Source organism: Camelus ferus, chromosome 2 (assembly GCF_009834535.1).
Source record: "Camelus ferus isolate YT-003-E chromosome 2, BCGSAC_Cfer_1.0, whole genome shotgun sequence".
Taxonomy (NCBI): domain Eukaryota; kingdom Metazoa; phylum Chordata; class Mammalia; order Artiodactyla; family Camelidae; genus Camelus; species Camelus ferus.
In genome coordinates, this window is record NC_045697.1 from 80,926,370 (window position 1) to 81,070,548 (window position 144,179).

The 144,179-nt window shown below is 38.3% G+C and overlaps 2 protein-coding genes across 5 annotated transcripts; one reads left to right on the forward strand and one right to left on the reverse strand.

The window, feature by feature from the left end:
- The first annotated feature begins 20,250 nt into the window (after positions 1-20,250).
- Positions 20,251-93,445, forward strand: UGT8 (UDP glycosyltransferase 8). 4 transcript variants are annotated; one of them, XM_032462350.1, is made up of 7 exons: positions 20,253-20,808; positions 43,551-43,579; positions 44,913-45,736; positions 81,621-81,763; positions 83,240-83,316; positions 85,846-86,065; positions 90,787-93,094. In XM_032462350.1, the coding sequence occupies exons 3-7, from the start codon at positions 44,915-44,917 to the stop codon at positions 91,148-91,150; spliced, it is 1,626 nt and encodes a 541-aa protein (XP_032318241.1). In that variant the 5' UTR covers positions 20,253-20,808; positions 43,551-43,579; positions 44,913-44,914; the 3' UTR covers positions 91,151-93,094. The 4 variants fall into 4 exon arrangements, with proteins under 4 accessions (XP_032318245.1, XP_032318241.1, XP_032318242.1 ...); XM_032462351.1 differs by lacking the exon at positions 20,253-20,808 and adding an exon at positions 20,868-20,887; XM_032462352.1 differs by lacking the exon at positions 20,253-20,808 and adding an exon at positions 25,558-25,684.
- Positions 93,446-95,162: 1,717 nt separating this feature from the next.
- Positions 95,163-137,857, reverse strand: LOC116658124. Its single transcript, XM_032462358.1, has 5 exons — positions 137,758-137,857; positions 115,835-115,934; positions 110,679-110,874; positions 105,946-106,047; positions 95,163-99,663 (listed from the first exon to the last, which is right to left on the reverse strand). Exons 1-5 carry the CDS (start codon positions 137,787-137,789, stop codon positions 99,455-99,457), a joined length of 639 nt encoding a protein of 212 aa, XP_032318249.1. The 5' UTR covers positions 137,790-137,857; the 3' UTR covers positions 95,163-99,454.
- Positions 137,858-144,179: the final 6,322 nt, after the last annotated feature.

A 144,179-nucleotide genomic window follows, 5' to 3' on the forward strand; every position in this document is an offset into this window, starting at 1 on the left:
TTTGCCTAAATTTAACACCAAAAGAATGAAGCAACTTCATTATTTTTTATTTTCTTGCAATAATCCTCTATCCATTTTCCCCTTCCTGACCCTCTTTTTTCCCAAAGCCTAATCTATCTGTTATAGACTGAATGTTTATGTACCCACTCCCCTAGCTCCATGCATATGTTGAAGCCCTAACCACCAATGTGATTGTATTTGGAGATAGAACCTTTATGGAAGTAATAAAGGTTAAATGAGATCATAAGGCTGAGGCCCTGATCTGATAAAATTAATGTTTTCATAAGAAGAGACAATAGAGAGGGACCTCTGAGAAAGCCCTCTTCCCCTCCGACCCCCCTATCTCTCTGCCTCTGTCTCTTTCCAAGGAAAGGCCATGTGAGACCATACCCAGATGGTGGCTGCCTGCAAGCCAGGAGGAGAGCCCTCACCAGAAACCAACCATGCTGACACCCTTATCTCAGACGTAGTCTTCAGAACTGTGATTAAGTGAATTTCTGTTGTTTAAGTTCCCCAGCCTGTGGTACCTTCTTATGGCAACCTGAGCAGACTACTAGACCATCCTTTTCTTATTCTTGACTCAGCCCCCTCTTTTCTCCTCTGAGATAAGCATATATTGTATTCCTACTAAGTGCACAATGAGATAAATGGGGCTCCTGCTCTCATGAAGCTGAGCCTGTGTGGAGAGGATCAAATGTTAGATAATTTACTCTTTCTTTTACGTCTCTTTTTCTCTTTCCTTCCTGTGGTTAATCACTCTCCCTCCATCTCTGTCTCCCTTCACCTCTCTCTCTTTCATACATACCTCCCCTTTTTGGTAGCACTTCCTTCTCCTTGAGCCCTGGGCCATCTCTATCCCTTTGAACTCATTCTCAAGAAAGAAATCTCTCTTTTTAACCTTTCAAGTTACTTGCCAATCCCTTCTCCCTGTGACATCCAAGACACTCAAAAGAATAGTCTTCAAAATGCATTCACCTTCCTCACTGATTTTGTCTTAAAGAAAGATCTTATAATCTGTTGTTTTTGTTTTGTTTTATAACCTATTGAAATGTTGATCTCTCTCTTTGGTTCATTTTCCTCTGTTCTGATCACTACTTCCCATTCCCTATGAGGTAAAGTCTAAAGTCAGGCTCCAGTTGGCACCTTTCACCATCTCTATCTCAAACCAAGGAATTCAGTGTCATCTTTCTCATACACCTGACTCACTTTTTCCACCTCTGTTTCCACATGAAAAAGAATTTCTTTCTAACCTACAGGACTAAGCTAACAAATCACCCTTTTTGAGGAGCCTTACTTGGCATTCCTCTGGCTTGGGTTCCCAAAACACTGGGAATACTTGTAATGATATGTTTATAGGTTTAGTAGACAGGCAGTACCCCTGTTTTTTATATTTGTAATTCCAGGAACTTACTGAATATTCACTAAATATCTGATGAATGGATAAATGAAAACAAGCTACCTTTTCAATTCTATCTTGTACCGTGTAATCCAGTTTCTCATTTAAATATAACTAACATTAACTTTTGTGTTTTTTAATACTTTTCCTAACGCTCCTTACTCAACCAGGAACATCCTGACCAGACTGCCCTGCCCAAAACTGACTTGCTTGCCTAACTCCAAAGGCAGCACCATCTTTACCCATTAAATGGAATTTATTTATTTATTTTAAATTAATTTATTATTGTTATTTATTTATTTTTTATTGCAGCTGGGAGGTAACTAGATTTTATTGTCTAGTTTTAGAGGAACTCCTGGGGATTGAACCCAGGACCTCATGCATTATGCTAAGCATGCGCTCTACCACTTGAGCTATACCCTACCCGCTAAATGGAATTTAAAATGAATATTTTTGCTGTAGCAGATAATTCTGTTTTACCGAACCTAAATCACCAGTGCTGGATTTAAAGGCAGAAATGGGAGAAAGATGTAAAATTAGAATTAAAATGTTTCTACATTTCAACTTCAATACTACTATTACTACTACCACTTTTTCTGAGCAATTAGTGTAACACTAAAACACTATTATAACTATCTTTCATGTGTCATTAATTTAATCTTCACAAAAACCCTATGAAGTACAAACTGTCATCATTTTAGAGATCAGGAAATTAAGAGACTGATGGTCAGTAACTTGTCTAGTAAAATGATCTAGACTCTAGAAAACTAAGATTTGGATCCAGGCATCCTAATTCTAGAACCTGAGCTTTTTGATCAGGAAGCTTTATTTCATCACCATTTTCTAAGCCTGTTTAATCAAATTGCATATGTAATCAAACTGCCCTCAAGCAGTATAAAATGTTAATTTAATGAGAGGTAATTTGAGAATAGCCCAGGACTGTCTTACTTACTTAGAGATAAGTATTATGGCAAATATGAAATCCACTGGAATACAATATGTTATCCAACCCAATGATTGCTGTTATAGAGAACATAAAAATTATTTTTTGGCATATTTATTACTTCACTTACAGGTGAAGTAATTCTGCAAGATGTTTACAGAGCATTGTGGAGGATTATTACAGGTAAGTTTTCCTGTAATGAGCCATGATGCTACCATTTATACTACTTTAAGTTGCTTTGCACAGAAAAGGATCCAAATCAACAAATTATCAAATTATAATAAAAACGGAGTCTTACTACCATGGAGTCTATCCTACCGTGTGTTCTGTAATGACTCAATTATCCTCACATTTTTCTTTACTTGAACTACTGCAAAACTTTCCTTCTACATCGTCCTATGCTATTATTTGACCTTCATTTGATAAGAACACACCTATGAACACAAATGCAAATGTGGGTCCTAGGATAAAAGACTGCCTTCCAAAAGCTACAGAATGCACACAAATTAACTTAGTTTCTTGTAGAGAATTCTAGGATGCCAAAGAATACATACCGGGTGGAGAAATTCTGGCCTAGATGAAAAACAGGCCATTCCCATGAACACACACACTGTTCATGATGTCTTAATGTTAGGGCAGGCAGATAGCTAGATATAAGCAGAGAAACGGGGACATGGGCCAAATGGCAGGAATCATACATTTTGTGAACTAGGGTCCTTGAGCAGACAAAGGAAAAGCAGGAACCTCTGAACTGATAAGAAATCACACATTTTGGGGTAAGTATCCTGGAGGCAGACAAAGAAAGATGAGAGAAGGCAAGAATCTCTGGTGTCCAAATGTAACCTTTTGCTCATTGTGCCCTCATTTCAATAAAATTAGCCTTGCAGAGTAGAAGTACCCATCGTGCACTGACACCATGGCACTTTCGATCCAGACTAAATAAGGACAAAATCCCTCCTCCCCTCAGGAAGGTGGAGCTGGGATGGAAATCAGGGAATTGTCTGTCTAATTTTTTTTAACCCCTCAGAGGTGAATGAGGAGGAGTGTTAGATCTTCCTACATAACTGGAGTTTAGAGTGTTTAATAACAGCTAACCTAAAGGTGAGTAGGTTAGAAGAGAAGAAAAACAGTATGTGTGGGGATGGTGGGGGGTGTTTAAAAGTCCTGCACTGCGAGTCAGGAGGCATGGAAACCAGGCACTAACTCATTGTGTTGAGTTGAAGCAAATCAGTTCATTGCTTTGTTCATCATTTTCCTTTTTTTCAAACATGGTGGTTGGACTAGACCAGAGGTCTCTGTTGTCCAGTTCAGATTTAGGGTCTTAGGATTCTGTGAGACGACTGCTACCCTGGTGTCCACGCTGTGGGGTCTCACTGAGGTATTTTAATAAGTAACTGTCTGCCCTCTTGGGTACAGTTTAAGACATAACTTTTTTTCTGCTGTACTAAGTGGCACATACATTGTGTTTCAGTTTCTGTTTTTGGAAGGTGGGGTGGAATCTTTTCTTCTTGGGAACAACTTGTTTCACTTTGTCTTTTAAAGGGCTTGATGGAGATGAATGCTAAGTTTAAACCAGGAAAAGCAATTTTAACCCCACACCCTAAAAATCACCTTTCAGGGAAATAATATTTCACATTAGTCAAGAAGCAGTAAATCTTAAGATAATAACTTGTCATCTGTGTGTGTCTAGTCCTTATTTCACAATATAGGGTAAAATGCTACAGTGTGTGTATTTAATGCAATTGTCAGTGACAACTAAAAGTAGGCAGTTTGAACTAAGAAATGTCAGAATCATCGATCCTAAATAAGAGAAACCTTGTGTATATTATGAACTGTATATTATGATGTTAGTCAAATGTGGATGGTTATTTCTTATAAATAACTTGAAACATATCCTTGTATATCAGATTTAATAACTTCCAAACTTTGTATTCATAAGAATCATCTGTAGCTTGTGCTAAAACTACTGATTCCTGATCACCACCCCTCACTTCGGGCGTCATTTTCTAGTCACTCACACCTTGGTTGCACATTGAAATCACTAAGAAGCTTTAAAAAATACTCATGCCCGTGAAATAAGTCACAGAGAGAAAGGCAAATGCCATATGACCTCATTTATATGTGGAATCCAAGAAACAAACAAACAAACAAGAACTCATAAAGAACAGATTGGTGGTTCCCCAAGGGGTGGGTGGGGCAAAATGAGTGAAACAGGTCAGAAGGTACAAACTTCCAGTTATATAATAAATAAGTCATGGGGATGTAATGCACAGCATGGTGATGATAGCTAATAGTACCATGTTGATATTTAAAAGTTGCTGAGAGAATAATTCTTAAAAGTTCTCCTCACAAGATAAACATCGTTTGTTGACTATGTGTGGTGCTAGCAGTTAACAGGGCTTATTGTGGTGATCATTTCATAGTATATACAAATACCAAATCATTATGTTGTATACCTGAAACTCATATAATGTTATATGTCAATTGTATTTCACAAATAAATATAAAAAAATACTTATGCCTGGGCTGAGCCTTGGAGATTTTGTGGTGTGGCCTGGATATTTGGGTTTTTAAATGTGCCCCCGGGTGATTCTATGGGGCAGGAGAAGTTGGAAATCACTGCCCTAGGGGACAAAGCAAGGGATGATCTGCTTCAAATTTACCCAAAGTTCCCTAATCATCAGGCAAGTTTGTAGAACTTCAGATGATCTTCAGATGGTCATCTTCAGTGACAGTGATCATCTTCCCAAGATGTCTTCAGAACGCTTGTGGGGTTAATTTACATAATGTTCAGGATCCTGGCCCCATATCACACCTGTCTTCTGGTTCACTGTCACTCCGGTGCACCTGGCTGACCTTCAACACAATGATTTTGTTGCATTAGGCTTCCTAACCAGTAGATGCTCTTGAAAGTGCAGTGAGCCCCACCCCAGACCTAAGGAATGGGAATCTCTGAAGGTGAAGTGCAGACATTTGCATTTCTGACAATCTTCCTGGGTGATACCTGGGTACAGTGTAACTACAGCATTAAAACTAGCCTGGCATGGAGAGCAGAGACAATGAATGGTGGGAGCCCAAGGGGCAGATGTTAATATCCTTCTCTCCTTTCGTCCAGTCACAGCACCTTTTCATAGAGCGAAATGAAGCCACTCTGCAGTAATACCAAAGATAGCCTTTGAAAGTCTTCAGTGTGTGGGTTGTGAGAACTGTACCTATGAAAGGTAAATAGGACTCACGAGTCAATGAAATTGTACCCACCCACTCCACAAATATACTTGATTGTGTATAGACATTTAAATTTGGGGACGTGGCCTAAAATTAGGGAAAGCAGGGTTATCAAGACATAGTCACTTTGTAGCTCCTTGATCTTGCTGAGGTTTCTGTGGAACTTGAACTTGATGGAGATAATGAATTCATTTTCTAGAAAAAAACACTTAAAATATTCACCATTATCATCCAGTTGTACCTTGAGGTATTTTCTTATTTTTACCAAAGAGCCACTGGGAAAAAAACGCAGAAATTAGTGACTTAAAGTTAAATACTTTTTATAAAATATTCACTTGTTTAACTCCCATCTCCCCTGTGGGACAATACAGGAACTGCATATTCTGTCTTGTCGTTGTGTAACTAGCGCTTGGCCCTGCACCCAACATATAAGTGATTAAAATGTTTGCTTATTTGCAATCAAATAAAGGCCATGTATATCACTTGCTAAAAATTCTCCAAATACGAAAACTTTTTAAAAATTTTACTTATAACTGGAATGGTGTGGAAAACTGCAGCAGCAGCAGCAGTGACAATCCAGTGACGTTACACATGGAAATAGAAACTCAGAGATTCCCTTACGGCATTTATTCTGGATAATTGGTACAGACGTTCTAATTAACTATTTTAGATGTGAGAAGTGATGATTCTTAACTCCCTCATCAAACATCTCAAAGCCCACATTAAGAGCCGGACGAGTTGGTATTCCCTCGCTTTATATTAGCTTTGTAATTAATACTAGCTATATAATATAGCTTTCTATCTACATGCATATCTATGTTTATATATCTACAGATACAGATGGTTATCAGGCTAGTGAAATATATATCTCTATATGGCCTATATGAGAAGTGTAAAGATTATCTAAAGAAGTCTTTGTGATTGCATGACCAACAGCAGATTTAAATTTGACAATTTCTAAGTTTTACACTTAATCCGTTTTTAAATTTCTTTACTGGTATTTTATGATTATTTAGAAAATAAGGACAAGTTAATGCAATTTCATACTGGTTAGCGTCGTGTTAATAGTATTTCACATCAGATAAGAGCAGTGACTGGCCCAACTCTAGTTCCTGACTAACACTTAATAGCTGTACATATGACCTTTTATGGGTCAAGGTCCTGTCAGGACAGAGAGCACCAGTAGCCTGAATGTTACCTTAGTATAAAGTTGTTATTTAGGTTAAATGAAGTCGAATTCTAGATTTCTCAGAGGTTGCAAGTGCTGGAAGCGGCCCTCATCTCTGATACTAGGGGAACAAAGAGATGGAGTTACTGAAATTTAGAACCTTAGGGAAAGGGCCCCAAGGTCAAGGGACCTGGACCTCTGAGGAGAGGGGCTTAATGACGCTGGTTCTACAAGCATCAGTTGCAGAGTGGATTCTCATGCAGCTGGAGACAGGAATTCTGCTGTGGGAGTGAGAAACCTGCGTCCATAGCACGCAGAAGCAGACAAGAAGCCTACAGGAATCCCCCAGGAAACAGTCAGGAAAGAGTGTGCCCCTTCCTCCTCCTTCTCCAGCCTCACACCCCCTCACATGCCCACTCTTGGCAGAAACTAACACAGACCCAGCTGCAGAAACAAAAACCTGGCTTCTCAGCCTGAGAATCACAAAGCACAGGGGAGAAAGGCCGAGAGATAAGATAAAAACTGGTGCAGGGAGCATAGTGGTGAGCATTGCGTGGTAGATAAGAGGATTAGGCCTGGTAGGCTGCCCAAATTTGGTTCCTGACCCCATCACTTAATAGCTATATGATCTTTGGTTACTTAGGCTTGATAACGTTAATTTGCCCTGGGTATAAAATAGGAACCATGTTAACATCTTAGAGTTGTGAGGAGTAAATTCAATAACGAGGTAAACTGCTTATCATCCAGGCAGAGTGTGTGACAAACGTTAGCTATTATAAATTTTATTTGCATTATTTAGTAAGATAGTACCTTGGTATTTTTTAACTAAAAACTTCAGACTTACGTTACAGATTAGTAGTTTTCAACTTACGAGTCTCCAATACCTGGGAAGTCTTGGATTTGCGGGGTAACATACCTGGAAATTAATATGCATATTTCAAGCAATAAGATTCTGATAAAGTGTATCTACTGTCACTCATTAATTCATAATTTCCCCATTATGTGCAGTGTCCCTGTCACTGTAGATCTCAGAGTTCACCAGGAGAGAGAGACAACTAAACAATTACAGTAAAGTAGTATAAAGGTCACGGTAGTGAAAGAACAGAGTTGGGTAACCAACCTCAACAAGGGCTCAGAGGATATTTTCCAAGGAAGAGAAGCTTGAGACCTGAGCAGACTAGCCAGGCAAAGTTTGCAGGAACAGAGGCACTCCACATACTTTATAAAATTAAAAATAAAGAATTTAAAAGCAAAAGGTTTCACACCACTAGCAACAACAGAAAAGTGTTCAAGGAACATATTAAGAAGATCTTCAGATGGCACAGTGAGAATGTTTAGTCCTGTTTCTTGAAAGGTTTAGGACAACATCATATTTTTTTTCCCATCCTTCTAGAGAATTCAGTGGAATACTGAGTAGATAAAGCTCTCTATATATTTGTTGGGAAGTACAGTTCTATAGTTTTGTACTGTTATGGCTCAGGGTCTGTCTGGTGAGATCAGTATCCATCATCCATTGAAGCCTTGGATTATCAGCTGAGCACCTTGACATTTTGGAACAGATTATAAAGTGGGGAAGGAAGTGAACTGTGTTCTAGTAATCCAGAGTATATATCTCTATTATATATATGTTTTCACATTCTGTAATAGACATATGAATAGCTATGTACTCCTACATACAGTAGTAATGGAGCAATGCTTCCAAGGCTGTTGCATCATATTTTTTTTCCTTCTTGGTCCCTGGTTTTGATTGCACATCCATCGTGTTACAGAAATCAGAGAACTATTGCCATGACCATCGACATGTGAACTTGATTATAAAAGATAAATTTTGTATCTAGTTTTCATATATTTGTTGTATAGTTATCATTGCCAGAAAAACCTCAGTCTCTTAGTTCAGTTGCAGACCTGCCTTTAATGATATTCTCTGAGCTAATAAATCATACCTTGTGCTAGACTATTATTTCTTTATAAAATACATGTGATATTTATTATCAGGCTCCAAGGATTCTACAAATGATTAGTGAGACAATGATTTCAAAGCTGTCTGGTGTTCCCTGGGAGAAGAGTACATTGCACAAGATGGGCATTAAATAGAAGACTGCATCCATATACAGATGAGAAACAATGACAATAACCCTTTACACTTGGTGCACTCTTAAACTGTACTAAAAAGGCAAGAGTATTTTTATAATATTCTCTATAATGAGGGAAAGGAGGATAAAACATAAATGTGTCTGTGTGTGTGTGTGTGTGTGTTTCCAGCAGAAACTAGCTTGAAGGGGAATAATTGGAAAACACAGAGATTCCTGACACCTTAATTCCAGTAGAGATGGCATTCCTACGCAGAATGAGATTAATTTTAGGATATATGGAATAACCATAAATTGTTCAGTAATCAAATAAGGAAAAAGGCTCAGAAAATTTATTTTTCCAAAGTCACACAAATAGAGAGATGGCCAAGAGAGGACACGTATCTCCCCTTCCAGAGTAAATCAACAGATAATAAGCATGTGCCAAGCATCCTTTCTGGGAAATGTCGGAGTAAGGCATGATTCCTCAGGAATATACAATCTAGTATGGTTTCCAGCTCTTCATACATTTGTATTGTATCAAGGGCAGCAATTTGAAGGAAGTCATGAATTGAAGGTGATAAAAAAATACACATCCAGAGTGATGTGACATACATATATTTAATATGTATTATGTACACACTATATTTCTATATAAATTGGAAAGTTAAAAAAATTTTGGGGGGAAAACAAAGAGAAATGCAACAAGTCAAAGGCAAACAAAATCTATGATGAAGAATTTTTGCACTAAGATAGAATAAATAGTCATTGAATTAATATAAGTATTGTACACTAAGATACTATGTCAGTTACACTTTCAAAACACCTGACCATCTTTCACTATTCTGTATTTGTCTGTTCTTGTCGTGTGCTCAGCTAAAGATAGGAGTAGCTCCACAGCTAGAAGGCACACTCACATGTACTAAAAGTCCTTCTCTTTGTGGACTAATTTCCCTTCTTACAGGTGTAGTTAAAATTAAACCCAACCATTTTGTTAGGTAAACTAGTTACTGCTACTTCAGGGTAATTTCCATAAAGTACTAGTAAGACTAATAATTAGATACCTAAATTTCTAAATGACTTTATTGATTTTCTAATTGCTTAATTCAGTAATTAAGACATCTACAGGGGAAATGAAAGCACTTAAATCGTTAGAGCTGTGCCAACTACTTTGATTACTTATTTTGTAATGTTTCAGTAGTTGCAACCTCTGTTGCAGGCCAATCCGTGGTCAGGTTTGCAATCCAGGATCTATGTCATCTGTATTGCTGCTAAAAGCTTAGGCAGTTATTCCATATTATGAGGCTTCTTCCACCGGAATGTATCTTTGAATACAACAGTAATAGGTTCTATTACAGCACACTTAAGTGGGCTGCTTCTCTATGAGCTCAGTTTCCAGATACTCTTTGTCCATAGTAAGACTGCATTTACTACCAGAAAATACTCATAAAATCGAAATATAAAAAATTACCATTTCCAAGCAGGTGTTTTTCAACCTATTATTTGAAATTGACTGAATCACTCCAGTATCCAGTAGTATTTATCAACTGCCTATTATGTCCTAAGTTTAAGCTTTTTGGGTTTTTTTGTTTGTTTGTTTGTTTGTTTTTAGGTGGAGGTACTGAGGATTGAACCCAGGACCTCATGTATGCTAAGCGTGGACTCTATCACTGAGCTATACCCCGCCCCCTTAGCTATACCTCCACCCCTTTATGTCCTAAGCACTCAGGGTAAATGTCTTTAAAAATTGAGAATCTCACTTCAAAGACATATTTTCAAAAAAAATTATATTGAAGCATATATTTGAGGCTAATATTATTAAAAATTTATTTGATTTGAAGGTGAACATACATGTACAAATTAATTTTAAAAATACTTTCAAATGTAACTGCCTAAAGATCGTCCTTCAACTATGTTTTGGGATGCCCTTCAATTATGTTTCCATTTCTCAAACTAGGTTTGGAATTTCCCACTTGGAATTGTTTCTAGAGCAGGTTGACAAGCCACATTAAACATATGTCTCAAACAATAATCAGTATCAAGGCTACAAAGAACAAAAGAGCTTTATTTGGTGTCTTAAGAATCATAATTCAAGAGACATGGATTTAGGAAAAATCTGAATGAGTGTTCCAGAGAAGAGAAAGAGTTAGGGTCTTATAAAGACAAAAGCCACAAAGTTGTTAAATTTGTCTGGCAAGAACTGTGATTGACTTTGACATAAGTCAGGAAATATTGGCCCTTAAGGAATCAGGAGTAATTTTAGGGTCTAATAAGTGTCTTGAGCTTCTGGCAGATGTTCTGGATGCCTTCGTTAGGAAAATAAGTGGTCTAAAAGTCAGATTCTGAGATGTGCATAAGTCATACTTCCTCAGTGGCCTCCCAGCTCCATTTTAACAGAGCTCTCTCACCAATACCAACTTCATTTTGATTTTCCTTTTGCATAAGATGTTTCTTCATCGTGTTATTTCTTGACCAAAATAGGACCTTACCATCTTGACTCGATCCAGTTCACCAGGCTTGGCTCAGAATGGCATTTATTTCCAAAAGCAAATTCATTCACAAAAGACAAAGATTTCTTATTATTGAAAATTCTCCTAAGAGTTGTACCACAGGCCTTGATGGCAACCCTTTAAGATTAGTTCTAGCTTTCTTTACCCGTGGCTACCGTAGACAAGTACAGTTTCCCAAGGTAAGTACTTTGTAGGAAATGATTCATTTGGATGTCTTAAGTTCCGGTATTTTTGTTAAAACAATCTGTTCCATTAACTTACGATACTTCATTAGGCCCTGTGAGTTAAAACGTTAAAATTCTCTCTGCTATTTACAGTGATTTACAGATCCTATAAATTAACACAGATCTTACTGCCACTTCATCCAAGCTTTGAAAACATTGTTTCAACTCAATAATAAAATGATAAAGGATTTTCAGATATTTGTATTAATTAATGAAAAGCAAGGCTAACAGAAGTCTACTGTCTCTGTCATAATGATTATGGAGACTGTTTCATGTTATGTTACAGATACTAGTGATCTCCTTTGCAAGAGTTAATATTTTGTTAACAGAATCCCAGTTTTTTTTTAAGACAGTGATGTGCCAGCTCTACTGGGTGAATTTTAACTGGTCTAAACACATCATAGTAATACCTTTTCTCTTTGTCAGTGATTGGTCTCGTAACTCAGCTTGGCCAATGAGAAGTAAGAATAAATACGCTGAGAAATGTCTTCCAAGAAACATATTCCTCATAAATAAGGTACTCAAGGAGAAAGCCTTAGTGTCTGTCTACTCCTTGCCTTCTTACTTGGGATACTGGATGTGCAGCCCTGTCATCCGTGCTGCAACCATGAAAGCAGAAAGGTTGAAAAAGCCCAAATCCTGATGGCACCATTGAATCACTGCACCAAACCTGGTACCACCAACCTCTAGTCTACTTATTATATGAGATAAAGACCTTAGTGATTAGGCCACTATAGGTGGGGGGTGCAATATTTCTAGATAAAGTCCTAACTGATTTAAGGAATGAGCAGTAGCCCTTGGGTGATCATTAAAAAGGCATTTTGCTGATGTGTAAGTGCTATTGATTCTAGAGCTATCAGAAATGGAGCTATAGTCTTCCCTAAGAAAATATCTAGCATACATCCCCCGATTTTGATAAAATATATGTCTACCAATGTCAGTGAGTATTCTTAACATTATATCATGCTTTTTATATCACCTTTTATTTTTCATAGTTAATTTTTATTTCTTACATTGTCATGCATAAATGCTGTATCAGTATTGCTTTATGAATTCCTCTTTACTTTTATTTTTTTAAACATTTTTTATTGATTTATAATCACTTTACGATGTTGTGTCAAATTCCAGTGTAGAGCACAATTTTTCAATTATACATGAACATATATATATATATATATATATATATATATATAGTCACATTTTTTTCTCTGTGAGCTACCATAAGATCTTGTATATATTTCCCTGTGCTGTACAGTATAATCTTGTTTATCTATTCTACATTTTGAAATCCTAGTCTATCCCTTCCCACCCCCCACCTCCTTGGCAACCACATGTTTGTATTCTATGTCTATGAGTCTGTTTCTGTTTTGTATTTATGTTTTGTTGTGTTTTAGATTCCACATATGAGCGGTCTCATATGGTATTTTTCTTTCTCTTTCTGGCTTACTTCACTTAGAATGACATTCTCCAGGAGTATCCATGTTGCTGCAAATGGCGTTATGTTGTCAGTTTTTATGGCTGAATAGTATTCTATTGTATAATATACCACTTCTTCTTTATCCAGTCATGTGTTGATGGACATTTAGGCTGTTTCCATGTCTTGGCTATTGTAAACAGTGCTGCTATGAACATTGGGGTGCACATGTCATTCTGAAGTAGGGTTCCTTCTGGATATATGCCCAGGAGCAGGATTCCTGGGTCATATGGTAAGTCTATTGCTAGTCTTTTGAGGAATCTCCATACTGTTTTCCACAGTGGCTGCACCAAACTGCATTCCCACCAGCAGTGAAAGAGGGTTCCCTTTTCTCCACAGCCTCTCCAGCATTTGTCATTTGTGGATTTTTGAATGATGGCCATTCTGACTGGTGTGAGGTGATACCTCATTGTAGTTTTGATTTGCATTTCTCTGATAATTAGTGATATTGAGCATTTTTTCATGTGCCTATTGATCATTTGTATTTCTTCCTTGGAGAATTGCTTGTTTAGATCTTTTGCCCATTTTTGGATTGGGTTGTTTGTTTTTTCTTATTAAGTCATATGAGCTGCTTATATATTCTGGAGATCAGGATTCCTCTTTAGAAAATTTCAAGTATGTGTTTTCTCTAAGTATGTTAGGTTACAGTTTTCTTTCTGAATTCACTCAACAAATGTGTATAAATATATATGTTTCATTGTCTACCCTATCCTATCTGTGTGTAAGAGGAAGTTAGAAGATATGAGGTCAGATATAAGAATGAAAAGATATAGTTAATATGCACAAGGCACTCACATTCTAATAGGAATTTGAGATGTACATAAATAAGTACAGACCCTGTCAAGTGAAAACCCTGTCCAAAGAACCACGGGTGCAGGAGGGAAGGAGAGATATTTTTCAGGGATGCTTCACAATGGACTAAACATTTCAGTGATGGCTAGGATTTTTTAAAAAATGAAAACTGAGAAGAGTATATTCTATAACTCTCTGTATTTATAATGTAATATCTCCCACATAGCACACATCCATATCTTGAAGTCTAAAGACTGTTTGGTTTTGCCTGGAGTGAAGATTTTACACTGGGATACAGTCAGTTTGGACTGTATTGCAAAAAGCATGCTGAACTTCTGCAATCTGTTTTCATTTGTTCTTCATTCTATTTCTGTTCAGTTGATCCAAGAAGGTGTTCTGTGAGGTTTTATCATATAGATTTGTTGAATTTTGGTCCAGCCCAGCAGGCCATGTAAATCTGTGTGTTTGGAGGAGTGGGGATTTTAGTGGTCTGCTTTCCTCTTTCTCAACTTCAGACTATTTTTTGAAAGTTATTTGTTCTTATTATCAGATCCTTCCTGTTTCCCAGAATTCTTCAGTGCCCCCGAGGAAATTGGATATATCTAAGACCGGAGTCACCTATTTAATCAGATTGAACCTAGCTCTATGTGAAATTATGTGAGAAGCAGTGGTGTCAGGAACTGTCACCTGTATTTAGATATGATTCAGCTCTCTGGAGAGAAAATATTTTCATTCTGGTGCTAAGCAGCCACTCATTTATTAAATCCATTTAACACCATGATTTTTAGCATACCCTGAACCAGGTAGTGTTCTGGGTGCTGAAGACATAATGAATATAAAAATCAAAATCCCTTTTCTCAGGGAGATCAAATTGTAATGGTAGCTTTGGTTAGCTTGCAAATAAATTAGTTATCACATTCTGCTCAAATGTCATTTTCTCAAGAAAGCCTTCTCAGCTATTTCTCAGGCTCTAGTCCTATATTACCTGCTGGTAAGCTCTGCTGGCTTTTTTTCCCTGCATAACAATAATTTGCTCTTCCCTCTATTTCTCTCTCTCTCTCTCTTCTCCCCATCCCTCTTCCTGCCCCCCCATCCCCTCAATAAACTGTGAGCTGTTTGAGGGCAAAGACCAGTATCAACATCTTTGAATTAAAAGAGAATATTGTCAATAGATGTTTATAAGTGAATTTAGTAGATATTTGGTATCCACTATGTGAAAACTTTAAGGCCTCCTCACCAAGGTCTTTCTCTCTCAGTGTGTCATGAAAATCCAGTGTGTATGGATTTCCAAGAATATGAACCAAACTTAAGATTCCATAAGTTGACAGTAGATATTTAATTAGCAATTAGCAGTGAAAAAAAATTAGCTTGAACTTCTGGGTTATAAAACACACAACTTTGGAAAAAGCATTAGAGGGAAATGTAGGGAATGGCTCCAAATTTTTCAGAAGGCCAACTCACTTAGCTGGAAATTTCCAAAACTTCATGTTAGCACAGTTGAGTGATGATGCTATGTATTGGCTAGTTGTGGTCATGCAGCATCATACTTTTTAATTCTACTTCGGCATCAGAGCCTGTGGGAAGTACATACAGGGAAGTTGCTTCCTAAGATTTTTAATTAGATGCTATTTCTTTATTAAGTATATTTTAAAGCCTTCATCAAGTGATTCCATAAAATTAATATTTACAAAGAATTCATGCCTGCAGCACTGTGGTTTTTGTTTGTTTGCCTGTTTTAACATTAGAGTTCTTCATGTGTCTCTGGATCTTAGTACATATTTTATCTTGACTGAAGAGGGATAACTTTTTCTCTTGGTCTTGCCTTTCTTGTCTAACAGTTCTCTGGTGTCCCTGGTTGCCTTCACCTGGCACTCCTGAACCACCAATCTAGGACCAAGATTTATAACAGCATTTTAAGTCTTGCGCTCTGGGGAGATATTGAGGCTACCAAAGGTCCATTTTTTAGCTATTTTTTTCTTACTTCTTTTGATAGTCCCTCAAATAGAGTCAACTAGCAACTCAATCTGAGTCCTAGTTTTGGGTCCTCACACCCCCATAGCCACTGTTTTCTGTGGAGCCAGGTCTCCCACCTTTTTATTCAGACCCATTCACATCTGTGGGAGTCCTGCTCTCCCCCCACCCCCTTTATTACAAGCAGTGACTCTGGCCTCATCTTCTTCCTGTGGGCATACTGAGTTAGTGATCTATTGCCCTATAATATAACACATTACCACAGCTCAGCAGATTAAACCACACACAATTATTATCTCACAGCTATGGGTCAGGAATGTGAGCATGGGTTACCTGAGACAGGGGTTTCTCTAGGCTACAAGCCAGATGTTGGCCAGGCTGCTGCCTTTTGTCTGGGGAAGAATCTTCTTTAAAGTTCATTCGGTTGTTTGCAGAATTCATGTCCCTGCAGCTGTCTGACTGAACACCCCAACTGCTTGCTGGCTGTTGGTCGGAAGCTACTCTTAGGTTCTAGAATCTGCCCATAGTTCTTTGCCACGAGGACTCCCCAACATGGCAGATTCTTTCATCAAGCCTGCAAGGAGAGTCTCTCTTCTCAGGAAGAGCCCGGCACCTCTTCTTACCTGATACACTTAAAGTCATATCCACAAAGAATACTCTCCCTTCGGATTAATTCAACATCACCAGATTTGGAGCCTTAACTGTGTATGAAAAATCCAGATTTGGAGCCTTAACTGTGTATGAAAAATCCCTTTCCCTTTGCCATGTTCTCGTGGCCAGAAGCAAGTCAAGGTCCCAGCCACACACAAAGGGAGGGAATTAGAGAGATCATGATGTCAGGAGGTGAGAATCATGGGGTTACCCTGGGGTCTGTCTGTTACAGGCACCTTTAGTCCCAAGACCACCACTGCTGTCCAGTCCCAGACACTGGCTCTTGGCCTCAGCTTGGCTCCCTGCTTTGCATTTCAGTTCTATTTCTAGTCCAGAATGATGTTTACCTTGTCTTACTTCCTCTATGTCTAATCGGTGTGTTTTTTCCTTTTATATTTAAGAGGCACACATTTTTGTTTGAAACAAGAGGTTCTGCAAAAGCATCAACTTATGAAGTCATCTTACTCTATCAAAAATTTCTATCTGATCAGGGTTAGGGCAGGTTTCTGAAACCCTAGGTATGTTTTAATGGTTTAACCAAATGGTTTGAGGAAGATGGTCTGTCTGGTAGAGAGGATTATTTTTGGCTATGAAAGGATAGGAAATCGTTTAATATAATTGGGGGCATTTTAAAATTAGCCATCACATTTTAAAAACAATTTTAAAAGTAGTCTGTATCTGCTTTACAGTAAGAACCTCAACTTCTAATTACACTCTGAAAGGAACCACACAATCCTGATATCCTCACATTATAAAATAATGCTGTCACTGACTAGGTTTTTTTTTTTTTTTCTCTACCTGGATTGCCCTGTTTATGAGATACCCCTTCAGATAGTTTATTCATTACCCCATAGTTCTTTATTACACAAAAGTAAGGGGGACAATGAATGAACAAGGCAAGAAAATAGATACTCAAAACGGGACTCCAACCATAAAATAAAATACACATAGGTGACATAATAATAGGTCTGAACACCAGGGGCAAAGTCCTCAGTGTTTATTGTTTTTCATTGATACAGAAACATACTTTCTTTGCAGACCTTGGGAGGGTCAGGCTTAGGGCTGACACTTACGAACAAAACTATACTTAATAGTTTCATTTGGAAGTTAAAGACTGAGAAAGTGACTATTTAAGCATCATGATTTTAAGGTAACTGTATGAAATAAGAGTCACAAAATATTGCTTATACCAATCTGCCAGTGCAAGTCACGTACATCTTTTCTGAAAATAATACAATTAGTTCTTTCTGTAAAAAGGTGGAGGATATAATCCAAAAAAAAAAAAAAAAAAAAAGAACTGTGCATTCTGGGGTTCTTTTTTAATTTTCCCAATACATGCAAGTTGACTAGGCAGATAAATTAATATTTGCTTTGGGAAGCACCCAGACCATGGTACCAGGGGGATGTAATATAGGTCAAAGTTTTGACATTTTAGAATTTTGTTCAGTGAATCTGAGAACTATTGTACAAGGGTGATTAATAAAAAGATATAGATGAAGATTGGTATGTATAAAGGTATAAAGTAGATATGGTGAACATGACCTAATTCACTTAGCGCTGGAATATTAGAACTAGCTGGTATTGCCTGGAGCTTGCAGGGTATTTAGGTCAAATAAATTATGGTGCTATAACTGTAATATAAAGCTCTTTATTCCCAAGAGGCATTACAGGCTGAACATAGAAAGGCTGTGATAAGTCAAACCTGCAAAATTGGTGGGAAAGGAAGCTACAGTGAACACAGCCTTAGCTTTGATGTCAGGTAGTACCACCTTACTTTCTTTCAAAGTCTTGGGTGGTATCACTGACAGAGACTCAATATAGGGCTATAAAAGAATCCAGTAGAGCAAACTTTCCAGATCTGAAAGGATTTGCTATCTCTACAAGTTTTCAACAACTAAGTCTGAACAGGGTTCATCATGAAGTTTTGGAAATTATTTTAAAAGATTTAACTTATTGGCTACTAGATTAGAGAGCAAAGCTTTATTAATGATCTTTTCTAATCATGTAAAGAAATACTGCTTTAGAAGGACATATAAGCTCATTAGTTTATACCACTCATTATGTCTACTATCATGTAACCAAAATTAAAAATACAAGCTTTTGGGGGGGGGCTCTTTATATCAGATATTCCTTTAGACAGTTTTTAAAAAAATATATCTTTGATGAGAATCTAGAAGTTCTGCATCACTTCCACAGCTCTAGAAACTCCAAAAATGCAATTCAACTATTTACACAATGATTGACTTAACTTGCTTTAAGTTATGGAATGTCCTTTGTGTGCAGAGCTGTGGGAAATTCAATAATCATTACATAAAGACTGTGGGAGGCAACAGAGAAACCAAAGAAACAATAAACATGGACATATCCACACATAATAGAGCAATGCATTTTCTTTCCAAAAGTCTGACAAAAATTTTATATGATGGTCAATTTGCACGACTTGATTAAGCGTGACACCAATTTTAAAAAGATGTTCATAAAAGTTAGAGTTTTGCTTAGTTTCTAATAATCTTTTTTTAATCAAGAATTTATAAGTGCATTATCCAAAAAAATAGCTTGCAATTGCTTGAAACTTGACCCTTGAGAGAACAGAGCTTTTAAAGTGAATGCTTACATTCATTTATGTCGGATTGCTATCTGTGTTTATGTTTTAGGTTTTTCTAATGAAATTAAATTTTAAAATATAGAAGATAGAAATCTCCTTAGGTCAGGTACAAAGGCTGAAAAAATAACTCCCTGTGTTTTTCACAATATTTCAGATTTCTAATTTGCAAAGAAGGTAATCACAAAATTTTTTGAAATCCACGTTTGGAAGTCTATCCGTTATCATTCTTTATGGACTGTGGACCTTTCACTTATTAAACACAGAAACATAAATAAAATGTGGATAACAGTGTATGTTAGTTTTTCCTCCATTTATCATTAAGTAATTCTATATACATAAAACATGATTTCCGTTTTCTTTTCTAAGGTCATAATTCTGAAATTCGGTTTCGAGAAAGGAAAGAATGGTCTGACTTGGCATTTTTTATTTTCCAGTGTTTAAAAGTATAACGTTGACATGCAGTGGCTGCTTCTTAGCTTCTGGAGCTTAACACCCAACATGACATGATTTTTGCTTTTCTAAAAGTTGGAACATAATTCCGCTGATGTCGTATACATATTTATCGAACATATTGCCAATTATACTCAAACCGAAAGCGAACAACACTGTTAGATTTTCCTAGTTTCCAGGCAGCTCACTCTCTATGGTCAGACTTTTAAAGGCGCTTGGCCTCTCGGGTCAGAGCCACCACAGCAAGGCTGCTCCAGCAGGCCTGGGTACGCAAAGTTGCTTCCTGCCGGGGACGCCAATTTGGCAAGGATCCGCTGCTGGCAACACAGATTAGTCAGGATAAAGTCGCCACAGACTCAAACAAGCAAAGCATAAATGGCCCTTTCAGCAAGAGCCTGCGAGAAGGGATGTTACTGAGCCCAGCCACCCAATTTCCTTCTTCAGGGATCCCCAAACTCGCGTTTTCTAACGCTTTCCGATCCACGAGGCAGGTGGCTGGCTGATCACCTAAGCGCCCCCTACACTCCTTTCCTTCGCGTATTTCCTCCACCTAGCCCAAGTTCAACTTTTTAATGGGTTTGGGAGAAGTGAGGCAAACTAAGAGCCTGCGAAGGTAGAGAGGGCGTGCCACAACCACACCACGCAAATTCGCGCGGCACTGGTGGGATGAAAAAGGCGGGCACGGGGACCAGACAGGAGGTGGCAGAGAGGGCACAGCGCAAGCCTAACAGGGGGCGGGGCCACGTGCCAGTCCCAGGGTTCCCAGCTCTGGCGCGACCGGAGGCTCGCGAGCGTCCCAGTCTGCCCGCCGACCGCCAATCCGCCTTCAAGCATCCCCGTCCCAGGACACTGCTCCTCGGTCAGCCCTCGAGCTCGTGGCACGAAGGCGCGTCCGCATCCATGCCCCAGCCGAGGGAGCAAGAGACGCTCGGAGCTCCAGGCGTGTGATGCGAGGCTGAGCGCGTGGCGGCCCGCGTCGTGCCCCGCTGAGCCAGACGCGGGAGGAGAGCGGCGCGCTCCTGCTCAGCAAGCCGCGCACGGGGCGGGGCGCGGCTGGGGAGCAGGGGGGGCCGGGCCGCCAGCGGGGAGCGGCGGAGGAGCAGGCGCGCTGCGGACCCGAGGGAGGGCACGGTTAAAGCTTTGCCATTAATTGTGAGCCCAGAGAGTCTGTCCTAAGCTAACACACTAACTCTGCATCCTCCCTCACGCCCCCAAACCACCGGAGGCGGCGACACCTGATCCAGCGCACGAACACGGGTCCCTTCTGTCCCCGGATACAATTACGCGGCGGAGACACACTCAAACTCACGCGCAGCAGCCAAGAGCCGAGGTAAGCGGAGGGACCACGCCGTTCCACCGCACGGTAGGGAGGCGGGCTGACAGGAGAGGGGCGTTGTTTGCTCCTGGAGGTGAGTGCTTGGCGAATGGCCGCGAGCCAGGGGTTGGGGGTAGGGATCAGAAAGTGCAGATGGGGTTGGGCTGAGGGAGTTAGGGAATGGGGTGGGGGGGAGAGTAGGGAGAAAGACTGGGGGGTGGGGCGGGGTGTAAAGGAGGTATTTCCAGGCTGCTTCGATCGCTCTCGCGCTCCTTTGCGTCCCGTATGGCACCCGTTTGAGGTTCCTTTCGCGTTCGTGCGTGCAGGTGGAGAGAGGGGATAACCTGGCGCGGATGTGGCCGAGGACTTTGCACTTGACCCTGGAGGGATGGGCACCGCGGAGCCCCAAGGCCAGAGCCTGCTGCGGGCCAGGGATGAGGGACCGGGAGGTGCGTCGGGAACTCTCCAACTCTCCTCTCTTCGTTCTCTCTCAGAGGGGGAGCTAGACCTGGGTGCGTTGTGGGTGGGGAGTGTCTTGGGGCTGCACGCACACGGACACAAGGACCATTCCGTGCCCCATGCCCGTGGGACCGCCAGGAATGGACAGTGGTGGCAGGGTCGTGGGCGTGGATGTGGGAACCATATGGCTTGCCCTTGCTTTAGAGGAGCGTGTGCGGGACGCGAGGGTTAGAGAGGAGGTGAGAGAAGGACGCGCTGCAGGAAGTCGGGCGCCTTCCTCGGGCTGGAGGAGCGGCGAGGGGGCCTGGGATGCGTAGTTTGGGGTTGTGCCAGGAAAACCGTATCGGAGGGCGCAAATATATGCAGTGCGACCGGGCAAAAGAACAGTCAGGGGTGGCAAGGGGAGTACCCAGTCTGCATAGGTAAATTCACCGGTTTAATTGAGGGTTTATGAAGTTGAGTGCGGGGAATGTGCCACGCTGCAGCACTTATTTAGGGAAAGGAGACCTCTGTACCTGTACCGCTGATTCTCATCACCTTAAAGCAAGGGGCGGGGAGAAAGTGGGAGAACTTCTAAGACTTCGGCAACTAACTAGTTCAAACTAACTGGAAGGCTAGATTGTGTTAATTAGTCGTTCTCTAGAGGGAGAGGGCGTATCACAAGGAGGAGTGGGTGGCATTCTCAACTAGACATGACCCCAAGAGTCACCTCCACAAAGAACCAGTATTAAAATAGAGAAAGGCTTGTGTTTCAGGTGGTTCCACTCAGAAACGGTTGGAAAACCACTACTCTAAAATCCTTCACTTCCCTCAGGCTGTCACCTTGTATAATAAGTTTTTCAAGATTAATGCCATGAAGGTGTGGCAGTTTGGCTAGATGCCAAGTGTGCTGTTGTTTCTGTTTCTGATAATTTTATGTTAAAAAAAAATCTCCCCTCAGAATTGATGTAATTGGTGTGCTTTATTTCCACTCATCCCCAGGAAAAAAAAGCCACTTAAAGGAAGGATAGAAAGTGCCTTTTAATTGGTATTTTAATAGTATTAGGAGTAATCACACTTTATTCCCTGGAGATTTTTAAATGAAGAGTCATGCACATCAGTATTATATAGTAGGGAGTCCAGAACGTTGTGTTAATTGAATTAAATCATAAATCAGCCTGTGTTTTTTCTGTCTCAGAGAGGAATGGCAAACAGTTTTCTCCAATAGAAACCATCTCCTGGCAGTTTGAGGTTTTGCTTTTGGAATGTCTCTGTTCAGCAACCATTCTAGGTAATTCCAGAGGGAACACTCAAGTTATTATTTAGTTCGCCTGCCACCCACAAGGTAAAGTTGTCATCTTGTGTTGTGTGATCTACAGCTATAGGAGTGTTTAAAAACTACAGTGAAGCATAGTGCCCTGATATTTGTAATAGCTTGATAGTGTATTAGTAGCTTGGGCATAATTGAGTAAAAACTGTACTTGTGACTTTCTCTCAATAGTACTGCTGTAGAGATTAGATTTAAAAAATCTAAAATTTCTGGAGCTGTATACTTGTATTAATGCCTTTGCACATATTAGAATAAGTAAACCAATGGAATAAATAAAAATATGTATAACAAAATTTAATTTTTGTAAAATCTTTTTTGTGTGTAGAGTTTGACAATTAACATTTAATTTACCTAAAATATTTCTTGATACCTTATGATTAACCATCAGCTTAATTATATGTAAATACTGATGGTAAAGGAAGAAATTAAATATGCTCTCGATTCTCAGACAACTTTTCAAAGTAATTTATGTGCTTACTTATCAAATAATATTGGGCTGATGCTGTTTAATTCACATTAGACTTCCAAAGTACAACGCGAGAATAAGAACTTTTGTTTTGCAATATTTAATAATATTTATTTTGCCATCTGTCTATTTAAATGTTTAAAGCATAAACCCTGAACCAGTAGTTCCTAACCCAGGTTCAAACCCAGAATCTCCTAGGCTAAAAGAACAGAGGGTATTCCCCAGGCTATGTTTCATATTTCAAAAGGTGACTTAGAAATGTACATCTGTCCAAATAGGAAAAAAAATAATAATAATGTTTATTTGACACCATCAGGGTTGTTGCTTATTTACATAAGCACATTTTCTAAATAGCTGACCCCTCACACCATTAATTACTGAAACTTTAAAAATTTAACTAGTAAAACAAATAAGCAATTTCTAAATTTTATACACTTACTCCCCAGGATGTAAGTTAATTTTTTTGTTGGGTTATCGTTGTGAACATGAATTCATAAAGAATTGAATAGTGCTATTCCTTGAGGTGTATAGAGCTGTTTTTGTTTATAGTAAATGGTCTCAGCCTGCCCAGTTGAAATACTAGTATGGAAACAGAAGTACTATTCTTCTTTTTATGGTTTTTCTGGGTCCTCTTTCTGTTATCAGCTATCGCTTTCTGCTGCTGTCAGGCTGTGAGCGGGCCCTGCTGCTGTATTATCTGTTGTCTTTTTTTCCCCTGAAATGATGTGGGCTATTGCTCAAGTATAAAGCCTATGTACTTTGTGACAGATACTTGCTGTTCTCATCCTTTGTTTCTGGGCTGGATAGTGGGCCGAATGGCTGAGGTTCTTAGAAGGGTGGCCTGTATATGAATGGTTTCAATGTGTTTGTTTTTTTTTTTTTTAATAGAAATTTCATATACGAGATCTTCAGAAGAGTATCTTAATTTCAGACATTTAGTCTTCTGGAAAGTCCTTGCTTTTCCGAAAAATTGAAGAAGCCCTTAAAAAAATTTACTTTTCTTGTGGTAGCCCCAGAATGTCTTTGTTTAGAAATATGTATACAATAATACTTTACATCCTACTTTCTGCCATTGAAATTGACTAGCTATATGAAATTTTGGCATTATTTCCCTACTCTGGAAGCCAGGAATAAGAAGTGTGATTTGATCGTGCTGATTCTCAAACTTGAAGCTACGTGAATCATTTCAATATTATTTTGCGTATGTGTGTATGCAGGAGCTACATAATCAAATTAGCATGAATAAGGTTGTTTAATTTAGTCTTGAAAACAGTGGTAATCGTATCTTCCTAATCTAAAGCATTTCATAAACATTCATTCTTTTATTCAACAGATTTTTTTATTGAAAACATACTATGCATCGGGCACTATGCTCTTGTACCCTGGGGATATGCAGATACAGAAAACCATGGGAGGACTCTGGGTTTAAGAGGATTAGACTGATAGAAAACAAATTAGTTTCAGTAAGTACAATATAGTGCTGTTAATTCTGTGAGTGCTGTGACAGAGATATGCAGAGTGCCCTGAACAGGCATTTGGAAGTGGCCATTTCTACGTGGGGACAGACTACTAGAGAGGCTTCATAGAGAAGGTAACATCAGAGGAGTCAGTGTAGACAGGGGCCAGACCACGGAGGGCTGTTTGCCATCCTAAGGAGTATGAACCATTTTCTCTTCAAGGTTGTTTTAAACAAAAGAGTGATGTGATGAGGAGAAAGCTCTCATAGTCTAGAAGGATGGATCTGAGGTGTGAGACAGGCATAACAGATTAGAAAATATTGGGTGATCTTTTTTAGGAGAAGTTGAGGACTTTACACCAAAGTGGTGGCAGTGAGATGAAGAAAAGTGATTTGTCACACAGGTGTTAAGGTGGTAGAATCTCTCAGATTCTACTGTCTCTGGATGGTGGGGATATGGGAAGATGGCATAGGGACTTAAAAGGAGAAGCACATTTGAGGACCAAGGATGATAGAGTTCAGGTTTGGACATGGAGAATATGAAGTGCTTATAGGAAATCCAACTGGAGATGAGTGTCCAGTGGATCCATTGCTCAGCAGTTCTGAGCAGAGAGGGCTGGGCTAGATAGTTAGGTAGATAAATGGATGGATGGATGGATGGACTGCTTTAGCTCTTTTCAACATATGGGTGGTTGAAAAAAAAAAAGACACAGGATGTCAGTAGGTCTTCTAGGACAAGTTCAAAGAGTAATAAAGAAATAGAGGCTTAAAATCAAAGTGTTGGGTAGACAAATAGGGAGCAGTAAAGAATGAGAGGGTACAGAGTGAAATCGGGAGGAGACTAAGGGGAGGGGAGCTTTTAGTAGCTGAAGGGGAAAAGAATTTCAAGAAGTGTGAAGGCAAGTCCTAAAATAGGGCGTATCAGACAGTCCTGGCCCTGCGCCTGACTAGCTCTATGACTTTGAACTCAGAACTTAGTTCCCTTTCCTCATTTACATAATGAGGATCAAAGTGCAACGTCCTAGGGCCACTGGGAGGATCAAATGAGATAAAGTCTATGAAGCTTAGTGACTGGAAGTTTACTGGTTTGTGTTCAGTAAGTGCTAGCTGTTTTAATGGAAAGCAGAACTTGGATTTAGTGATGAGGAGGTCTGTGGAGACTACTGGCTTTCAGCAGTGCTTGCTCTCAGGTTTAGGAAGGGTGAGTACAAGGTATATTTAAAGGTGGAAACTTGATCATATTTATAGCCTTTGGGGAGGAAGCCAGTACAATAGCAATTGAAAATTTTGAAGGGAGCAGAGAGAGCCATTGGAACACAGTCCTTGAAGGGGGAAGTGGTTGTTGCATCAGGAGCTCTGGGGAGATGTCAGCTTCCTCAGGACAAGCCGTGTTTTCACCAGCCTGGGCGTCCATAGCATCTTTGTTGCTTTTTAAAAGCACCCGGTAATCAAATCACAGACATTTTTAAAGTATTATTTAAGCTTTCTTGGTATTTAAGCGAGTTCTGGTTTCTTAGATAATCTAATAAGGACAAAGTGTATTTATTTTAAAAGAACCTGAAAACAAAAACAATAAAAAACAAGATAGATGATAGTAAAACTGAACAAAATATAATTTAATGTTTGATTCAGAAGGCACTTCCGTATCTTACGGGGTCTTAAAATCAACACTATGGAAAGCAAATATTAACCTGTGTAATGGAAAAGGACTGATTTGTAGATTTCTTAAAAAAATTGAGCCAACTATAGTAATATTTTAAACTATTTTTTTTCTTTAGGATTTCCTCTATTTGGATGAAGTAATGCTTTACATTAGAGATGAATATCTAAAATTAGATTTCTATTTTAATATGTATATGGATTTTTACCTTGTCATTAGTGGGTATTTTGAAAAAAACATTTACATATATGAACTGGTTTGGGAACCAATCAACAATTGAACATAGTACATAATGGTTACTAATTGGTTGTTAAGCATATTGGTGGTAAATTGGCTATAAATAATATCTTTTTTTTTTTTTAGTTCAAAGTAGTAAGTCTGTTTCAGTACATACTTACCAGTATTCACCACATCCTTTATTTATATAGCAGATAGAGGAGTACATAGTTTTTAGGACTCCCAATAATTTTTTTTTTGAATAAAATGAAATTAGATGTTCAGTATTTTTAAGGTGGACTGAATGAAGTTCATTATGTATGTAGTTTTTTATCTTTGATGATTTGTTTCCCTGAAATTCTGTAGCTACATTTTTTATCAAGAGCTCTCTACTTTGGAGTTGAGTTTTGGTCTGTTGTGCTAACTCCCTCATCGTGGATGGTCCCACTGTTGCAGAGTTCAGTGGTCAGTGCAGGTGATATTCAGTTTAGGACTTCTGACAGTTCCATATTGTATATTCACCAGCTCAGTTTTAGACGCTGTACTGTCCTGCTCAGGACGCCCTTATAGAGATGTCAGATGCCACATTGAAATTGACTTACATGGAGGTCAGCTTTGAATAGTGCAGAGCCCGAACAAAAATGGAACCTTTGGATTTATGAATGGCAGGGTATCTAGGACAGCCTAGCTCGGGTCCTACTCTCTGGCTGGAAATGTATATAAGCATTAATACATTCAGATTAGACAGAAAAAATGTGTAGATAGGAACATTTCAGAGATACTGTGTATTTTGCTACTAGTGTCGTGACACTTGTCTGAATTACTAATAATGGAAACAGTCACTATATTGGTCTTATTTTGGAGATAATCATTTCCCTTGACTTGATTTAGATAAGAGAAATGCACCTACAAGTATTCCATTTCCCTAAATAAATTTACATTGTAACTGATTTGGTAAATATTTGCCTGATTTGGGAATATTATTAATACAAATATATGTGTAAACTTATTTTGCACTTTTCAATTCCGTCTCAAATTTAATACTTGAAATATATCCAAGACACTGAGTTATAATTTTTTAGCTATAACATTGGCTGCTACTTGCTTTATTAGTAATCATGGGGCTGATTTTCCTCCAAGCAAGATAATTTAAATAATATATTCCGATGGACTTAAAATTGTTTTAAAAAGTAGAATCAAGTGTACAGATATGCTGAATTTTCTGTAGTATGTTCCTGAAAAAAAGTATAAAAATCAGTTTTTATGAATTGAATATTTATAGAATTTAAAATTTTCAAGACACTTGAAAATAAGGCAATTTTAACTCCTTTAAAATATAGGTGATGGGTATACAGTTTTTTTTACATTAATCTTTATACTTTTCTGTGTGTTTGAAACAATTGACAGCCCCTCAAAAAATGGACAGTGATTTTAAAACGTATCTTATTTTAAATGTACCCTGAGCCTTTGCTGTTTAAATTAGTCTCAAAGAACATCAGGAGAATTCCCATTTTGATTAATCTGTTTTGCAAATTCAAATTTTCCTAGTTGGCTTAAGACAAATACACAACAACAACAAAACTTGGGTGCACCCCTGTGCCACATTGTCAATATAGTTACATCCACCAAAATTTCTTAAACTTGTTAGAGATACAGGCTCAGTCTGATTCTAGACCTCGTCCCCCTCATAACATCCCTTATTCAGAAGGGAAGGCATTGACAGGGAGAAGTTTGTTTTGTTTTGTTTTGTTTTGTTTTGTTTTGTTTTGTTTGTTTTTTAAACCAGTGACGGAATGAGCCATCCAGCGTGCTGCCTTCCTGCTTGGAGTGAGCTGCCCTGAGCCCAGGCTGTCCTGGCAGGACCTGCAGGCCCTTCGCTGCGGCTTCTCCCGAAGAAGAAGGCCATGTGCTTTACATAGTCTTTGCATTTGTGCTGCTGTACCCGTGGGTCATTTGTACTCCCCAGCCAATCAGGAGAGCAGGGCTTAGAGGGAAACTAGTCAAACAGGTTTGCCTGTCTATTTAGAAGGGGTGGAGGTGCAGTGAAATGTGTAGATAAGGTCAAGGGTGAAACTGTTTTAAGGAATATTAATGTAAATCACTGACTGTTTTCTCCTGGTTTTGAAAATACTTTGGGGACATTTGTGAAAATGTATCTTAATGGAGCTAAAGTGAGAGTAAGGGAAACCAGAAAGAGAAGTAAATAAGAAACAGGAAACTAGAAGAAGATGGGGAGTGGGAATGGAAAAACTGTAGTGGAGGGAAAAAATAAAAACAAACAAGAGGGAAAGGACAAGTGTTTGAATGTCCTGTGTGGGCTTTGTGTGAACTGGGTGCATCGTGGCAGGAAACCATAGTATTGATCTGAGCATGAGTTTAATTAAAACAAATGCCTGTTGTCCTCAGCATCCCAAAGAGGGAACACTCCACTGGCTCAGGGCTGAGGTTTCCTAGGAATATTGGTCGGAAAATGTTGTGGTTACCATCTCTGACTCTACCTGTGTGTTGGGAATACTTAGTTCCCCAGAACAAGAGTAAAACGTTACCTTCATACAGCTCTGTCGTAGTTTGCAAATTGCTTACTCACACATTCTGTCATTTTATTCTTATTCTGCCCCCTTCAAACGTTGTTCAGTAGGTTGTCACATGTTACAAACCATGACTTAGGGGAGCAGAGCTCTGAAGTCACCAGGACGGTCTGCAGGGGATTTGATGTTTGTACCTGAGCTCCTGGCCATTCACTTTCACGTGGGAAATCCTGCCTTTCAGAGCTTCTCTTGTCCCGTTGCCTTCCTGCTGCCATTGGGGTATCAAGCCCCATTTGACCCCCCCAGGCGTTTGCTTCAGGATCTCCTCCACCTGAACTGTCCTGCCTTTTCTCCTCTGTGCTTTCAAATTCTCACCCTTCATGGTTTTGACACTGAAGTCCCACCTCAGAACGTTGGTTCTCGCTCTCTTTTACTCTTCTGTGAGTTTCATCCCCACGTATGTTCATGATCCTCTCATACTTAGTTAATTCTCCCTCTCAGAAGAGTGTGAGCTCTTAGGGGGTGGACTCTCACTCTTAGTTTCATCCTAATACCCCGGGCAAACATGCTAATCTGAGATAAGGTACTTACCAGTAATTGAATGTACCTTCAGTGACTCATAAAGCAGCAAAGGACGAACCTAAAATTCTGTATGTGTAGTGATGCTTTTTTCCTTTTTTTTTTTTCCAAAATGGTATTATTCAAACTTCAAATGTTCCCTTTGTTTTTAAAGGAAATGTTCTATATAGACTGCTGTCATTTAGTCACAACAGGAAAAAAAAGTTTGGTCTGTAGAAAGGTCATATTATAGGTCTTTGAACTCTTCATGGTAAAATTTATAATAATTTAATACATTTTTCTTTTAGAATTTACTTGGGACTTCTAAACGATGGAAGTACATTCACAGCTAATTATAGGAAAGGCAGTAAGAGGAATCAATGACAGAGATAATTAAGTGTATTTAGTTTTTAGTTTGCAGTTATATTTAAGTATATCTGATGTCAAGAAACAGTATTTGGAGAGAAAACTAACTACGTGTATTAGGAAGATCTGACTTTGGAAACATTCAAATTGCTTCCTCTCCTGCCTCTTATATTCCCACCGGCCTCCCTCCCTACCCAAGACCTTTCATACCAATTAAATGGAAGCATCAGCTTAGGCAGAGTTCCTTTTTTTCCCTCTTCTGTGCTTATTTCCTCCTTTCATAATTGCCAGAATTCTCTGGTTCAGACTGTCTCATCTCCCATCTCCTTCTGGGCAGGGAAGTAGGAGTAGGAATAGGAATAAGAATAGATTTTTAAGGAATCGCTGCAGCAGAAAAATAAATGAAAAGAAATTAACAGGTTAGGTAAGACTATTAAGAAGAATCGATGCCTGAGCCTGTTATTTGCCAGTTTTAAATAATTCTTGAGACCACTGAAACGTAACTCTTATTTTGATCAGTTAGACCTTTTCTGAGCATATGCTTTGGAATGTGCTTTTTTTCAAATTTCTAAACAATAAAAAATATGCCAAAACGAGCTCCTCTGGCTGCCTGCTCCCTCTTTCTTCCGTCCCATCCGTTCTTTCTCTCCTCTACACCTGTCTGCTTTTCCAGAGATAATGTCCCTGGTTTTGGTGGGGAGTTGATTTGTTTACAGATTGTTGGGGAAGGATGTGGGTAGAGGGCATGGGGTGGGGTGGGGATGGAGTCACCACACCATCACTAGTGTAGGATCTGGTCATTTTATTCAAATCATACTCTATAGTGATTGTCTAGCCTCCTTATGGACCCTAAATGCTTTATGCTTTCTCATCATTATCTTTACCAGTAGAAATAATTCAGCTTATTATTTTGATACTATATACGCGTTCCTACTCCTTTTCCTACTCTCTATTCACAAGGGTGTGGAAGGGGAGACATTTGGAAGGAGACCTGTCGAATTCCTTGAGGTTTGTGTAGTGAGCATGTGTAACACATAAGAATTACTTCAGCCATTTGTTCAACAAGCAGCCTATTATATGGTAGAACTCTTCTGCCTTAGAATCAAAATACACTAATTTTTAGTCTAGTATAAAATTTAAAGGTTTATGTGTAAAAGTTTAAGCAGGCTTTTCAAGGACTGCTGTTTTGATTTGAGATTCCCAGAATTCAAGACATAGTCAGTCTATGATCTGACATATGGCAGTGGCAACTTTGGAGAGTCTTTATACGGTACCAGTAAGAGATACTGGATTAGGACCCAGGAAACCTGAGTGCTAGTTCCGACTCTGCCAGTGAGTAACTAGGAGCTGGCTAAGTGATGCTTGGCAACCACCTTCTGGAGACTTTGTCCTGTTCTCTACAAATGAGATGGTTTGGACTCAGTTATCTTTAGTTTTTAAATTGGGACTCTGATTTATTTCATAGAGTTTGAAAATATATATATTTTTTTAAATATTTGGCATCATTTCATAGCAAATATATTAAGTTCAAATGTTTAAGTATATTTATGTTTGCAAGACTAATAACAATGGTGATGGTATACAAAAGACTTTCTCTGGACTTGCTTCATTGTGCTGAGTCTGCTTAGAAGACGCAAAATGACATTTTCACTTGTTAATAAGGGAACATCAGAGAAATGCATTGTCTTTCTGCAGGACCTACCAAAATCTTCCTCTTCCGGGGAATAATATAACTTGGCTGACTTATCTGACACTCCATAGCAACCTTCTTTTCATGATTTTACTAGCATTTTATGAGACAGCGATGGGGAAGTTTGTTATTTGTTCACTCTCCAGGACTTGTAAGGAATTGAATAGGGAAATATTCAGAATTTTAAAAAGTTTGTTCTTTGGTTATATTTGGCCTGACATTTTTGATCCTAAACCATGTTTAAGATGTCACATAGGAATTTATTTTGTGACTCGTAATAATGTTAATGTAGATAATGTTTAAAAATCAACTTAAAGTAGTAATAAGTGGGAGAAACAATCCCATAATCTATTGATCTGAGACATTTCTGAAGCCTCAAGATTCTCTAAGTAATGATGTATTGAAAAGCTGTTTCTCCCACATGTAAATTTGTCTCATGGTGGGAAAGATGAAAATTTGATACGGATTTCCTCCACATTCACTGTGGTATTCTGCTAATTAAAATCCCAATAAAAGAGAATTATAAAAAGTCCTACGAAACCATTTTAAAACATTAATTGAACACCAGTTTTTTTAAGAAAGCATTTACCTATCAGAACTTAAAGCCTCATAAAAACTCGGCTGTATGATTTATGAAACTTTCCTCATTTGTTTAAGGATGAGATCAGAATCAAACAAAGAGTTTCCTCATCGTTTGCTGAATGTTGATCACATGATGCAGATGCATGGTGAGAACTGGTACCAAGCTGGTCTTGAGGAGGAGCAGAAAAAGAGACCCACACTTTATCTATGTATAGCTGTATCTATAAACTGCCATTCTTTGAAATTGCAAACTTTTTTCTCTGTCAGTGATTCTCAAAATAGTCCCTGGACCAGCAGCATCAATATCACTTGGGAATTTGTTAGATATGCAGATTCTTGGGCCCATCCCAGATCTATAGAATCAGGAACGGAGGGCAGGCCTAACAGTCTTTTTTATAACTAACTCTCCGGGTGATTCTGATGCATGCCCAAGTTTGAGAACCACTGATCTGTGATACTAAATATAGTCTGTTCCAGTGTTCTCATATGATGAAATAATTTCTAATCATTTTAGGGACAAAAGAAAAATTCAGTATAAATTTCAGAATATTTTCCTGGTTAACTCTTTCATGGTTGGTTATAAAAACTTCAATTCATGATATTGATTATATTTTATTTACTAAATGGTTGTTCAGGGGTATTCAAGTGTTCTCAGTTCTGTCAACACACACACACACACACACACACACACACACACACAGAGGTGCTCCTCTCCTCTGCTTATTAAAAGACAACAATAAAAAGTGGATTGCATTAGTTTACTTTTGTGTATTTTGCTATGACTTTGTGTAACGGTAGCCCAGTGGTTCACAATATCATAATTCCCTGGGGAACATTTAGAAAGGAAACAAAAAATGCCAAGACCTAGGCCTCATCTGCATAAGTTCTACTTTAATTGATCTAGGTTGGGGGGGTGGCAGGTTTTCAGGCATCTTCGGTTTTCACAGGCTCCCCAGGTGATTATAATGAGCTGTCAGAGTTGAGAGCCTGGAATGTAGCCATACATTCCAAGATTGCTCACCTACCATGGATCAGTTCCTTAAAAAAATGTTCAATCTGTTGGGTCCTCTCATTATTTTAAGCAAATTGCCTTTTGTGTATGTGTGATTAAAAAATAATTTGTTTTCCAGCAGGTTATTGATATTGTTGACTGGTTGACCACGTCATTAGTCACACGTTATGACTCTATTCTAGCTTTGGGCTTTATTCTAAATCCTTGCTTCCTCAGTGCAGCGCCTGCACCTGCAGCAACCAGCAACCCGTGTCACCAGAGAGCTTGTTAGAAAGAGAGAATCTGGGGTCCTACACCAGATACACTGAGTCAGAGTTTGCATTTGAATAGTACCCCTATGAAATTCGTCTTCACAGTAACAATTCTCTAGAACATTAAGTTTAAAATCAAGGTAAATTTTAGTTTTCTTCACTGTTTTCTTAGCATCCATTGATCTGGTCTTAACTACCTTTATGAACCAAATCATATCAACCTCATTGAAACCTATTCTTAAACCCATTTTCCACTAAGCTTTAACAACTGTAAGCAATCTTCAAGGCCAATCTAATTTAATAGCCTCACTTGGCAGGTGAAGGAAATTAGTGCAGAGAAATTGAATGACTTGGCCTTAAATTACAAAGGTTATGGATTTGGGCATCCATAGATGCATGCCATGTGTGTACATAAATATATATATACTTTTTTCCTTTAATTATAGAGACTTTGTGATAGGGTCATTTAAAGTGATATTGTTACATATCATTACTTGAAACATGAGCTACCTGAAAAGACAGTCTTAGGTTACCTAAATATGACATATCCAAAACACCAAAATTTTAAATACACATTGACATGTATTTAAGTTATCTAAACTAATATTAATAATACTTTACTAGTACACTAATATTTCAAATTATCTTAAAATTGTATGTAATTTGTATAATCAAGTGATAATGGGAAAGTAGAATATGTGATATTAAACTGAATGAAAATGGAAAGGTATGGCCATGTCTTTATACATTGCTAAACTTGTATGCATGTGCTCCTGAGAGATTGCAGGTACTTTATTACAGGACATTTAAAAAGGGGGACTATTTATTTTGAGTTCCTCAGGACCCTGGGGGCTGGGCATTGTCCTTTTCCGAATCCGCAGGACAGTTGAGCTTTATCAGGTCTTTGTACTGCAGATCCACACGCCTGCTGCATCTCTTACATTTCTCCTGTTGTGCATAAGGACTCATTGTGAGTTCCTTGTCTCTCAGTCTGACAGTTGAATTGTATCAGAATCTTTAGCTGCTTTTTACAGTTGCAGATTTTGGAATTTCTCCCCAGACTTAAGAATAGCCTGTGTGTTGAAAAGACCCCGGAATGTGCATTTTTAGTTAGTATCCTGGGTGTTTCTTTTGGACACTTGACATTTGAGAACCATTTCATTAGGTGATTAAATTTATGTTTAATGTAGTTAAATTTAATTGCCATCATCAATCATTAATTGAATACAAATAATATACTAGGTACTGAGTGCAATATCTGTTGGTATCCATATTATCCTATTTTTTCTTCTCTATTTTCTTGTGTTTCTCTTACATTCCCACCTGATGATTTTGGAGTATCCCAGGCGGGCCTGGGCCAGCTGTCACTGATAAGCCAATAGCATCAAGTTTCTCAGTACAGCTTCACTACCTGGACTATAGATGTCTGGGAAGAGGTAACTGCAGGTGCTGGCAGTGTAGAAACGTGGTTAAGTGCAGCTGGCTTGGCGTGCTACAACAGCAACAACAGTATACAACAACAGAAACATTCCTTATCACTTCTCCTTCAAGAGGAGGTGTGTTTTGTGTACCCCTGGGCACTCATCAAAGTCCCAAGTGCAGAATTAGATTTTTTGAATGGTACTGCTGATGGTTTTTTCCCCTCAGTACTTTGTATTTCTGAAGTTAAGGTGGGTACTTCCATACAAATAAGTGTCTTTAATTTTTCTGAGTGAATCAAACCATTAGTTTGGTGAAGTTGCAGACTTTGAAAAATCTGAGAGTTACCTACCTTTATTTATTAACAATTAACAGCCAACAGCCAACCGAATGTAGGTTTTTCATCCAGTTTGCACTCTTAATTAATTAAATTATGCCAGACTATCGCCAGATCACAGCTTTTTTTCGGGTGGGAAGGATTATTAACCCTCAACTGGTGGCCTTAATTTTCTGAATGATCTCTCCCTATCCCCCGACCCCAAATCAGTGTGTTCCCGTTTCACAGTGTGATTCTAGGGCACTCCTTGCTTTAGGAGTTTACTTGCAAATAGACAGTCACAATGAACTTCAGAACACAAGATATTTCTTACATGGGAAAGATAAATGTTTAAACCTGGGCCATTTAACAACTTTATAGCAATAAAGCTGACTTTTCGCCCAATTTGCCCTCAGTTACAATCTGTTTTTTCAGATTTGTTATCTTCCTCTCTTTGCTTGCTATGATAAAAGTGGATTAAAAATGGGTATGAAGCTCTGCAATACACTAAATGTTAGATCTTGCTCAAGTTTTTACCTGATTCTTAGTCTCAATCTTATTCTCCTTATCTGTAAGTGGGAACAACTATTTTTGCCTTTGCGTGTTTTCTCAGGATAAAATGAGATAATGCTCATAAAGCCTGTAATGCAGGAAAGGTACATAGTACATAGTACATAAAACAGCTCTGTTTAAGAGCTGCTGTTTATTAGAGAGTTTTATGTTAGGATATAGGTGTCAAGATGTGGGGTGACCTGCTCCTTCTGGCTCACCCAGGACTTTCTCAGTTTTAGCACTGGCAGTCTCACATCCTGGAAAGGCTCCCATTTCTGGGATGGCTGGTCACCCTGGTGCTGGAAACAGAGATTTAAATAACAATGGCTTCAAAAAGGTGGCTGAGTTCCTTGCAGATAATGGTTCTAATGGGCAGAAGCAGGCAGGGCTGATCTCCCGGTTCCGGTTCCGCAGCTTCGACTGAAGTATCTTTGTTGTTACACCTTTCCTGGTTTATACTTCTGTCTCATGGTCCAGGATGTTAATCATTACCATGTCCTCATTCCAGCAAGCGGGAAGGTGAAAAGTGAAACCTCTAAGGGCAAAAATTAGAAATTGCACATATCACTCTGCTTCCATCTCGTGCCCATGTTCTAGAATTTACTTATGTGGCTAAAACCAGCCCCTGGAGAGGCTGGAAAATATCTTTAGTCTTTTTGAGTGTGGGCCAAGCTAAAGTAGAGGATTCCATTACTAGAAAAGAGAAGAAAAATATATCCCACCGTTGTCTCTTATATGTGTATGAATGGCATTCAACAAATTCCAGTTTCCTTTCCTGTTCTAGTTAATTAATAAAATGATCATTTTCCTGGCCATTTACAATATTGCTGTGAATATGTAGGAAGTTAACAAATAAGATGAAAAAAGACCCCTAGAATTAAAGAAAAGCTGTAATGAAATCTATACTTTGACTTGATACTTTCTTTCTCCCATTACCCTAGAAAATTTGTCCATAAACGAGATATGTAACTAACTTCAGGGCCTCAGGCAAAGACTATTGATTTAGAATTTTGTTCAGAATTAAAGCAATTGATATAATTACAAGTTCATTCATTTAAAATCAAAGGGGAAAAAAATGAGGCCATTAGTGGAGGTGCCTGTTGTCCAATTACATATCCTGGTGCAAAATCACAATCATAGTCATCGTTCAGTAAATCTTTACTGAGCTTTCACTATGTGCTTAGGCAATGGGAGTAAAACAGTTATCAATTTTTACTACAGTTTCTACCCTTTTGGAGTTTAATTTGCATTAGGGAGAGAAAAAATAGATTTTTAAAATAAAATCAATATTTATTTAAAAACACTAGTAAAGTTAAAACATTTAATAAAAAGTAAAAAAATAAAAGCCTAGTTAGGCTTTACTTTGATGGATTTATTTTTTATTCTGTTTTTATTTTACTGGATGGTATTTTCCAGAGCTTTATTTTAGAAGATATTTTGAAGAAAGATGAAATTACTCCACAATATTTCATATAGTACCAAGATTGACCTGTGGTGGCAGTTATGACTGATATATTTTCTCTTCTTATTGCAGTCCACGTAACACTAAATGTCAAGGAAACTTAAAAGCACAAAGAAGTTCATCTGTTGAGTTTGCTAGACTACATAATCTGCTTTGAGGACTAAATCATTCACTTTATTTTTCTAAATAGCCCAGTTCACCATGTACAGACATTATCTGAAATTTCCCATTAGCCCTTATTTTGTTTTTCTTAATGCCAAAACACTTTGATTAATTCCTTCTTAAAAAGATAGACTATGAATTTTTGTGCTGCTGGGATGCTACACTGTCAAAAGCTAAGTTCTTTCCCGTGGTTTGTGTGCCTGTCGCTTTCTTTTCCTAATATAGTTCATCCTCATGTATGCTTTCCAGTTCGGAGTTATTAGTGATCCAACCGCAAACAGAAAAAAACCAGGGAAATGATTCTTTCAAATGGTGGCCAAGGTGATGCCCCTACTTTTTAAAAAAATTTTTTTAATAAGTAGATGGAAATAGTAAGGTTGCCAGAAGTCTAGTATGGTGTTAGGCTCTGATATTTGAGAAAATGGGAAAAATAGGAAATCATAAAGTCTATTTGTCATCTTTAAAAATCTCAATAGTATGTTGGGGTGTTCCTGTGTCAAGTTTCAGCCTGTGTGAACCATTGTTCCTCAGGAGCTGGAGCAATGTATAGCTAATCTAATTTTTCCTGGTGCTCTTAAGGGTTTAGAACCTTTCTTTGGGCCTTGGAGGGATCACCTTTGCAAATGAATGTTTCACATGTGCAGCATTTAGGTACAGCGCCACCCCAATATCCTTGTCATTTTGCTCAAATTAATTCATACTTAAATGTTGAATGGCTCCCATATAGTGAGGGGTGGGCATACTTACTAAAATTGGCATTGTTTCCTGTCTTGAATGCAGGCCTAGAAAAATTTGTTATACAAAATAGGAGAAAGGGTGGTCTGATACACAAAATGAAATTTGTTTAGAGTCTTTGAATTTTGTATTTTATTCAATATTCTGGCAGTGAGATAGAGTCAGGTAGCAGCAGCATCTCAGAAGCCAAGAGAGAATTTGGAGAAGGGGGTTCAGTAGTATCTAGCATGATAGAGAAGTCCAAGCAGATAACTGCTGGGAAAAGGGGCACTTGTATGAACATTAGGAGGTATTTAATGCCCTTGACAGTGAGTGTTCAGGCAGAGTGTTCAGGTGGAGTCAATGGCAGACTGGAATCATTTAGGGAGTGAGCAGGGCCTAGCAAATAGACTGATGTTTTAAGACACTTGACTCCAAAGGGAGAGTGAGTGTAAGGCGTGCTCAAGGGGCATGTAAATTGAATGAGTGTGTTATAAACATTATATATTTTTGGTAGAAAACTTAAAAAATCCAGAAATATATAAATGGGAAAATAAAACAAAATCACTCTTTTTGACAATCCAAATTTACTATTTGATAACATTTGATATTTACTTAGTTGTCATTATAATCATTTTATGTGTGTATATATATATGTATATTACATACATGATTCGGTTCCTTGCTTTCTTATTATGTTACAAGCACTTTCTCAACTTAAATATATTTTTTTAAACATCAGTTTTGATGGTTCTATAGCATTCCATTGTAAAACATACTATACTTTGGTCAATTCTCTACTGCTGGATTCTTAGTGGTTCCTGGCTGTTTGCTGTTGGAAGGGAAGGCAGGGAACATCTTTGGACATACATGTTGGTAATTCTGACTTAGAGAGTTTCATGAATGTAAAATAATCTGCCAGTTGTTTTCCACAATATTTGTGCCGATTTACATTTTTACCAGCTGCCTAAAACTATGCTATATCTTTGCAAGGACTGAGCCTTATCATTAAAAATGACATCCTTGCTGATTTTGCGAAAGACAGATCTCTTTGGTTCATTTGTTTAATCATTCAGCAAGTTTCAAGCTCCTTAGACTAAGTGGAAGGCTGAGGTCAGACTGCATGTGGAGGTGCCGCGAGCCCTGTGACCAGTGCTTCCTCTCCAGGGCACAGAAGCAGAGCCCTGTGCCGCCTCCCAGAGATCAACATGAGGAGAGTTTTCCCCTGAGTTATGAGTTGTAATCACTCTTAAGACAGGTTATCCATTTTATCTAGACAACTGGCCTTCATTTTTACTTTTTGGGGGTGAATACAACAGCCCCTGCTTTGCAACCCTGTGGGACTGAAGGGAGACGAGATGGATGGGAAACTGGTCCAGCTCCTCCGTAGCTCTTCCCCTTCACTTCCTGCTCTGCCCCCTACTCTTGCTCTTCTGAGTGTCCCCTTAAGCTCTTAGCCATTCTGGAAGCAGTTTTCATCTCTCCTGCAGGCTTCTCCTCTGTATTTCTGGGTCATGAGTTCATCCATTCTTTTCTATCCCTCAATAAGCTATTTGCCAAAATCTGTTGATCAGAAATCCATTCCACTGATGGCCGTGGCCTCGGCCACACCTCTCTTCTTCTTGTCAGTTCTCAGAGGTACTTTTTCTCTTTTATATTCTTCACTCTAATTTCCAGAGGAGCTTTGGGAGGAAAGGAGTAGAAACTCCTGTGTTCAGTCAACCATCTTGGACTGGAAACCTCTGCTCCAGGTATTTTAAAAATTCCAAAAATATTTAATGATTATATAACCAAATGTAATTATATTTGTAATAGTGAATTTTCTCCTTTGCTTTATGTTCTGTTTTTTTTTTCTTCCTAGAGATCATTTAAAGCTCAGCACTTTTGATTGCTTTATTTTAAAAAACAGTTTAACATTATTCTGTTTGATTTACTTTGGGAAAAGTCTAAGGCAAAAAATTTAGTGATTTTGTTTCTCAAATATTAAGACAGTTTTTAACACTTCATATTGAATAATCTGTTCTTTCATCATCTACTTGTGGTACTTCCTTCATCTCATATTATGTTCATATTTATTCAAGAAGTTCTTATAAGCTACCTACTCTGATCCATTGATTTGAATTAGGATTCTTGGGCTAGTTCCACAGTGTTTTAATTACAAAATTTGTTTTAATATTTACCTTGCTGTCCCAAGCCATTACTGTTGCTTTTTCAACAATGTATTCTCTCTTCTTGCCTATTCTAGTAAATAAACCGGTATAATTTGGTCAAATTCCAAACAAAACAAAACCATCCAGTGAGATTTTTGAGAGTAATTATTTAGTCTATTTATAATACAGGTAAAGAAGGATTGCCTTTTTAAAAATATTGTATTCGATTAAAATACTATAGTATCTCTATGCAATTATTATCTCTCTGTATATGTCTTCAGAGAAAAGCTTGCCATATTAGTAGAGCCAACAAATAGCCTTTTTAGTTAATTTTAAACGTAATTATGTACTTTATTGTTACTGTGAATGAGATCATTTTAATCATAACTTACTTTAAAATAATACTTGTTGTTATTTTTATTAAAAGAAAAGTAACACGTGTCCAATGTAGAAAAAGTTAAAATCTTTTATAAGATTCATACCATCCAGAAAAAAAACTGCCCATTGGTGCTCATCATCCCTATGTGCGTACACTTATATATCTGTACAAAGTGGTACATGCTATGGTAATGTTCAGTGACCTAATTTTTAGTCAGTAGGAAATCTTGAATATCTTTCCATGCCACTAAATATTCTTCTACAAGATTATTTTAGTGGCTGTATTGTATGACTGAATGACAGTTTATTTAACCTGTTTCCAGTTATTGGGAATTTTAACATATCTCCAAGTGTTTGCAATTAGTAACCATCTTCTCTTGCCCTAAACAATGACTTCATGAAAATGCATATAGAGGTTAAATATCTATTATATATGTTGTAGGTTGTTTTTCTAGGGTGTCATTTTCCATTTAATTTTGTTTATAGTGCATTTGATACAGCCAACCCTTTTTTAATTATCTAGTTTATTTTGTTCTCATTAATTTTTTCCAGTTTCTTTTACATTTTTTTCTTAAACTAATGAACTTGACTTTTTAGAGCAGTTTTACATTCACAGCAAAGTTGAGCAGAAAGTACATGGAGTTCCCAAATACCCCTTTCCCCCACACTTGCACACCTTTCTCCACTATCAGCATCTTGTACCACTGTGGTACATTTGTTACCATCAGTGAACCTACACTGACGCGTCATTGTCTCCCAGAGTCCACACTTTACAGGGTTCATGCTTGTTGTGAGGTCTGTGGGTTTGGGTAAATGTATAATGGCATGAATCCACCATTGTAGTATCTTACAGAATAGTTTCACTGACCTCAAAGTCCTGTATTCTCTGCCTATTCATCCTTCCTCCCCTGCAACCAATCTCTTTACAGTTTCCATAGTTTTGCCTTTTCCAGAAGGTCATATAGTTGGAATCATACAGTATGTAGTCCTTTCAGGTTGACTTCTTTCGTTTAGTAAGTAGACATTTAAATTTCCTCTCTGTCTTTTCATGGCTTGAGAAATCATTTCTTAGTGCCGAATAAGATTCCATTACACAGATGTACCAGTTTATTCACCTGAGGGTGGTAAACTCAGTTGCTCCCAAGTTTTGGCAATTGTAAATAAAGCTGTTATTAACATTTGTGTGCAGATTTTTATACAAACATCAGTTTTCATCTCCTTCGGGTAAATACCAAGGAGCACAATTGCTGGGTCACACGGTAAGAGTGTGTTTAGTTTTATAAGAAACCACCAACTTGTCTTCCAAAGTATCTGTATTGTTTTGCATCCCCACCAGCAATGTATGGGAGTTTCCGTTGTTCCATATCCTCTTCAGCATTTGGTGGTGTCAGTGTTCTGGATTTTGGCCATTTTAATAGATGTGTAGTGGGATCTCATTATTGTGTTAATTTGCACTTCCCTGATGATGTACAATGTGGAACATCTTTTCGTATGCTTATTTGTCATCTGTGTTTTCTTTGGTGAGGTGTCTATTAACATCTTTGAACACTTTTTAAATTAGGTTGTTTGATTTTTGTTTTTTTCGTTGGTGAGTTTTAAGAGTTCCTTCCTTATATGTCTTGGCTAACAGTCCTTTATCAGATAGGTCTTTTGCAGATATTTCTCCCAGACTGTTGCATATCTTCTCATTCCCTTATTTTTCTCAGAGGAGAAGACTTTACTGTTAATGAAGTCCAGCTCATCAGTAGACAGGCACACTGATATTTCTGGATTAGCAGAACCTCACTGTTGGTAGTTGTGTTAGTCATTTGGTTATCCATCACAGTGGTATTCATGAGATTAAAGTGCCGTTGTAATCCTTCATAATTAGCTTTGTATTTGAACAGCAGAATGACAAACTTGTGCAAATGATGCTTCTTTATCTTAATTACTATTTTTTCATGAAGCCATATGAGGATCTAGTAGACATTATTTTTAGAAGATACTTTATCACATGAATATTGGTATCTGAATAGTTACATTTAGAATTTATATCTACAGAATCTATGGACTTTTTCTAACCTAATTTTGGTACAGTAGCCACTCGTACTAATTTAAAATTCAGTCGCTCAGTCACACTGACAGCATTTTAGCTGTTCAGTGGAGGCTACTATATTGGACAGAAAGGAGACAGAACATTTTCATTGTCACAGAGAGTTCTATTGGGCAGTGCTGTTCTGGAACATAAGCAATTGTGTATTAAACAAACTTTTTGTGTGGTTTCTTTTTACTTTGCAGTAATTAATCGAAATAAAATACTAAAGTAAAGAAGGAAGAATAAAATAAAAAACACAGTGAAAGGATTTGTTTCCCCCCTATTATTTTTTGTTTTGTTTCTTATTTATAAAGTAGTAGTTTTAACTGTAGCTGAACAAACTGAGTGTGCTCACTACTCAGCTAGATGCGAAACACAGCAGGCAGAGCAGTTGCCCAGCACTGGTCCATCATCCCGCATGTCTTCCTAGGCGTGCAGATAATAACGGGCATAGCAATCACGGTGGTGGGCAGTAGCTGCTGAAACAATTCTTGCTGCATAAACCTCATTCCTAGAATTAATAGCATATCTACTTAAAATTCCTAGTTTTTTCCTCCTTGACATTGGAAGAAGGTTATACCAGAGAGATACATTGGAGAGGCAACGTAGGAGAATAAAGGCCTGGAAAGTTTTCTGCAAGACTGATGACTTAATTTTCTTCCTTCATTGACCATGTAATTGTAGAATAAACTTACTTCATTGCTGTAGAAACAGTGTTTTCTCCAGCTTTATTTTTTTTAAGCCCTCACATTAATTCAAGCAACATTTAACATAGGCTTTTATGTTTATAACGTGCATTACTTCTGTTTACTCTTAATAGTATGGCATCAACTCATCTAGAAATGGCTGGAAAATGTCCGTGTAGTGAGAGAGGGGAAAAGCACTGGGAAATATAATGTGTTTTATAATTTAATCTTGGTATTGGGAGAGTCGATCATTTGCCTGTTATTGATTTCTTTCTTTTTTTTTTTTTTTAGGTTGCTTGCAGTGTTTGAATGTTGAGAAGGTATAGTTGTTTAAACTGCATTTAGATGGTGGGAATTTGTACAAGTAGAATTGTTAATATGTAATAATGAATAAAACTAAATATAGATTTGGTGGTTGCATATAAATATATTTTAAGTTGTTCCTTGAAGTAAGTGTCCAGTTTGCATGGGTAATTATTGTTTAGATCTTTCCCTATTTGGAAGCTAATTTAGAACCTAAGTAAAACTTATATTAGGTAGCTTAGGGGGAGTTTGCACACTCTGTGGCCCTTCATAGGTGTTATTTCTAAAAAATAATAGAAGATGACTCTAACTATTGTATATACTCTGTTAACACAAAAAAGTAGAAGAAGCCTTAGCCACCAAGTGCACAGCTGTCATCTGACTTGCCCTTTGCACCCAAGTTACAGGTACAACCCAGGAAGTGTGGTCAGGGACATACTCACTCATCAACTCATCAGTCACTTTTTTTTAACTTTTTTTTTTTTTTTTGGTGTGGGAGGTGATTAGGTTTGTTTTACTTTTTAGAGGAGGTACTGAGGATTGAACCCAGGACCTCTGCATGCTAAGTATGCACTCTACCACAGGAGCTATACCCTCCCTCAGTCACTTCTTTCATAAGCGTTTACTGAGGTCCAGTTAACTCTCTTGAACTTTTCTATTAAAAGCTTCTCTTTTAGACAATGTCCTGACATGAATCAGCAAACTGATATAAGTTACAGAAACCAGGATACTTAAGGATGTTTAGATAAAGGAGGAATTCACATTAAAGGTTATTTTTTTCCCTGTGGAAAAAATGTCTTTTCTATAGAACTACGACTTGAAAGAATTATTTTCTAAAACATAATCGTTCTTTGATATGCTTTGGTCATAGTTGAGAATGTAACTGCTGTGATAAAATGATTTAAAAAGAGACATACATGCTGATATACCTGGAAGTAAAAAGTCTTGGCATTTCTTCCTGGGATTAACATTGATTTTCAATCAAAAGAAAAGGTTTCATAGATACCTCATAGCTATTATTCAAAGAAGAGAGATCTTTTGTCATTCAGTCTGACTGAAGTTTCATTTCAAATTTTTAAAAAAACTTAGTTTTCCATTATTGACGTAATTGTGTTCCAAAACTGATACGTTTTAAAAATATTTCAGTTGATGCCAGCTTTGCTATCAGTTCTATACCTTAAAAAATATCTTTCAAAAATAAAGAGGTAATCGGAACAAGTATTGGGGTAATTTTTGAAAGCAATCCTCAAAGTACTGGGTCATCAGATACTTTGAAAAAATGTCTTTGTGATTGTTTTGAGTGGTAAGGATTGCATTCTGTTTTAAATAGTTTTCTGTTTGTCATTTCAGCTATGAAGTCTTACACTCCATATTTCATGCTCCTGTGGAGTGCTGTTGGGATAGCGAAAGCTGCCAAAATCATCATCGTGCCGCCAATTATGTTTGAAAGCCATATGTACATTTTTAAGACGCTCGCCTCGGCGTTGCACGAGAGAGGCCACCGCACAGTGTTCCTCCTCTCTGAAGGCAGAGACATCGCGCCATCTAATCATTACAGCCTCCAGCGCTACCCAGGGATCTTTAACAGCACCACCTCCGATGCGTTCCTGCAGTCCAAAATGCGGAATATTTTCTCTGGGAGACTGACAGCAATCGAACTGTTTGACATACTGGATCGCTATACTAAGAACTGTGACATGATGGTTGGCAACCGTGCCCTGATCCAGGGTCTGAAAAAGGAAAAGTTTGACCTGCTGCTGGTGGACCCTAATGACATGTGTGGATTTGTGATAGCTCATCTTTTGGGGGTTAAATATGCTGTATTCTCAACTGGCCTTTGGTATCCTGCTGAAGTGGGTGCTCCTGCCCCATTAGCTTACGTCCCAGAGTTTAACTCACTCCTCACGGACCACATGAACCTGCTGCAAAGGATGAAAAATACCGGCGTTTACCTCATTTCCAGATTAGGGATCAGTTTTCTGGTTCTCCCCAAATATGAAAGGATAATGCAGAAGTACAACCTGCTGCCGGAGAAGTCCATGTATGACTTGGTCCATGGGTCCAGCCTGTGGATGCTGTGTACAGATGTAGCACTGGAGTTTCCGAGACCCACTCTGCCTAATGTGGTTTATGTAGGAGGAATCCTAACCAAACCGGCCAGCCCACTACCAGAAGTAAGGTTTGCTGAGCTCCTTGGTAATGTTTTCTAAATATAAATGTCAGTTTGTCAGTTTTAATTTTTGGAAGAAATAAGATTGGGTCTTGTTGGATTACAAATGCTATTTTGAAAAGTGGTTAGGGCACAGAGCCTACCAAGGTCCCTTTATTTGTGGGTGCCCCACTCCCCTGGAAAGCATTTCTGCTTTGAACGTTTCAGTAATGCCAGGGGACCTCTACCGTGTGGTCAGTAGACTGGCTGCGAAGTTGATTTGGAATTAAGCGATAACCATAGTATGTGAGGAGAGTGTAATTAGATAGTTCGTTTTACTGAGTGTAAGAGATTCTGCTTTTGATTAAACACTGAGTTCCCTCTGATCTCCCCCAGACAATGCAAACACAGGTCTCTGCATCTAGGTTAGGTCCAGTGAACTCAAATAAGTAGAATGACATGAAGAGTGTCCTTCCTTCTGTAGTCATAACTACTAGGAAGTTTGTGTCCAGCAACAAAAGTGAGGTAGTAACTTCCATCCAACTAGGGAGCCAACTAATTTTTACTTAGTTAGTAAGCAAATGTGACTGTTTTAAAGAATTCATGCCCCCTTGTGATTTCATTTCAAAGACAGAATTAATTAGGTTTTTAACAAAACCTGTCTACTCTCTAAGTCAAACCTGAATTCTTTTTTGGTGGGGGTTGAACTGTCATCAAATCCCTTGTGTTCTGTTCTCCATCCCAGTCTGTTTTTTTATTAGGTATCTCAAACTCACAGGAGCTGTACTTGCATATCTGTTATTGTAGGGGGTTTTCTAGCCTCAGGTTGACTCTGGATTTAATCTCAACATCTGATGGCATTTACCAGAAGCATAGGGCCTGTTCTATGATTTTCTCTATTGCAACCATTTCTACTCTTAAAATCTTGAAAATAGCCACTCAGAACAACAATTGTTCATTTCTAGCTTTGGCCTCTACATACTGAAGAACCTGTCAGGGCCTTGATGAAGAGTAAATCCAGATTTTCTCATCTAGGCATCAAATGAGCACCATCACCGGGCAGAATTTTCTTGTGGGGAAGTAAGATGATCAGAGTGTACAACCTGTAGACTTTTATAACACCTCCATTAGAAGTGTAAATACAAAGTATAAATAATACTTTGATATGATATATTTCACGTAACATGAAAAAACAGAACTTGCCAGATCTTCAGCCCATAAACCCCAGATGCCACTGGTGGAAGCTGCGAGGCGAGCACAGTCCTCTCTGACACCAGCTGTAAAGGATGGGGATTAAGTCCAGTGTGCCTCAGCCATTCGTGAATTCATCCAAGCCCATTTGGAATCCTGGAAATAGTCTCCCAGAGTCACTGTGTGATGTATTACTCCCTTCCTAAAATCAGATGTTAGAAGCAGCTTCTAAAAGACTTGGAAGCAAGTCTGTCTTTCCCTTAACTGAGTGTGTAATAATGTTAGGCAGATCAAGCCCACTCTCTCCAAGTCTTCATCTTCTCCCAGCCAGAGCACCTCCCTTCCTCCTGCTCCTTCGGGTTTTTGTTCGAATGCTGTCTCCCTTCTTCAGGTTGAAGAAGGGATCGATGATAATAAGGAATCTTCTGACTGCCTGTACATTTTTCTTGAGTTGCAGCAGCTTGAACTACACAGCCTAAGCACCAAATACGACTTTATGCTTCGTAAGATAGCATGGGTCCTTACGCCTGTTAGTTTTCACTGCAGTAATCCTCCCCATATCTGTGGCTTCACCTACCCTCGCTCAACCTCTATCACAAAATGTTAAATGGAAAATTCCATAGATAAGCAATTCATAAGTTTTAAATCGCACGTTGTTTTGAGTAGCGTGATGAAATCTCGCAGAGTCCAGCTCTGTCCTGCTCTGTCCTGTCCTGCCCAGAATCCCCAACCATCGACACTGCTCCAGACACCCATCAACATCCTCATGGTTCCATGATCCAGGGTCACTCAGAGCAGACGATTCTCCTTTTTTTTTACTTTTTATTTTTAATTGTATAGTCAGTTTACAATGTTGTGTCAATTTCTGGTGTACAGCACAACGTGATTCTCCTTCTGATGCACTGTCAGAAGGTCAGCAGTACCCTGACTCTGTGTCGCAGTGCCTGCGTAATTAACTTCACCTCACGTGATCACATAGGCATTTTATCATAAGAAGGCTGGGTAGAGTACAGTGAGATATTGAGAGAGAGAGAGATCACATTCACATAACATTTATGACAGTGTATTGTGATCAATTTTATTAATTATTGTTAATCTCATACCGTGCCTAGTTCATAAATTAAAATTCATCACAGGTATGTATGTACAGGGAAAACCTGGTATATATAGGGTTCAGTACTATCTGAGGTTTCAAGCGTCCACTGGGGGGTCTTGGAACATAAACCCTGGAGATCAACAGGGGCTGCTGTGCTTTGTTTTACTTTAAAAGCACCTTTTGGTTTTTGGAGCCTCCTATAAGGTTACTACTCGAAATGTTTTCTGATTTGCCGTGACTTCTAGTTTGACCTTCTTTGTGGGGCTTCCTTGTTCTTTTTTCCTCTTGGGGCTTTCTGTAATGATTCTTTTGAAAATGTGCTATTCATTTACAAGCATTGCCTTGGCTGTGACACTTAGTTCTGTGTCACAGGCAAATACATACATATCCGGCATGTGCCTGCGTTAGGCATGTGGACCTAGATTAGTGTATCGTCATTGAGAGTGGGTTAGGTTATGAGAATGAAGGCCATTTTCATTTTGGTGAGGCATTTACAAAGTTCTTCAATAGAGGGAGTATTTTGAAGAATGATGTGTCTTAAAATTTCTGATATTCCTTACACTAGCGAGGTTTTATGTGCTTAGGAACCCAAGCGTTCCTATTGGGACTTCTCTAGTAGATCTGCCTGATACAGTAAACTATACCTCAGGGTCCTAAAAGTTAATGAGTTTCTCAAATGCCTGTATTATTTACAGGTCGTGGTAGTGACACTAAAATAATAGGGCCCAGCAAGTGGCCACTTAGAACGCATGACTCACTGAACAGCTTAATTGTTAACTACCTCGGTATCTTACACTGGGAGTGGTCTAGGTTTTCCAGATGTCTGGAAGTGATTGGACAGTGGGATTTCATTTCACAACCTGGGATGAAAAGTTAGAGAAATGTCTAAACGGCATTTTTTAGAAGCTTTCATAATGTTGGAGCCTAAAGAAACTCAAGAGAGCATCTGGTTCAGCTCCAGTTCCTCCTCAAAATGCAGCAAGTAGCCCATTCGTTTGTCACGTAGGAGATTAAAAGAGTTTGAGTGTCTCGTCCAAGGCCACACAGAAAGCTTGTGGCTCAGCCAAGTGACATGTGGATTGTTTTGCTATCGATGAGATATTTTGTCAAGATGCCTGTGTCTCTTGTCACTCATTTACTCATTTACACATTTATAGTGTGTGCCGAACTCTGCAGAGACGACAGTTTCTCTAATCTTCATTTGGTATGTCAAAGACTGTGAGGACTTAACTATGAGAGTCAGAAGATAGCATTTGGACTCCTATGATGTTGTAGAGATTTAGTAATAAAGAAATCTGCCACAGTCCCAATGTTTTTGATTACAGTGCTATGTTGGTGTAGAGTGAAGAAATTGCCTGCCTTCATGACAGAATCATTTTTAAATGCCTGTGCCTAACTTATTGTACTATTTAATACCTGGTAGGAGTCCTTAAAATGTGAGGATTAAGGGGAAGAGGTTTAGGTTGGATCATATCCAGATAGTAGCCTATCTCTTTCATTACAGAGTGGTAGAGAACATGATATGAATTCAAAAAGAAAAAAAAGTTGGGAAAAAAAAAGGTTTACTTTGGCCAGGAAGGAGGTCTATAAACATAGATTCCTATTTGGTTAGGTCCTTCAGGTAATAAATGTGAATGAAATAATAATATGTAATAGGGGGTGACTGTAGCTTTTAGTAGTTTGTTTGGTTTTTTTGTGAATCAGAGGGTGTATCATTTATTTATTTATTTATTTATTTATTTATTTATTTATTTATTGCTGCATAAAAAACTACCCCAGAACTTAGTGGCTTAAAACAACATTTACTTTGAGAAGTTTTATTAAGGGGTAAAAACAATACTACCACCGAAGAATAGTACATTTACTTAGGGAGTCTTTCGATGATTAAAATTGAGGTGATGAATTTTAGATGATTTCCCATTGGCTGGAGTGGTCTGGCTCTGCCGGGCGCTTGGTCTCTGCCACTGTTCAGCGTCTACAGCCCTGAACTGTAATTGCACCTAATAGACTGTACCTTAATTACCAGTTTTTTCGCGCGGTTCTCTCCCTAACTGGGGTGTGGATGCCTTAAAGGGTGGATATAATAAGGTAGATAACCTACTTACTCTCCTCTGCCCTGTGTACTTGGAAAATGGTAGCCATTTAAAATTGAATGAATTGCGTCAAATAGAAATAGGTGCCAAAAAAGTAGGTGATTCAGCTAGTACATCAATGTTGTTAGTATTATAACCATTTTTTGTTGATTTCAAATTTACGTCCAGATGCCTTCTCGGTCATTAAGTCACCAAACAATCCAGGCTGAGTTATTTTAATGAATTAGAGTAGCTACCTAAAGTTATCGATACTGAGAAATGGAAATCACCCAGTTGGTGAGCTAAATGGTCTCTCCTGTGTTCCAAATACCCGTGTGAACGAGGGCAGCAGTGCAAGACGGGCCCGCTGTTGTTGCCTGAAAGACGGCTTGGGTGCTGTGACACTCACCTGGTGGACCTCAGAGGTGCCTTACTGCCAGGCTGGGAGTATGAGGGGCATCTTCATTTCACCATTTGTAGAGACATTTTTAATTTGCGGAAACAGTCCTGGTGAGAGATACAGATAAGAGATAAACAGAGATAAGAAAGAGCGTGAGACCAAGAATGGGGTCATGAGATAATCATTGTTTGTCATTTTGTCATTTACCAGAGAGCTCCCTCACAGAGAAAGGTTCTGGGGGAAAAACAGACATTGTGCAACAGATCAAGTTATGAGAAGGAGAATAAAACCAAAAATCAAAAGAGAGACTTTATACTTAGTTTTCACTGAGTAATAAACCATTACTTGTTATTACATATGGTAATGTAATTATATTACATTTATAAGTGCATTGTATGTACACTGCATTGAGTAATAAGCCATTACTTATTATTACATGTGGTAGTGGGAAGCTGACTTCCCCAACAGTAAATAAATGTCTAGGCTGAGTTATGGGACCAGAGTCCTTGGGGTTAACAGACTGATCCCGGATTGCAGCAGTTGTGAAAAACTAAGGCCATTTTAATCAAAAGCCATTTAATAGTATGTTAAATATAAGTTATCTCTTGAAACATAAAGCTAGAGACAGGGTTATAATCATTCTATCATATTGATTAAAGTGCCTCCTTTTAAATAAGTATTTAATCAAAATATATATTTTTATAGTTGGTTCCTTATTTTGAACACCATGGCTCACAAATACTTTTTTAGAATGTGTTCATCCCTGTAGTACCACTGCTCTGTTGGTTGCTATGTGGGGATCCGAAAATGGAGAACTATGATATTTGCAGGAGATGAACAGTTTAATTCTAATTACTGATTCTTAGCTTAAATATTCACAACATAATAGTTGGGCATAAATGCTAGATTCCCTATGGGAACTCATTAATGTAAAATGTTGTTTCAGATAATTCTTGCAAAAGTTAGCCTGAGCTTTTATTTTGTCTTTATCTTGTAGTAAGAAACCAGATTACATGGCTGAGTGAATCTATCCAGGAAGTAAATCAGGCACTGTTGCAACCATCAATAACTTACTGTTCAGTTCACTGATACGGTAATTTTCTAAGCAGCATCGTAGTTTTAAATAGCTTATCAGTTGCTTCTGTAAGCATTATGGGCTTACAAGAGTTTCCTGATACATTAGGAGACCCAAATGTGCAGAATCTGACATGATTTTTAAACACCTTCCTCCGTCTACTATTACGTATTTAACCTTTAGGTGCCCTGCAGAATTGTCCATTTAGATACTAATTCAAACACTGGCAATGTCAAGGGATATATTTTTTGACTATTCATTTTTACAAATGATAATTTTCATAATTTTATTGCTGTTAGCACCTGTTTTTGGTATATTCTTCACAGATACTCTCATTCCAAGCCAAACAGTCTAGTTTTGAAATTAAAATCACTACTGTTAGTGAGTTTGTCAGATCTATTCCTGAGTGCAGACTTTGAAAGAGGAGGGAGTGAGCAGGAGCTTCTGAAAAATCAGCGGCACTGGAGACAGACTACCTAGTTTATAGTTTTGTTTACAGAATTTTTTATACCACTTTCCAGGGGCTGTGGCAAAGTAGCAAAGTGGAAAAACATGGGCCTTTTCAGCCAAAAGGTCTTGGCTTTTCATCTTTTGGCCTTAATAGGTCTCTTTTGGACCAGGCTGGGAGTTGGCCTCGTTAAAATGAGGCCAGCAGTGCTTACCTGAGAGGGTTTGGGCAAACGAGAGCCCTGGTGGTACTTGGGGGTGCTTGCTGTTGCTGTATTGTGATAACTCTTGTCATTGAGGATGAGCTGTGACTGAATCACCGTCCCTTGCTGTTCTCCACATGGCAAATCAAAGAACAGTTTCAGGCGTATAGGAAGGACGTGGAGGAAATATCTTTGGCTTCACTTCTACTCAGGGGTTGATACTTGGTATTTCTACTTCCATCTTGGGGATGTTTATTTAAATCCTTTCTTTCATTCTCTTTCTCACTGAAGTCGAAGAATGACAAGTAAGTGAGATATGCAGACATTAGACTATCTCAGTGTCTTAAGAAATGAGCAGTGGGTAGGGTATACAGCTCAGTGGTAGAGGGCGTGCTCAGCATGCACAAGGTTCTGGGTTCAATCAATACCAACATTAAAAAAAAAAAAAAGAAAGACATGAGCAGAGGCTGAAAAGTCTGTCTTGTAAGGGCAGGAGAATTAAAGAGTAGCCTCCTGGGACTTCTGAATTCTGGCTTCTTTAGGCTTAGTCATATTATCTGTGGTTTTTCTGTCCTTTAAAAGGAGGAGCAGAAACTCCAGCCCTGGTTCTGCTGTCTCCACCCTGGTTCCTTCTCCTTCTATGCATCTCATTCTGGAGGGACCGTAGGGGAAGCTCCAGGCAAATGGCTGCCTGCCTTCTAGCCAGAGTCTATCTGGGTTCCCTTCCACACGGAGGCCCTGCTGAACTAGATGCTAGATTAAGTAACCTATAATCCTCAAAAAAGTGGAAGATTTTCTTCTAAGATCTCGAGCGTAGACTCTGCAGTCAACCTCAGTGTTCATCCTGACTTCTTCCCTCGTCTCTATAGTCTGCCTCAGTCGTAGCCTTTGTATAATCCCTCACACTCAGTGGTATTGTTTCAATCCGAATCCCATCACGTTCTTGTTAAAACACGGATTGTAGGGCCAGAGGTTTGGGATGAATCTCCTAATTTGTAACAAAGTCCCAGGTGATGGTGGTGCTTTTTTGCTGCTGGTCTGAGGACTAAGCATACTCTGGGAACCACTGATTCAGATTCAGACTATCTGTGTGTGGACTGGGTATTTTAATTACATTGTGTGATATATTTTGTATGAGAATGATATTTTTCCTGCTCATTATAGGCTACTCTTCTTCTAGAAAATGATTTTCAGTGTAAATTGTACCAACATAAATATATACACAAATCTAGATTTCAAGAACTAGAAGAGCCCTGGCTTCCATTTTCTGTCTGGAGAGCTCATTACCATACAATTCTGTTTTGTGAAATTACAGTGATGCTGTTGAATTATCAACCCTTGCTTTAATAAGCAGATCTAAATAGGACATCCGTGTGCAGCCATGTTCCTGATAGGCGAGATCTTCAGAACTAATATCCTTTAACTTCTCTCCCTATTTTCACTTGTCTCTACCGCTTTTTTTTTTACAACATTCTAAGAATATTTTATCTCAAGTTAATATACAGCATTGAATCAAAGCAGGCTGTGATTTTAAAGTTTTATTACATAAATGCCTATTTCTAAAATTCTAAGAAATTATATGCCAAAATTATTTTTGTTCTTATGTACAATCTTATATCCAAAATCTAGGAGCAAGCAGAATGTCTTTTACTCTATATTGCTTTCCATAAGTGCTCACTACCCATTGATCATTTTTTGTGTTTATAATATGTCAATACTATGAATACAACAAAATGCAAAAGGGTCTGTTTTTTACACAGGTTTATATCAGCTTGCTTACTCAGGAAATTGACCCTCGAACAACACAGGGTTAGGGACTCCAACCCTCTGCACCCTCGAAAATCCACGTGTAACTTCCATTCGTCTCTATGTATGTATTATCCACAGTTCCTCATCCCTGATGGTATAATACTGTAGTGTTCACTGTTGAACAAAATCTATGTGTAAGTGGATCCACTCAGGTCAAACCCATGTTGTTCAAGGGTCACCTGCATTTTTATATTGTGAGAACTACTTTATCTTTTTTACTGTGGTGGAAGGCATCTTTCTTATAAGTTAGCAAACCCTGAACATGCACATAAGCTTTACACAAGTCCTTGCCTGATAAACCCAGTCTGGACCTGGGCTGAGGGTTGCTTTGTAATGGATATTTCTGTAGCAAGAAAACAGGACAGATAGCCAAAGAGAAATAGGCTTTGAAGGGGTGAGACTTAGGTTTGAGACCCGAACACAACCATGCAGAGGCCGGGTAAAGGAAGAGGAACCTCCAAGAAGTCTGAGAAGTCACAACCAGAGGCAGGAAGCATAACCAGGAAAAAGGGGTGTTTTAGGATCCAAGGGCTGGGTGTTTCAGGAAGGGAAGGTTCACAAGTTATTGCTGCTGAATCGTGTGTTTCCACGTGTTAGTTGGGGATGTATACACGTGGTCATATGTCACTGGACCATTTTAGTTGCTACTGGGTAGATAAATAGAACAGAAAACCAAATTCATGCTCACTTTTAACAGTCAGCCTTGCATTTGCTGCGTCAGATCATTGGTAAAGGTGAAGGAGCACCGGCTAGAACCAAGCAGGTATATACAGTTGACTCTTGAACAACATGGATTTGAACTGCATGGGTCCATTTGTATGTGGATACGGAGGAACCAAGGATACAGAGGGCCGGCTATAAATTATACCGGGATCATAGACTGCAGGGAGGCTTGGCACCCCAGCCCCCAAGTTGTTCAAGGGTCAGCTGCATAGTCACGGTCTCCAGCTAGCCCCTGGGGAGATCACTTTCCCCTCGTGGGCCCGTTTCTTTATCATTAAGCTGTAGGTAGGTGAGTGGGTGGGGATAGGACTGGTTTTTAAAGTTTCTTCCACTTCAGTGATGGTGTGAAATAAAACATTTTGAGCACCATATATACATTAAAACACAGGCTTTCATTCTTAACTTAAAACAGTTTTATTTCTGGTGCAGTTATGATGAAAGAACCAAAGTCAAGCAGACCTCTCTGTAAGTGTATTCTAAGTTCATAGAAGTGCGGGCTTGTAGAGGATGGACGAGGGATAGGTATGGAAGAGTACTGATTTTACAATTTATGTGTGACGAATCTTTGATTTTCAGGTGAGTCATTAAGGGATAATTAGAAATAGTATTAAGAGAAATAACTTTTGCTTTTTCAAAATCTTATGATTAAAAATTCAAACCATCATTTAGTTCTGTTTTGCACAATATAGGGAATATAATTGAATTACCCCTTTTATTGAAGGATATTTTTCTGAACTGTAATCTTAAAGAGAATTTGTAAACATATCAAAGCATACACACCACTTGGTTTCCTCTCACTTTAAAGATTATATCTTTTAAGCTTTTTACGATAGAGAATTTGTGAATGGATTTTGTAAAATACTTTTCTTCTCCAAGGCAAAAATTGAAATAACAGAAAAGTGCTTAAAGCCCTTGCAAATTTGGCTTCATTTTGGTAAAGTGCATACTTAGTTGAATATTGTATAGAGTATTAAAAAAAGGAGATAATTTGCCCCCTGTGCCGCCAAAACTTAAATGTATCAAAACTTGGCTTAGTTATAATTAGAAATATGTGTAAGATTGAGAACAGTCATCTGAGGCACTAAACACAAACCTGTTTTCTGTTAGCAATGCCTTACTAATGCATTTAGGGTTTTTTTTTTTTTCTTTTGACAGCTTATAGTTATTTCAGTTAAATTTTAAGTAACTTACTTCATGAATAAAACTTCAGATGAGGCTCCTTGACTGGATTTTAACAGATTTAAAGGGGAAATTTATACTGGTGTGTGATCTGGGTCACTTTTCTGTTCTGAAGATAGAAAAGTCTCCATTGTTTTAAACTGTTTAGAAGTGTTTGATTTTTATAAGGACTAAAGTTAGGTAAAGATAAAAAGTGAGGCTATTTATCTGCTACTTTATTATGTGCAACCTATATTCAGTTGAATGCAGAAAAGTTCATTTTCCCAAAAAGCATATATGGGCTTCCTGTAATAATGTTTGAATATACATCATTTATCCCTCTAGACTTGCTTAGTAATAATGTCTTTTTTAAACTACGAGGATTTAATGGAAATCATATGTAATATGTCATTTATGTGAGTTAAACTAAATCAGCTACTTAGGAGGTTAGGCTTACTTTGTTTCTAGTCCAAATAGCTTTTCGACAGAGATGACAGATCTGTGTAGCTATCGGCTTTGTTCGCGTGTTGTACATAATCAGTGCTGATACTGGTAACTTTACTTCTTTCAGCTGATTAGGGCCTCAAAAGTTTTATATCCAGTATTTGAGTACTTTTGTTTTTCTCCTTAAAAAGTCAGTATTAGGCACTACTGGTTACTACCAGCTGAAGCCTCACACAGCTGTGTATTTAGCATTTAATCATGCTACGAATTGCTAATTAGGACATCAAACTGGACAAAGCGTACCCAGTGGAGTTGAGACAATACCGTTTTTGTTTGAAGAAACATAAATAAATAATCTTTACGCAGTCGTGGTTTCACCAGTAGGCATCTGTACCGAGTATGGAAAGGAGGCAATCTTTAACAAAATGTTTTAACTCCCTGGGCATAATTTATCAATATCATCCTTTCATAGAAATTTATACTCTTTCTAAAATATGGCCAGCCTTAGTCAGAATGGTCAAGTTTACATGGGGCTTTTTGATTTCTCTTTCTAGTCTGCACTTTTCTTATTCTGCTCCCTTTCAGTAGCCCCCAAACCCTGATATCCACCCCCATGGCCCAAATGCATGAACTCTCTCCTGCTCTCCTCCCTCTGCTTTGTTCCACCTCTAATCTGAACCCCAGGGTAGCACCCTCAGGTTAGCCTTCCTCTGGCTCAGGCTGTCCAGTGCTCCCCAATCCCCTTCTCCTTTTCTCTTTTTAAAACCACCTTGTTTCCAAACCTCAGATGCAGTTACTTAGCTGTAGTCAAGATGAGGACGAAGAAATTTCTTCCATGCTGTGTTCCTGGCTGGTAGCAATTTAACGTATTGCCTTTCTAGGAGTAGTGAATATTTCATACGAAGTCAGAAGTCTAGTGACAGTAAGAATAAGTCAGGAGAATCAATACCAGCCTTGTAATTAGTCTGGTGAGGAAGAGGGCAAGGTAATGGTTCCAGAGAATGAGGGGCACACTCTGGGCGTCCCTAATACCAGTTCTTATCACCCTCTCACTTGGGTGATTATACTCTTAAAGGTTCATACTTACTCCGGGAAGGAGGTAATGCAGCAGTTTTAGCCTTTTACAGCCCAAATCTCATAACCCTGTGAGTTAACAGGTGATAGGAATGTCAGGGGGCCCGACATGGTGCTAATGTCATGGGTGCTTAACACTCAGGGAGATTTCACTCTTCCTTTTCAGTTTGAGAATTAAGCAAGCCAGACAACTGCTGTGTTGAGAAGCTAAGATGTGCAGAAAGTGTTTAAATGCATTGAAAATGTGTAAGTGGCAAAGATTTTCTTGAAAGCTTTACTTGGTTGAGAAATATGCATTTGGGAAAGTAACTAATGACTGCCTAAAATTCAACAGGTACATCCTTCTTAGCTTTAGCTGTTGTTGTTGCTGTGTTTAGCATGTGTAGACTGGCTCTGCTCCACTAATTCATGTTGTCAAAGCTATGTCCGTGTAGTAGCAATAGATTCTGGGATTCAGGATTCTGGGATTCAGTGTCGCATGTCTGCCACTTACTAGTTTTGACATCGTGGGTCTTGTCCCATGAACTTTCCAGCTGCAGTTTTCTTACTTGTCAAACGAGAGGGTTAGTAATATTTTTGTCTGTATTAAAAATGTTCATTGAAGATCTCTTGAAATAACCTTTGTACCTATAAATCACAGAGTATTATATAAAAGTAAAGGATTATTGAACCATTAGGTAGGAGATATACATTATGAATTTTTAGAAATTTATTATTTACCAAAATGAGCTGCATTTTTAAGAGAGCGTGTAGTGGAGGACCAAAGATCTGAGGTTTGATCCGCCGCTCCCACTAACTCCAGTAACACACCGGCTTTCCCTGGCAGTCTTGCTTATCTGGATGATAACCAAGGGCTAAAATCTAAGTCAAAAAGACATTTGGGAAGCCAAAGTAAATGCCAAAATATCTCCAGGAACTAAAATTCGTATACTGACTCACCGTAGAGACCTTCTTCCTCCAGAGTTAATTCACTCTAATTATACACCTTTGAAACAGCTTGCTATTTTATTTCTAAGACTAAGAGTCAAACAAATCAATCGTTCATGTTGGTGCACTGAAAACAGTGAAAAGTCACAATTTAATAACCTGGCAGGAAAAAGAGACCCTTCCAGAGTAAATGTAAGGAGACTACAAGTAGCTCAAAGCGCACAGCCCTCTGGGGCCTTTTAGCGTAGCAGACCCTGAAAGCATCACTCTGTTACAGAGACACAAAAACGTAATTAAGTTCATATGTTTATAATCAGATAATTCTCTGTATAATCAAAGCATGAAGTGTGTAGCATCTCTTATCAGTATGTCCATCAACAGTAGGCCTTCCTGTCTTGTAACCTAAAGTACCCAGAGAGATGCGGTTCACAACAGGCTTCGGGTAGCTTGTACTTGTACTTAAGGAATCCAGAACCACTTCATCAAGATTGGTCCAGTTTATTCATCTGTGAAATGAAGAGCTTCCGCTAAACTAACCTTTAGAATTACAGGCTAAAATATGTTACCTCATGTGTCTCTTCTGCCTGAATAATACTGTTAGTTTTAAAACTCAGCTAGATTTCTTGGTATCAGATTTTCCATAGAGGATATATGGTAAAGAATAGGCTGGTGTGCAGTGCTTGCTTTATTCACTTAAACTAGCCAAAAATGCCTTTTACCTTTAAGATTAGGCCATAAAATAACACTTTAAAATTTTTACTTTTACATTTTTTAATGAATATACACAGAACACTTTTTTTTTTTTAAGAGACTATGTTAGGTTCCAGAAACAGAAGGTTTAGCAAAGTGGGCTTGTGTCCTCAGGGAACTTCAGTGTGGTGAGAGAGACAGATACTAAACTTCTAATCACATTAAATGACATTTGTAAGTGCTACGAAGGAAAACATGGGACCTAAAGAGTGTGGCCTTAGAACCTAGAGTGGCAAATGGCCCCAAGGATGTTCCACTGTAGTTTTTCTATCCCTGGGTTCTAGATCTATGCTGCAATGCTTACTGGGTAAGACCACCACCTTATAATAAGACCCTCTGGGGAGCCCAGAACTAAAGCTCTTCCGAAGGAGTAGTAATGCAAAGCTCAGGTTAGGCCAATTTGGGGCCATCCATCTGTCCCTCCTTCCACTTCTGTCCCTCTTTTCCTTCCTCTGCCACCCTTCTATAATAATTTATTGAGGGTCACCATGTATGAGGGACATTTTAAAACTCATCTCCTTTAACAGGAAGTGGGACCTCCCTCTGCTACCCCTGTGGCTGAGGTTGTAGGTCGTTCTGATGTTTAGTTCCTGCTGAATGTTCTCTACTTATTGGAAAGTTACTCTCTCCCATAAGCTGCTTGTTTGAGTGGTGAATTCTCTTTGTCATTTTTCTATCTCACCAACTTTTATAGGTTGATTGTCACCTGCACATCCACCCTTTGGTCCAGCTGCCCTTCTTAGATATCTTACTGCAGAAGATTTTCCTAAGCTTCCATCCCAAGCTCACTGAGGCTCTCTAGGTCTCACAGACTTTCCTAATCTCCCTTGAGAACGTTACTTCATCCTTATAGAAGAAAATGCCTCGTCCTTCTTACCTAGATCCTTTGTTTATTCACTCATTTCCTTATTGAGCAATATTTGTTGATCACCTGCCTTGTGCGAGATACTCCATTCGATGCTGAGGAAACAATAAAATGTCATAGTCCCCTAAACCTCCAAAGATCTTATGTGTGACCTGTAAGTTTTATAGCACATTGGGATTTCAATGCTGGTTCCACTTGGGAAAGAAAACCCCAGGTGGGAGGAAAAGACAGCCATCTCTGGCTCTCTGCCACCCTCTTTATCAGATTCCATTCACTTAGTTCTTTCCTTCATTAGGTCTGTTGGCAAATATTTATTGAGTGTTGGGCGTTAGTCTAAATGCCATGGCCAAGTAGTGTGTTAACCATGCCCTTCTTTAAAGGAACTGGAAGAGGCTGCCATCCCGAAACCTGACCTTATGGGCACTCTGATGTTGAACATGGACTTTCACGTCACCGTTATACCTCGGCACACAGTTGAGGCAGAGAGTGGAACTGGGATTATGTGCTGAGAAAGTAGTGCTGGGAAAGGCAGGCCCCCTGGGCTTTAGTTAATATGGAATGAAGAATCTGTGCCCTGTAATCGTTCCCATTTCTTTATTTTGCCTTTTCTTCTATTTTCCCTTGACTTTCCCCATAAGACCCAAGCACCATTACTTTTGGAAACCATCTTTGCTGGAACTGGAACTAAGGAGGCCGCCTGGTACTGGAATGGGCACAGGCGTTAAGGCCAGGCAAACCTGTTTTAATCGTGGTTTCACTATTACTAGTCTTAGGTTACTGGGCAAGTTATTTAATTCCTCTGAACCTCAACTTTTTTATTCATGAAATAAGAAAAATAATTCCATTGTAAAAATAAACCCGATCAATTGTAAGTACTTGGCACATGCAGACTTATTTTCCCTTGGTTGCCTAACATTGTCTTCCAGACAGAGCTGGCGGGAGGGAAAGGGGATCTCAGGTCAGCAGTGACTGGAACGGAGATGGCGGGTGCTTTGTTCGATGCATGGAACATATTGTTGACTTTACCTGCATGTGACATTGACTTCACTTTGCTTTGCACTGTTTCGATCTCATAGATTGATCATTTTCATGTAAAGAAACATTCTAAGGACTTTGCTTAGAAGAGAAGCACTCCTCAGGTTCCTACGCCTGTGACAGTCTTCAGGAGGAATACACGTATGGCTGTGGACCTCAGCAGATGCTAGCTGCCATCCCAAATAAATGAGTGTTATCAAAAATAGTGTTAAAAAATGATGTCCTAGGGCCATGTATTCCTGGATTTTATTTAATTCAAAAATGTATCCTAGAAAATATCACTCTATAAAAAAGCCCTGAATTTTGTGGCACTTTAATCATTGTGGTCCATCTTAATTTCTGTGGAAAAAATTTTGCTAAACTTTTGACTGTTGCTGTGTTCAAAAACATAACAAGCAAAATCTAAATTCAAAAGCTAAAATTAATAAGCCTTTAGAGGGTTAAGGATGAAGTTTGGATTAAAATTTTTCTTTGTGAATCTTTGTCAACTGATAATCAATTAATGAAAAAGGAAGCCCAACTGTTTGCAGCTTTGCCATCTTCCTCGATAATAGTGTTACTTTAAAATTCAGCATCATTTTTAGTTTATTCCTTCCCTTTCTTCCAACCATGTGAGACATCTGTCCCTCCTTGTTCAATCTCATTTTGTTTCTATTGCCGTAAACAAAGCAGTACTTGAATTTGGATTGTGTTAAATTTTGGTCTGGTGACTGTTCTAAAGGACCCAGTCATAGATTCCAGTTCATACGAGTGATGAGAAAGCAATGTCTTATCTAAAATTATTTGGTGTAGAAAATCTTCATAATAGAATGTTAGTTTAAAAGATAAAAAGAGAAAAAGGATATTTGTCTACAAACCTCAGCAGATATCAGATGCAGATTTATTCACACATATTTCTATGACTGGTGTTATAATGAGATTAAGACCCCAAGTGTTTTGATGATATTTACTGATTCATAAAATGAGTTTAACCACTGAAAAAAATTTACACAAAAATGAGACAGGAGGACGGAGGAAAAAACTTTATTAAATATTTTAAAGACTTTATTTTTCAGAGCGGTTTTAGGCTCATAGCAAAATTGAGATTTCCCATATACCCCTTGCCCCTGCACATGCGTAGCCTCCCCCATTATCAACACCCCACCCCAAAGTGGTACATTTATAACAATTGATGGGCCTACGTTGACACATCATAATCCCACACAGTTCCTGATTTACATTAGGGTTCACTCTTGGTGTTGCACATCCTATGAGTTTTGACAAATGTGTAATGACATGTATGCATCATTATAGTATCATACAGAGTAATTTCACTGCCCGAAAATTCTGCACCCTCTATCTATTCACCCACCACGCCCCCACCGACCCCTAGCAACCACTGATCTTTTTTTTACTATCGCTATAGTTTTACCCTTTCCAGAATTGAATGTACTTGAAATCTTGTAGTATGTAGGGTTTTCAGATTGGCTTCTTTTACTAAAGAACATGCATTTAAGATTCTTTTATGCCTTTTTACAGCATAAAAGAGAGCTAATTTCTTCTTATCACTGAATAATATTCCATTGTCTGGATGTACCACAGTTTATTTACCCCTTACTTACTAAAGCACATGTTGGTTGCTTCCAAATTTGGGAATGATGATTAAGCTGCTGTAAATATCCATATGCAGGTTTTTGGGTAGATATAAGTTTTCAGCTCTTTGGGGTAAGTACCAAGGAGGAGTACAGTTGTTGAATCGTATAGTCAGAATATTTTCAGTTGTATAAGAAACTGCCGTACTTTCTTGCAAAGTGGCTGTACCATTTTGCATTCTCTCCAGCAATGAATGAGAGTTGCTGTTGTTCCACATCCTTGTCGGTACTTGGTATTGTCAGTGTCCGGATTTTGGCCATTCTGACAGATGTGTAGTGGTGTCTCATTGTTGCCATTTGTAATTCCCTGATGACATTTGATATGGGGAATCTTTTCATATGCTTATTTGCCATCTGTATATCTTCTTTAGTGAGATTTCTGTTCAAATCTTTGACCTCTTTTTAAATTAGGTTGTTCATTTTATTGTCCTTTATCCATCTTTTGCATTTTCTCCAAAACTGTAGCTTGTCTTCTTATTCTCTTAAAATTATTTTTCATAGAGCAGGAGATTTTAATTTTAATGAAGTCCAACTTATCAATTCTTTCTTTCTTGGATCATGGCTTTGTTGTTGTATCCCAAAATTCATCAATATACCCAAGGTCATCAAGGTCTTCAGGCCCTATGTTATCTTCTACAAGTTTTGTATTTTTGTGCTTTACATTTAGGTTTGTGATCCATTTTGAATTAATTTTTGTGAATGGTGTAAGATCTGTGTCTAGATGCATTTTTTTTTCATGTGGATGTCCAGCTGTTCTAGCACCATTTGTCGAAGAGACTGTCTTTGCTCCACTCTGTTGTCTTTGCTCCTTTGTCAAAGAGCAGTTTGTGGGTCTATTTCTGGGCTGTCTGTTCTGTCACATTGACCCACTGGTCTACTCTTTTGCCAGTACCATACTGTCTTGATTACTATAGCTTGACAGTAAGCCTTGAAGTCAGGAAGCATCAGTTCTCCAGTTTTGTTCCCCTCCTTAATATTATGTTGGCTATTTTGGGTCTTCTGCCTCTTCATATAAACTTCAGAATCAGTTTGTTGAAATCTACAAGATAAGTTGCTGGAATTTTGATGGAATTGCATTGAATCTATAGATCAAGTTGGGAAGAACTAACATCTTGACCGTATTGTCTTCCTTTCCATGAACATGCAATATCTCCCTATTTATCTAGTTCTTTGATTTCTTTAATCAGAGTTGTATACTTTTTCTCATACAGATCTTGTACATATTTTGTTAAATTTATAACTAAATGTTTCATATTTGGAGATGCTAATTTAAATAATATTGTGTTGTTCACTTCAAATTTCACTTGTTCATTGCTGTATATGGAAAGGTGATTGACTTTTGTCTATTAACTTTGTGTCCTGAAACCTTGACATAATCATTATTAGTTCCAGGAGTTTTCTTGTTGTTTCTTTTGGATTTTCTAATCAACATATCGTCTGTGAACAAAGACAGTTCTATTTCTTCCCTCCCAGTCTGTGTATTTTTTATTTCCTTTTCTTATTGCATGGCATTCCCATACAATGTTAAAAAGGAGGGGACATCCTTGCCTTTTTCCTGATCTTAGTTGGAAAGCTTCTAGTTTCTCACAATTAAATATGATGTTAGCTGTATGGTTTTTGTAGATATTCTTTATCAAGTTGAGAAGGTATTTCTCTAATTTACTAACAGTTTTTATCATGAACGGGTGTTAGATTTTGTCAAATGCTTTTACTGCATATATTGATATGGTCATGTGATTTTTTTCTATTTTAGCCTGTTAATATGATAAATTACGTTGTTTTATTTTTGAATGCTGAACCAGCCTTGCGTGCCTGAGATTCTATTAGATTTTTTAGAGCCTAAAACAGTCGCAACTAAGCTTGAAGGAAATATGGGGTCTAAATTTCTCCATTACCTATTTGTCTTCTCATCTTCATTTACAATTTGACAGAAAAAGGGAAAATTTGTAGTCAGTATTTTTCCATCCATCTGTGTACTGAAAGATATTACAACATGACTGGATAATATAAAAAGTGAACTTGAAATGTTACAAGGTGAAATTTAATAGGTTTTAAGTGTGGAAATTTCTATTAAAGGGAAAGAAATAAGCATCAATAAGAGGAGGAAATGGGCCCATTATGTCTTGTAAGGTAGTAGATAGGGGAGTTCCCACTAACAGTCTTCTCTTGTTAAAATTGTTAACGTGGCCCCCATGTATTTAATAGAATTGTGAGGTCAGATGCACTAATGGCTGGTGGAAAGATTATGAGCTTTTTCAACTTACATTAACCTTGGTGGAATTTTTTTTTAAGCCATTTATATTTTTGAGATATTGGAACTTTGAGCCTGCAGTGTTTTTCATCTATATAAAGGGGAAACTATCTACCTTATGGTGATAGTTTGCTGTTTAAATAGGATAGTAGAGTAGGTAAAGCACATATTTAATGCCGTGCCCAGCTGTATACTAGGCATACAGTGACCGATAGATATTAGCTGATAGTAAGATGAACATACTGTTATATGTTTAGTTAGAATTTTATTGGTTTGTTCTTTTCAACATGAGATTCTTTAGCTAAACCTGTTCCTTTTACCAGCTTATTGGGCCATGAATATTTTGCTTCCTGAGCCCACTTCTCTATTTTCACTTGAACAAGCAGCTGTGTAATGAATCACCCAGTATGGACAGCTGAATAAACTGGCACTCAACAATTCAGTAAATAAGACGCCATTTTTTTCATTTCTCCTTTCTCTCTCATAGCTGTCTTACTGTGTAAACAACAGGATTTAAGTTTGCTGTTTGACTTTCTGTTGGTATAAGAGAAAAATGTATTTATTAAAAAAAAAAATGTTGTTTTAAAGTCCCATAAAAGGAGAACTCACAGGAAAAAATAAATATGATGGAATTGTCTAAAGACACATTTTCTTATTGCATTTAAAGAAATTCTCTTTAATGCAAAATATGGTGCTTTTCTTTTGTATTATTCTGTTGGCCTCTGAGATAAGATACGTGATATCTGATAAGCATCACTCTGATTAAAGTTAGAAACAGCTGCCCTTTTAAAGGATTATTTTTCTCCAAAATATGAAATCATTTTGGGTGGTTTTAAAAGAAAAACAAAAAACCTTTTTTGTTGTTCTTGTTATTCTCATGGTATTTTAAGTTTGTATAATTTTGGTTTAATGTCAAGGTAAAAACTGTGAAAGGGCAGGGCCCAGTACTTAAGATGCATGGTCACATTCTCTCTGCCTTTTTTGTTTAAACATTAAGTTATGAAAACAATTCTGGATGCAAGATGATGGCAGTGGCATCAAAAGCAGCTTCTAGGCCATTAGGCACTCACGTTCTGGAGGATGGAAAGAAATGCTGTAAACGTGAAGTTTAAATTTTAATAGTTACACAGTTGTTGGTGAATGATAAAGCATCCAGGTAAGGTAGGTGACGTGTAACTACAGTTGGGACAATTAGATGGGAAAATCCTTGGTGGCAGGGGGAGTCCTGAGCCATGGGGTAACAGGTAGAAGTGGTTACGTGTTTTGTGATATTCCATTTGGTACTCGTAAAAAGGCACTTGTGAGTCTTAGAAAAAATTTTCTAAGTGAGGTTTTCCTGAGTGAGGTTAATATTACTTGACTATTACTTAAGGAGCTTCTTCATGGCATTATTGTAGTGTAAGGTACTGTTTCACAAACAAATAAATAAATCACTCAAACTTTATTTCCTACTGCTAGTGCTGAGCTGGGAATTTGGCAGATACACAGGAGGTACTCAGTGAGTCTCTTAGATGCATGAATGCATTTGTAACTTTTATGTTAGTTGCTTGGATGGAAACTAAGACTTTAAGCATAATATATGCAGTTATAGAACGGAAATCCCTTTGGTTAACTCAGGCATTCTTTTTAAATATTCTGTCGGAAGCTCTTGAAAGCCACAACACGTCAAAAAAGAAATACATATTTCTTAAACTCCTTCAATGCATCTTTCTTTCTGGTTTCAACAAATACTGGCAGTTCTTTCTTGGACATGTTTTTTGTCCCTTTCCGTTCCTTTTTTTTCTCCACTCGCATTTTCTGCAAATTGAAATGACCTCATGTGTGAATAATTATAGAGCCCGCTAACCTGTTTCCCAGGCTTCACCCTTCAGTCACTTCTTCTCTGAACCTGATCCTCTCTAAAATCAATGACTAATTAATCTTCAAGCAAGACAGCACTGTTATTTCTCTCTTGACAATTCTGTGTGGGTCCCATACATAAACGATCAAGTTCAAAAGCCTGAAACTTGCAGTCAGGCCTACCTGCTTCCTTGTCTTTCTCATTTTATTCCTCACGAGTCACACACAGCTAATCTGGTCCCCATTGTCAACACCACTCCATCTGAGGACCCTTAGGGCTATTCCTGGACCCTTAGGTACCTTTATAAGAATGTCATGATCTCTGTTAGCACATTGTAATGAATCGCAATGACTTATTTACTCATCTTTCTTTCACTGGACTGTGAGTTTCTTGAGGTAGACATCGTGTTTCATCATTTTTTCACCCCTGGAGTTAGAATATTGTAGGCCTTCCATAAATATACACCGAATGAATGAGTTAATGCAACTTACAATTTGTGGTCTGTGCATTTTAAAATCTTTCTTTTCCTAAGATGTCCTATCCTTACTTAATGCCTATTAAAATTGCATATCTCCTTCTTTATTTTGTTCAGCTAGAGCTTGGCAAGTATTACTAAGAAAGGAGAGAATGTAGATACTACTAGGCAACTATCAGTCTCTCCTACAATCTTGTACCTTCGTTTATTTTATTATAAAAAAAGGATATTAACATTATATATGGATAAAGATGACCATTCTAGGATAATGCATTCATTTTATGGTTTTATGGTGTGTATTCCCTCTTACACCTGGCTGTTCTCACTTTGAGAAGTACAGCTTTACATGTGACTCTAAAATCAGTAAACACCGCTTTAAAGTGTTATGTGAACTGTTAATTAAAAGCAGCAATGTTTTGGACCACTGGGTTTTTTGTTTTGTTTTGTTTTTTGACTACATTGGATCGGAATGCAGTGATTTTTCCCAAGCTCAGCTGGAGATTCTGCATTTACCCTGAGGACCTGATGTGTAGGGATCACTGGTTCCTCTCTTCCCAGATGCTAAATTCTTTGCTGTGATTCCAACTGTGTGGTCACATTTACTGACTTTGGAGTTGCATTATTTCACAATGACTAGCAATTGGCCATCCTTGGAACCCTTTTTCTTACCACCTTATCTGCATGTTCTCCTGGAGTAGATTACAGTATTACAAATAGCATGTTTGGGTAATTTTCCCACATTCACATTTCTCTTATGCATGAGGTGTTTTTTTAAGAATCATATGCTTTGACGCAAGCTGTGTACAGCTACTGCATACAAATATATTTAAGTTAATTTGTCCATTTTTTCCTTTAAATTGATGTATGTCCATTCTTATGTTTTTATGAAACACTTAGTCCAATATTGTGACTATGATTTCTAATTTCATTAGAAGACTTTCCTTTTGGGTGTTGATTTTGACTTTTGGTTGTTGATTTTTCATCTACTTTGAGGGTTATTCAGTTTGTCAGAATCAACTGTCAGGTAACAGGAATCTAAGATGAGCTCATAAACTCAGGGTTTCCTTTTTGTTTTTTTAACCTTTGAGCCTACTGGCACCTACTCTTTAACTGACCTTGTTCATTTCTTGCTTTTCCATAGAAAGGATTTTTTTTTTCTCCTGTAGATATTCAAGTTCTCTTTCTATTCAGCAACATCTTTCTTACTGCCTTTTTTCCATTGAACATGTCCTTCCCTTTGCCCCAAAAGTCCTTTTCCACTCCACTATTTTCTGTCTCTAATATCATAAACTTTCCTACCTGAAACTCACCTCTTCAGAAACTCCTTACTTGATCAATCCTGGAGAAATCTGATCTCTGCTTGACTCAGTATTTCTTCTGTACTTTTGTTCTCTGTTTGCCCAGTCTTAGACTTTTATTTTCAGAAGTAGGTGAGATATTTGAGATCTTTGCCGGCAAACTCCTTGGAGCTGTTAACTCGGGGAAGAGTTGTTTATCCATTTTCCCAGTTCTTCGTTCTAGTGGGTGATCATCATGCAGATTTTCCTTTGGAACCACATAGTGAAATAAACCATGTATATCAAGAAAATATGTGCAAGATTTGACTTAAAAAGATTTGGCAAGTCTTTATTCTTAACATTTTTCTTTAATTGAGAATACTTGAAGAATCCTCTTCTGAGAAGTATTACTTCAGCCTTTTTTCTTTAGCTGTGTTTCTCTTTTATAATATAAAAAGCCTCATGATGAAGCCCATCAGATAGCTGTATATTCAGTGAATGTTTACTGAATGTAAATGAATTATGGGCAGTATGCTGTTTTGGGTGCTTTGATATTCAAGGAATTTATAGTCTGCTAAAGGAGGTGACATACATACACAAATACTTTTATAACAAGTTCAAACATGGACACTACCATAAGAGAGATATAAAGTACTATCAAAGAAGAGAGATGAAGAATAAATTCTTAACCTTGGCAAGATCAGATTGATGTGGAAGGTGGCATTTGTTCTTACTTTGAAGAGCCTGTTGAATTTGGATAGATGGGAAGTACCATGATGCCAACGGATCAGAGTGAACCAAGTCCCCAGTGTGGGCAGAGATGGGATAGTCTAAGAGAATGTGGAATGTGATCCAGTGTGGTTCAGTATAAGAAGTGAGAAACAGATCAGCCTTGCTTTGTCAATGCAAATTTTAAGATTTTCTCATTGATAAAGTTAAGAAAAATTGAGAACTTGAGCCTTGAGTGGCAAGTCCTTGAAAAAGACTTTTTAGATACACTGGTTCAGATGGGACAGTAAACTTTTGAGAGGGCCCAGGCATTAGGATAAAAAGAAAAGTGGTGAGAAAGGACATTTTGGGTTGCTTGTTCAAAGATAGATGTCTACTGCAGGCTTCTCTGGGAGCATTGCGGTTATTCATATTAATGGAAGGAAGTCATGTTCATTGGTGAATTAGAAGAACAGATAAATCCAAAATTTAGTTCCACGGAGTTGACTTTAGAGTACGAATATCCTGAGGGAGTGCCCCTGTCCGAGCAGTACCTGGAGGGAGGCTGAGAGGCCTAACAGCCCCGCACAGCCTTCTGATGGTCATCCTTCATTTGTAGAGCCTTCGCTGGGCCCTGCTAGGATTTTTGTCTCCCTTTGATCTTCCTGTTCTCTATCCAAGCAGAGAGTGAGACTTGCTTTGTGCATTGTCTTTATATGGGGTGGTACGTGGACGATTACACAGACTAGCAGGCCCTGTTGCCATGGTTCTGCATGTTTCTGCCCCAGGGAGAAATGCTTTCCCTGAGGTGACTCATGTGCTCATCCCGGGATCCAGGCACCATCGCCCGGACCTTTCTGGGTCATTGGCTTTGTCCCATGGGAGGAGTGGTACTTCCTGAATAGTTGTGGGAATAGATTATCTAAAGGGGGAGTGAGATGGAGGGGAGGGGTGGATCAGTCCCTAGTTTTCTAGTCTGTATAGTCACCCACCCCACACCGAGAGCAAAAGTAAACCGAAGACTTCCTGCCTTCTTCCTGGCCATGGACACTCTTCATGCTCAGCATGGAAAGACACAAGAGTTAAGGAAAATATCCATGAGATCATAGGATATGATCTTACTGCATAATTTGGTCTTTGTCTGGCTTCATTCCTATTTCTTTAGGCATTTCTTTCTGGAGAAGCTTGAGGCTCGGGTGCACTCTGATGCTGTCATTGACCTGAAGGATCTAATTGAATGATTTACCCTGAAGGTGCTATGAACCAGACTGATGTTAGTCAATATTTGCATTTCCTGTTCTTCTCTTTACATGTTTATAATCTCAAAACGCTGAACATCAGTATAGTAACATCAGAAAGAGAGATTTTCTTTGATTTATGAAGGGATTCTTTAGTTGCCAAAGAATTTTTTTTTTTTTGGCTTTTAATATAATTGAACTATCAGTGTGTTTCCAGTTGTTTTGGGAACTGTTAGCATACAACTTTTAATTGCTTGTCATCACATTTTGCCATTGGAAATTCAACTCTGAAATCAAGAGCAAACTGGCTTACAATGTACAGAAATTTAATGTAAATGAGTATTTTGGGAGTATATTTCCAGAGTGTCCATTTCCCCAGCGTGGAGGGAGGAAATGGGGCAAAGGCAGGATTCCTGTGAAGCTGATGGTGAAGCCCATGCATCTGACCTGGAGGTTCTGGGCAGGGACCCACGTCTTGCTCTTTTGTATTCCTGGCACCTATTGCCTGGAGCATTGAAAGGGACCAATGACAGTTTAACTGTATTGAATTACTGATGACATGAATATGCCTGCAGATTAATTAAGGGCACTGCACTCAGTCCCCGTTGCTAATATCAATACACATCAAAAGGGTGCGTGGCTATAAGAATTGTTTGGGGAAAATACCAGGTAAATATGACATTTGTCTCTACTGAAGTATTGATGTGGATCATAGGTCCATGGCTCCGAATTAGGTTCTTTTTTATTACTGGACCTCAACTTTATTCATTATTTTGTTTTCTTAGAAGAAATCATTGAGATGGGTTAGAAGTCACAACGTAGGTATTCAGTGATGGTTAGTTACTCCCTGTTCCCCCAGTCTCTTCTGTGAAAAAGGAAAGTTCTGGGCTAGGGATTTCATGCGGCTCTCTTAGCTCTGTTTTAAAATCCATCTGTGACTCTTGAGAAAGTAAGCACATGAAGATCTTTTGAGACATTCCAGTTCCTCGAGCTGTAAGAACACCCATAGTGACATTTAAACAGCCAGTCATTTGCTCATAGAATCCGTAGGTGAGTGATTCAGGCAGGGCTCAGCAGGAATGGCTTTCCAGTGCTTCCTGTTGTCTGAGGCCTCAGCTGGACAACTTGAGAGCTAGAAGCTGGAATCATCTGCAGGTTCATTGAGTCCAGTATTTGACTATTGATATTGGCTGGTGGCTGAGACCTTAATTGCAGCCATTAGAAAACCGATTTGTGGTCCCCCCATATGGTGTGGATCTGCTCGTAGCAGGGTGATCGGGCACAAGGGTGCATGTTCTGAGAGAAAGTAGGTGGCATCGGTATCCTTTTTTTAATGGCCTAGCATTTACGGGCACATGTCATTACTTCCACTAAATTCTATTGATCAGGAAAGTCACAAGCCTGCCGAGGTTCAAAGGCTGTGTACACAGCCCCACATGATGGGAAGTAGGAAGGTTCTGAAAGCACGTGCGAGAGTGACATTATTGCTTGAATTATTGCTGGGAAAACACAGTCTACTGCACAATGTACGTCCTATGTCTTTTGCTGTGATTTTCACATATGATTAATAATTTATATCTTCCTAGGTTGTTTTTACTAGATAGACTACTTACCAATTCCCTGTATCTAGTTTTTTAAAAAATAATTTGCCCTTAAATGTGTTAATCAGATGCTGAAATTGATGGAGGAAAGTTTAAATTTAAAAATAAAAATGAATAGATTATCTATAATTTTTTATTTATAGTTCCCAGTGAGACAACAACAAGTTTGTTAATATTGTGGAGAGCAAAGAGTTAGGATTTATAATGAAATGCTATCATAAAAGGAATAAAATGATTACATCCTTCTCTTGCACAGGTAAATAAAGACTAATCAGCTTCTAGGTAATTTTGTCCAGTTTCTTTCTGCTATATGCCATTTCACTTTGCTTTTTAATTTTAGTCCAATGTCTTAATTCAGACATAGAGCAAAACATACTTGTCAGTGAACTACCATGTCCATTTCTTTATAGTTCTAAGTTATATTATGTGATAGGACAGGGAGTTATAGAGACATTTTTAGCAGGAATTTCTCAGCTGAAAATAATGAGTTCTAAGAAATATAAAAATTTATGTGGTCTTCCTTTCTCAAACGTCCTTATTTTGTTTCACATAGTCTTCTTTTAGGCCAGGTGCTAGTTTTGCTGGTCAGGAAGTCACTGTCTTTTCTGCCTGAATGGTGCTGAATTCAATGGGTTATTAGACTCCAGCTGTAAACACGGCTGCTCCCACCTGCTCAGTTTGCAGGTGGTCTGCAGAGCCCAGCCTGGGACTCCATGGAATTAAAGCCATCAGATGAAAGAGGACTAGTGGAATCACAGTCATGGTCATTGTGCGACTTTGATTTGCTTTGGGGTCCTCCCTGAAGGAACGGGATGGAGCATAGGGCCCAACTGACCTTTTGGGGGCTCCCCTGGGCTCAAACTGCAGGCAGGTCCCTTCTGTTTTCTGCATCCCTGCTCACTGAACTAGCGGACCACGTTCTAAGTAGTGCTCTGAGCAGAAGTGTAACTCATTTACTCTGTTAGGGATTTTAGACCCAGAATCTCTTTTTCTTACTTCTCCTTAAGAATTGCAGGAATTTCTTCACCACGTTCCCTTTGGGAGAAAGATGCAATAAAGAGACCACTGGTCTCCTAGTGTCCCTGACACTCACGTGTTTCCGCTCGATGTAACTGAGGGTTCTACAAAGATGTATGCACAGCCCAGTTTCCCTCCCAAGTTTCCTATTTCCCACTGCTTTCTAGATAGATCCACTTGGATATTACATAGAAATCTAAAATTCATTACATTCAAATATAAACTCTTCTTCCCCTCTCAGACCTGCATCTCCATATATGTTTCTTCTCTTGGTTAACTGTAAAAGTATTCCAAGCCAGAAACCTGGAAGTCATGCTAGACCCCATCCTCTCCCAACCACTCACTAAGTCTTTGGTTCTGAGAAACACCCACCTGCACCCACTGCTTCCTCTTCTCGCAAGCGCTGCCTTGGGTCAGACTCTCAGCTCCGTCCTGCCCCGTCTCCTCACTCTACTCTCCCATCTTCTGTAAAACATCCTACGGTAGTCTTTTCCTGCATGAATCTCACTTTATTACAGCCATTTCACTCATCTGCCTTCACCCCAGACATGGATTTTGCCTTGTTCATTGTGTCTTTGTGACCCAACATTGTGATTATCCCAAAGAAAGCTTCATTTTGCTTTTCCTAGAAGGAAGAAGGCGGGCAGGTATATTTTCTCCAAACAGGGCATGTTGTTCAACTTAAAAAATGCCCAACATTCTCTTTGTTAGCTCAAATTTCTAGGGAAAAGACAGTGTTATTTATCTAAGGAACTGAATGAAAAAAAAGCAATGTATTTATTGTTTATCTTTTTTAAGGATGTGGATTACTATTAGCTTTCTTGATTTATTAAAAGAAAAAGTTGTGAAAACCTACTATGACTCAGCACTGAAGAAGAGAGAAAGTCTTGTGCATAAACTCACACACTACGAGTGATGTGATATGCACCCTGAGAGAGATAACAGAGTCAGAATCCTTTGTCGGGACTGCGATAAACAACTGTGTTGTGAGGAGAAAATGCCAGGTACCACAGGCTGTATTTGAGGAATGAAGAGTGGATGCTTGTAGAAACCTGATGGGAGGTAAGGGTAGAAAGTTAGATTATGCGCACGTTGTTAAGAACGTAAACTCTCTGAGGGCAGGAATTTTTGTTCACAAATGTAATGTATTCTTTGATATGTCTCAAGTGCCTGGAAGAATGCCAGGGATGGTACACAGCAGGTGCTCAGTAGTGTTTGCTCAATTAATGAGTAGACCCTGAAGCCCACCTGACATGCTGGAATACTGTTCGATTAACTAGTATTTGATAGCAATGGCCTTTTTTTTTTTTTTTTCTCAGCAGAACTTTGAGCATTTAGTTGACAGCAGATTGTTTTGGAAAGAATGTCCCAGGATCGCAGATCTGTCTGCTGCAGTCACACGTGCGAAGAAAACACGTGCCTCCTCTTTCTGCATCTGTAGCCCTCCCCCGACACCCCCCTTCTCCTTGACTGTTACAAATCAGCATGTTCACATCTCTCTCTCTCTCCCCAAGCCTCTGGATTCTTAATTTCCTTTTGTAACATGAGAAAGATTTAGATGTCATTTTTTGGACTTTTTTTTTTTTCTTGTGAGATTTTCATCTTTTTACACCTAGTGGTTTCTTTTTGGAGTGCCCTCTGTACCTTGCCACGGTCATACCCTTGGGATATCCTGACTGTGTGTAGTTTCTTGAAGGTTTTAAGAGCTTTGAAAATTCAACTGTCTTCAAAGTCAAGTCGGGGTTTCAAATTTTGCTTACTTCTTTTCATTGTAACTGTAATGCCAAAAATTAAAAGCCTTATGAGAAAGAAAAAAGATACTGCAGAATCTCAGTGGAAATGAATACACCCTGCTAGGTACTTAGTTCTGAATGTTCACTGTGGTAGTGAAGACATCTTCTGAGATTTTTTTTTTTTTAAATAGAACCATCACCTTGACAATAACCACTCTATTGCTTCTTTGGGTTAGCTGTGGTTAACCCCTTTAGATAATCTTAGAAATAACTTGAATATTCTGAAACACTGACAATTAGATTTGATATTGCACAGAAAACACTTTTTGTACTACTTCTCATTTGTGTGTTTGTTTTAACCAGCTTTATTCTGAAGAATCAAAAACATGGCAAAACGGAGTTATGTGTAATTGAGAGAAAATATCTTGGTGCAGAATGACTGTATTTTTTCTCCCCTTTTCTCACTGTGATATCATTTCCGTCCATAATCTGTGTATTGCTTATCAGATTTCCTGCCCAGGGAAAAATAACAGCATACTTTTTATGTGACAAAGCACTTTTATATATTTGACTTCGTTTAATCTTCCCAGTGTCCCTGTGAAGTATTATCAGCCTTTTTAAAGATGGGAGAGCTGGGCCTCAGAGAGAACAGGCAGCTAGCTTGCTGAAGATTGCGTAGCAAATTATGGAACTGGGGTTTAAACCAAATCCTTTGCCAGTTAACTCAGTGAAAATAATGGTTGGTATGTTTCCATTCTTAATGGTAACTTTCGTATTTCCAGTGGTATTTTTTTGTTATCGTTTGTTTAATAAGTCATGGTTAACTCTCCTAGCAGTGGTCAAAGACCACGTTTGATGACTCCTGATGAAAATGTTCATGATTATCCTACCTAATGGGTCTTGCAGAATGAATATTTCAATTCTGTGCAGCCCACCTGAACCCTTTCAAATGGGAAGAGAGTTGATGTTGATGTTCGGAATAAAAAAAGATGTTGATGTTCGGAATAAAAAAAGAGGTACCCCCCCCCACCACCAATCATCTCTGTGTAGGATTCTCTCACAGTCCAGGCATTCTTTGCCTCGAATGGTTGGCGCTGACAAAGGATGCAGTGTTATTGGTTTCTCAGCCGCACTGGCCCCCTCTCAAGGCTTCTATTTTGTGGGAAGAGAAAGGAGTAGATTTGGGTCATAGGCTGCCGTCAGGGCAGATCTGGTGCTAACCTCTGCAGCCTGGTCTGTCCCTAGGCCTCGGAGCTGTTAAAGATTTCCCTCGGGGTCAGTCCAGATTCTGATGTCCTCAAAATGAAGCCTAGACAGGGTAGGGGTGGGCCTGTGCCACCCCAGCTCTTAATTAGATATTCTTTCATTGGTTCTAGAGTGATTACCTTTTAAAAGTCTGCTTTTGCATTTCTGAAATTGGGATGTGTTTTACATTGGCTACAATTAATAAGGTGTTTCTGTTTGTTTTGGGTAGGAAGCTAAGTGTATCAAAAAGGAGTCACCCAAGTCACCCAATGATTATCTTTTCTGAAAGTCTCAAGATCCTGCTTTCAACTCTCATTCTTTGAATATTTTTCCACTATCTTCCGTTTTCTCGACATTCGTCATATCAAAACATTACCTAAAGTTATTGAACGTTTTATACCCTGGGAGTGTTTGTTCCCCCAATCTAACACTGGTACCCATTTTGGTTTCTGTTCCATCCCCATCTCCTGTCTCACAGAGTAGGGCGACTTCACCCTGCTCATTTTGAACTGTGCTACCTGGAGGGAAGTGGGGAGGGGGTTAGAAGAGATACTTTCTGTGGTTGCTTTATTCTTCCCACAACCAAGCCAAGGTATTTGGTGTATAATTACTCTAGCAAAAGAAATTCGGCAGTACAAGAAAACATATCACGTGTACCGGGTCATGATCAAAAAAAAAGGAAGTATGTTAATATGTAGCATTTGATTATGATAAATATATTATCCATATTTCTTTATTATGCTAACTTTTTCCACAAAGGGCTTAAGACGCTTTACTTACTTAACTCTACAAGAAGATAAAATGATTATTCTTATTGTGAGGTTGTCTTTTGAGAAGCTACATAGCGAAGTGTAGGTAAGTGTCTAAACTGGTTACTTTAATTGCACAGAAATGGAATTATTCATGGTCATAGAGTGAGAGAAGCACCTGACTGTTGCTTCTTTCCTGCCTCATGTTTGACCCACTATGTGATGATTTTGCTGTTATTTACATTTTGGAAATGACAGATTCCTTCCCCTAGACAATGAGCAGGAAAAACCCTAGATACAAGCTCTGGATTGGGGCCTGAGTCTGGGAAGCTCTCTGCAGAGCCCAGACCTCCACGCTCTGCTCCTGCTGCGCCACCTAGTGGAGCCTTGTGTGCAGCGCTGGCCAATTAGGTATAAAATGCTGACTGCATTTCTGAGCTCATGGGGTAGGTGAAGTAACGTGTTTATTCTGTACATATATGCTCACATGTCCATAACATACGTGAGTGTACTAGAAGTGGTCCTGATAGTAAATGGCAGTTGATGTGTTAAAAAAAACAAAGTCCTTAAATGAATAGTAGTGATAAATCTAACACTGCAAATATTAAAATGTACTATAAAAGCACAATAAATAAAACTCTTTGACACAGGCACAGGAATGAACAGACAGACCAGTGGGACAGAGTAGAATTTAGGAATTACTGAGACAACAAATAAATGAGGACAAGATGAAATATTCAGTATTGTTGAGAAGGCTGACTGATTAAAAATAAAGATGGATCCCGGTCTCATTCTTTCCCCAAAAAAATTCCGGATGAGGAAAGGTTAAAAATTAAAGAAATGAAATTATATAAAATTACTAAAGGAAAGTATGGATATTTAAAAGATAGTCTAAAAGTGGGAAAAGTTTGCGAAGTAAGACAATAAACCCAGGGACCACTTAGCAAAAAAAGAAGTTGACATAAAAATATGGAATACTTAAAGGTAAATACTACATTTAATTCTTAAGTTAAAATGAATTAAATGATAATATATTGACAGCATCTAATAGAGTGCTGCGTAGACCATGGAGAGAATAAGAGGTGAAAACAGTTTGAATTTGTATTTGATTAACCATATGAAGCGAAACATCTTTCCGTGTTTATCCCATTTGCTTTCCGTCTGTGAAGTGAATGTTTTCCCAAGTGGTTTGTGTTCTTCCCCTCATTATGTTGTTTTAGACATTAGTCCATTATTATATGTGTTACAAGTACTCATGCATTGATTTATCTTTCTTTGGTTTTAAATGTCTTTCATACTATAGATTTTGATTGTTCCCTGGTTATATCGATCAGTCTTTTCTATTTATGACCTCTGGGCTCTGTGACTGGCTCCAGAAGGTCTTCCCCACCCAGATGCAATAATATTAATTTTGTGGGTTTTCTTTAAGTATTTCATATATTTTAATTCATTTAACTTTTTAATCTTTCTGTATTTTGTATTAGTGGAAGGACCTCTAACTCATTATTTTTTCCGAGTTCATGGCTGGATGTCCTCCGTTCTCTGCTGATAAACCCTGACTTCCTACCTGCCAGGCAGTCTCTCTGTCACCTCATTGCTCTCTCTTCCCCTGGTACTGAAGACGTTCACTGTGATGGTTCTAGATTCTAAAGTACATTTTAGTATCTTGAAGGATAAGCCCTCTCTCTGTTCTTTTTCAAAATTTTCTTGGCCTTTCTTATATATTTTCTTTTCTAGATGAATTTTAGACTCAGCTTTTCAAGTTCTGTGACAAAGAACAATCCTTTTGGAATATAGGCTGAGGATGCATTGAACTTAATTTTGTAAAAAATTAGCATCTTCTTAACATCGATGTTTCCTTCCCGGTGCATGTTACATCTCTTCGTGTGAACAGGTTTTCTTTTTTGTCCTTTGGCAAAATTTTCTTATTTTCTTTATGTGCATCTTATATATTTTGTTAGGTTTACTCTACTCTTAGATATGTGTGATTTTTGTTGATATTGTGAGGTGTTTTGTTCTGTTTTGCTATTTCAGGTCAATTTTTAAAAATTGATATTTGCCCCAAGGATGGGAGATTCTAAAGTGCCTATATTTTTAGCTGTGGTAGGCTTCTAGAATTGGTTTTTGGTTTTCGTTTTTTACATTAATCACATTTATTATGAAGGACGTTTTCCTTTGTGAAGAGTTGTTATTAAATCAATTTATACTTTATAATTGATAAGGTCTTAAATTCCAGAAAATACTGCATACTTGTGTAGAGTTGAGATGCCCCTGGCGTCCCAGTCCTTTGGAGAGCTAAACACATTTTCTTGAAATTCCAGTTCCAAAGTCTTCACCCTGAGTTGAGCAAATTCTAGATCCCTTCAGCCTCTGGCTCTTGCATCTTCTCACACCAGCTGAAGGTCACTTTCGCAGCCAAACCCAAACCCAGCCCCTTCTGTGTTCCCACGAAACATCAGCCACACCAAACATTCTGTGACTTTAGGCTGCGGGTTGGAGTCTGCTGGGAGGTGGCCCATCCAGGACCAGCCAGGTGTCCCTCCCTCACTCCCTCTGCTCCAGCCTCTCACTTCCTCTCTTCTGCCTTCAGCTCAGGACATAGCAGTAGGGGTATCACCTAGGGCCTCACTCTCCCCTCCAAGCCAAGTGGAATATGATCCAAGATGCTGAGTACTTTCCCTGAAGGGAACCATAATGAATAATCTTTTCTCTACTCCCTTCCATTTCAATAAAGACGTTATACTTGAATATATTTGTGTGATGGTTAATGACTACAGTAGGAAAAAAGCTGGACAGATAGGTTTATGGATTTCATTTTATATCATGCAAAACAAAGAACAAACAACTGGAGAAGATTTTATACTAGCTATGTATGAAGTCAGTTGAAGCCCAAAGACCTTTTAAGTCCCTGGGAAACAAAATTTAAATAATGTTATTCCCCTACGGCTTTGTATTTCTGAATGTAAACGTTTTGTAAATGGCATTGACCCTGAAAGTTTTATCTTTAGAGAATTGAATAGTAGGTGATAAATTATTTGAAAACAAACCGTAGGGAGAAAATACCATATGTATTCAAATCATTCTACTCCGCAGCATTTATATCTGTGTTAAGTAGGTCTGGCTTAAGACTATATAGGAAAGGGAAATTCTCAATCAGTTTGTTTTGTTTCTTTGAATCCACAGCTCACACTGTTAAATTTTCAGCACATGTGATATTCTTGGTAAATGTAGTAGAATATAAGTTAGAAGCTTTAATCCACAGTTGATGTATTCTCTATGTCTTATCTATATTCATTAATAAATAGAGTTTCCTGGAAAAGTAAGTGTTTTGATAACAATAAATGATTATAACCTGTTTTACTCACTCAGTAGCCAGAAGGGTGCCCCTCCTTTCCGTCTTGGTCTTCTAACAACACTGTTCACTAATTCACTGGGGGCATAAAATGTGTTCCCCTTCTCCCTGCTAAGAATAAATGTGATAGAGCCAGTTAACGCAGATCTCATTAAGTGATAAAAAGAAAAGTAAAGAGGAAAGAAGCAAAAAAAAGAAAGGCAGAGAGAGGCCTAACGTTCCATGTTAAAAAATACTCAGCTCTGAGCTACGCGGTGAGGCCGTTGTGATGGTACTTCTTACTGAGCAGTTACCTCCCAGCTGCAAATCAGATTAAGCCAGAAAGTGGTGTGAAATTAAGACAGCGAGGGTGACAGTCATCGCAGTGACTTCTTCCTCCTGAACGAGAGAGCTGCAGGGTCTGAGACGTCACCCTGGCAGCTCACTCTGCGCCTTCTGAATACAAAGTGGGTCTGTCCCCTTTTTCGCGACTACATCATGGCATAGGTGTTGCCGACAGACAGCATGTTTGTTTTCCTTACGTGGAATTATGAGTTCTTCAAAGTGCTGTGGCTTTATTAATTTTCATATGGGAAACTGCAGCTCAGTGTCTCTGACAAAGACTTATTCAAAGGGACAACTTACCGTAAAAACAAGCTCATGCCTGCAGAATAAAATAAAGCAAGGGTGGTATCCCTTCTAACAAACTGCTTTCACTTTCAGTAAAGTGCACCAGACTGGCAGAGATGTGTTAACGTGTCTTCCTGTGAAACGAATAATTCCTGCAGTTTGAGGGTGGTCTCTGCTTAACATCAGACCTGCTGTGGCCCTGCGTCTGTCCGCCGTAGGTGGATGTGTTTGAGGACTTAGCGTTTTCCCACACAGTGAGGGAAAGCGATTGCTCAGGGACTTCCAGAACCCTGGATGCCTGACTGTAGAGCATGTATGATTTCTATTCTGTGAGAGTTGAAGAAATAATTAGAGAAATAGTGAAACTTGTTAGGCCTCTGGATCTTTGGAACTATTAGCTACTTTCTTCTCTTCCTCAGTCGTATAATACAGTATGCTCTTCAGAGATGAAAATTATCAAGCTTAGACTAAGATAAAATGAGCCTCTCCTAAAATAAAAATCTCCCTGGGTGGGTGTGTCGGGGGGGTGGTAGTTAATTATTTTGTCATCTGTCCAGTCTACATCTTTTACTTATATCCTCATACAGATTTATCTCTGACCATGTTTTAAAACATCAGTTTCAGTTTTTTTCTTATGTCTGAGATATCAGGCCATTAGCTACTGATTTTTTGTTGTTGTCGTTATTTACTGTGCTTGCCAAATTAACTATCTGCCCATCCTTATTTTAGTTAGCATTGTCAGATGAAATATTTTAAAGGACAGCATTTATTTAAAGGAAAATAGTATGTCTTCTTCACTTTCCGATTGTTTAAGAAAATTATCTGAAAGCTTTTTAAAAACTGGGCTGTTGATAACACTGATTATGAACTATATGATCCTTTTGTAAAAGTAACTGCTGCATTTTGATTTATAGGATCTCCAAAGGTGGGTAAATGGTGCTAATGAACATGGCTTTGTCCTGGTATCTTTCGGAGCTGGTGTCAAGTATCTGTCAGACGATATCGCTAACAAACTGGCCGGAGCTCTGGGAAGATTGCCCCAAAAAGTGATTTGGAGGTAAGGCAATAATGTAGGTTGTTTCTTCTCTGTGGATTTTCAGTATCCTCTTGCTTAGCCCACAGGTCTGAGTAGTGCCCAGCACATTGTTGGTTCCTCAGCAAGATTAGTAGGATGCCCCTGACTTTTCACTTTGTTTCCTAGTGTATTGAAATCTAGGGACTTATTTATAATATTGTGTAATGATAAAGAGACGTCTAGCCCATAGCATAGAAAGCAGATACGATGCACAATGATTTATCCTTGTGACGGGTGCACTTTTATGTTACCCTCATTTACCCTTCTCTTATTAATTATCATTTTTAAAATGTGTAATTGCATGCCTTTCTACATACTCCTTCAAATGAGTCAGTGTTGGAATGAGGTAGAAAATGATGGGTGAATGACTTAGTAGATAAAATATTTCGTGGAAACTTTTGGGCTTCCTTTTCGTTTATAAATGCTTTCGATTTCTTTTATCCAAGAGACCAGACCTTTAAAAACACAGTAACTTGCCAGTTAATGCCAACTGAAACAGACCCATGTGATTACCCCAGCTTCCTTTGGGAGGCCCTGCCAACATGTGTCTGTCTCTGGGATTTCTAACCCCATGTGTGAAAATCGGACCTGAACTCTTATTTAGCGTGTGTTTATTTAGTACCTGCCCCCACCACTGGGGGGAGCGCTTTACGGGTACAGCGGTGAACAACGTCGGCACCACCGTCTCAAGCCACACAAGTAGGCTCTGAGTAATCCGGGTTTTCCTTTGTAACAGCTGTGTGAGGATTAGCTCCTGCTTCTCCCGGCTGAGCTCTGAAATGGATACATATTTTATTCCAACCTTTCAAGCCTTATCCCTTTGGATTCCAGCCCTATTAGATTTCCTCCACTAGGGTTAGCCCAAAACCTGCTTTATTTAGGACAGTTTGTATCTGCTCATTTGAAACTCTTGCCATGTTCCCAGTTGTTAAGCACCTTTATGGTTTATCTTTCAAAGATCAAGGCAGGAAACAGCCTAATTAAGTCCTTTGCCCCCCAGAGCTATCTCTGGGGCCACGCTGGGGAAGGGTACTTGCTGCTTTCTTTCCATTTTCACACCTCCCCTCAGGCTCTCAGTGTCAAGGACCTGAGCTATTGACCACCCAGGGGTGGTCCTCCCTGGTCCTTCCGGTTTCACCTTCTGGGTTCTGGTGGAAAATGATTTTCTAGCATAGGTTTATTGAGTTGCTTTCCCTCCATGTCTGTGCATAGGTGAGAAGGGCTGAAGGAAAATAGGTCTCAATTTAAGCAAAGCATTTCTTATTTAGCCCTCAATGAATGAAAATTTGAAAAAGAAGCTTAAATTTTTATTGTTACTAAAGCATGGTTTTCTTCTTAAAGAATAGTGACAAAAGATCATGTAACATTTATTTTAAATCTAAAAATTTAACCAGAGAGCCCATACCAGGAGTAATGTTTGATTTTTGGAAGATTTCATTGTCTGCTATACATTTTCAGGTTTTCTGGAACGAAGCCCAAGAATCTAGGAAACAACACCAAGCTCATAGAGTGGTTACCGCAAAATGACCTACTTGGTATGTCATGACATGTGGGTGCCTACTGGGCTTTTAGATTTTAATTGTGTGAATGTGAGTTTTACACTTGAGTGGCTTGTACAGTTTGTGTGTAGTTTATGATAGAGTCATTCTGTCATCTAGCATCTTAAGTCCTAGATTTCAGACCCACAAGTCAGATATTTAGTCATTGGAGAATAATTTTAAAGTATAATCATTTGGGCCTATAAATTAAAATTTTTACATAAGTCACAAATTTACATTTTCTGAAAAATATGCTGAACAATATATAAATTAGTGGTGTGTAAAGTTATACCTAGAGTTAGGCTGATCAGCTAAAAGTACTAAAATTAAAACAGTGAAAATTTAGATTTGTATTATAGTTTTATCACAGATGTATCTGAGAACCCAGGGAAATTTGAAGTTATTCATTTGTTTGAAACCACAGAGAAGCAGAAAGCCAAAGAAACAGTCAATTTGTTTTAACTTTATTTGGATTATCTGCCTCGATTTCCTCTTAAATCACTGGGCATTTTTTAATATTTTTTTCTTTTGATTTATTTACTTACTGGAGTTCTGATCCTCAACTCAAAATTAAAATACCAATTATGTGCATATCTTTTTTTGAATTATTTGAATCAAAATAATTCTCTTTAATAAGCACAGATAGTATTAAATTTCTAGGAAAACATAATGCCATATTGTCCTTTAAGATATTACTTATTAAGGAAATTATAAAAATATTATTGATTTTGGCAATCTTGACCATCATTTATTTGTTCAATAATTCTAATCTAACAGATTATGTAAAAGCAGCTTTAAATTATGTTCCTAAAAATAGACTCTTGAGAAGTATCTTTTAGAAGCTCAGTTGACCCCCTAAAAACCTGCAAGTTAAATTTGTAACTAAAAAACAGTAAGAAATTATATATATAAAATTCCTATTCATCTACTTTATTATAAATATTATTCTATAAATGGTAAAACTGAGAAAAAAATAAGACAATTTACCTTTTTTGGTAATTGTATTTTCTTCCTTTTTGTCTTTGCTATTATGACTTCAGATTCCATAGAAGGTAGGAAAGAAGCAGGTAAGAGATCTTGGCCATCAGCCATCTCAGGGCAGCCCTGGGACACAGCTGTCTGGGAACACTCAGCCTGGTCTCAAGGCTTTTCTTCCATGAGGCTCTACAGCAGGATGTAGCTACACCCAGAGGCCCTTCTCAAGTTCACTTCTCCTCTGGGTTCCTCAGACTCCCAGCTCTCTGCCTTTTCTGAGATTAGCATCCTTTTTAACTCTAGCCATGACCTTGGTGGGTCCTCTGTTGGTGTCTAGCTATGGTACAAGATTCCTCCAGGATGAGAGGCAGGAACCCAATCAGGGTCTTCCCCCCTCCACACACACACCTCCCCCTGCTCTCCACGCATCAGCTCTGCTTTATTTTTCATGGCTGGGCTTGGTGGCGGTAAGGTTTTGTTCAAAGGAAAAGGGTTCTGCTGCTGAAAAGAAAGCTTGAAATCCACCGCGAGGGCAGATCCCTTCAGTGCGCTGAGTTAAGAAGCCACTTGTGGGTCAGGACGGCGAGAGACACTGAGTGACCAGCCCGCTAGATGTCAGAGTGGGAGAGTCCTGGAGCCCCACCAAGACCCAGGGTCACACACACAGTTCCCGTTTCACTTGACGTGGGTTTATTTGAAATATTTGTGTTTTTGCAAGCTGTAGTTCCTTCCTGGCCATGGAAATACCCTTCCTGAGTGCAGTGTTTCTTTGTCTTACACCTCTTATGCAAGTCTTTCTGCTCACAAGGAGATCTGGACTTTTAAATACCTCATTAATATTGAGAAATTATCTCTTTTATCCCCATGACAACTGGATGTGATAGGATGTCCCATCTCTTATAACTGATTTTTATAACTGTCTGTCCCCACTTGCATGTATACCTAAAATGTAAAATTGGACCCTAAGATTGTGAAGCCCAGGTGTGACGTGACTTGAATGGTGTGAATGCTGAGTGCTATGTGTGTGTTCTCCTCGGATGAGCACGGAAACTCTTCACGGACATCTGGAATCCAGCCCCACATTTTTACATATTTTTTTTACAAGGTGTGTTTGACTTTAACATAGATAAATGCTTGAGGAACCAGAATGTGGGTGTCTGTGTTTAATAGAATGTGGTTGCACCCTGGTATTTGTCGTTGTTTCTTGCTTTCATTGACATCTTATTGATTACTGTCCATTTGAATGCAGTGGACATTTTAAATCCCAGGTGATATTTGTGTTTTGAGAGAAGGTTGTAATATACTTCTTAAAGCTGTAAATGTTCAATACTTAAAAAAGGCTTTTAATTGATCCATACAAATCAGATAATTACGTATATAACAAGCATTGTAATTGGTATAGAGCAGGAATCAGTGAAATTATGCCTTTAAAAATCCTATATCTGAAATGCATGTTTATTATAATGTCAACATCTAAGAAATTTCTGGAACATCTCTTCCTAGAGTAATCTGCAATATTGTAAGTTGTTTTCTTCTTTAATGCTTCTTTAGGCCATTCAAATATTAAAGCCTTCCTGAGCCATGGTGGTTTGAATAGTATTTTTGAAACTATGTATCACGGTGTACCTGTAGTGGGAATCCCACTCTTCGGAGACCATTATGATACTATGACCCGGGTACAGGCAAAGGGCATGGGGATACTGCTGGAGTGGAAGACGGTGACTGAAGGAGAGCTGTACGAAGCACTAGTGCAAGTTATCAATAACCCCAGGTGAGGTTTCAACTCATATTAAAGCAGGTGAATCTGTCTACCACAGCATTTGTCAATAGCTGATTATTGCCAATAGGTTGTCAGTAAACCAATTGTAGAAATATCCTTTAGGTTCCTGTGTATAATGCCTTGTGCATGTTTCTGTCATTTGAAAAATTAAAAAAGCAATCATTTAGCCAGACTTTGAATGATATTCTACCAAGATTTACCAAAGGGAAGGAAGAAGCTACCATAGGGGCCCTACAGTGTGTCAAAATTTGTGTTTATCTCATTTTAATCCTCAGAAACTCTAGATCACCCTTTTCCTTTTTCGTATTGTAGAGATGAAGCATTTGAAGCTCAGAGAGCTTAAATAAGTTGCCCATGGTTGCACAGCTGTTGCAGTAGGAATTTGAGCCAGGACTGTCTGACTCCAAAGCCAGTGCTGTTTAACCACCTGGTGCTGGGTCTCCCTAACACAGGGTGTCCCTGAAACTCCGATTTATTTACTCAGGTGCATAACGAATTAGAATCTTTATTTTATTTTGTGTCTTAAATTCTTGATGTGTCTTGAGTTAACACCATTCACAACTGAGCCTCAAAGGGTAGAGAGTTGGCCTGCGTAGTTTTACAACAAAGCAGCAGTTTTCCCATTTTTATGTGACATTTAGTTGATCTTACATTTCAAATGACGTTAAGGTCTGGAAGAGTGTGAACTTTTCCTGTTGAGAACCGGATATAATCTATTGTAACACTGGATTGAGAAACACTGCCAAGTCTAAGAAACAACCAACAATAAGAAAAATTCTTTCATGTAAAACGATGTAGTTTTTATACCAAAGGCTGGATGCGAGCACACTGCGGTTCATTATGCTGCCCTGGGTGGGCTCAGAGGCAGCCTTCATGAGTTGATGACCCCTTAAAGGATCCAGCATCTGGGTCACAACTCCTGGTGCCTGGGGCTGTGTGTCCTGTGATCTGAGGTGCCTGAGTTTGGGACCCTTTCATCTGTGTTTCTTAGCTTTTCTTTTAAAAGTCTAGTGTTTTTCAAATCATGATGTTCACATGGAAAATTATGTATCTCATACAGGCTTTCTTAGAAAGATTTGTAAAATGCCGCCCTCAAGAAGAGTTTGTAGGGGGTAGTGGCAGAGCTGCTGAGATCGGGTCTGTCATACAGAAAAAGCAAAAGGCTGGATTATCAACACGAAATGAGTCTGGCTGTGTTCTCTGAGGCATAAGAGGGGCCAAATCAGAGACCAGGCTACAGTCTTGGGTCACACTGCAGTTAAACCCCAGCTCTGCAATCTTTAAGTATATCTAAGTGCTTGATTTCAAAATAGTTTTTATTTTGTGCAGTGAATAAGTTTATGTCCTTCCCCAAAGTATGCAGATGAGATAAATAAGAGACTTGCATATAACCCTTGAAAAGTTTAAATATTTAACTGAAGACTTTTGTAGGTTCAGGGTAGAAAGATGTCTTAGTCACTATAAAAATGACAATAATCTGTGTAGGGTGTTCTTTGCTAAAAGTAATTATATGTAAACTGAAGTCATTTATCTTTATTTGTTTCAAATATATGACAATGTTCCACATTTAACATGCAGTAATTATTGAAAAGGCTGATTTGATTCATTAAAATTGTATCCAGGCTATTGTAGTGCAAACGAAGTAACCAATATTGTTAAAAGATTATTACTTTTTTTTTTAACTTATAACTTAAAGCACATCTTCTTCCCTTACTTGTTGTTTGGATTTATCTAATAACAAGCTATTGCTTTTGTTCTTTAAAAGGAATTCTTTTGAATCTGGAGATTTTATTAAAGCAAGTTGTAGAGAAAGATAGGTAGTTAATTCTTACGAACTTAGCACATACCCAGCCTGTGACTGTTAACTTTTAACAGGAGACATTTGGTCTTTTGTAAAATACAATGTGCAAGTCACGAAGTCCCTTACAAGATAATTTTGTTTTTTATTAAAGGGAGTTTTATCTAAGACATTGAAAGGAATAGTTTAGAAGTAGCCTAAGTGACCAGTTTAATCACACTGTTCTTTTCCCCCTACAATCTTCACATTCCTACTGGAAGAAATTTTGAATTGTAAAGCGAACTAGCTGAAAGGACAGTGCCACTTACCATTAAATTTAAGAACACTTCTCGCATGGACACTACCTCCTCCCCTTCAAACTGACTGGTCAGTGAAATCCCCGATGCTCCTTCCCAGTTGATCCAATGGACTTGCTCCCTCTGAAAGGAAGAGTCTTAGAAGACTGGGTTGATGAGTAAAGACCCAGCTTTGCAGGTCCACTCCCAGGTGAGGGTTTAAGGGTCTGACTGACGAGTCCTCACTCTGTGCTCATGGAAACTGAGGCAGGGGAGGACTGGTCCCGGATCAGTGCACCTGTTGGAGTTCCATAGAAGGCACTGGATTTTTCAGCAGTGCCAGGAGTCAGAGTCCCCACAGAGGAATCCTTGTCACATGCAATCTGTGTATCATCTCTAAAGAATGGGTCATTTTCTCAGTGACATTAGGTGCCTGAGATTTTTTTTATCCTCCTTCTTTGTTGATATAGAAAGTTGACTTTAATTTTCTAAGATACCATGTTTCATTTCTGTATTTTAAAGATGTCCTTGTACCCTGTGAGAAATTTCCCACGAAGCAGAGTACTCAGAAGTTTCTAATTTATCTTTTGCCATCAGTTAGAAATAATGATAGGTTACAGAGCAAGGTGAGGATGGCCTCTTAATAGCTGGGTGAGATTTTACACTTTTAATACCACTGGGTTTATTGTAGAACAGTCATTTTGTTGTGAGGCTGTTTTGATAGAGAAAATGTACTTTTTCTTTTTAATTTCTTATGTAATTATTAAAAAATATAAGAAAACAATTTTAAGATAACAATAGTTAACCAACATTTTCCAGTGTTCTGTAGTTTTCTTACGAACTTTTCAATTCATGGCAGACGATATGACTTAGCAGAAAGATCATGGACTTTGAGGGTCAGAACATTATGGCTGACTTTTTAGCTGTTCCACTTAGCAAATGTATGACATGGTCCTAACCATTTCAGCTCTTTCCTAATCTGCAGTATGAGGCTAATAATATTCCTCTCTTTTTCTCAATCTACGTGACTCTATAGAAAGAAAACTATAAGTAATAGCCTTGACTTGCTTTTTCTCTCAGTCCCAGCAAGACCCTACTGGGGTTTTTTTTCTTTTTTTTTTTTTTGCTTCTCAAATTTGTTCTTTTCACATTTGTTAAAGTTTAATGGTTAGGGCTAGAGCTAAGTCATAACCTCAAGAAGGTTATCCAGTCAGTGCATAAGTATTTATATTCATCAATAATTATGAATAGCATATGCAGTTAACTCATAGCTTTTTCATTAGGCACTAATGATCCCATAGCTCCAGCCTCACATTTCTAGCTGCTTTCTGGACCTCACCTTTCATTACATCCCCAAATAAGATCATTTCCCCCAGCCTGTCCTGTGTTCTGTGTTTCTGTATCCTGGCAGTGGCTACCAGGTGATCATCCAAGTTGGAAACATTGCAGTTATATCTGTTTTTTTTTCATTTCTTTGACATTTAATCCAGACTCTTACTGACTCCTTGCCAGCTTTTCCACTACACCACTTCCCCTGTCTGTTTAATCCCACTGCCATTTTGACAAAGGGAGGGCAGTTTTCTTTTTGGCCATTAATGAGATCTTTTGAATGATCTTCCCAACATGTCTCTTTTTTTTTTTTTTTTTTTTTTTAATCCTCCCCAGAACTCTGGCTTAATAGCCAGTCTCTCTAATCTGTTGGTTCCTGGTTCTAAGAACCAGGCTACTTGTCATTCTGAGCACCCATGAACGAGGTTCACCTTCCAGCCTAACTTCCAACCAAACAACCCTGTCCTGCACACTCTTTCCAAGTGAATTTGTTCTGGGATACTCTTGCTCGCCCACCTCCTGGTGGAAATTAGTTCTACGTTTAAATAATGCAAACTCTAATCAGGGATCCATGCTCAAAAGGACTTTGGCCAAGTGTCAAAGATTGGCACACAAATGTGCAGTTACGTATTTTAAATTAAAGTGGTGATATAATATTTTATCACTTTTTGTGATTTTCCTCTGTAGTTGATTTATTAATCATTTAAGAGAGAGTTTTCTTTATACAGACACACATATATATACATACATAAATAGCTACAGCCTATAATGTCACATAAGTTTCAGAGTGCTTGTCAACTCCTTTTTGTCTGTTTAATAAACATAATAATCTCACACTATCACTTAATGTTATTTCAAGTCAGGACAAAATTAAATCTTGCTGCTAAAAGAAAAAGGTGTTGAGACAAAGTTCTGCCATTTTTCCTCCATCCCTCTCTTTTAGAATCTACTAAATTTACCCCTCTTCCTGGCTGAGACTCACTGACTTAATAGAATTTACAAGCATATGGAGAGAGGGATTCCATGTGCATAAGAGGTATGGTATGGCATAGGAGTATGGGATTTGGAGTCAGAAAAACTTGAACCTGAATCTTGACCTTGTAATCCTGGTCAGGTGACTTCGTCTCTCTAATTTTCATTTTCCTCATCTGTTTAAAATTGATTTTGCTATGCTAACGTAAGGTAATGTGTGGAAGGCACTTAACCAAGGATAGTTGTTTTTTTTAATCTTCCCCAGTTTTAAATTTAGGGAGTCATGATCCTGAGCTTGTCTCGACATGATCATTCTGTGTCTTGCCTCCCCTCCGCAGCTACCGCCAGACGGCTCAGAAGCTTTCAGAAATCCACAAGGATCAACCTGGTCACCCCGTCAATCGGACTGTCTATTGGATCGATTACATCCTCCGTCACAACGGAGCCCATCACCTACGGGCCGCCGTCCATAAAATCTCTTTCTGTCAGTATTTTTTACTGGATGTTGCCTTTGTGCTTCTGCTTGGTGCTGCCTTGTTTTACTTCCTCTTGTCCTGGGTGACAAAATTTATCTACAGAAAAATCAAAAGTTTGTGGTCGAGAAATAAGCATAGCACGGTTAATGGACATTACCATAATGGCATTCTCAATGGCAAGTACAAAAGAAATGGCCATATTAAACACGAAAAGAAGGTGAAATGAGCCAACAGCCCACCCGATAGTAACAAATCTGTTCAGGCATTGAATTTTTATGGCTATAATTTAGTCTAACCACCACTAAAAGTAAAACATCAGTAAACAATTCTAACACCCCCTTATCTGATCTTACTAATGAAATTCTGTGGAATTAAGATGGCTGTAAAAAAGCACAAACCTAAAATGCAAAAAAATGTATTTTATTTGAATACTGATGCAGAGAGTGTTGGCACTGAACCTTGTAGAAGCCTTAATTATTTAAATCAATTAAGTGACTGTGTCAGACCTTAGTTTTAAATCTTGATATATGTATATCCCAGTAAGGAAGGGTTTCTTTTCTCTTAAAAAGACTCGTTTGTGTGTGTATGTGTGTGTGTGTGTGTGTGTGTGTGTGTGTGTGTGTTTCCTAATTCAGAGGATTTTAGCTGGCTGCTCGTTATATTTGTTGTAGGTACAACATGTTCACAAATGAAATAGAAAGTTAGGATCCAAATGTTTCTTTTCTAGATTTAAATATATATGGGAACTCAGAACACTACCGTGAAAGAACACTTTTCCCTCAAAAGTGAATGCAGAGGAAGAAAATGGAAAGATAAATGGCACCAGTTTTTATCCTTTTAGGGGGTTTTGTTTATTTGTTTCAGTTTTTGTTTCGTTTTGTTTTGTTCTTTTGTTTTTGTTTTCCTCTTCTTACAGCCCTCGGGGAAAACCACGCACCTAAGTAAATGTGTGAATTGGTTGTCACATTTTACTTCTGTTTCCCCCTCCTGCCAATAATTTGCCTCTGGGAGAATTTTTATAGTTTTTTTCTACTTCGTTTTAATGAATAGCATTATGTTAAGTGTATAATTAAGACAAAGCAACAAAGCTCTGACTTTTGTTCAAAATCCTGAAGATTACTGCTTATGTGGCATTTTTAAACAGGGCCATTATTTGAATGTTTTTGTAACGGTTTGATGGCTTTTCTATAACATAATTTTTGAATGTTCAGGTGTGATATTCCCAAAGTTTTAAGTTTAAAACCGCCTTCTTCATCCCATTTTGTTGTCTGGGCCATGCAGTCTCTCTGACATAGGTGCCAACGTTAGATTCTTTTCACTGGACCACTCACAGTTCCCATATGGGCACCTGCCTTGTCTGAGAGGTTTGGGGTCTGGTTAGCAGGTCAAGCTCAACCCAATAGAAAGAAGTGACAGAAGACTTGTACCACTTGTTTGGCAAATGCCTTCTTCCTTCCCTCCTCACTCCCTCCACTCCCACCTCGGCAGGCTCTTCGATCCGTTCTGGTGACAGGGGACAGTGACAGTATTCGTGTGAGAATAGGGGTTAAGTTACAGACATCATAGTATCAGGACCACCCGACCAAACCATTCCCTCGTTGGCAACTATGAGTTTATCCCGTGTCATCCTGTTTACTTAGCATTTGCACTGCGCGTGTTGAGTGTATGCTTTATTTATTTGTAGTTTGAAATCTTATGTCTGACCAGAGTAGAAGAATAGAACATTTACCTAATGACATTCACTAACATGGGAAGAGTTGTGAAAATTCTAGAATGCTGTAAATCCTTGTCATACACTATGACATACAACTTCATCACACGCCCACCAGGAGCCGCTCTCCTGTACTTAGAAATAATGTCACAAGTAGTTTTCTAATGTACAATGCAGGCAAATATATTGCTCCCTGAATACTTGAAGAAATGGTATTACACATATAAGCCTATTAGTTATACCTTTTCACAATCTTATAATATTGCCGTTAAAGGGGAAAAAAGACACAGGCAATGAATGGTGGGATGGTAACAGGACTTAGAGTGTATGAATGAGTTGATTTTGCTTTTTTGGAATTGGATGAAGTGGACAGTAGGCACTTAATTGGATGATTAAGCATAAGTTAATCTCCACTGTGATAAAAACTTAAACAATAAACATGATTTAAAAATAGAGAAATGTTGTTGGAATAAAATTTTTATTCAGATTTTATTTCACGATAATATGTATATTCATTATAAACGTGTTTCTGAGACAGGTCTCCCAACTTTTATATGTGTATATGAGTGTGAAAACAGTGTGTTACATGTGAGAATTTTTTTTTTTATTATTTTTAAACAGAAGGATTTACCTTACAAGTACATCAGCATGAATCATAAAATTGTCCCAGAATTAAGAATGTTAAGTGTAGGTATTTACTGCTTATTGTTGTTTTTTTCTAGTAAGCTTACTGTTAGCCAGTTTTGGTAAAGAGTGATTTTAAATTTTCCACACTTGGGCTAGATTCTCTAATAAAAGTAAAGTTTTCAAGAAGGTATTTATTCATTTATTTTTCAAAAAGATCCTCTACCAATATTTCTGTAGCTGGTCATCATCATGTCGAGTGCAAATGAGAATTAAGACATCAATCCTTTTTCCCTCTGGAGCCATAACTTTTACTCTCCCTCCCCATAGACACAGAGGCAGAATCTGGATATCCAGGATGGGAGGGGAGTAATATTTGGGTTCAAGCAACGGTTTATGGCTGAAGTTGAAGAAAGCTAGAGATTCTCTCTTGCGGATGTAGACACATTATATTCCAATTTCAGGACATTCGCAGCCTCCCAAGTACAACATTGACCATTTTCTGGTAAAATCTCTGCTGATATTTATTTATTAACTTAGGTTTGGGGTTACTGTCCTTAAAGAATTGTCTCCAAACCTTACCCAGCCCCCTCCCCCTGCCCCCAGATTGTGATACACAACCCCCCTCTCCAACTGAGCTGGACTCTCCCCCACTGGATCCTCAAAGGGCTCCGATTCGAAACAGCTATTCATGTGATCTGACACCTGCCCCGGCCCTCCTCTTTCCCTGCCGGGAGCCAGCAGTGGTGAGGCACTGCGGAGACAAGAGGTGTTTTCCCATCCTGGTGTTTTCCCTCCCATTACTGTCTCCACCAAAACTGCAAGAATATTTGTGCTCAGATGACCCGATAGATGACCTGTCTCAGTGTGCAGCTTCCAGCTTTGCATAATAATTAGACACATTAGATGTTGCAGTTAGACACTGTGGCGCATAAAACTTGGCAATGAAGTCAACATGAAAGAAGTTAAGTTTGTTGTGAAGCATTTTGCAGACCATTGTACAGTAAGTACCTCTTCTGAAATACACAATTGTAGCGAACTGAAGAAAGAATATTTATCCACGAGAACTTAGGAACTGCCTTGAAGGGGTGGGAGCGGAAATTATTTGGCTTTCAGTGATACCTGTTACGTCCCAGTCAACATGCTAAGTATCAGGGGAGTTAGCAGATGATAAGAGCAACCTCTCCTTCACGGAGCTTGTGATCTGGTGGGAGACAAGGACACGTTGGTACTTAAAAGGTAAAGTGCTCTATGTATGATGTATGTGCAGATGTATGTGCAGGGCACTTGGGGACACTCAGGAGGCAAGAATACGTCAGAGAGCCTTTGTGTGCACCACAGAGCTCCACACTCACTCCTGGCTTGTGATGTAACGCCCATGCCATCTGTTGCTTCATCAGGAACATCCTCAGGAATTTATTTTTTGAGTCGTATCTCAAACTCAGGCGCTGGTTGTCTGAGAGTCTAGACTTTGAAGGCTCACTCCAACATTTACTAATCTGTATCTTCTGAACTCCTTATTTGTATGACAACAATTACTCCATGAGCTTATCATAAATACATACACACACACGTGCCCGCACACATACTCTGTGCCAGCCACTACACTAAATGTTTACAATAGTTTTTGTGTGTGTGTGTTTAAAACATTTAGCATAATGGCCAGCACAGAATGAGCCCTCAAATCTATGGTAATGGTCCTGGATATACTAAACAGACTTAACTTCATATTTTTTGTGCTTTCAGTTTGTGAAAGTTCTTATTTAAGAAATACATTTTATTCATTCATTCACCAACCGTTGACCAAGCCTTCTGTTCAGCTGGTGGTATTTTAGGTGCCAGTGGTGCAGGGGCTATCACAGTTATGTCTTGTCTTTTCTCTTTATAGCTCAGCTATTCACCAAATCCCAAAATGCGGCTAAAATTGAATGACTCCACTTCAAAAAGATTTAAAAGCAAGAGAACTGAAATAAAGTGACAAAACAACTTCAAGGGAAAATACAGTGGTCTGCTTTATTATTGAAAATATAATTATTTTTTCTTTTTCTAAGTAATTCAGCTGGTTTGTAAATACAAAATCACATTAAGAGAATGCTTTTTTTGCAATTGGTATAATCAAAAACAATTTGAAATAGAAAACTTAAATCTTATATGACAAAGTTTAAGAATAAATGAGTTCTATTAGCGAAATTCCCCAGAATATGCATTATCCTCCTTTCTTCTGAGATGGTAAAAATTTTAGCCAGCTTTTAAAGACATCATTTCATGCAAAAATGCTAGTGAAAATTTTGGCAGATAGCAAAACATTTTTCTAACAAATTTTAGTTAGCAGTGCCTCAGAAATCCATACAATTAAGATATTCATATTGTCATTTTTCTACAAATTCTGCAAAATGTTACAATTTCCCAGTAACTTGGGTATTTGAGCTTCTGACTCAGGGCAGGGGGAGACTAGCTTGAGTGCTCTTAATTTTCAAAATATGGAAACCAAAAGGCACACAATAAGTATATAATTTGCACTCTTTACCTTTGGGTGAATAAGACATAATTTAAGAAATAATTCACATAATCCAGGAGATTTCTGATAATATGCCTAGTTTGATAAAACTGGCAGATTTATTCAACAAGCAATATATAATCCAAGTTCATACTGAAAAATTAGAACTACATGTAAAATTATACTGTGTTATTTACATAAAAGAATTACAGTGTAAATCTACTCAAAGTCTAACACCAACATTAAATATCTCAGGTGTTACAAAGCATTTTCATTTATTAAGTAATAGAACCTGAAGCCCTCACTGAATTTTGTACAATAAAAAATATTTTATTGCTATGTTAGTTTCTATCTACAATTAGTTTTTACTCTCAGTGACCCTATTTTGTGCAATAAGTGATCATTTCTTATTACTAAGGCAGAGTTACTTTAAATTCAATATAATATCCACACTTTGAAAAGGAAATGTCCACTAAGCCATGAGTCAGTCCTAATATTATGATCAATTTTCCATCTAGGTCAAAAATAAGTAAAAGACAACATAACAAAAAAGTTTCTTATTGAGATCCTAGATACAAACATAATTTTGATATTGAAGGCTCTGTTACTCTTAGCACTGCGATACAATGTCAAATAACTAAAATGTTAGAAAGGAAGAATTTTCTATATTTATGCTAATTCTGCTTTACATGCCCTCATGGAACTGTGATGGTATTCCTTACTTTTAGCAGAAAATGGTAACTTTGAGTATAAACATACCAGATAAATACCATGTAACATTAAATTCCATGTTAACGATGATGTGTGATGTTGTGTTTCTGGGTGACGTCTATGCATTTTGTTCACACATCGAAGGAACTGGTAGAGACCAGGTGTCTAGAAAAGCCCAAGGCTGTGAAATCACACAAATCATCAATTCTGCTTCCAACTCTGACTCCCTCTGGATATAACAAGTTCAACTTATGAACAAGAAGGTGGTTCTAGGTACTTAAATATGCCAATGTAAACAACTGGCTCAAGCGTTGTCCAATAGAAAAAAAAAAGCAAATACAAATTATATATGTGTGAGAAAAAATACATAATGCTAATACTAACCTGTGTGTGTGCATGTGTGTAGTTAGCATCTAAGCTATATTAAACAATTTTTTAGAATTAAATTCTAAAAACTGAAACCAAAAATTCTTACTCTGCTTTTTTTTTTAAAGGAGTGACAGTATTACGGACTTAAAGTCTATTTGAAGAAACAAAAAACTCTTTGCCACCGAATCATGTTCAAAAGAACTAGAGACTTTTAGCATCTAAGTCAGACGTACCTCGGTGACACTTCTTGCTACAATATTGTGAAACAGGATGAACTTATTGTAAAATAAAATCAAGCTACTACTCTGAGTATATTCTTCTTTCTGGAACTCCCCTCTTCTTATTTATTCTAGAATAAAAACCAGTTTGAGATTTAGAAGTTTAAACTAGATCCTAGTTATGAGTAACATCTCTTGCAATGAATTCAACTGACAGTTTCTCAATGTGGGGTCTCAAGAAGTGAGAGCGAGGAAGAAACTGACTCACGTACCTCTGGGTAGATTCACAGATCCAAGAGAATGGCTAAGTCAGTCTGGCCATTTGTGAAAGCACAAGTAACTTAAGGATTGCGTGTGATTCCAGAGTTCATGTGACATATTGTACAACCTGCCTTCCTCCCTTTCCTGCTTCCCCTCTTCTTGTTTCCAAGCTTTTGGTTTCTTCTTCTGGGTTTTCTACTGTTCAGTGATCTCTAAGTTGCCCTACCATTTCCAGAAACACGGCGTATAGATTGTGCTTATGGGTTTAACAATGCCTCTGTTTCTTAAATGGAGTGTGGAAACACAACTGGAGGTTCAAGTGTTCCAAATTACGGAATGCCAGATTGAGAAAATGTTCAACTGTGTTGAAAAATCTATTGTCTGCACGAGCTGAATGCCACTCAGGATGGAAGGTCCATCGGAAACAGTAATGTGCAGATGGTGCTTCTCTGCAGGTTTGGAAGGAACGCTACACTGGGCAGGGCGCCGCCTGGCCCTCTGGTTAGGGGACCCTGTGACCTGGTCTGGGGGCGTAGCTTAGTGATCTTTAAACTATCAAGCAGTGTGTACCCTTTCTTAATTCCCACTTGGTCAATTAACATTTTTATACAACAGGTTTGTACAAACAGAGACCTTATCTTTCTCCGGTGGGAGCCTGCCTATATTCATTACTAGGGCTCCAAAAAGGATCTTCTGCACCAGGCAGCATTGTATCTCTGGTTCTCTAACTCTCATTGATTTAGCGTCACCCGTACCCCTGATATTAACAGAAGATGCTGGAAATGCAGCCAGCTGTCAGGCAGAGCCAGAGAAAGGCCCAGGCCTGACAGGTGGCAGGCAGGCAAATCCCTCTCTCAAGCCAGGTTGGCAGAGCACTTACCTTCCCCACAGCAGCAGACAGAGAGCAAAGCAAGGACACCCGGGGAAGGAGGCAGCTGTTTCAGGATCAAAAACTACCTCAGAATGGCTCTCATGCTCTGGATGAATGGTTCCTCCAACTGTGCAATTTGTTTTTTAAATAATAGCCCATCTTTTTTGTTGTTATTGTCTTTATTTTTTTAAATTGTTGTTGCTGTTGTTTTCACCAAAATGAAGGTGGGAAGCAATAAAATCAAGCAAACACCTTTAAAGGTCCTGAATATGGGATGCAGGGAAGTCAACGGGATTGGGCAAATGCAAGACTTTGGCAATATCCAGGCATCGACAGCCGTGTGGGTCCTATCGTGTCATGGATGTTTCAGTGATGCCATTTTCAGCGTGAACAGATGTGATCCCAGAGCACTGGAGGGACAGGGAGCATCAGCGTGTGTGTATGTGTGTGTGTGTGTGTGTATGTGCGTGTGTGTGTATATATATGTGTGTGTGTGTGGAGATGGAGAAATGCAAAACACCTGTCTGCTGACTATTGTTCATTTTTTCAAGCAAGAAGGAAATGACAGCAATTTAATAATTTATTATCCTCTGATTCTGAAAGTAAATAGATTAAATCTAGCATTTGATTACATGGAATATTGTCTCATGGCCAACTGGGTTCTATTAACCCATCAGCTTCCGATGTTAGCGCTAATATCTCTTCAAAAGAATGAAGATCTGGAAAAGTTTCTCTTTTACTTTTTTTCCCCATTGAAATTTTCTCAGTTTATTGATCAAACACTTCCTTTTTATAGCTGTCCGTATTTCCTCCTGCTGTTCCTAACATCACTGGTTAAGAAACTACTCCTAGGTATTTATTGTAAATGTGGAATTTGCTGTCACTTTTTATTCTATCTCACGGATAGTGGCCTTCCAGTTTTCTTTTCACCTCATCGCTCTATACTACTTGAGCTTTAAAGTTCCAGCCTTAAGAGTGTCATCCTAAAATCCTTGTAGCAAGTACAGAGGATGACAGATCACTGTGCCTTTCCTTAACCTCCCTTCTGGTTAGAGGTTAAGGAAACCCTCTATTCATGCAATTAAACTGAATGACTTGTTTTCCCATTTATCACAGCATTCAGAATGGGATGTTCTGTCTGATAATTTCGAGGTTTTCTTATAATCTTTGCTTTTGGAGTCAGTTGTGAACTAAAAATGTTAAGCTGTGGATTGCTTAGTTTGGGGCTGTTATACAGAACATTGTTCCAGGCTCCCTGTCCCCCAGCCTCACCAGTGTTCCAGCCCCTGAAGCCCCTTACCAGTCAGTCCAAATGCTCTGATAAGTTCAGGGTAGGAGAACGTCTTGTTGTTGTCAGCATCAAATAGCTCTAGTTGCTCTTGTGCTGGTGTCTCTTCTCCTAGGAGGCTCTCTATCTCACTGTAAGTCAAATAGCCGTTGGCATTGTGGTCAGCACCATAGAAAAAGATTTGAAGATCTGTGGAAATGAAAGACTTTGCATGTTTCAACTCAGATTTTTGGTGTCAACCCAAACATCGACCACCCTCCAACACAGCACTTCGTCCCCACCGGCTTAGGGTCTCTGTCCCTCAGACACAGCAAGGTCATTTTGCTGCACATCTCTTTAACAAGTCAGTCGATTTTTACCTTTCTTTTAACACCAGCTTATCATGTCTCTTCATTCTACTCTGAATTATCTGATCATTTCCTATACTTGTTATCCTGTTATCTGTGTTCTCATGGTGTTTTATAAGTAAACCATAAACTCAGTGTTTTTATTGTTTTCTATTTGCCTCATTGATTAATATAAGCCTTTTAATGGAATATTCTTCTTTATGTATACTACAGTTTTTGATATATCTATTGGTCTTTATTCTCTACGAAAAACATCCATCTGACTAAATTCTAATGATCTTTCTATCCCAAATCCTTTACTTATTTGCTTGTATTCACGTCCTACCTCCTATTTTTCTAACATTTCTTCATGCTACATCAAAAGTAGCCCCCTCTTTTTGCTGTCAATTCTGAACATACGGACGTCTCTTCTGCTAAGCTGGATGTCATCTACAACATATTTTTTAATTTATACATAATCAAATGTTGTTCCTCCATTTATAACGCCACTAAATAACATCCCTTTGTCAGTATTCTTATTATCCTCTCCATCTCACTGCTCTAAGTACTGCCTTTATTAAAGCACAATCATACATTGTTTTCTGTGTTTCTAAAGTGCCAGGCACGGTATGTGACACTGAGAATACAAGGGTGAAGAAGGCATAGACCCTGACTTCAAGGAGACAAAATCAGCAATTAAGACTTTTCAGCAAACAGTGGAATATCTGTTGTAATGTAGGTGCAGACAATGTGCCATTGAGGCATAGAGGAGAACGAGGGAGCGTTCCACTCAGGGCTTGGTTTGGTTGAATTATAAAGAATGGATAGAAATGCACCAGGCAGAGAAGTGGTTAGAGGTGATTTTTGGAGGGCATGATCCTACGGTCAACGGCGTTAACTTGTGGAGGAGTGGAGCATATTAAGAAACTGCCAGTAGCTTGTTCTGACAAGAGTGTATGTGGCGAAGGAGAGATGACCACCATACTAAGGAAAAATATTTTCTGACAACAGTCTTCTCTTTGGCTCTTCAGTTGATCACCGCCAAACAGTCCACTCCGCATTAGCTGTGCAGCGTCTCTCCTGGGACGCCCGTGTCCGGACCCCAGTGCCGAATACCTGCCCCCACAGAACAGCTCTCACCACTGTTGGTGTCAAGTTTCCTGCATTACAGAGCGTTTGATGTAATGTAAAGGCCCTTCTATCCTGCTAAACTGTAGAAAAAGACCAAACAATAACACCCTTAAGTTTACTTTTGCTTGGCTTAGGAAATCTGCAAAGTAGTGTGATAGTTGTGACAACTTCTTTGCTAGTTTGAAGGAAAAGAAATGAACATTTTTTCGTCTGAAAATATGAACGAGTATGTTCAGGTAATGAAAGGATTTAGCAAAAGCAATAATTTATACATTAGTTTTTACTTAACATGATAAAGAAAAACAAATGCCGAGGAATAGGGACTGAGAGAGTACTCAAGAATGACAGGGACGGAGTGAGCTTTATGACTATCTAGGCAGTCGTGGGTTAAACGCACGTACAGAGATTACGACATGACGTTGTCCATGAGAAAAAGAGGAATCACTATGGCAATGACAATAATATACAAGAAATATAACGATTGAATGTTCCATATTACAATTTTTAGGGAATTTAAAGTTCGCCATGCATATCATCCAGTTAGCGCTTGTTTCCTTCCTACAGTTCGGGCACTGTTTTAGCAGTTATTACGGTTTTTACTCATCTCCATTTCACAAAAGCTTGTATTCCAAACACCAAACCCGGGTCCCAGCATCAGGTCAGCTGTGACTGCTAAAGCTTCCCCAGAGCACGGAAGGGACGGCTGGGCAAACCCAACCTCAGGGTGGTTGAAGGAACCACGTGTGGGAAATGAAGCTATTGTGACATCTGACCATTAATTCTATAGTGAGCTCTCTTCTCGGATACAATGACTTCTCTGCCAGTGGGTGAATCGAGTTAGGCTATAAAGTTCAGAAAGTTTTCAGGAAAATTCCAGGAAGCGTCTACATGTATCTTCTAACACTTTAAAAAAATTTTATTTATTCTTTATTTTTAAAGGTTTTTTTTTTTTTATTGAAGTATAGTCAGTTTATAATGTTGTGTCTTCTAACACTTTACTCAGGTTTGATTAGCTTGTGTGACCTCGATGGGCCTGTTGTATCCCTGCAGCTGCCAATAAGTGACACTCCTCAGGGAGGAAGGGAAACTTTTTTTTTCTTGATCCTGACTTAATTTTGGAGAAAGTGAGAAAAAAATAAAAAAGGCTGGGGATGCGAGCAGCTTTGAGTTTTTTTTTTTTCCCATAGAGGCTGAGAATGGTAGAATCATCTAATAGATTCAAAACTCCAAGTATAGCTATTGATATTTTGAATTACGTTTGGTTCCATATTAAGTCCAAGGATGCATTTATATGAAGGTTAAAAAAACAGGCTTTAGCTGTCTGATAAGCTGCCAAACCTGGGCATTTAAGATAACAGAGCTGGCTGAACAGCAGTAGCTGCGCTGGGAAAGCTGAGACTGGCATCACGCCTGTGCAATGAAAAGTGATTTAAATGTCAGCTCCAAGGGAACCTCAGCCACATCCTCCACTGCTCCTCCCGCTAGAAGTTTTGTTCAAGCGCTTTCGACCAGGAGAGAATCCAAAGTTTCTTCTCTCCAAATCATACCCACAATTTTCTTCTGAAAGTAAAGTAAAAAATGCAAACTATGATATGCAAATATCATTGATGTTCAACAAACCAAAGGTATCACAGACTTCATTTCACACTCACTTTAGAGAACGTGAGTGATATCATTCCTAGAGGACGTTCTATTTGGGGTCACTACTTCATGCTTAGGTTGACAGCTGCTTGGCCAAGATTTATGGACAGTTACACTTGAATATAAGTTTCTTTTAAGGAGGTTGGATTAGTGGCCTTTAAGGTTTTTCCAAATAGTGAATGGGCCATCGGACAAATTAGTATAATATTTGCTTGGTGTTGTCAAAGCCACTGACCTTTTCTTCTTTTCCTCTGCAGTTATCACCTGGAGCCAAATCTGAGCTCTTTGTCACAGGGACGCTCCATTTCTGAAATGTTCTACTGTAGGATCTCACTCTCCGGCTTAGCCTCCTGTTACCCCAGTACCCAGTTCTACTGCACTTCATTGGCATCCAGGTTCCATACCTTTTCCATTTTCTCTCTATCTAAAAGGTTCTTTTTGTAAGTTGTTTCATTTCGTTTTGTTTTTTTAAAGTAAGCCTGGACCTTTGATCCTTGACTTAAACATTCTGTTGTGTAGACTGACAAACTCTTTCTTTACATTTCTGCTGCATCTGTCCAAAGTCCAATCCTGGGTCAACCCAACCACCTGTGTTCTCCACTCCTAGACCCAGATTTGTAGGCAATGCTGGCAAAAATCAAACAGCCACGTGGGTTGATGATACTAAAAAATCCAGCTCTTCATTTTAGCCGGCCTATCAGTGATACCTCCTTATCATTTGATTTGTTCCATTTCAGCTCTCTTATTCTCCATAACCATTTCAACTTTCATCATTTTCCCCTCGGGTCTTTTAACTTGTCATTTGACCCCCATTGGGTCCAGCAGATGAGCCTGCTTTTACTCTACTGAAAAAAATAATGCGCAGAAGCAAGTGTTCCTTCACATCCTGTCATTTCTCCTAACTCATTTGTATCCATACCTACCTTTCCTTCCTTTCTGCAGTTTCAGTGAAAAAAATAACAATCTGACAAAACAAACAATAAGCAAAATTTGCACACATTCCCTCTTAGTGCCTAAATTAAATTATCTAAACTTCACTTTGGAATTCTTCATTCTTGTCACGTCCTCAAAATATGCAAATGAGAATATATAGGAGGCGTTTGAATATACAACTCTGGAACTCAGGAATGAAAACTTGGCCAGAGAAACACATTCAAGATTTAGCCACAAATAAAGATTGAATTAAATGGGGGCAGAAGGAAAGTGCTTGGCATGTAGAACACAATATCAGTTGTTTCTTGTCTCTGTTCTCATCTCTTCCTCTTCCTCGTGTCCTCTCTTGGTTATGACATTCACGTCAATAAATCACACAAGCCATGAACCCTGCAATTATTTTAGATGCCTTCTTTACTCACCACCTCCACCCATTCTTGTTAATTCTATCTTCCTGGTGTCTGTTGAGTCTCTGCCCTTTCATCCCTGCCTTAGTTCAGAGGGTTATCTCTTAGCTTGACTTACTGCCGCTCCTCCCTAATTTTTCTTCCTGCTTCCAGATTTCCTTTTTAACAAGCTATTACCCTTCTACTTAAGGAATAATCTGTCTAAATATGCACATTTGATCATGTTACTTCTTATTACTCAAAAGTCTTTAATTAAATAGATCCTTGTTCATAATAAGATAAAACCTAGATTGGCATACTAACCCTTTCATTATGTGGTGCTTGGCACGATCCCCAAACGTATTCCTTGCCACTTACTGCACCAACTCACCAGACAAATGGAACTACTTGCAATCTGTCCTGTGTATTTTACCCTCTCTAATACATATGAGCTTTAGTATTTCTTTCATCTCTTCTCAACTCTGTCCTCACCCTTCCCTGGGCTCTTTCCTCTTCAACTACCAGCTCAGATGCTACCTTTTAAGTCAAGACTTCTTAGTCTGAGTGATGCCTTTCTGCCCCAAATTTCTCTTATGGTTTTCTGTGCTCATGGCTGCTCATCGTAATTATTCATATATCAGTTTCTCCACTATAGACATTGTATTAGAAACACTTTTTATATCTGTATTCCAAGCACTTAGCACAGACCTGAGACCCAGGAAACACACTTAAGTGTTGAATGAATGAAAGAGCATTCTCATTCTTTTTTGCCCTACTGTTTCCATAACAGCACATATTAGGATCTGGGATGAGAATTCAGGGTGGGAATAGGGCTAAATTTACGTATGATGAGACAAAATATACTTAACTGTTACCTTTTGACCACTTTGTCTCAAGTAAGACCCCCCTTTCTAGCATTCTCCTAGCATTAAGCACATGTTTATTTTCTTCTCCCCCCTACTGAGCTTTGAGTCATTCATGGCAGGAGCCACATCTGTCTTGTTCATTGATGTATAGTCAGTGTCCAGCACAGAATAAGTTCACAAATAATCAATTAATTCCCTTTGGGGGAAGTCTAGGGGAAGACTGGGAGAGGCTCTGTTTTTTTCTTGAGTCCACATTATTCTTGATCCTTTAAAGATGACCTTGCGGGGAAAGTAATAACTTGGTGGTAGAGCATATGGTTAGCATGCACAAGGCTCTGGGTTCAATCCCCAGTACTTCCATTAAAAAAAATAGTAACAAAGATAGCCTTATTTTTGACACTATCTGTGTAGTATTGCCTTTCTTCCTTGTTGTCCTGCTTAAGTTAGAGATGTCACAAAGTAAGGCATTCCATGTTTATTGGAAAATATGAATTCAGTATGCCAAGTTTACCATGATTTTATACACTGTGTATATAATTATATGCTATAATCTTTGGCATATCAATTACATCTCAATAAAAATATTATTTAAAAATACAAATAAATGCAAATATATTATTTTAACCCTAGTAGAAAACGTAAAATGAAATAATAACAAAAGGCAGGCAACCTGGTCATTTTGTTAAGTTCTTTAATCACCATTTCCCTCATGTTGGAAGGCTTCCTATCTTTTTATAAATCAATATTAACAGATTACTCATGAACATCCAGATAATACACAAGTCACCAAAAGTTTTAATAAGTAGACAAATTTCACTCACAGTCTTAGCGTGGTTACGTTTATCCCTCTAAAACTTGGATACCAATTATTTAAGTGCATATAATGTTTGCTTTCATTTTACAGAATAAACTATAACATAGCCCTGCAGACAAAATAAAGAAATTATACTTTTTGGTCATCCCTAGCCCTAGAGTTATTTTAGGGTTAAACATATAAAAATATATTGAATGTTTGGGCAAAAGAATAAGTATACATACATATAATTAAAATCTTGATACTTAGTATTTACAGGATAGATATTACTAAAAATAAGACAGGTGGTTTGGAGACAAACTACCTCTTACCTGCTGAGTCTTTTCTGGACGATATGCACGGGCACTAGCTTTATGTCAGATTGTGAAACTTACCTGTAAGATTCTTTATGAATGAAATGATTATCTTGGGCTTCTCTTCTAATATTCCAGAATCTACCACATCTTTAGGATCTTGTGATGCTGGCTCTGGAACAGCTTTTTTAAAGAGAGCAGAACAGTCAGTGATCCTGGTATAAGTGATGTGAGAAAATGAATAGCCACATACTTGGTGAATAGCGAGGCAAACAAAATGTGGGTCTAAATTATCACTCTAAGTCTATAATCACCTCACTAAGTGATCTGGAACACAATGTTTCATTCCATGCTGTTTTCAGTTACAAACACAGTAAAATGCCTACATGTTCTCACAGGTTAATGTTTCATTTCCTTTTCCCCGCTTGGCTCAGTGCTTTGTGTGTGTGACTCCTCAGAAGGATAATTCACTTCTTTGTTTTTTCAAAGACACATTTATTGAGTATCCACTCTGTGCCAGGCACAGGACTATGTACGTGGCTACCAGGTTGAATAAGACATTGTCTTTGGCACAAAGGCCTTACTGTCTAACAGTATGCTTGATAGCAAGAGGTTTTCGGAAGTGTGATGTGGTAGAACGGGCCCAGGTTGAGAATTCTAGTATAATTAGTCTTCTCAAATGTCGTTTCGACCAACTCTGTTAAAAAATAGCCACAGTGACAATGACAAATATAAAAAGAATGACTTCTGGTAGCTCAAGAAACCAAACAAGAGCTACCCATTTGAGAACTGGAAGAGGAACGCTGACTACATATAAAACATCAGATGGCATGATATGAAAGACTCTGTCATGCTGGAGGAATGGAAGATCCCCAGGAGTTTTGGGGATCCTAGAGAATAGGAAAGGACAACTTGCTGTGATTCACTTTGTTGAACCCACAAAAATGCTTATAATATGAATTAGAAATCCCAAACTTAAAAAAAATTTTTTTTTAATTTTACTTTAATGGAGGTACTGGGGATTGAACACAGGACCTTGTGCATGTTAAGCACACGCTCTACCACTGAGCTATACCCTTCCCCCTCAAATCCCAAACTTTTTAAATGCAACAATTTCTCAATCCTGGACTTTGTGAGAGTGATAGCTCTAAATGTATTGTACATACAAAGTACAAGTTCTCTTATTCTGAGAGAGGGGCATGTAGTGAAGACAAGAAATTCTCACTTTAGTCCAGCAAAGGCTCATTTCTATATTATACTCTAACCACTGCACCAACTTTCAGATGTGAATCTTCATCAAACTCTTCTGGGAAAAACCAACACTGTCTGCTTACTCTCTGGGAAAGTTTATTTCCCTGCTCTACACTGGCACCAGAACAGCTGACTATTGCTAGAGAACACCACAGTGCTGGTCAGTCTTTCATTACACACATGGTCCCAATCTTAACTGAGTTGTCAACACTGCCTTTTATCCTTTCTTAGTAGATTTTCTATTGTTGCATTCTCTTTTATTAATCCTCCTACAGTCCCTCTTCTCTCTCAGGTTCAGATGATGCTTTTACATCATACTTCTTTCAGGAAATAGAAATAGTCATGAATTTCCTCACGTACTCTACATCAAATCCACCAGCCTTCCCTGCTTCTGTATCTACATCCTTTTTGCCTTGATAATTGTTAAAACACATGATATCTCAGTTCCCATCAAAAGTCAATTCCTCTGCCTCCTACTGTTGGTAAGAATGTAAATTCTATGAAAAACAATATCTCCATACTGTTTCCTTAAAAAAATAAAAATAGAGTAATCATATGATCCAGCAATCCCAATCCTGAGCACATATCCCAAGGGAACTCTAATTTAAAAAGATACCTGCACCCCAATGTTCATAGCGGCACTATTTACAATAGTTAAGACATGGAAACAAACTAAATGTCCACTGACAGATGAGTGGATAAAGAAGATGTGGTATATATATACAATGGAATACTACTCAGCCATAAGGAAGAATGAAATAATGACATTTGCAACAACATGGATGGACCTAGAAATTATCATACTAAGTGAAGTAAGTCAGACAGAGAAAGATAAATATCATATGACATCAATTATATGTGGAATCTAAAAAGATGATACAAATGAACTTAAGTACAAAACAGAAACAGACCCACAGACATAAAAAACAGAATTACAATTACCAAAGGGGAAAGGGAGAGGGTTATAAATTAGGAATTTGGGATTAGCAGCTACACACTACTATATATAAAATAGATAAACAGCAAGACCCTACTGTATACCACAGGGAACTATATTCAATATCTTATAATAATCTATAATGAAAAAATATGAAAAATTATATATATATAAAACTGAATCACTATGCTGTACACCAGAAACATTGTAAGTCAACTGTACTTCAATTTAAAAAAGTCAGTTCCTCTCTACTTGCAGTTTAGATACCATTCTGATTTGTCAAGGATGTACTACAGCAATTACTCACCATCTTTCCTGTGTATTAATTTCTCTCCATATATATCTCACTCTCACTCATATTTTTAAACAAATTCTTAATACTGTGTTTCCCTCCATTAATCTATTTTCTCTTCCCTGTTAAAAACAAAACTTCTCCAAAGGGTTTCCCCATTCTTTATATAATCCACTTCTAATCCACTTTTGTTAGAATTCCACCTTCATATCATTCTATCCAACTGTTTTTCCAAGACTTCCAATGACGTCTATCTTATCAAAATCAAGGATCATTTTCATCTTTATCTTATTAAACTTTAACCTCTCAGAATGTTTGACATAATTCCCTCTGTCTTGAAATAACTTTTCTTAATTTTTCTGTCTCAATTTCTTCTATAAAAGAGAACATGGTACCTATGTTTGACCTGGGCCATATGGTTGTGATGGTTAAATGAGTTAATACAAGAACAGAATTTAGAATGGTGCTTGGCATATGATATTTCTCAATAAATGAAAGCTATTATTGTGTCCTATGATGTGCTATCCTATTTCCCCTCCTATTTCTGTGATCACTTCTAGGTTTGGTTTCTGGCTATGTCTCTGCTATCAGGTCTCTAAATTTTGGAGCTCCTCAGAACTGAAGCCCTGAGCCCTTTTCCCTTTTCTGTCATAACTCTCTCCCTGAATGATCCCACAGAGCACCCTGACCTTGATTATTGTACATATGTTGATGCCCCAAATTCACGTCTTCAGCTCTTACCTGTCGCTACAGTTCCCAACTTAACTGTCTACTTTAAAGTCTAATAGCACTTCAAATTTTAAATGTTAAAAGCAGAATTTTTAGTTTCCTCTGTGGTTTTCCCCATATTGTATATAGCACTAATCCTCACCCAGTTTCTTAGACACCTTGATTGCTTTGTTTTCCTCATTCATCAATCAGTTAAGTCCTGTGGGCTCTACCATTGGAAGTTTTCCTGAAACCCTTCATTTCTCTCTGCCTCAGCTATGAGGACCTCTTTCCAGCCTACTACACAAAGCTCCTAAGAGGTCTCTCACCTTCCATTCTTGGCTTTCTGGTGTCTAATTTCTACCCAACAACAACCAGAGTCATCTTCATCCTTCCATGTCTCTCCCCTGGTGAAGCCCCCCGGGCTTCTGCATACTGCAGCCCGCATGATCCTATGGTTCTCACCATGGCCTGTGCTCTCAGCCAGCTCTCCCACACTTCCCACTTCCTCACTGAGCTTCAGCCTTCCTGGATTTTCTACATTTCTCCAACAGGCTCAGCTCATTTCTCCCCTAAGGTCTTCGCACTGCTGTTCCCTCTGCACGGAACGCCCCTCCTTCTGGTCTTCACATGGGTCCCCTTTCTTCTCACATAGGAATCTGTCCAAATGCCTTCAGCTCAGAGGTCTTTCCTGATCACTCAGTCTAAACTAGTCTTCTCGGGTGGTTTATTATATAATCACTCTTTCTTAATTTCTTTATTAACACTTATCATTATCTAAGATTGTCCAATTTATGTGTTTCTTTTTTCCTTGTTTATGGTTATTTCTCCCAGTGAGTAATGCAGCAAGAGCTTCCTGAAGAAGGGATCTTCTTCAGTGCTGGGTCCTCAGTGAGCAGAGCAAGATCTGACACCTGGTACTTGCTAAATAAATATTGTTGAATAAGAGAAGGTTCAAGAGGGGATGTTTCTAACAAAATGTGAGAACAGCCAAGGACAATCCATGTATTCTCTCTGTTGGCAGCACTAAATCTTCAAGGTGGCCTCTCCTTAAATATAAGTAAACAATCCATCCCTTAAAGTATAACATCCCTTCCAAGCTCTACCCCTGGTCAGCGAGGACTTGAATACCAAAAATATTGGGTTGCAAAGAATATGGAATATTCACACCTAAGTGTCAAAGAAAAGTCTGTTAAATGCAGGACTTGCTTTCTCAGTTAATCTCCCTCAAGCTGCTGTGACAAGTTGGAAGATCTCCTAATTTTCTCCATTCATGAATTGTTGATAATAATCTCTGCCTTTTTGCAAGTGTCAGCTGCTCAAATAAAATATTTCCCACATCAAATGCTTTGCCAATATGTTATTGTCGTTACTAGTACATGTGGCATTTGGATTATTTACAGAAGCAGGGATTGGTTTGGAAAAATCCGAATTCTCTCCTCATGATGATTGCCATGTATCTTTCATGCATGTATTCATTCCTTCAACAAATATGTACAGAATACCTAATATGTGCCAGGAAATATGCCTGAAAATAAGCTATGAGTTACTAAACATATACTATGCCCGCCCTTTTCTGAGTATCATACTAAAGCAAATTATCAGTATCACCAATGACCAACATACCAGAAATGTCAGAATTTGGACTAGACATGACATATGGCAGTCCTGTAGTATAAAATTTCTTTTCTTTTTCTTGGAAGGATTGAGTTGGTGATGTATATACATTTAAATATTCTGTCCTGGTGATATTCAATGTATTCTCCATAACATACAGATTGTCTTTCAGTTGGGAAAGCTGCAAAAACACATCATCCAGGTCCTAGAAAGCAAATTGTAAATAGTGAGTGTTTAAAAGAAGATAGAAAGTGCTCAGTCAAAATAATTTTGATTATATTACATTATGTCCTAAAAAAAGAGATGCTACAAAAGCACATCTAGAGAAAATATGTAATACACAAAGGTGGCTTCCAATAGTACATTACAAAAAAGTCTATATTTAAGATAGTTTATTATTTAAATTATTTTATTATCAATTTTTCCTTCTTGATCTCTTGAGGTTTAAAAGTCTGCCTATCAGGTAAACTGTACCTTACTTAATCTAAATGGAGAAGAGAGATCATTAGATTGGACTTTATTTGAAATAAAATTATACATGTGGCATGGAAGTTTACTCTTTGAAGGAATTCTACCATAAAACCCTATGAGGCAAATATTTCCATTATTATTTCTTATAGAAATAAATCCAGTGAAAGAGAAGTATATATTCAAATTATTTAAGACAACTAAACATGTAAAACTAATTGTCAAATTTCCATCTTGGGCTCATAATAATGTTCATAATGATATAAAAAGTTTCAACTGCAAACAGTCTTATAATTCCCCACATCAGTGAGGCATCTCAGGGGTGAAAGAGGAAAACCTATGCTTATTTTCTAATGCAAACTGTAGAGAAAATATACATGAATATATATATATATATATACATTCACTATAAAATAACTCATTTGGCAACACCTGTCAGCTGGGTCTATTAAGAACTTTGAAATGATAAACAGTGACTTCTCTATTAATATCTACTTCAGTTATTTTGTGTTGCATCTAGAAACACACAATTTAAGCATTGAGATATTAAATGTGAAGAACACTTTACTAAAATTAGTTTCCTGGTTATGCTGACAAATAGAACAAATAATTTTCTGACAGGAGCCAGAGATCCAGTGACTTAAATGCTGTACGGGTAATCTAATGATAAACAAACCTTTGGTGACATCTAGTGGTGAAATATAGATTTATTTATTCACTTTCTTCTAACTTTTAAGATGCCACTACTGTATATAATCTTGAGTGATGCTAGGACAAATTGGAGGTTGGAACAGAATGGAGAAATTTAGCAAAATTCTTTCCTTCAATAAAAAACCTTAAAGCTTGTTAAGAACAAGGAGGAAGACATAAAAGAGAAGTAAATGTTAAAGATTTTTACATTTTATTGTGAGAAACTTACATAGTGAATAAAATTTAAAACAATTTGCTCCCCAGCTTATATTGTAAATATACTTTTTATGCAGTTATGTTTGCCTGGTGTAGCTCTTCTCTAGTTCTAAGTAGAAGTACCACACTACTTGCTCTGGTTGGTAATATTCCAGGAATGTGGATTAAGAATAAGAGAAAGTTGGAAACTGTGTATATATTTCCTATTTTCCATTATTTGCCATTATTCATTATATTTTATTACCACTATATTTTTTAGGATGATAGAGTAAAGATGTCCTTATAATTGGTGGCAGCAAATTTTGTTGACCTAGTTTTCAATTATATGCTATTTGAGCAAAATAACTTGCCAAACAATTTGGCAAGTCTTTGATTTTCACTTGGCTGTAGGGCACAAAATGATCTATATTTTTAACAAATGAACCCCCCTTAGAGCTGGAGTCAGCATGTTTCAGTGGCAGAAATACAGTGCTAGAGACAGTCAAAGCCTGTATTCAGGTGTATATTTACTAACAGAAATCCCAGGAAATTAGTTAATATCTTTAAGTCCAACGTCATTTTTAGAATGAACATATTGGATTAGACAAATTTCAAGCTTCCCCTAAATTCCGACCTTATTTTACTTTTATATGACTATCTATATGCTTTATTTATTCATTGGAACAAAATTCTACCAAAGAGTAGGGAAAAAAATTACAATTATTCTTCTAAAGGCTGTGTCTACATATTACAAGTGGAATTAGAATTTTGTTAATTACCCAGTTAATTTAATTGCTTTAAGCATTTAAATCCAAACTCAATTTTTCAGAGCCTCATTTACCTACATTAATGTGTCTATGTTGATTAAATTAAACATTTAGTGTGCACTTTGCTGTGTTGATTTAGCCCTGTGAACTGACAGGGAAATAATGAGAGAGGATATAATAACGTAGACTACAGAGCTCCTCGGGGGAAATGCGTGTTTTCTTTCCGCTAGATATGCCCCACTGCCTTGATCACACTCTAAATGAACAAGGAAATATTTGAAATACGTAGTCAAAATTTTAGGGACAAGTATTGTTTTTATCAATTCATTAAAAACCAGTTACTGAGTACCTACTCCACGCCACAGGCATTGTGTCTGGGGAGACAGTGGAGAAGAGCGGAGCCAAGCCTTCGTGGAGCGGACAGCCAGTCTAGCTGGGAAAGTTGGCATCGACTGAATTAGAACTAAATGGAGCGTTGCGAGAGCCTGTGGCACTTTGTGATAACGAGACACAAATTTTGTCGGGAAACTTAGGATGCATATTGAAAAGGTAAGTTTTATCCACTATTTCTGAGATGCCTCTAAAACAAAGATTTTCAATCTATTTTAGTCTGTCTTCTTTCAGGAACTAAAAGTGAAAGCTTTACTCAAATACAGAATTGAAAGACTGCAGGGTATGATCAGTTGCAGTGTGTGTCACAAGAAATGGCTTACTATTTAAAAAAAATAGAGCAAACCCCAAATCACTCTGCAATCATGCTCTTCTCACTCATGTTTGCTGTGATGCTTTGGTGATTGGGAGAAAGTGTCTATAGCTGGTGCGTCAGGACTTTTACAGGCTTGTGAAGGGGGATAATTAATGGTGTCTGTCTGTCTTGAATATCAAGGTTGAAGAAACCAAAGCCCTTACTTTGCTTTGGAGTATCTTTTATGGTATTGAATTTTTCTCTGATTTGGTATCACACATGATCCTTAAGCTCTTTTGTTTTCCAGAAAAAGGGTCAATTTTTTTGTCCTCTTGCAAAAAATCTACAGATCTACTGGCATGTTTGGCTATAGGATTCAGATCCCACAACTCTAACTGAGGCCTACAGTGCACCCAGTGCTGCCAGAGTTATGTGATTCCCACAACATGATTTGATGTGTAATGAAATGGAAGCTGGTAAACATTAATTAGAAAAGACACCTGCACCCCGATGTTCGTTGCAACACTATTTACAATACCCAAGACATGGGAACAATCTAAATGTCTACTGATGGATGAATGAATGAATGGATAAAGATTATGTGGTGTATATATACAATGGAATATTATTCAGCCATAAAAAATGCAATTTTGACATTTGCAACAATATGGATGAAACTTGAGGGCATTATGCTAAGTGATATAAGTCAGACTAAGACAAATATTGTATGTTCTCACTTGCACTACGTGGGATCTAACAACAGCAGCAACAGTAAAACAAGCTCAGAGATACAGAGAACAGATTGGTGACTGGTGGTTGACAGAGGCAGAGGGTGTGGGCAAAATGGGTGAAGAAGATTACAGAGTTCAAGTTATAAAATAAATATTCATGAAGATGTTTATGTACAGCTTGGCGACTATAGTTAATAATAATACTGTATGGCATATTTGAAAGTTGCTAAGAAAGTAAATCTTAAAAGTTCTCATCACAAGAAAAAAAATCTGTAACTGTGTGTGGTGATGAATGTTAACCAGACTTAACCTGGTGATCATTTTGCAGTATATACACATATTTAATCATTATGTTGTATACCTGAAACGAACACCATGTTAAATGTCCATTATACATTAAAAAAAAAAAGTGAAAGAAAAAAGGAAATGGAATAGCAATTCAGTCCATCAATGGATAGGATTATTTGTTGGTTCTTGGTAGGCGTTGTCCGACTGCTTTCTAAAGAATACTTCAAGTTTACAGTATCACTAGTGCCTGTTTTGCCCATCACTAACCTTGATAAATATTCGTTGATTGAATGGTTATAATGTTTAATATGAAGTCTGCTGATAAGCTCATTGGCACTCAGATCTGACCTCGAGTCTAGGTGTCTGTCTTTTACCCTTTGTCCCTTTGCTCACTTCCATGCAATTTTGTTCAGATGTCTCCTAAATACATTTAATCTCAGATGTATCGTGCAAGGAGTTCTGAAAACCCTGCTTCACTCTTTTAATGCAGCATTTTTTCCAAGAAAATCTCCATGCCTGCATGTTAGTGAGTCACTTAACATTTGATCAATTAGCAACAAGACACTGACTCAGAAACAAAGAAAAAGTTTCAACAAAATGGCATGAGCAGATGACAAATCTGAGAAAGAACGCTTCCTTTTTTTTTTTTTTTTTTCCATTTAGCCCACTGACCCTTTTTTTCTGGACTGGAATAGGGATGCCTTCAAAGATGTTCTTATGCTGCTGCACGGAACTGTTCTGTGCTGTTTATGGTTGAAGACAAGCTCGCCATTCAGTGAGGCAACCCTGCCGCTGTCTTACACACAAAAGAACGATTCAAGGGTAACCTACTTGATATCCTAGTATTATATCCTAAACATAAAATATTCGCAGTCCTAGTCTGAAGTACACATTTGAAATGTAAAGCAGGAAAGACATGTGAATATAGACTCAGTTATTAACACTACTTGTATTATTAAACATAGTTTATTGGAAAACATTCCCAGGATATAAGTAGTGAGTTATTTGTTTGGGGAGGTAGGTAGAAATTCCTCCTCCTTACAAAACAATCTCGTTTGATTTCTTCATGTTCAGTAAATTCTAAGCACTGGGGAATACATTTTCCTTCCTATAACTCAATGTGGTTTGCATTAGTCCTTAATAAATATATTATGATATGCTCCATACCTCCAGTTTGCAGTTTGAGAAATCATTGTGTAGCTTCCTGCCAACCACCTCCAAAATGAACAAACAGGCTATTGCACTCAAGGTGAGTAACTGTGTATCTTTTAAAATTGAATTATTAGCCTTTTAAAAAATTAATCATCCTCACTTGTGCACCAACCTCGACAGACTACTGACCTCCTCTAAGCGCTGTTGAAGGTTATTCAAAGTGGTGGTGATATTTTCAAGTCGTTTTTTCGAAGGCATTCGTTTTTGAACCAACAGGATTCTGTAGCTGCTAAAAAAGAGGCATCACAAAGGCAGTACATGAAGCAAAAACAATGAGATCATTAGTTGGATTGCAGGTAAAATTACTTGAAGCTGTTTGATTTTTCTGCATAGAGTATAATTTTTTTTCAGCAAGGTAAATCTAAGAAATTATCCACACTGAAGAATTCATTTGATTTTAAGTCATGTAAGTTCATATAGATATATGAACTTGGGCCATACAAGTAATAGAGATACAGAGATATGAACTTACATGTCCCTTTAAAACAATTATCAACATAGTTGTACAAATATGTCAAAAATTTTCCATTGTAATCTCTTCTTGTTGTGGTTGATTATTGGAAACTTGCTGCAGGCAAATACTTGTTTCTTAGGTCATCAGACTATCATCACCAAGTAAATATGTATCACTTGCTTATATGGTGATTGTATTTGTGATGTTAAAATAAGGCTATAAAGATATGTTATTCATCCTAAAGAGAACTCGTTATCATGGAATTTCCCCCCATAATTTGGTATGGTTGGGCTGAGTGAATGTTTGGTTGAATTTCTAATATTACATAATCAGATGTGCTTTAATAATTAAAAAATATGAACGAGCCATTCGTGCTGGTGCACTGAACCACAGCCTGTGTGAAGGAATCTTTCTGAAATGCCACTGATGTCAGTGGAAATCAGAACCTTAGGCTTGTAGCTTTCATATCAGCAGAAAGCAGTGTGGGTGCTACCCAACAGGAATAAATTGACTCTTATTCACAACTCAGATAAATTTAATAGTTAAGACTAAGAGCTCATTGAAAAAAAATTTGAAAAGGGAGCCATGATGGACAGGATGCAGAAAACCAGATTAACAGCATTTTTTTCATTCATTTATTCAATGATTCAAGACATACTTATTGTATGCCTACTGTGTGCCATGCACCGTGCGAGAGTATTTTCCTATTGTTTTGGGGAAAAAAATGTTATTAATGTTGGGGTACTTGAGACGAGAATCGATGAAAGGGGTTGGGTTGGTTTATTTTTTACATTTTTTTCTTTTTTTTTTTAAATTGAAGTGTGGTTAATTGAAGCAAAATTTTAATTGGCACATTTACCTACAGTATTGGGTCTCTCTGTATACCGATTTCAACTGAGCAAGATAGGGCGGGGCAAAGAAAATGCTAAGAGGAACAAAGTAGTTTCAGGTTGTATTCGAGATTTGCTGCTACTTGAAGACCACTGAAAACTCTTTTGTCATTTGAGCCAGAGTGTCTCCTTTCCCCTGCCATAGACGATAAATAACCTATACTTATTTTATCTGCTCAACATCCCAGAAAACGAGACATTTCTGGCTTATTATCTGCCCTGACATAGATTAGGCAGTGGAAAAATTCCTAGCCTAATCTGTGAGCTAATGAGAAAGGTGAAAATTGGAAGCGGTCATTCAGAATCTGATTAAATGTAAGAATGTATGTATTTATTTCGGGCAACTTAGTTACAAGTAATTCTGTTGGGGGAACCCAGCTTGGTGGACACATCCAGGACGGAGGGTAGATCAGGAGACAGATCATCCGTACGTGAATGTGGTAAGTAATCTGCTGAAACTCAGATACAGGTTCACACAGGAGCGATTTACTCTTCTCAGGATAGCCTACCAGTACCACTGGCAGATTCTCAGCGACTCTGCGATTGGGCCATACAAGTAATTGAGCCAAAATGATAAGGTCTGGTTAAATAGTGAACTGGGGGTGGGGAGGCTGGTTCTTTTATGACTGTAGATTTTTCATAGCTGTTTTGCTTTTGTCACTATTTTCCTACTTGGTATAACTCTGAATGTGGCCCATTCTATTTTTTAAAAGGCAGCTCTTTATTTCACCCAAAATATGAACTTGTTAAGATTTCAATATATAAAGTGTGCTTTTTTTTTTTTTTTTTCGCTTGATACAAGGACGACTATCTCAGGCCAACATTCTGTAGGAAATGGAGGCTGCGTTTAGGCACTGCTGCTCCAGGACTAACCACTGTTGTCCTTTGTACCACTCTGTCATCAAGCATTTCCATGGCAATCTAAAACTGGCTTTCACTGATGGTTTTCTCAGTTTTTAAATTTGTGGAAAAGATTATTAAAGATTACACTGCACTGATCAACATCGACTGGTTAACCACGTATAAAGCTTTGCACCGTGGTGCTGCTAAGAGCACGAAAGTCAGCAGGGATGAGTTACTCATGCGTCAGATAACGCCTTCAAGAGGAAGGAAATAGAGGTGGGTTCTGGTCACTCTCTCCCTGTTTTAACATACGCCATAAACATTTCACATCTCTAGATGAGTATTCCTCTGCTACAGACAATTGAATGATAAGCATTCTCCTGCATGAAAATGAATTCGCTTTATGACCAGGATCTAATAGTGGTCTTAATAGACACAAGCTCCAACTATCTATTTCCTGGCAGAAAAAAGAGCTACACATAAAATATTCTAAAATGAAAATAAACTTAGGTAAAACATTTGGCTTCTTTACAACTTCTTGCAAGTTAATATATAGAGGCTCCTCTTGTGCTCTGCATGGTTTATCGGGCATTTTTATACGGTTTAAGGGGCCGTGGGTCGAACCCTGTAAACATGTTCAGTCGTGCAGTATGGCTTGGAATTGTGAAGGCTTGCCTGCCCACTGGCTGCTGTATGCAACCACACCAGAATTGCTGTGTGATGACCATTTTAGTCTTACCCAGGGGGATAACTTGGCTCACCTGGGAGCAGAGGTGATCAGGCCCTCTAGTCAGGTACAGTGCCCTTTTAAAATTTTACAAGAGGATGTCAGTCCGCTCCCAGCACACCTGTCTATGGAAGCAAACAGCTCTGCACTTAACTCCCACAGTGAAGCAACCGTACTCAGGGTCCTTTCCAGGAGTCTAATCTTGACCAGCCTTTCAATCACTTTCAAAAGCTTGGTTGAGATAAATGCAGTCATAAAGGACTGCATAAAGATGGTATTATCCATCCATTTATCTCCATATGTATTTTTCAAACACATGTTTGGTAGCAGATGCTTTTATCAAATGGGATTTTATGTGCAGCCTGATACTTAAAATGGATTAAAAGAGGCACCTACCCTGATGGAGTCTTTTTTGGCTGAGATGGGACCCCTGAAGTCTTCCATGGAACACATAGCTCTGCAATGAACAATTTGAAAACCATTGCTCTAATCTGGGGTTGCAAGCCCAAAAGTCTTTAGAGGCTCACTCAGGTGAAGGTACATGAGTCTGTGTCTAAGGAACTTGGGAAGTAGTGAGGGATACATGTAAGAAACAAAGATCACATTTGAATGGGTGCCTTTGGGGAGGTATGTGTGTTCTTGTTATAGCAGGTGTGTGTGTGTGTGTACATTTTGGAGGATAACTGATAAAACTGTAATTCAGAAAAATTCTTTGATTTTTCTCAGGTATTGCTCCCACTTTTAAAATGGAAAAAGTATTACCTAAAAAACAAGTTTGTTGGATAATTAAATGAGATCATGCATATGAAATACTTAATTAGAGTACCTGGCACAAAATGAGCACTCTGTAACTATTAAGTAGTAATATATTTTATAACTAGAAGAATATATGCCAATGTAAGAGCTAATGAAAACCATCAATTATGTTTTGGGAATTGATAGCTTTATTTTTCACTTTATAACTCCATTTTTTATTTGCTGAGCTATTGTGAACTAAATTACATTCATCATTACATTTCACCTCGAAGTACTTCCAATGTGCAGCTTTACAAAACTATGAGCGCACATACACCTAAAATAACATGACCGTGTCTGAAAATAAAAATTCCTTCATACCATCCGATACTCAGTCCACTGTCAAATTTTGCCATTTGTCCGTGAAAGAGCTTTTATAGTTTGTTTGTCCAACAAATAATTTTAAATGGAAAAACACTTACTTAGCGTTGCTCTCTATATAATCCATGCCTCACTTGACGATTTTAAGCAATTAATTTCATACAAGTTGGCTAGTGGAGCAGGACAAATATTAGGCAAACAAAGGGCAAGGAAAAGACCTGGCTCGAACAGTCTGCTAATCTGAGCCGACAGCCGGAGCGTGCTGCTCATGGCAATCGGAATCCAGTGTCACGGGATCGGGAGTCATGCTTTTTGAATTCATTTCAGCAAGTAATATGACAATGAGCAATAACACAAACCTGAGAACTGACAATATGGAACAGAGAATTCACAGCTGTTTCCATAGAGAGTAACTGGTCTGACAAATTATGCATGTAATGGTGCCAGCTGGGTGAGTTTGCCTTTCATCTCCTGAAGTTCCAGTGTAGTGGACATACCCAGTTTGTGAACGCATTCAAATAGCCGGGGACGTCCTATGAGGTGAAAAATAGAGGCGCCCAGAAAGCAAAGAAGTAATTTTTTTTAAAGTTACTTTCTAATATTTTCTATGTAATTGAGTGAATTATAATCAAACTGAAAGAACTCAGCACCAGGAAGGTACACTGATGCAAAGAAATGAAATTTTAGTGGAGTCAACAGAGTTTAAAATGTAGATTTAGCAGAAAATGATATGGCAAAGGGTTATTTTTTGTTTTTCAAATATGAATGCTGGCTGCTTTGATTTTGAGCTGTTGACATATATTTCCACCACTTGTGCTTTTGTGCTTTTATGAGAGACTCACAGCAATCAGAGAAAAGATAAACAAGAATAAAACTGAACATTGTTTTTTAAATTTACTTTAGCCTGAGGTTTCCCAGGCTAGCTGCCAGTGAATTCCCAGAGACTTCTGATCTTTGAAGATAAAGCTAAATTTTTTAGTCATCCCTTCTCGCTCCAAAGTCCCCCACCAAACACACACTCATACTCACATAGTCCTTGTATAATAATTTGTAGGAATAATTTGACAACTGCAGGAATCACTGGTATGATTTATGCTCTCACAGGAAGCAGTGGCTTTTTTATGAGTTTGGGGGGCTGGAATCAAGTCAGATATTTTAACCATTCCTTCTAAGTGTCCTTCCTTGTCTCCTCTGCTCCATGTTTTCTCATTCGAAACATTCTTTCTGAGTGATCACATTCGTTATGTTTCAAGTACGTTAGGTTTCCTTATTCAAAAATATAATTAATTCTAGGAATAATGGAGCACCTATTGTGTGTCAGGTCCTTTCATTGGCACCAGGGAGCCAATAGGAAACAAGACAGACAAGCATGTCCATCCTCACGGAGCCGGCATTCTAGAGTGGGAGAGAGAAAGGAACCAAAGTAAACCAGTGAGACGTAGACTATACGATGGAGAAAAACAAACTCAAGAAGGAAGAAGGAGTGTTCTGGTTAGGTGGGAGTAGGGTGAGAAATCACAATTATAAGCAGGGTAGCTGGGGAAGGCTTTTATTAAGCCAGGTGCCTTGATGTGGGGCTCCATTTACTAGAGGAAAGGGATGATTATATGTATATTTTAAAGACTTTATTTTTTTAAGAGCAGAGCAGTTTTAGGTTTACAACAAGATTGAGAGACAAGCACAAAAATTTCCCATTGAACCCCCCCCCATTCCAACACATGTCGAGCCTCCCCCATCATTGGCATTCCTCAGCAGAACAGACTCTTTTATTTCTTGCAACAAGTATGACTCTACATTGACACATCATTGTTGCCTAAAGTCCATAGTTAGTATTAGGGCTGAATTTTGTACATTGTATGGGTTTGGAAAAATATATAACAACATGTATCCACCACTGTAGCATCACATAGAGTAATTTCACTGCCCTAAAAATTCTCTGTGCTTCACCTATTCATCCCTCCCCATAACTCCTGGCAACCACTAATCTTTTTACTGATTTTATAGTTTTACCTTTTCCAGAATGTCATATAGTTGAAATCATACTGTATGTTGCCTTTTCAGATTTCTTTCACTGGGTAATATGAACTTACAGTTCCTCTTTGTCTTTTCCTGGCTTGATAGTTCATTTCTTTTTAGCAGTGAATAATATTCCACCATCTGGATGTACTACAGTTTATTTATCCATTCATATACTAAAGGACATCTTGGGTGCTTCCAAGTTTTGGTAATTATGAATTAAGCTGCCATAAACATCCATGTGCAGATTTTTATATGGACATACATTTTCAACTCCTTTGGGTAAATGCCAAGGAGTGTAACTGCTGGATCATATGGTAAGAGTATGTTTAGTTTTATAAGAAACCACAAAACTGTCTTCCAAAGTAGCTCTACCATTTTGCATTCCCAGCAGCAATACATCAGAGTTTCTCCTGCTCTACATCCTTGCCAGTGTTTGGTGTTGTCTGTGTTCCAGATTTTGGCCATTCCAGTAAGTATGTAGTGGTATCTCATTATTTTAACTTGCATTTCCTTGATGACATTGGGGGTGCAGTGTTATGCAGCATGTGCTGACTATGACACTTGGGAATAGTAGATGACAGAAATGAGCAGAGCTAGTGGCAGAGTATTATGAAGATATGTAATTTAAAGCTTTTTTTTTTTTCTTTATACAGAAGAGGGAGGGAAAATGACTTGGAACCCACCATGAGAAAAAAGGACCCCTACTTCACTTGTAGGTCCAGGGAGTATAAGGGCTGTAAGAGGGAAATCAAGCTCAATGTTAGACATTTCGAGGAAAGCAAGGTTCATAGAGGAGAACTGTGTTTTCATTAGGGCAAGAAAGTGAAAGAAAATTTAGAGAAGGAAAATTGAGGATATAGGGGAATTTACTAATGCATGTCCACAGCATAATGGTAAGATTTCAGCTTTGATTTCTTTCTTATTTTTAAGTTTTCATGTTCTACTGTCTAATGTGCATCTCAATATGATGAACACAGGCATCTCAAGCTCAGAATAGCCCAAACTGAACTCACTATTTTCCCTCTAAACCTGCTTCTCCTCCTATAACATCTTTCGTTCCTCCCAAGCTGGAGGCTGGAGACAGCCCTGCTTCCTCCCTCTCCCCTACCTCTCACATTCGATGGAGGCCCAGGTCCTGTCTGTTACACTCTCAGGGACCCAAATGGGTCCCCACAACTGCTGACCTAGTACATGCCCTTTCATTACTCGGCATGAGATATTAAAAGAATTTTCAAAAATGCCTTTATATCTCTAGTCTCGCTTCCAATTAACCAGCTTAGCTAATGAAAAGGATATGGATTCTTAAGTCAGATATTTCTCAGTTTGCATACTGCTTTGAGACTTACTGTTGGACAAGAGAAAAGATAATTAAAGCTTTCTGATTTTAAACTTTCCTCACTTGTCAAAATGGGACACAATAAAATTGCCTTCTTTATAAGGTTACTGCTAAAATTAAATGAAAGAACACCTACCTAATTTATGGTGTTAAATGATGTCCAATTAATGTTAGTTTTCTTCTTCCTCTTACCTTTCTAATCTTTCTATAATGCAAATTTGATTGTGTTATACTGTAAAAATAAAACATCTCAGGTAGAATCTCCCTGACTATAGAATGGAAAACAAGTCTCTACCATGGCACAAAAAAGTTGAATGATCTTGCTATTTTATAACTTTTCCCCTCTCACCCTTAGTCACAGCTGATGGGCTTAAGTCCTAGTAGCTGCATTGGCACTAAACCACTTGGCTCAATTTCTACATAGTACAGCATCCTAGAAATGGGCTCGGTTAGAAACTGACATTCGCTTGCCAAAAATTCATTTTCTTTTGTGTTGTAGCTCACCTTCCCAGCTGTAATCACTGTGTTGTCTCACTCCTATACTCTTTATATGCTTCAGTCTTCTGCCATAAAATGGGGCGATGTTTCTGAGTACTGGGTAGCAGAATTTACATAGACGTGATATGTACCATTTCCAGGCTTGGTCCTTAAAGCTTTATGTAATCCTCCATGCTCCCTTTCTCGTTGTCCGCAGGCCAGTTGTGGACAGTGCAATGGAAGGTGCTGAGCTTACAGGGTACAGGAGTTTAGATCCGAGAATGATTACAGGAGCCGTGTCCCCTCTCAGCCTACAATGGATTGTGATGTAAACAAGAATGAAGCTTTTCTGGTGGTGATAATTCATTGATATTTTATTGTTGATTCTAGTAACTTTTAGCCTACTAGACTAACACAAAAATGGTGGGGGGCTTGCTGCTGTAATAAAACCTAAAGTGTGTGTCAGAGGTTCAGAGGCTGAACAATGGGCTACAAAGGAGCCGATGTAACAGGATGACATTGAGATCCATTCTTTATCGTGATCAACTATTCTGTAAAAATGTAACTTTTAATAAATAGCTAGAAAGGCAGACCTCAAGCCTGCCAATATTGTCTCTATGAAAAGTGGTTGGAAAACAGAACATCATTCATGAGTATCGGTTACTATTCGGTGAGTCTGGCAGAGTATTGCAGGAAAGAGAAGGGGTTAGAAAATAGTTGGCCTATTTTTTAACAAAAAAAAAAAAAAAAAAAAAGAAAGGAACAGGAGACTTTTGGAGGCCTTTCTAAGGTGGGAAAGCTGATTGTTTCTGAGCTCCAAATGGTGAGAGGCATAAAGGAGGCTTTGCGCCCTAAAAACCCAGTGAGACTTTTCAAGTGAAGTGGGTTACTCAGCCCTGTGGACAAATCACATTAAAGGCGTCCTCCCATTTAGCCTGTTGTTCCACTGGATGTCAAGTCAACGGAGCCCGCTGAGTGGAGAGATGGGGGCTGGGGGTGAGCAAGCACAGAAACAAACACGAAGTCAAGGACAGCACTTCGAGCGTAGCTACTGGCACGTGAAAGTCAAGTAAATCAGAAGCCTACTACTACACTTCCGAGTGACTTGTCAATGAAGCAGTGTCAATAAAAAAAAGAAAAAGCCTTTGAATGTTCACGCTATTAAACAAATTTCAGACCACCAGCTTACTCCAAGGGGAAAGGAGCTGTGAAAGCGGGGCGCCCCCAGAGGATGGCATTCTTCCCAGTGTGGGTGATGGAAAAGGATGAACCTTCTAAGAGTTTGAGTCAGGGGCCAAAAAGAAGAATGATCAATAAAGAGTTCCTCCCAGAAAGCAGAAACAGGGTCTAATTTGGGCATCTCTACCAAGTGTTGGGACAAAAACCTATATCCTCCCAGGTTGACCCAACAGGATTTCAGAATCATTGCTCTCAAATGACTGTTCCTCTCATTCTTACCTTCTTTAAATGGGCATATTCACTGAAGTTATCCAGGATAACTGCAGGATATTGCAGGATAACTACAATTACATATATAAATTATTATATATAAAATATATAATTAAATATATAAATAAATTTGTTTTCTTAGTACATGTAGAATCACCAGAAATAACATTTGCACTTGAGGACTGCACATCTCCTGGAGGGTCTAGACTTTGAAGTAGAAGCAGTGACTGAATGAGACTTTGCCTGTCTCTTTTTGGGAAGGTGGCAAGGGTATTCTGTGTGTGAAGAGCAAAGGTATATTCAAAACACAGGGGTGTCAAAGACTGGCTAGTTGTTCATAGATATCTATTTTATTTGGCCAGTGGCTAGACATTACTTCTCAGCCTTTTCATAGGTGGGGTCATGTGACTACTTTCTGCTCAGTGGGATCGTGGGTGAAGGTGCTGTCCCCCACTTTCAGGCTGGCTCCTCACATAACTCTCTCTGCCTTTGTCTTCTGGTCCCTGCTGAGGATCAGGCAGAGCCTTAAGGTCCCAGGATGTGGCTTGAGTGACTGCATGCAGCAGTACCTCCTTGATAACCCTTATTATATGATGGCACAAGCAAGAAGCAAACATTTATTATGATAAGACACTGAGGTTTTGTTTTTTTTTTCCCATAGAAGTTAGCCTCCCTTGCCAAGTACACTTGAATCCCAGAAGACAAAGCTGGAGTAGAGTTCTTAGCTTCCCTGGGAGTTAATCGTGGCCATATGACTGACTGAGTTGCAGCAAATGGAATATAAATACATGTACAGTGTGCCATTTCTGGGCCAGCAGTCATGACCCTCCAAGGTCCCTGTCTGTTGGGTGGATGCAAAAAGTAATCATGCCTTAGGAGACTGCAGAGTCTCTGAAGGTGAAGGAAGGAGACTGGATTTCTGAATTAGTGCGTGGAGAAAAGCCACATGTCAACCGGGTGCATCCACTTTACATGAGTGAGACGTAAGCTTTTGTTTTACTTGTATACATCTCAAGTCTTTTTCTAATAGCACTTAGCATTTACACTAAGTAATAAAGAGGCCATATTCCTTTATATTTCCTTTGCTTGCATGTTACTTAGTCAGTTTGAGATGTCCTTCTCTGACTTTTTCCAACTGAAAGTTCTTATTCAGCCTTCAAAACTTTCCTCAGGTTCCACTACTTTCTAAATTTTTCTTAATTCATGAGCAGTCTTCTATTCTCTTCTCCAGGATAATCGAGAATTTTATGTATCTCTATTATTGTCTTTACATTATTTAATTATAATAATTAAGTTGCTCATCAGATACATAAAATAGATAAAAAACAAGGACCTACTGTATGCCACAAGGAACTATATTCAGTTTCTTGTAATAACATATAACATAATGGAAAATAATCTGAGAAAAAATAGGTGTATATATATGTATAACTGAATCGTTTTGCTGTACACCTGCAACTAACACTGTAAATCAACTACACTTCAATAAAAAACAAAATTAAATACTGTCTCAAATCTCAACTACTTTCTAAATTTTTCTTAATTCTATGAGCAGTTATCTATTCTCTTCTCCAGGATACTTGAGAGTTTCATATATCTCCATTATTGTCTTTACATTATTCAATTATAATGATTAATTTGCACATCAGCCTTTCTTTCTTGACACTGAAGTCACTGAGGGCAGGTGTTTGCTTTATGTCTCTCTGGTTCTGCCACGCCTCACACAGGGTAGATATATGGTTTCAGAGTGAACAAAAACATTTGTCTGTATTGAGATGTATGTGTCATCTTATGTGGTCAAAGATACTGAAATGTTTTATGAGTATCGAATATACACTGAATATGTATCAAAGTAAAATAATAGAGTTTAATTGGAAACCTCATTAAAATAGGTTCAGCTTTGGAACAAACGGAACAGATGATCTGTCTGTGTCAGTTTCAGTATATGGAAATCCTAATAATGCCATGACCCTGATGGAAGGGAACAGAGGATGCTATAATGGAGATTTTTCTTCCCACTCATCTCAGGTTAAGAAGGGATTTTAATTATTCCTACACTAAACGATAAATTATTCACAAACCGGCTGATCTGAGTGCTCTGTCTCCACTCCATCCGAGTAACGTTTCAGGCCTCCTCAGGCCTGTGCTGCGTCTGGGCTGTTCAAATGCTGTCCGTTTGGCCTTTTGCTGAGGTTTCTCACCACTTTTTTCAAGGTCTTTTATGACCGAATAGAAACTTTTATTTCATCAGATGAATTTCAAAAGAAAGCCATTTGGGAGAAAGATAATTATATTTGATTTCGGATCCAATATAAACAAAGGAAAACAACCTACACACATTTGAGCGGTTCATGTGAGAGTCTTCTCCTTTGAATCTTACCTTAATAGTTAAAAAAAAAAAACCCTGCATATCAAGAATATGAATCAGATGTCCTTACACTGATTGGATTCTCAAAAAGTTTTATTTTTACTATAGCACACTGTATGAATACAGTGAAAAGGCCATGGATTTAGAAGAAAGAGCTCATTTGCTTTGGAGAGAAAATGCCTCAGAGAAAATGTTGTCCTCCAGGTTAATTCAGTTTATATTTCTGGATAATATGATAAGGACTGATCACCAAAAGGTGAACAAGATGGACCAAAATGCCGTGAGCTCAACAATCAGGGCCTCTTATTTCACTGGTCTCATCTTTTTCTATACACACTCTCCTAATGCATGGAGTAAAGCTCTTATTAAGTGCTCTCTTCTAGAGTACTTTTAAGTGACAGCCTCAGATTTTCCATGTATGTGTGAAGATAAACAAGCGAACAGACACCTGGCACTGTTTACACCAAGGTGCCTGTCTCCTTTGTACCTATGATTAACTTCTTACAAAATATAAATATTAAATTTCACATGGTATTTTGAAATGTCACTATTTTAAGCAAAAATAAGCTTCAGGAGAGAGATTAGCTGAGTCATATACTTATTACAATAAAACAATAAAAATGCATGTAGAATTACAATTTCCCAGTGTATACTATTGCCTTGCTGAAACTGCAGAGTATATATGAGCAGCATTGAAGAGAAAATGGGTGTAGGGCTTAGTATTAAAGCCATCTGGTGCTCATGAATAAAAGGTCTTTACTTTGTCTCTCCCCATTTTCATTTTAAAAGATTACCAAACAATTGGAAAGAGTGGATCACCCTTTGTTATTTTATGTTTGTTGCTTCCCTGCACCTTGTTGCTCTGGGCAAACGACACCATGATGCTCTATTGTTAAGGAGAACAGACAGCAATGGTGGAGCCACAAGGCTTTTATTATTACTATTTTGAAATGCAAAAATGGCTTTAAAAACTGATCGGACAAGAATAACAGTAATACTTACATTGAACACAAAAGCACACTATTCCTGGCTTAAAAGTGTCAATGTACCAACTATCTAGGTTTTAAGTAATAGTCTCTATTCTTTATACCATGGAAAAGAGACCGTTTTTCTACTTGTAAGAAGAATGGCAAAGAGGCATTGTGAATTCACTTAGGCAAGATAGGAATCCGGACAGGTAAATGTTGCTATGAAATTCCATAGCCTGATGCTCACATTCTCTTTTATGCCTTAATTATTTGTACTCAAGTTTCAGAGTATTTTAACTCATGATCTTTTCTATCGCAGTAGCTCAAGGCTCCCCGTTTTCCTGGCCGTCCCTTGTTGTTTCTATATAGACACCAGGAACCACAGACTGAACAATTATTAAAGTCACCTCTTCAATCTCCACGTGCACCCCTACTGTCCCCCAAAACCTTGACCTACAACTTACCCATGTCCCACTACCGTAGAGCACCTTTTGTTCAGGAACTCTAGCCACACCTCACAGTCTTCCTTCCCTTCTTACTCACTTTCCTTACCCCAGTCCGTCAGTCTGGGAGCTTTCCCTGTCTCCTGAGCACCTCTGAAATAAACCCCTTCGACCCCACTCCCAGTCAGAGGTTTTATGCCTGATCTTGTCTCACTTCTAGAACTGGTCTCCTAACTGCGCCGGCGATGTCTGGTCTCTCTCCTTTCTAATTTTATCTTTCTTTCTCTCAAACTTGTGTTTCTGAAACAAATCTGATCTACTTGAACAACTCTGTTTAGTCCTCACCGTGTGCATCACAGTGAAGATTTCTTAACATGGCTCCTGAGGTCCCCCATAAGGCGGCTCCACATCCCATCTTTTGCACGGCTCCCCACCATCACCTTCCGTTCCAGCCACGCCGGATCACCCCCACTCCCAGGACATTCCCTCATCCACGTGCTGAGAATCCCCTTCTGAGGGGGAGAGCCTGGAGAGGCAGCAGGGCTCAGTGCCGAGGGCCGTGGATCTCGGGCTCAACTTAAACGGGCCTGAGTCTCTGCTCTGCAATTTGCTGCCCATGAGGCCTGACCAAGTTACCTAAAATTACTAAGCCCAAGCCCCCAGTATCTCACCTATAAAAGAGGGCTAATAACGTATGCTCTTACGGCTGACATGAAGACTATACACACTTACTTGGATAAAGTGCTGGGCACAGGGACTGGCAAGCAGCAAAGGCCCAGTGACTAGCAGCTACTGTTCCACGACTGCTGCTCCTGCTTGGACCGCAGTTCCCAGTCCTGCCACCGCAGCTGTCTTTGCCTTGAGTGGCTAATGCACTTTTTGAAATTCTCAGTGGCAGTTCTTTCTTTTTCCGAAAGTGTGCTTGATTATCAGAAGCAAATGAAAATATTTTTATTTAATTCTTTGAAAATGAGTGATTAAATTGTATAATAGTATCCCAGTCATCTGATTATAAAATAACATTCTAATACTCCAGTTTTGGTGATTAGCTTTGAAAACAATTTCAACGGAAGAGTCCAAAAGTGTTTGGAGAAATATTGGTGTCATGAAGTGGTCGTATGGTTAGGATGACCAGGTAATTAATTATCCAGTTGCTTTTCTGAATGCAAGTGGCATTACTCATAATTATGCTGAGACTAGAAGAATGAACAAGAATAGTGCCTGGCAAAGTGCCCCCCTCCCGACCCCAAGTTATCTTAGTTATTTTATCCTAAGTGAGATGCAAAGGCTTAGGTTGCAGAAAATTAAACTCCAAGCATCAAATATTATGTCAATGACATTTAAACATCAAATAATATATTATTTAACATGAACACCCGCCACCCAAATCAGTCACTGTCTTTTGGATAAAGCTAAGTTTACCTTTGATAGGTTTTGTTATGTGTGTGACATATGTGAATAAAATCCATTAAAATGGTAATTTTCAGATATTTATTCATTGGGAATTTAACTTTGATGAGGAAGGAGAGTAGTTTGGATATATTTCCAAATGTGGTAAAGACAAAGTAGCTCAGATGTAAGTTACAATATGCCCAGCTGCCAATAAGCTTCTCTGGGCTAGTGAGACAATAGAGACATTTCAGAGTTTTCTTTAATATTTGCATGAAGACACCTGTCAAGTTAGAGGTGATATTGAGTGTTCTTTGAAAGAAATAAAATGACAGGTATGAAAATACTAAATCAGCGTAGTATTGAAATGTTGTCATCACCACGGGGGAGAGCCCAAACATGACTGCTCTTTTCTCTTTGACATCTATTTCTTACGTCTTTCACAACTTTTTCCAAGAAAAGTGACACAAAGATTATTTCTGCTGTTCGCTTAGCTGGCAGGCAGTAGTCTGGACTTCAACAGGGAAACAAAATGCAAGCAAAGTGCTTCAACTGCTAAAGAAACACATTTCTGAGAGTATTCACCTGCTGAGAATCTCACATGCATTTTAAGAAGTTGGGGTTGTAAATCTCCTAATTTTTAAGTTATTATTTTCAGCTTTATTGCACGCTCATTAGGCGCTTTCTATGTGTAGAATACTTTGCTTCAGCACTGAGATTACAAAAGTTCGTAAAGCAGAGTTTCTTCTGGGAAGGTACTGGGCGGTGACCTCAGACGCTGGGCAGTAGAACCACACCTGCCCACCCATTAAGAACAGCTTCATAGAAGAAAGACCCTGCTTGTGTTGCCAGAGTTAAATAGATTCACTCAGCGTTTGTACCTGTAATTTTTTTTTTCTTACCTTTCCAAGTCCTAATCCTTGGCTCCTTTTTCTAGACTGTGATCCACTTTATAACTTTGTCCTCACACCTGTATTTAGAGTAGCCTCATGAATCACACACTGTCTGAAAACCACCGTGTTTAGACTTGGTGTGCCCCATATTCCCTGGAATGCACTTAGACTCCACTTGGGGAGGTGGGGGTTGGCATTTCTAGAAATGCAACATTACTTGGAGCCACAGAATATCACAGAAATAAACTTGTCAGAGATATTTGCAAATACACATAAAATCTGAATAAATATGACAAATTCCTTCAAAAACATTTATTGAGCATCTACAATGCATTCAGCATTAGTGAAGATGTTCCTGGATCGAGCAATCAGAAGAGCAATAATCTTACTGCTCTCAGGCTGCTGATACTCCATTCTGTGTGTGGAGCACAGACAGTGAATGGTATGTATCACGTAATATGTCAAATTGCAATATGTGTTCTGTAGAAAATCAATGTAGAACAAGGAGACTATGATATGACTGGGGGCCCTGTTTTTACAGGGAACACACAAAGGTCACTCTGATTAGGTGTTCTTTGTGCAGAGGGCATTTCCATTCGGGTGGTCAGGACAAAGCCTTGACCAGGTAGGTTCCGCACAGTCCTGGAGGAGAGTAAGGGATGATCTCAAGCACAACGGTGAAAAGATCGGCTCATGTTTATCGAGTGCTTAGGACAGCTAGGTGTTTCTGTAAGGGCTTTATATCCAATAACTTTCTATGAGGAAGATACAAGTATTAGCCACCATTTATAGGCAGGAAAACTGAGCCAACAGAAAAGCCAAATCACTCGAATGACAACACAGAGGAAGGAGTGAAACTGGGATTTGTGACCCAAGGAGTCTGGCTCCTGGAATCTGGCTCTTAACCCTCATGTTACGTGCGAGGAATCACTGCAATCAGTTCCATAATTTCCTAGTGCTAAGACTGCAGACATTAAATGTGCCCCTTCATAGGAACACCTTTGAGGATGATATATTCCAGTTCTGATGAAGGCACCAGCAAACATTACCCATTTTACAGTCCCCTGCCTTTTCCTTCCAAAAGTAAACTAGTGAAATATTTCCAATTTAGATTCATTAGGGAAGAAGATGAAAAAAGTTACTGAAAGTATTTATTGTATAATTACTATATGCTGGGCAGCTGCATGACAAAGTCATTGTTCTCTCAAGGATTACAGTCCACTAAAAACAAAGCCAATTAAAAGTTACAAAACAATGTGGTGTTTTGGTGAATTTTGTAGCAGGGCAGGCCCAGGTGCAATGGAAACACGGAGCAGAGGGCCTCTGACTCTGAGCCCAGGGAAGCAGCGCAGTTTAAGCTGAGACATGAGGACTACATGGACTATTAGATACATGCTCAGTACATCACTCACTGGTGGCTTTAAGGAGGTATACGTAGATTGGGGTTAGCCAAATTATGACTACAGGCCAAATCTGGCCCCTGACCTTTTTTGGTAAATAAAGTTATATTGGAAAATAACCACGGATCATTTGTGTACATATGGTTACCTTCTCAATACAGTGTTAGACCTTAATGGTTGTATGACCTGCAAAATAGAAAATATTTACTCTGGTCGTTTATAGAACAATTTGCCCACCCTTGCTGCAGATGACCTACTTGATTTGCATTAAATTACTTACCATTAAAATGAATGTTTTTAAGGTGCATTTGTAAAGATTCGTCATTTGATTGAGTCACGTTTGGAATAATTTTAAATTGGTTTCTCAAAATAAAAATATTTGAAAAGAAGTTAAAAGGGCTGGAAACATTGGCCCAGCTTTTTACAAGGCAATTATGCACGTATTTGTGTGCCCCGCTTCAGATGAGGCACATGTCCTGCAATTCATCACAGTCCCTGTCACTCCTTATTTTTCTTACACCTGGCTTCCTTGCCATGCCTTTATATTATCTTCCTGGACTCTCTAGGAACTTGAGTTTTGATGCTTGGAAAGTGAATCTGAGACAAACTGTGTCTTTTTAAACAAAGATGGGTACAGACAATCAGTGGAAGTTCAAGGGTTAAAATACAGGCTATTGGCTGAGGTCTTGGCCCGTGAAAATGAAACTTCTTGTATATTTTAACAAAGTTGAACCCTCATCAGTTCTATTTTCTGTCTCAGAATTATAAAAACCAAGACTGGAGTTTCTTGTCAAGAACAAAGGACCCTTCATAGTTTAGTAGGAAGATGAGAGATATTTTACTGGACCTCAAATGTCATGGAAATAGGAGAATATTATGCCAGTGAAAGAACAAGATAGAACGTATGCAGGGACCTATCTAGACCCAGTGTAATCTGAATAAAACGTGAATGACTATTGCAGTTGTCGTGACTAGTATTTTGTTTGTAATTTTCAACACTGTCTATTATATTGTGTCCTCTATGTTTTCTTTTAGTTGTTTCAGAGAAAGAAGGGTAGAGAAGGGGCAAGAAGGTAGCATTTCTCTCTGTAATGGACCCAGAGAAAATGTCCAGCTGGGAGAAGGGTGGTTGCAGAGAAGAAGGAAGCAGCAGAGTGTGGGCGAATGAACGGGGTGTTTGAAGTCAGCACGGGGAGCTCATCACCCAGGAAGCTCTGCATGGTGTTCACAGGCAACAGTGAGAGTAAGATTTTGCTGATTTCATGCCTGAGCCGGGCTCCTTAGATTCTCTTTTGTGAAGGCAGAGAGGTCCAAGAGCGTGGGCTGAGAGTTAAATGGTCCCAGCTGTGAAGATTATAGACCAGCAGGACATTGTGCTTATGTTTTGTGAAGCCAAATGCTTGGCATTTCAATTGTATCATCTGAAGTTTAGTGAAAAATTCAGTTCTTCCATCAAATATAACACAAGTTAATAGATAGTCTCTGAACTGTAGTTCCAAGTAGTAGATCAATAAACAAGTTGCCAGAATTTCTTTAGAGCCTGAAAGTATGAATTAGTTTTTGTTTGTTTGGAAAATGTAAATAACAGCTAATTGGGGAGGGAAGGGACAAATAAAAGATCCAACTTATATTTTATTCAATTCAAACTGGGCCTGTGGGTATATTTTTCAGAACTGCTCTCTTCCTTCTGACCTAGCTGAAGTGTTAGTACAGATTTACCTGGGAGCTTTCCAAGAAGATAGTCACTTTTCTTCGTCAAAGAACGTTTAAGATGCTCCATGATTCTTCCTGATTTCCTGCCTTTTTGTTTCCTTCTCCTTTTGTTCTATCTTATCTTTTTTTTCTTACTCATGTCTTTGTTTAAAAAAGTAGACACTGTTAAAGGGGGTAATTTGGCAAATGAGTTGATAGAGCAAAAAGTTCTTGAAAAAAGAAAGCTTCTTTGTTTTTTTCTCATCTTGTCGTTTATGTTAGGTTGAACCTTAAGAAAGTATAGATACTGAATGCTTTTGACCTAACAGAAAAAGGGCAAATTCATAGGGTTCAACCTGTCCAAGTTTATCATGTGTCTCCTCTACCCAAGACATTTTCAATCACACCCCATTGCTGGCAATGTAAATTCAGTCTCCATAACCTGGGTATGCAAGAGGTTTCACAATCTGGGCACAGCATTTTCTACCACAAATTCCCTAGTCCAGTCAAATCAGCCCAACTCAAGACCCATTTCTTTTAGAAGCCTTCATAGGTTGATATAGAAACCAATTACCTTCCCTTAACACATGGCCACGTGTGTACACACAGACTGTGGGGCACAATGTGTAATTAAACAAGAACTGAATTTTTGGTGTTGCAATACTCTGTAAAACGTTATTGTGATCCCAGAGTAAATTGAAAACTACTTATGAACAGAGCCTGTATTTTGAGCATTTTTCTATCTCTCTATCTATTCTAATATCTTAGAACCCAGTAGGTATTTGGCTACTATTTAAAAAAAATGTAGATTTTTCAGTGACAGTTTGTTCAAGACTTTGAGAACTTTGCCCAAACTGTTACCCTCTGGGGAGTTGAAAAGTGTAGGAGCTATGATTTCTGAAGTTCCTCTCGCTAATTTATGCCTTTCTGTATAATTTAGTAGAAGATGATTTAAAGTTCCTGTCCTTGGTTAGGCTCTGGATTCCAGACTTAATATTTAGTTGCTTATGTTCAATGACCTGATTAAGTTCAATAAAACTGTGGTCGAAAGTGTGAGAAGCAAATACGTATTCGAGAGCATCTCAGTCCGCGTTCCAGCAAAAGAATCCCTTTGTGTGAAATGTACAAACTGTCTAGAAGAAGAAAGTTACACCACACCTCACTCAAACCAAAAGCCCAGGGAAAAGAGGCTGTGTGGGAAAGGTAATTTTAGGTAACCCACTGAAGGATTTTTCTGCACGTGACAGCAGCTCTGCTACGACAGGTGCGGGGCTGCCGCGCGGCGGCAGGGGCCGCTGTGGAGCGGCCAGAGGCCCCAGCGTGTGACTGGCAGGGGCTGTCTTTCGGCAGCTGGGAGCCCCAGGAGGCAGCAGCGGTGACCGCGTGGCTGGCAGGTAGATGGCCGTGCAGCTGGCAGGGGAGACTGTGAGGCAATAACCTGGCTGGGGCTGCTGTCAGCGATTCAAACCAGGCATCGACCCTGCTTAGAGTTCTCTGAGAAACCAAGAGTTGACACCACCTGATTCTAAAAATAGCCAGCCAGACCACATGAACTGGCAAAGTCCAAATTTCATGTCTGTGTAGAATGACCTTCTTCCCCATGAATACGCGTGACTGGCTCTTTTGTTGGTACCTGTTTTCTTCAAAGGAAATGCCAAGCAACAGCAGCGTGAAGATGTTTTGCATCAGTTGAGAGACTCTTCAATTCATCCCTGTAAATGCCTAATTAAATGTTAAGTCTTGACCAGAAATAAGTTAGGGAAGCATCGGTTCTTTTAACCAAGGTTTAGAACAGCAATGCTCCAAGGTAACTTTCAGTTTTATAAAAACATGTTGTAATCTAATATTAAAGAAAGGTCACCTTTGCTGGCAATCCATATTTGTGCTTTGCAATTGTTTTAATCCGAAGTACATCCAAATGAAAGAGCATTAGGACAGCCAAGGTTAGAACTGGGCTGCTCTGGAGAACAAACACACACACACACACACACACACACACACACCTCCTAAATATACCCAGTTGATTTAAGAAATGATATTACGTGAAGAGGGAAGATTCGGAGCAGTAAGACTGTATCAAAGCTGATCAAAAAGCATAGCTTAAGAATTCATTGCCTTTACTGTGCTTGCTATTACATACACAAGAAATTAATTTCTAGCATTTACTTGCAGCAATGTGGTATGGACTAGCAATCCTCATGTTGAAGGTTATGGCTTCTAAAGAAACTAGGACAGTCTGCAGGTTTTTAAGGAAATGAAAGCTGCTACTCTGAAGAACGGCATCAGTGCCTTTTTTGAAAGAATAATCTTCTCTTTCCTCATATCTCCGTTCTTTCATCATTTTCCCTAGATTTTTTCAATATCCTTGATGTCACCTCAGTTCTTTCACCAAAATTTCAACCTCTTTTTTGGATAAGACTACTTAACCACATTTTCAACAGTAAGCAACTCCTGATATAGTGTAATGGTGAGAAACAAAGCTCTCAGTACCTGCATGTGATGGGTAGGAATGTCAGGGACATTCTGCAAAAGAGAGCCTCTTTATGGTTTCTGGCTCTGCTTGCAATTAGAGTCACTTTGGATCAGTCACCTGCTCGTGTTTCAGTTTGTTCCCCAGGAGAATGGAGGTTAATCTAATGTCACATCCCTTTACTATAGTCTTGAGGGACTGATAATATCTAAATTTGTAACTTGCAAATTGTTGTGAGGTCATTAAAACTAGAGACTTTATATAATTAAGTAGGCAACTTTTCACACTACCCAGTAAATTAGCTAGAAGCTTTTCACTGCTTTAAGCTTAGTCTAGCGTTTATATTAGTGTGTCAGTTACAACACTGAATGTATGAACTTACTTATTTTGGTTTATATATACCAATTCTTTGTCTGTGTACCTGAAAGAAGGATATTGCAAACAATGTGGAAACATTTACCAAATATTTACTGCTAATATTTCTGCTACACCATTTTATTTTCTTCTACATCTCAGGAAGTCCTAAGCAAGCTCACTATTGACTGTGACTTTGTAATATTACAGAATATATTTTTCCTTCTAACTGTAAAGATCACAGCTCCTCAACATTAGCTACCTTGGAGGAAAAAAAATTGCACTTTGAAACAAAGTTGTGATTATGAAACATTTCTTTGTGGTATCTTTTTAGGCAAACTGCAAAAAATATATCCATTGTTTATATTTTGATTACTTCATGAGTCTACTTTTTGTTTGTAATATAGGTAAAGCTGTTCTTATTTGAACCCAGGATCAAGATGACAAAAGGACATTCATGAGATATTCAGGACATCCATGACATGTGGTCAGGGAGTCCTGAACAGGAGACGAGTTTCACCTTCTTATCATCATGTGCCCCAGAGAATCCTTAACTTCATGTAACACATGCTTCTTCATTGACAAAATGGACCCAGTAATAGAAGGCCCATCACAGTGTATTTGTGAGGGTTCAACGTGTATTTATTTCATGGAAGGACTTGGCCCAGAACCTCACAAACAAGGCATAAGAAAGGACTGACCAGCAGCCCTGGGAGCTGCAGCCTTTTCCTCTCAGCTCATTCCCCGTTCCCATGTAACAGTACCTGGTTTGTCTCTTTAGGAAAGCCAGTTTCATTTTTCTCAGCTGAAGCAGACTGTTCTTCAGTATTTCTGGAAATAATAGTTTCTATGGAGGCAATTCTCTGAAAAATAAAATGAAAGTAAGTAAACCAACAAAAATCACAACAGATAGAACAAATTTATGGATAAAAATACAAGCTGTTACAACTGGTCTGCTTTGTTTTCCAGGATATTTGCACCTACATTTCCTAAAGATGACTTAGGCTATGTGGAAAAAAAACCCCTGAAAATCTGTGAGGCAAATTATAAATTTCTTACTGATTGCTTTACAATTAAAAAGATTGTATATGTCCATGAATGACTGAAAAATTGTGCTGAACACTGGAATTTGACACATTGTAAAATGATTATAAATCAATAAAAAATTTAAAAAAAATAAAAAGAAATTTTGTTGTGTATGTATTGTGTCCCAGCCCCTGAGCTGTGTGCTGGGCATTCAGTAGGAAACGCACTGTGCTATAGATGCTAGAGCCCGTCTCCTGCTGTCTGGCCGCTTGCAGTGAAGTGGTAAAAAAGATGTGAATCACATAATTATGAGTGTGACAAGGGTGGGGAAGGGGAAGGGAAAGGGCTAGGTAAGAGGGGAACAGAGTAAAGGAATTACCTAATCTGGCTTGGCCATAAATTCTCTCTGGAGTAGGGAATCTATTATTCCAACCCTAATAAAGAGCCCAATTGCATCAGAGGTGGTTAGCTTGCTTTACTAAAAAGGATTGCTGAGCCTCATCATCAAGAGTTATTTTTTTTTTAATTTACTAACATTATAAATAGAGACTACTTTTTTTTTTTTTAAACTTTGTTATCTACAATTTAATGTTAACCGTGATTTGGCGAACACTTGCTATTGGCTAATGATGTTGTAGGTGCTTTACAGGATTTTAACACAACTCTGTGAAGTTTTATTCCCATTTGGTCTATACAGAAACTGTGAGAGGTACAGAACTGAAGTAACGTTTCCAGTGGCACACAGGCAGGAAGGGGCGGAGCTGAGACGGGTGCCCAGGTCTGGTGTCTCCAATGCGGACAAGCTTCGCGATTCTCAGGGCAGTAGAGTGAGTGTTTTCATCAGCGAAGCTGGTATTTGCTATTCTTTAAAATATGTCCACACATCTTTAACACTGCATCTGATCAAGATTTGCTTAGAATAGGAATTTTTAGATACTAAGATGAAACCAATTGTTGAGTTGTCACTGAACTAAAAGATGAGAATGTACACTCCACGAGGAGGGATCGTGAACCTAAGTTCCTTGACCAGTGCCTGGCGCTGCAAAGCATCTGTTGAATTAAGAAAATGACAAGTGAGAAAAATAAGCCCAAAACAAAAGAATCACATTTATTATTGGGAAGGAGAGAAGATGCAACACTTACTTGCATTTGAGGTGGTTAACGTCTTTCAAATTCTTTTGAATCAAGTTAAGTTATCAGATTGCTTTAATTGGTGAAATTATGAATTTAGAAATTATTTAAAGCCCTGATAAAGGATTCTGAGGCCAATATCCTGATCAAAAATAATGGGAAGACAGGTAAGTTGCTTGCTATGTAGTGGAGTCGGTTCATTTTTTAGAGTAATATGGTGATGAAGTGGAAAGTTGTGTGTACAAGGATGAAATGACAATGATTTTAGGTTGGGGGATAGTTTTATGGGGATGGCTTCTTAATATTGAAATAGACTATTTTACATATCTGTTTCCCTACGTGAAAAAATCTGAGAGCCTGGACAGTTTTCCAGGAGTGTCAGAACAGCACATTTAACATGTAAAACGAATTAGAAATAAAATCACAGTTCAAAAAAACAAGATATTACCCTATTTTAAAGATATGATCCTACAGGATTGCTGTTTGTATTTATTCAGTCACTTAGCCACTCAAGAAATACTTAATAGAAAGAAAGACTGCTTTACTAGAACTGATTTTAAGCTTTGGTCATGAAGTTGAAGTTTGCTAAGCATGAAATGTTCAATCAGCACAACTGCCTTACCCTGGTAAAGGATTTCTATTTAAATGAAAATATTTCATGTGACTTGATCCCAAATCATTGATTTCACCCATACCTTTTTTTTTTTTTTTAACATTTCAGTTATATGAGGTTAGGTAGAATAAGCCTATGATTTAAATCCTAGTTGTACATTAGTTTTACCTGGAGAACTTTAAAAAACTACTTGATGTCAGGTGCTACTCCAGAACAGGTGACTGAGACTTTCAGAAGGTAGGTCTGAGTACTGATATTTTTCAGTTTAAAAAGTCCCCCGAATGGTTCTACTCTGTAGCAGGGTTAGGAATCCTGAAACATTGCCCGTTTGTCCTAAGTCAGGGGGAGTAGCGCCCCGCCAAGAGGAAGCATTTCATAACTTGATCTTGTATTCCATTAACGTAATTTTAATTCCTTCTAAATAATTTAAAGGCGAAAACCTAAGCAGCAAAAATATTTTCGTCTCAAATCTCATGCCGAATGAGGGAGGCTACGTATAACAGCTTTTCAGCTAGGACTTACAGAAATTAGCACTTGATCTGAGGAGATGTACACGTTACTTCTGAAAGCCTTATTGATGCCAAGCCTAGTGTGAGGAAGGAAGCCATGTTAATCACACGGTTTCAGGTCCATTAGAAACGCCATGGAGGGAGAGAAATTCCTTTTTGCCAAATGGAAAATGTCAAAAAATCAGCAGGGTAAAAAAGAATTGGATTTTCATGCTTCTAAGAAGGGGAAAAGAGAAGCAAAGTAGAAACAAAAAACATGATAGCTGATTCTACAAAGTCAGTCAGTTTAGCAAGTGTCCATTCTTAATTCAAAGATAGTACTCTGTTTAATAGATCATTTCTTTAGAATAAAGATATCCCCTTCTCCTGAATCATATCTTCTCTCTACCTACTGTTTCAAACTACAGATCTAGACTTGGTAAACCATGAATCTGTCCTTACCTGCTGGCTTAAATCTTTCAATTCATATTCCGTCTGTTCTTTTCGGGTGTTAATTGTCTCTACATCCGTCTGCTCACTGGCATTGTTAAAAGATACTGTTAAAAGAAAAAGACAGACAGTGAGATCACTTTTGAAATATTTTTCAGAACATGATGGATTTTCATCACTAGAGTATATGCAATACCATACTTATTATATAAATAAGTTACATACCTTAGGATAAACAATGTAATGAGGCTTAATAATTAATCATTTAGAATTATCCTGAGAATTTTGAATTTATAATTATAAATGCAAGCATACCTAATCAAATGGAATTGATGTTTTCTAGCAAAGTTGGTTATTAGAAAATGATTGTTAAAAGAACGATTATTTATTACCATCTTTGAGGAAAATAATAATCAAGGTAAATTTATATCCCATATGAACTAATATGAATATACATAATGTGAATACACAATGATGCACCCAATAACACAATAACACTGAAATATCAGAAAACTCTAGCCATGGAAGGGTATTACATGGCATTTGGCTCCAATACCGAGGGCATGTTGGAGACTACAACCCATAATTTGCGTGCTGAAAGATGGATCCCTCTCCCCCACTGACATTTCCCAGCTGCTCCGGGCCACTCCTCCTCTACTGCCTGTTTTCCTGAGCACCTACTAAACCACTTTTTGATTTTTGAAATCCTGCTTCCTTTCTCCTTCCTTTTATATATACATATAATAGTATGAAAACCAAATTGCAATGTTTAGCATCACACCATGGTGTCTAACAATATTGCATATACCATATTTAGCATAAAGTTTTATTTAAGTGGAAACATCTTCATGTTTTAAATACCAAGTTTCATTGCCTATGGAGATCTGGAGATAATAACTGATTTTATTTAAAATGAATTGTGGTTTCTAGTTTCAGATGCCCAGCTTTGAATCCTAGCTTGGCCACTTACTTATCTTCCTTGTCCTTAAGTTCATCTTCTGGAAGATTGGGACAGTAATAGTACCTGTTTATATGATTATTATGAGAATTAACTGAGTTTTAATATACATAAAACTCTAAGACTAGTGCCTGGCATAAAATAAGCATTGTTTAGCGGTATGCTATTACCAACATATTTGCTATTATCAATATTATTAGTATGTAGTAGTACTTTGTAATATGATTTCCAAAGAGATCAGTTCTTTTGACATTTAATAACAAAAGGAAAAAGAGTTAACTTAATTTCCTAAAGGCTTTACTTTAAGATCTAAAGAAATTAAGCACAGCACGGTGAAAAGGGAACATGCAATAGATAAACACATATAAAGAATATTCTATTGAATATTGAAAATACAAATTTGCTTCATACTGCATATTCTGAAGATACCTATCAGCATCATTCTGAGGGTCTGACTCTTGGGATGTGGTACATATAGCTCATTGACAGATAGTGTGTAGCACTGCCCACTAAAGTAGAAGATGATCATTTGTGATGCACTGCCAGAAGGGTTTACAGAATAAAATTCATGAGAAGTAAATGAGAAGTATTGTCAGAGTTCTTCATTTACTGCACATAAGAGATTGAGATTTGATGACATATCTGATAGTCAATATAGAAAGCTCCAGGTCATACTGAAATTCAAGATCTTTTTTATAATTTTAATTAAAATTCAAAGGAGTCTAGTGAATTATACCATTAACCTTTCACCGCTAGAATTCAAGGGATCACATTTTAGGTGATGTGAATAATGAGTTTGCTAGTCTCATCCAAATGTCCTTTCATATACCTCCCCATGCCAGGAACAGGATTATTAAATCATCAGACACGTGGCAGTCTTCAAGGAAAGAAAAGTGGGAAACAGGGACTTCAGGTCAGGACTATCTTTGACCAACAATACTGCATGACAAATTTAGGGAAGTCTTTTCTTGATTTAATTCGTTGCTATCAGTAACTGATTTCTTTCTTTCTTTCTTTTAAATCTGGAAATGGTTAAAGGCCTGCCAAGAAGAGGGGAGAAGCAGACTTTTTTAAATTCAAGAAAACAGAAATTTGTTCAAAAAAATTTTTGCAGGGCTGTGATGTGGCTGATTACATCTGTGTTTGCATTTTGTGATTAAAAAATAACTCGGGGACTAGTGCTAATCACTGGGCAGATTATTATGGATGTCTGAATTTAACAGCCAAAGGGAAAGAGAAGGAAGGGAAAGAACTTGTGAGGGTTTGAGGAAGATTTCTTTACTGAGGTTGAAATATTCCCAGAGAGCACGTAAGAAATGACCTGAATTTAAAAAGCAGGGGGAATTATGGGGAAGATGAAGGCACTGAAATCAGGGAAACTTTGCTAGTGACTAGAAACGCTGAGGAGAAAGGAGAGAAGCTTTGAACCACCAACGCTGTATGACCAATACCTTCCTTTTCACGTGAGCAGAACTGAGATAGCTAAAGAGGAAATGACATGCTTTTTTTTTTTAATTGAAGTATAGTTGGTTTACAATGCTGTGCTAGTTTCTAGTTTACAGCATACTGTTTCAGTTACATATATACCTATATATATTCCTGTCATATTCTTTTTCATTATAGGCATTATAAGATATGAATATACTTCTTTGTCCTGTGTAGTAGGACCTTGTTGTTTTTCTATTTTATATATACTAGTTAGTATCTGCAAATCCCAAACTCCCAGTTTATCCCTTTCCCCCTCTCCACCCATAACCATAGTTTGTTTTCTATGTCTGTGAGTCTGTTTCTGTTTTGTAAATAAGTTCATTTGTGTCATTTCTTTAGATTCTACGTGTAAGTGATATCTTATGGTATTTTTCTTTCTTTCTCTTTCTGGCTTATTTCACTTAGTATGACAATCTTCAGGTCCATCCATGTTGCTACAAATGGCATGAAAAAAAAAAAAAAAAAGAGGAAATGCAGCCGCCTTTCTTTTTCCAAAGAGTAAAGAGGATTTTTAATCATGAACATCTTTGAGGAAATCTGTTGGCAGCCCCCAAGAAAAACACCCAAGGCAGGTAATGACTGGTGTGTACAGTGAGTTTTTGTGGACGGGCTATTATGAGGAGGAAGGGGTGTTGTCTCCCCCATTAATTATTGTCTGCATGGCAGAGTATCTGGTGGAATTTTTGCAATGACCTTCTTCCTGCTGGTCTGGATTGGAACAAATACCACTGCCAGATCAATTGGCAAGGGATCTCTGAGGAAGTGTGGACTTCCGAGTAGAAAACTAGAAGGCTTGAAGATAGATTTGATTTTCCCTCTTAGAATGGAAGATTAAAACTTTACAGAAGAAAGAAAATTGGGAGTGAACAAAGGATTCCTGTGTAGAAACACAGGACTTGTTTTCCTTGACATGTTTTAGTCTATGAGAATGTATCCTTGACTTGGATTGAATTATTTGCTAAGGACAAAAAACAGTGACCCAGACATTGCTGATATAATCAGTAGGATTTTAATCTAAAAGTAGAAAGAGGG

Coding starts and splice junctions, on each gene's coding strand:
- UGT8 (XM_032462354.1), top strand. CDS start 44,915: ATGAAGTCTTACACTCCATATTTCATGCTCCTGTGGAGTGCTGTTGGG. Junction 83,317..85,845: donor ACCGCAAAATGACCTACTTG/GTATGTCATGAC, acceptor ATGCTTCTTTAG/GCCATTCAAATATTAAAGCC. Junction 86,066..90,786: donor CAAGTTATCAATAACCCCAG/GTGAGGTTTCAA, acceptor TCCCCTCCGCAG/CTACCGCCAGACGGCTCAGA.
- LOC116658124 (XM_032462358.1), bottom strand. CDS start 137,789: ATGAAACTGGCTTTCCTAAAGAGACAAACCAG. Junction 115,935..137,757: donor TTCCTAAAGAGACAAACCAG/GTACTGTTACAT, acceptor CCTCTTTTTTAG/CAGCTACAGAATCCTGTTGG. Junction 99,664..105,945: donor ATTCATAAAGAATCTTACAG/GTAAGTTTCACA, acceptor TCATTTCCACAG/ATCTTCAAATCTTTTTCTAT.